At 39.1% G+C, this 121,896-nt stretch overlaps 6 protein-coding genes and 1 long non-coding RNA gene across 14 annotated transcripts in view; 4 read left to right on the top strand and 3 right to left on the bottom strand.

The window, feature by feature from the left end:
- ACSM6 (acyl-CoA synthetase medium chain family member 6) overlaps positions 1-15,386 on the top strand; it is a 21,264-nt gene extending 5,878 nt beyond the window's left edge. The window contains exons 5-11 of the mRNA XM_045542727.1: positions 3,047-3,190; positions 4,219-4,375; positions 5,193-5,275; positions 5,984-6,107; positions 10,555-10,635; positions 12,629-12,730; positions 15,110-15,386. Coding sequence (XP_045398683.1) covers positions 3,047-3,190; positions 4,219-4,375; positions 5,193-5,275; positions 5,984-6,107; positions 10,555-10,635; positions 12,629-12,730; positions 15,110-15,250 — 832 coding nt within the window. The 3' untranslated portion in view covers positions 15,251-15,386. The remainder of the gene's footprint in view (positions 1-3,046; positions 3,191-4,218; positions 4,376-5,192; positions 5,276-5,983; positions 6,108-10,554; positions 10,636-12,628; positions 12,731-15,109) is intronic.
- Positions 15,387-32,585: 17,199 nt separating this feature from the next.
- Positions 32,586-52,866, top strand: LOC123632450 (acyl-coenzyme A synthetase ACSM4, mitochondrial). Its single transcript, XM_045542726.1, has 13 exons — positions 32,586-33,045; positions 35,001-35,211; positions 38,476-38,683; positions 42,064-42,207; positions 42,949-43,105; positions 44,849-44,928; positions 46,539-46,662; positions 47,337-47,417; positions 47,560-47,661; positions 48,113-48,240; positions 48,336-48,435; positions 51,136-51,255; positions 52,456-52,866. Exons 1-13 carry the CDS (start codon positions 32,845-32,847, stop codon positions 52,540-52,542), a joined length of 1,743 nt encoding a protein of 580 aa, XP_045398682.1. The 5' UTR covers positions 32,586-32,844; the 3' UTR covers positions 52,543-52,866.
- THUMPD1 (THUMP domain containing 1) lies at positions 50,769-65,249 on the bottom strand. 3 transcript variants are annotated; one of them, XM_045542731.1, is made up of 6 exons: positions 64,910-65,249; positions 60,231-60,834; positions 58,836-59,010; positions 57,616-57,864; positions 56,484-56,913; positions 50,769-51,096 (listed from the first exon to the last, which is right to left on the bottom strand). In XM_045542731.1, the coding sequence occupies exons 2-5, from the start codon at positions 60,459-60,461 to the stop codon at positions 56,504-56,506; spliced, it is 1,065 nt and encodes a 354-aa protein (XP_045398687.1). In that variant the 5' UTR covers positions 60,462-60,834; positions 64,910-65,249; the 3' UTR covers positions 50,769-51,096; positions 56,484-56,503. The 3 variants fall into 3 exon arrangements, with proteins under 3 accessions (XP_045398687.1, XP_045398686.1, XP_045398684.1); XM_045542730.1 differs by lacking the exon at positions 50,769-51,096 and adding an exon at positions 53,236-55,283; XM_045542728.1 differs by lacking the exon at positions 50,769-51,096 and having other exon boundaries at positions 53,236-56,913; positions 64,910-65,248.
- A 6,593-nt stretch (positions 65,250-71,842) lies between these two features.
- ACSM3 (acyl-CoA synthetase medium chain family member 3) lies at positions 71,843-101,353 on the top strand. Of its 3 annotated transcripts, none has more exons than XM_045542737.1 (14): positions 71,843-71,965; positions 77,523-77,776; positions 83,418-83,628; positions 85,585-85,792; positions 89,278-89,421; positions 89,533-89,689; positions 90,082-90,161; positions 92,535-92,658; positions 93,926-94,006; positions 97,741-97,842; positions 99,405-99,532; positions 99,633-99,732; positions 100,560-100,679; positions 101,078-101,353. In XM_045542737.1, exons 2-14 carry the CDS (start codon positions 77,591-77,593, stop codon positions 101,162-101,164), a joined length of 1,728 nt encoding a protein of 575 aa, XP_045398693.1. In that variant the 5' UTR covers positions 71,843-71,965; positions 77,523-77,590; the 3' UTR covers positions 101,165-101,353. The 3 variants fall into 3 exon arrangements, with proteins under 3 accessions (XP_045398693.1, XP_045398692.1, XP_045398694.1); XM_045542736.1 differs by lacking the exon at positions 71,843-71,965 and adding an exon at positions 72,397-72,491; XM_045542738.1 differs by lacking the exons at positions 71,843-71,965; positions 97,741-97,842; positions 99,405-99,532; ... (1 more) ...; positions 100,560-100,679; positions 101,078-101,353 and adding exons at positions 72,397-72,491; positions 96,402-96,900.
- LOC123632457 lies at positions 96,316-96,998 on the bottom strand. Its single transcript, XR_006733372.1, has 2 exons — positions 96,963-96,998; positions 96,316-96,491 (listed from the first exon to the last, which is right to left on the bottom strand). It is a non-coding gene; the product is annotated as an uncharacterized LOC123632457 (long non-coding RNA).
- Positions 100,536-109,197, bottom strand: ERI2 (ERI1 exoribonuclease family member 2). 4 transcript variants are annotated; one of them, XM_045542733.1, is made up of 9 exons: positions 109,108-109,197; positions 107,227-107,285; positions 107,048-107,131; positions 106,041-106,168; positions 105,392-105,548; positions 104,476-104,576; positions 104,132-104,213; positions 103,444-103,532; positions 100,536-103,252 (listed from the first exon to the last, which is right to left on the bottom strand). In XM_045542733.1, exons 1-9 carry the CDS (start codon positions 109,194-109,196, stop codon positions 101,921-101,923), a joined length of 2,121 nt encoding a protein of 706 aa, XP_045398689.1. In that variant the 5' UTR covers position 109,197; the 3' UTR covers positions 100,536-101,920. The 4 variants fall into 4 exon arrangements, with proteins under 4 accessions (XP_045398689.1, XP_045398690.1, XP_045398688.1 ...); XM_045542734.1 differs by having other exon boundaries at positions 100,536-103,069; positions 107,218-107,285; XM_045542732.1 differs by having other exon boundaries at positions 107,218-107,285.
- A 4-nt stretch (positions 109,198-109,201) lies between these two features.
- On the top strand, positions 109,202-118,079 carry REXO5 (RNA exonuclease 5). Its single transcript, XM_045542740.1, has 5 exons — positions 109,202-109,394; positions 112,144-112,248; positions 112,975-113,112; positions 115,736-115,828; positions 117,799-118,079. The coding sequence occupies exons 1-5, from the start codon at positions 109,392-109,394 to the stop codon at positions 117,844-117,846; spliced, it is 387 nt and encodes a 128-aa protein (XP_045398696.1). The 5' UTR covers positions 109,202-109,391; the 3' UTR covers positions 117,847-118,079.
- Positions 118,080-121,896: the final 3,817 nt, after the last annotated feature.

Genomic DNA, 121,896 nt, shown 5'->3' on the forward strand with positions numbered 1-121,896 from the left:
ATGGCAAGTACATGTGGTGCTTGTTTTTCCATTCTTATGATACTTCACTTTGAAGGATGGGCTCAAGCTCTAACCAGGATAATATAAGAGATGCTAGTTCACTATTGTTTTTTGTAGTTGAGTAGTAGTCCGTGGTATACATATACCACATTTTATTAATCTACTCATGTATTGATGAGCACTTGGGTGTTTTCCACATCTTTGCAATTGTGAATTGTGCTGCCATAAACATTCGAGTGCAGATGTCTTTATTATAAAATGTCTTTTTTTCCTTTGGGCAGATGCCTACTAGTGGGATTGCTGGATCAAATGGTATTTCAATAGCTCTTTGAGATATCTCCAAATTACTTTTCACAGGGGTTGTACTAATTTGCCGTCCCACCAACAGTGTAAGAGTGCTCCTATCTCTCCACATCCATGCCAGCATTTGTTGTTTTGGGACTTTCTGATAAGGGCCATCCTCACTGGAGTTAGGTGATATCTCATTGTGGTTTTGATTTGCATTTCCCTAATGATTACAGATGTTGAGTACTTTTTTATATGTTTGCTGGCCATTATTCTGTCTTTTGAAAAGTTTCAGTTCATGTCCTTTGCCCACTTTTTGATGGGGTTGTTTGATTTTTTTTTTCTTATTAATTTTCTTAAGTTCTATATAGATTCTTGTTATCAGCCCTTTATCAGATGTGTAGCATGCAAATATTTTCTTCCATTCTGTAGGTTATCTATTCACTCTAAGATAGTTTCCTTGGCTGTGCAGAAGCTTTTTAATTTGATCAGGTCCCATTTATTTATTTTTGTTGCTGCTGTGATTGCTTGGGGGGGTCTTCTTCATAAATTCTTTGCCTAGGCCAATGTCTATAAGAGTTTTCTCAACATTTTCTTCTAGAATTCTTAAGATTTCATGCCTTAGGTTTAAGTCTGTTAGCCATTATGAGTTGATTTTTGTGAGAGATGAGAGGTGGGGATGCAGTTTCAATCTTCTGCACGTTTATCTAGTTTTCCCAGCACCATTTATTGAATAGAGATTCTTTTCCCCAATGTATATTTTTGTCTGCTTTGTCAACGATTAGATGACAATATGAGGATGGTTTCATATCTGGGTTCTCAGTCCTGTTCCAAAGGTCTACATTCTCTGTTCTTGTGCCAGTACCATGCTGTTTTGGTTACTATAACCTTGTAGTAAAGCTTGAAGTCTGGTAGACTAATGCCTCCCAATTTGTTCTTTTTGCTTAAGATTGCTTTGGCTCTATGAGGTCTTCTCTGGTTCCACATGAAGTGTAGAATTATTTTTTCTAAATCCGTAAATGATGATGATGGTATTTTGATAAGGATTTCATTAATTCTGTAGATCACTTTAAGTAGTATGGACATTTTAACAATATTTATTCTGCCAATCCATGAGCATGGTAGGGTTTTCCATCTGTTTACATCTTCTACAATTTCTTTTCTCAGCATTTCATAGTTCTCCCTATATAGGTCTCTCACTTCCTTTGTTAAATATATTCCTAAATATTTAATTTTCTTTGATGCTATTGTGAAAGGTGTTGTGTCTTTGATTTGCTTTTCGACTTGACTGTTATTGGCATATATGAATGCAACTGATTTGTATGAATTGATTTTGTATCCTAAGACTTTACTGAATTCATTTATCAATTCCAGGAATCTCTTGGCTGAATCCTTGGGATTTTCTAGATTTTCTAGATATAATATCATATTGTCAGCAAAGAGTGAGAGTTTGACCTCTTCTGCCCCCATTTGAACACCCTTAATTCGCCTCTCTTTTCTGATTGTTCTGGCAAGGACTTCTAGCACTATGTTGAATAGAAGTGGATATAGGGGGCAACCTTGTCTGGTTCCAGTTTTAAGTGGGAATGCTTTCAATTTTTCTCCATTCAGTATGATACTGGCTGTGTGTTTATCCTATATGGCTTTAATAATTTTAAGGTATGTCCCATCTATGCCTATTTTGTCAAGAGTTTTTATCATAAAAGTGTGCTGGATTTTGTCAAATGCTTTTTCTGTATCTATTGAGAGAATCATATGGTCTTTGTTCTTGCTTTTATTTATGTGGTGAATTGCATTTATAGATTTGCATATGTTGAACCATCCTTGCATCTCTGGGGTAAGGCCCACCTGCTCATGATGAATTATTTCTGTGATGTCTTATTGAATTCATTTTGCTAAGATTTTTTGAGAATTTTTGCATCTATATTCATGAGGGATATTGGTCTGTAGTTATCTTTTTTTGTTGTGTCCTTTCCTGGCTTTGTTATCAAGGTGACACTGGCTTTTATAAATAAAGTTTTATTGGAACAAGGGGCAAGATTAGGGTGACCAAGTAAGGTGAGTCAGGAAAGTGCCAGGTTGGACACAGCTTGTGCAAAGACCGTATCTGAAGCCTGGCTAAATTCCATTCCCACATCATACTGGGAATACTTGACCAGTGCGGGAGCTGCCATTGTCCTGAATTTATTTCAAATTTTGATAATTTGTTAATCATAGATTTTTACATTAGTTTTGATTTTTAAAAATATTTCACTAAATATTATTTATCCTGACTACTGAATTTGTTGTTGTACCTTAAATATCATTCCAGTGACAAATGTTTTACTTGCTTCACCTTAGTCCCAGCCCTGAGGAGAGACAGTGAGGAGAGACAGACTCATGACTTGTTTGAGGGTAGTGCTGTCAAGGCTTGCCAATAGTTACATTGGAATAGGCATGTAGGTAGTAAGTGGGTAGATAGGGAAAAAGAGACAATAAGGATTACTACAGATTTTTGGTTTGAGCAATTGGATGAATAGAGGTTCATTTAGTGAGAAAAAACAGACTGTAGAGTAAATACATCATATATTTTTTATGCAACAAAAATCAGTGTAAAAAATTTTTAAAGGAAAACATGGTAGCTGCCCCTGTAACAAATCATCCCCCAATATACCAAAATATGAGCTGTTGTTTTCAAAAAGCAGAATAAAACCAGGGGCCTAGGCTCTAAATCAGAAAACCTCAGTTTAGAACTCACTGTTTCCTCTTTTATGACTTACAGAGTTGCCCCTCCAAAGCAGACCTTCATGGGAACCAGGAGTCAAGACCCAATGGCCATATTCTTTAGCAACAGGAAAATGGAAGCTCCCAAACTGGTTGAGTATTCCCAGTATGGTTTGGGAATGGAATTCAGCCAGGCTTCAAGGTACAGTCCTTGCATAGTCTGTACAGATCTAAAAGCTCCTCTCTTTGAGGTAAAGGGAGAATGTCATGGAACTAAAGCTAAGAAAGGAATTTCTTACTCAAGACTGCAGAAATTGTCAATACTGAGAGAAGGCTGAAAAGCAGGATGGGAGGGTGTACATGAAAGGAACAAAAACAAGTTATTATAGACTAAAAACTTAAGAATCTGTGAAAAAAGAGAAAGAGCAGTGAATCCATGTACCTGGGGAGGGATCCAGGGTGATTACCCAAAAAACACTTACGTTGTAGTTACTTGTTCTTCTATACTTCTAGCACCACGGTGAACAATTACATTGACCACTGTATGTAGTGATAAATACAGAGGTGGAGTCACAATTATGTGGGGCCTGGATTCTAAAGTCAGCCTCTAAGATGAAAATCACATGTCATCACATTACCCCTTTTTAAAAAAAAATATTTAAATAGCTCGTGGATACTGTACTATCTCTTGGCTAATCCAATTTTTCCTCCAGCACTGAAGCTGATTTCAATCTCTTTGTTTGAACACCTGAAGTGATTGGCTTGCATTTCCATTGGTTTGTCTTCCTAAGATAAGTGATTGTGTATTGTGACTCCAGACTCAAGTTCTCTTAACAAACTTTACCCAAGGGTCCCTTAGGGGAAATTGGTATATGTGTTATCTACTCTCATCTCAAAGTTTTTAACTCTCATGAGCTATAATGGCCGGCAGAAATCAGGTACAGGATTAGAATAGGAGAAACTGAGATCATTTATTTATTCAACCCATTAATTAATAAAATTGCCTACTGAAGAACTTCTAAGGCCCCCTAAAACCATGGAACCTGCAAGGCAATGTCATGACAATTAAGACAGATACTGACAGAATTTAAGGAGATTCCACTGGATTCATGGCCTCATAAATAGCCTTTGCTTGTTCTCACTTGAGTGGTGTCTGTTTATCTCCACAGCAAGTATTGTTGTTAATACCAACAGGAGAGAATTCAGATGTTTTTTCTTATTTCTCTTTAGACAGTGGATGGACCTCCAGCCAACAGATGTCTTGTGGAGTCTGGGTGATATCTTTGGTGGCACTTTATCTCTGAGCAGTGTCTTGGGAGCTTGGCTCCAAGGAGCCTGTGTGTTTCTGTATCGTATGCCAACCTTTTGCCCAGAAACTGTTCTAAATGTAAGACCAGTTCCTTATGTAGGCTGTTTGAGACAAAGGCCCGAGGAAGGCATTAGCAGTAGCCATAACTCATGCCCCAAATTAATAAATAAATTAAGAAATAAATTTGGACTGTAACCCTTGACTTGAAGATGTTCTCCCTACTTCTGAAAGAAACACCCTCTCACTTCTCTAGGACCTTTGGAATTAAGAGGACTTGGCTACTTTATTCGTAGCACTGAAAAACTTTTAAAAGGCAATAATGACAATGAAGAAGATGATAATATTTAATGTTAATAGCCATTACCATTTATTGACTACCTACTGACACTTCATGTGTATTATTTCATTTCACCTCCCCAACAACCCTGGAGGTAGGAACTGGGGAAGCTAAGGCTCAGAGATTTTAAATAGCTAGCTCAAGGAATAGCAGAGATGGAACTAGGAATCAAACACTCATCTATTAGACTCTAGAGCACAATCTCTAAACTGCTTTTCTATCTCCAAACTGCCTCCTCAATCCAAAATTTTATTGCCAACCTCCAGGCTTATTATTTAAAGCAACAAAGATCTAAACAAGGGAGTTTTAGGATCCAGAACTAAATGGCTAGCTGTGTATCCACTCAGTTATTGGATGATAACTCCTAGATTCAGATAACTAAAGCTAAATTCTCTTCCAAGGCTAGAGGGTGAGGAATTGCTAAATCCTGAAGATAAAGGATTTGCCCCAGCTGAGTCTCAAAGTCAGATCTTCTTCCCTAGACATTTTCTCCCAACAGTCTCACTGTCTTTCCTATCTTCACATACAGATTTGGTTTTTCCTTCCTTTGGGGCCCAGGCCCTGTCCAGGTTTCCCATCACCACTCTATGTGGAAAGCCAGGAATGTACCAGGAACTGCTTCAACATAAGAATTTCACCAGGTAAGACAGGATCTCTCAGAAGGGAGTCCACTTCCACCCACGGAATGAGAATAGGAACTCAATTTATTGAAGTAGATAAAATTCTATCCTTCATTAACATACTGTTCTTGTTGCCATTTATGACAATAACTCCATCAGGGTGTGGGATTTTTATTCCCTTCCACCATCACAAAAATCAAATACACATAAAATGAACTGTAGGTTTATAAAAGGTATTTACTACTATTCTATCTCTGCCTAGGGCCCCGTGGAAACTTCTCATAATATCCAGAGTCTTTGAGCCCAGTTTGTAAAACTGGTGGCTCTCTTTCCATCACCAGACTTCAGAAAATTAGTTTCTGCTTTATTTTACCATTTCTGAAACATCCTTCACACACATTTCAGGCTTTAGGGGAGGTAATGAAATTCTGAAGAGTTTCTGCAGAAGGCTAGATTCCTGCCATCAGTTAGTACTGACTGATTCACTTTTTAACATGAACATCTCTTGCGTAGAAGCGTAAATGAGAGTCTTCATGGAGACTGATCCAACTGGATGTATGAATAGATTATCTAATAGAATACTAATAAGAACATCAGCTACCACCTAATGAGTACCTCCTATATATCTGGCAATATCTGTATCAGTTTTCCAAGATTTTTTTTTACAACAGACCTATTATTGGTAGAAATATTCACCAAGTCTAAGAACAACTTTTGATGCCTCTCCAGCTACAGATTCAAGAGTCTGAAGCATTGTGTGGCTGCAGGAGGATCCATCAGCCCTGGGGTGATAGAAGACTGGAAATGCATCACTAACTTGGACATCTATGAAGGCCATGGACAGACAGAAACTGTAAGTGGATGCTGATTCAGCCAGATAGCCAAATTTGTCCATTCACTGTATAAGCACATTGTCAAAGCAGTAGGCACACAGTAGAAATGCAAAAAGCTAGATCCTGAGCACAGGAAAAAGAATCAGCTTAAACTAGAAGGACACGTCTTCCACAGTAAAACAAAGAATTATGGGTACAGAAAAATGTAGATTAGATTACAGGTTTCACAGCAGGAAGTTGAGCTAGTTTCCACCTGACAATTCCTGTGAAGTAGAAGCAATGACATCTGATAAGAGTGGGTAAATGGTGGGCTAGGAGTCTAAGTGGAGAATGTTTAAAATTATCATTGCTGAAAATGGAAAAGAGAGCAGATTATGGAAATGAAGGAGAAATGGGTAATGATAATGGTACATTTGGAGTTGGTGAGCATTCATTTTTAAAGTCACTATCTCTGTAGTTGTGTGATTTTTCTCTAATATTACTCTGAAATATAGATACAAGCATGGTGAAAGTGGACAGTTGGATTGAAACATGATTAAGGCTTTGCCAAGGTACAATGAAAAGACGGTGGATAAGGGGGGCCATCTAAAGATATTGATGAGAAAATGGCTAAAATGAAAGACTGAAGAGGAAGGGCAAGATGGCTGACTAGAGTCATCACTTGCCAGACCGAGGGTAGGTAGTGTTTCAGATGGAGAGGGGAGAGAAGATGCAGTTCAGGTGTGGATCATAGTAAGAAGTGCTAGAGCCTGCTGGGGACATCATGGAGGAAAACTGCAAAGCAGAAAAGAAAGAAAATAAGAGAAAAAAGGTATCAATGAGGATTGAACCCAGAGAGGCTTGGAGCCCAGTGAAGAGGTCAGGGGGGATCCCCCTCTCCTACCCCCTCACCTTTGATGACCAGCAGGCTACCAAGTTTCTTGGAGGCTTTTCCACCCCCACGAGCTCCAGCGCTATAGCAAACACAGAATAGTGGGGAGAACTTGCATGATCCCAGAGCTTGGACATCCCATTCAGGGTTCCGCTCTAAAGAGAGTGACCTCAGAGCCCAGAAAGCCAGCTTTCTTCCATTAAGACTCATTCCTTCCTGCCCATCCCCCACCCACTACAACCAGGAGTCCACTTTGGAGTGGGAGTCTGGGGAGCAGCTGCCTGGGAGAGCTACACCGTGATCTGGGAGAGTGCCCATTCCCCCCACAGGAGACCCACCCTGTTGGATTAGAGTGGGTCCTCTGGTAAGGAAAATCCCAGCCCCCAGAGCCACAGCAACCAAACATCGTGTAATCAGGCACTAGGGCTGACCAAAAACTGCAGCTCCTCCTCTATCAAAGGCAACTAGGAAAGCAGTTTGAGCCAAGAATTTGGTGAGTGGCCACCTCTCTCCAGCAGGCACATACTCCAGGCTGAGGTCTCCACAGAGAATGGGGCCCATACCTCTTCCCTTGAAGGACCTGCAGTGGTCCTGGGGTGCCCTAGTTCTTTGAAAAGGTGAACAAAATTGATGGACCTCTTGCTACATTAGCCAGGAATAGAAGAGAAAGGACCCAAATAAGCTCAATCAGAAATGAAAAAGGAGATATCACAAATGATACCACAGAAATACAAAATATCATCTGTGAATACTATGAAAATCTTTATGCACATAAACTCAAAAATGTAGAGGAAATGGACAAATTTCTGGAAACACACTATCTCCCAAGACTCACTCCGGAAGAAACAGAACTCCTGAACAGACCATAACAAGCAATGAGACTGAAGCAACAATGAAAAATCTTCCACCACCAACAACAAAAAAGCCCTGGGCCAGATGGATTTATAGCCAAATTTTACCAGAGCTACAAAGAAGAGTTGGTACCTATTCTGCAGAAATTATTCCATAACATCAAGGAGGAAGGAATCCTCCCCAAGTTATTCTATGAAGCCAGTGTCACCTTGATACCAAAGCCAGGAAAAGACACACACAAAAGAAAACTACAGACCAATATACTTTATGAATATAGATGCAAAAATCCTCGATAAAATACTAGCAAACTAAATTCAACAGCATATCAAAAAAATAATCCACCATGACCAAATGGGCTTCCACCCAGGGATGCAAGGATGGCTCCACATACATAAATCAATAAATGTGATTTCCCACATAAACAGGAGCAAAAACAAAAATCATACAATCATATCAATAGATGCAGAAAAAACATTCAACAAAATTCAGCACCCTTTCATTATAAAAACCCTCAACAAACTAGGCATAGAAGGAGTTTATCTCAAAATTATAACAGCCATATATGACAAACCCACAGCCAGCATCATACTGAATGGGGAAAAGTTGAAAACATTCCCACAAAGAACTGGAAGAAGACAAGGACGCCTGCTGTCACCACTTCTATTCAACATAGTGCTGGAAGTCCTCGCCAGAGCAATCAGGCAAGAGAAAAAAAATTAAGCGTATCCAAATCATAAAAGGGGAGGTCAAACTATTGCTTTTTGTAGACGATATGATCTTATATCTAGAAAATCCCAAAGATTCCACCAAGAGACTCCTGAAATTGATAAATAAAATCAGGAAAGTCTCAGGTAAAAAATCAATGTACACAAATCAGTAGCATTCAGACTGAGAGTCAAATCAAAGACTCAATACCATTCATAAGTGCTACAAAGAAAATAAAATGCCTAGGAATATACGTAACCAAGGAGGTGAAAGATCTCTACAAGGAGAACTAGGAAACTCTGAGGAAAGAAATTGCAGATGATACACACAAGTAGAAAAATATATCATGCTCATGGATTGGTAGAATCAACATTGTTAAAACATCCATGTTACCCAAAGTGGTTTACAAATTCAATGCAACCCCCATCAAAATCCCAATTACATACTTCACAGATCTAGAAAAAAATAATTCTATGCTTTTTGTGGAACCAGAAAAGAGCCCAAATAGCCAAAGCAATCTTAAGCAAAAGAAACAAATTGGGAGTCATCACATTACCAGACTTGAAACTACTACATGGCTATAGTAACTAAAACAGCATGGTACTGGCATAAAAATAGAGACATAGACCAATGGAACAGAACAGAAAACTCAGATATAAAACCATCCACACACAGCCAAATGACCTTTGACAAAGCACAACAATATACACTAGGGAAAATAATCCATATTCAATAAATGGTGCTCGGAAAATTGGATAGCCACATGCAGAAGAATGAAATAGGACCATATCTCCTATCACTCTCCCAAATTAATTCAAGATGGATAAAGGACTTAAATGTAAGGCATGAAACCATAATAATTCTAAAAGAAAATGTTGGAAAAACTCTTTTAGATATCAGCCTAGGCAAAGAATTCATGAAGAAGACCCCAATGGCAATCACAGCAATAACAAAAATAAATAAATTGGACTTGATTAAATTAAAAAGGTTCTGCACAGCCAAGGAAATAATTAACAGAGCAAATAGACAACTTACAGGTTGTCTATGAGGGAAATGTAGTCTAAGTCCCCCACTTGGACTGTTTCTTTGTGGGAACCAAGCTATCCAGGATGGCCCATCTTCCCTGGTTCCTGTGAAATTCTAATAAATAAAAATTTCTCCATCTCATTACACCTGTGCTTGACTCAGAGAAGATCCAGTTTTCATGTCCTCTAAGGAAGATATTTGTGCTTTCTTTGGGGTAGCCCATATGCTGTGTGAAGTATCTCTCAGTGTCCCAAAACAATCACCTATTTTTAAAATACTTATTTTCTGTCAAAAATCTCAAAGATATACAAAAATAGATTAAATTGCACATTGAATTCTCATGTATCTATTGATCAGTTTCAACAATTACTATCTCATGGCTAATCCTGATTCATCAATACTCTAACCAATCTCAGAAATTATATTTTATTCAAAAATAGTTTTAGTATATATCTCTAAAAGAACTCTTTAAAAACATTCTATTATACTTAAAAGTTAACAATAATTCCCTCTTATTATTAAATATCTACTGTCCACATTTTTATCCACCATATAAGTCATGAATGTTTTTGTTTACCATTTGTTCCAATCAAGCCTACACATTGTGATTAGTTGGTAAGTCTTTTATATATCTTTTAATCTATGAATTTCCTCATTATGTTTTTTTGTTGTTGCATTCTATTACTTAAAGAAACTGAGTTGTTGGTCCTTTTGAATATTTCACAGCTTGGATTTTGCTAACTGCATCCTTACTGTGTTGTTTAACATGCTCCTTTGTTTCTCTGCATTTCCTGCAATCTGGTAAATATACCTAGATGTTTAATCAGATGCCTGTTTGATTTTTTTTTGTCAAGACTACTCCTTAAGTTATATGATGTTCTTCCATTAAAAAGCACATAATGTCTGGTTATTTCTTTTTTCATGATGACAGTAGCCATTAATGATTAATGACTGGATCCATTAATTCATTGCCTTTTTAAAGACAAAAACCTTGTGTGCATTTCTTTAAACAGGGTCTACTCTGTGCCACTTCTAAAAGAATGAAATTGAAGCCAGGTTCTCTGGGGAAGCCATTGCCACCTTATATTGTCCAGGTAGGAGGCCATAGTAATGATTATGAAATTATTGTTAACTGAGCTCTTACTGAGTGCCTGGTACTTGTCTATACCACTTAGCAATGTTATTAATATTAGATTATTTCATTTGCTCATGACAACAACCCTAGCATTGTGCCTAGATGCTAGAAGGAGATCGCTGGGAAAGGAAAGAGGGAGAAGAGCAAAACCCACTCCTGCCTACCAGACTGTGAATCCCAGACTGCCCCTCTCCCACAAGTAGACTTTCTGGCTTGGTAGGACTGCTTCAGCCCCTCCCTGGTGGCTTTCCCCAGCAGCCTGGGAGGTGATTTTTGACCCCTACCAAGACAGCTCTTGTGCCTGTCTTTGTGAAGCCTGAATTCAGGCTTACCCAACTGAACCCACCCAGCTTCACTCTTCCACCCACTTCTCCTGTGGTGGAGAATACAGAAACCCTTGGGAACTCCAGCCTCTGCCCTTTGCCTGGGGCATCTGAGTGCAAGTGCTTCTCCTGATTGACTAGAGCTTGTCACAGGTCCCAAAAAACACCACTGCAGCTGGCTTTTTCTTATTATCACCATCTACTGGCAGGCAGGACAAATTGTATAGTCTATTACAGCATTTATTGATTCAGTCATACAGGGTGTGGCTGGCTCTTACCCACAAGTGCCACCTACTAACTTAGAGAATAAACTGGGTATCCCATTATAATTCATACTGTCATGAAGACCACAGGGCTGAGGGGAGAAAAGGATTTCAAAGACCTCCATCTCCCTTTGTTGACAAGAGACAGGGAATCAGCCCACACATATAATACACCACCGTTACAGCCTACAGATAACTTGCAATTGAGAAAACCACCAGACTAAGGACATCTATAACCAAGGTGTCCATCCAGAACCTAGCCCTGAGCCAAAGGTCCTCACCTAATGTATGCTACAGGCATACCCTGAGGAGCAAGTGAGAAAAAAGTTCCAAATAAACATAAGGAAAATCAAGAAGTGACAGCTGCTCTAGATGAGAAGGAATCAGGACAAGACCTCCAGAAGTATGAAAAATCACAGTGAGCACACCAGCTCTCTAGCAATGGATCCCAACCAAAATGAAAATACTGAAATGACAGGTAAAGAATTCCAAATATGGATTGTGAGAAAGCTCAATGAGATTCAACAGAAAATGGAAAACCAACTCAAAGAAACTAGAAAAATAATTTAGGAAATGAATAAAAATTTTACTAAAGAGATAGAACAAACTGGAGATATCACAGCATCCTGATTATAAATTATATTACAAAGCTAAAGTCATTAACATAGTATGGTAGTCACATAAAAACAGATATATAGACCCATGGAACAGAAGAAAGATCCCAGAAATAAGTTCATGTATGTAAAGTCAACTAGTATTCATCAAGGGTGGTAAGAATACATGATAGGAAAAGGATCTTCAGGTAAATGTTGTTGGGAAAACTGAATGTCCACATGTGAGAGAATTAAATTGGACCCTTGTCTTGATCCACATACAAAAATCAACTAAAAATGGATTAAAGATTTAAACTAAGACCTGAAATTGTAAAACAGCTAGAGGAAAACATACAGGAAAAGCATCTTGACATTGGCCTTGACAATGACTTTTTGAATATGACACCAAAAGCACTGGCAACAAAAACAAAACAAACAAGTAAGATTGCATCAAACTAAAAAACTTCTGCACAGGAAAGGAAACAATCAACAAAATGAAAAGACAGTCTACAGAATGGTAGAAAATACTTGCAAACCATATAAAGGTGTGGTATAAACTCATCAAGTTGTATACAATAAATATGTAATATCAGTTGTACCTAAATAAAGTGGTTTTCTTAATTCAGGGAAGAAACGAGCAGAGGGAACAAACAAAGGGGGAAGACGGAAGAGGTATTTTTTAATTTATCAATACGAAGTATCATAAGTTTACTCCTTACCCCCTCAGGAAAAAAAAGTTCTTAAAGCTCCTTTAATAGTTTACCTAATTTCAGATTGTGGATGAAAACTCAAATATCCTGCCTATAGGGGAAGAAGGAAATATTGCAGTCCGTATAACACTAAAGCAACCTGCCTCTGTGTACTGCCCGCATATGGTAAGGGGAATTTAATTTTTTTCCAGATACTTTCATTGTTACTATTACTCATGGTGCCACAATTATAGGGTACTTTATGATTTTCCAAATACTTTGTCCCAACTTTTAATTTTTCAAATTTTCAAATCTACAAAAATGTTGAAATAATAGCACAATGAACACCTATCTGTACATCGTTCACCTATATTCACCTATTATTAAGATTTTGCCTTGTTAACTTTATATTTGCAAATTTTTGATGAGCCATTTGGGAGTAAGAGCAGACATCATGATATGTTGCCCTTAAATATTTCAGCATGACTCTCCTAAGAATAAGAACATCCTTCTTAACTATCATCACATCTAAGAAAATTAAAAATAATTCTTTAATATTATCTATTATACAGTCCATATTTAGATTTTCTTAATTGTACTCAATTGTGTTTTATAGCTTTTGAAAATCCAGAATTCAATCAAGGTTCACACATTTATTTGGGTTCTCGTATCTCATAGTTATTTTTATGTACAATTTTCCCACCACCTTTTTTTGTTTTTCATGATATAGACATTTTTTAAGAGTAGAGGCCTGTTGTGTTTGTCTAGATTTATCTGTTATTTCCTTATAATGAAATTCAGGATAGACATTTTTGGCAAGAATATTACATAGGTGATATATATTTCTTATTTTCTTATATTGGGAAACACTATATTATCTCATTTTGGGTGTGGATAATTTTGATTCTTTGGTTCAGGAGGTGACTGCCTAGTTCTCTTCATTGTAAAGGTACATTTTCTTCTTTTTAATTAGTAAGTAATCTGTGGGGTAACAGTTTGAGACTCTGTGAATATTCTACTCTCCAATCAACCTTCACACAATGATTTTAGCATCCATAGATGATTCTTTTCTGAATCAATTATTAAAATGGGAGTACAGAATGGTAATGTTCAAACTGCTATTTCTTATACTTTAATTAGGTGGCACTATTCTATAAAAAACTGTCCATTTTTTTTCTATAAAGAGGAGCTTTCTTTTAATTATTTTTTAAATATATTTTTAATTTATCCAGCCTTTTCCGATAATAAAACTGATGTATATTCAATATAGAAAACTTTGAAAAATATGGAAAAAGACCAAAGAAGAAAATTCTTTTCACTCATAATGCCACTATTATTACCTGCTATTAACATTTGGCAGGTATATATCCTTTATCATTTTTTATGCATATATATTATTTTATAAAATTGGGATTACCTTCTGTCTGCTGTTGTGAAGCCTGCTTTTTTACTTATGATCTTCAGATATTGGTATATCTTATATGATAACATTTTTAATAATTTCACAGTATCCTATCAAATGGAATATTGTGATCTATTTAACATATCCACTATTGTTGGAAATTTTGGTTATTTCCAACGTTTTATATTGTAAATACTGCTTTAATGAGCATCCTTATGAACTCTTTAAATGCCTCTTTGAGTATTTCTTATGGAGTTTTTGAGTTAAGGCCTAGCCAAAAAAAATTAAATGTTTTAATATTACAAATTTCTGTAAGAGGATAATGCTTAATATTTCCAATCTTTGGCAAGGCAACTTAAATATACTGAGATTTAACAATCTCTTTCTCACCTATAAGACTGAGATTCCAAAGAAAAGATATCTCATATGCCTACTGGGATAATTGTGCTATTTGAGAATGAGTTGCTTAAACAGTGTTTTATTGAAGTTCATTAGAACTTTAATAAGTCCATTAGATTGCTCATTAGAGCTAAGAATCTGGACAAATCTGTCATGCGGTTTCTATGGCAGTCTGAGTCCAATACCGTTAGACTCTGTAGATACTCCACAGAATGATCAAGCAAAATGGGCCTGTCTTGTGCAAAGGGGCTTCTGTACTAATCACATTCATGTGTTTCTGGAGTAAGAACTTTAAGCTAAAACCACCTTCTTCTGATGGAATGTTAGTCATAGGCAGTGTGAAAATAAAAGGCATAATTCAAAGACAGGGAGCAGTGACTGCATTTGACAGATGAGGAACCTAAGAAAACAGTAGCCAACATCCCTTACACTCAACTGTACCAGGCCCTATGCTAAATGCTATACTTGGATTGTTTCATTTAAGCCTCAGAACAAACCTTTGAGTAAAGTGCCATCATGATTCCTGTTTCCAGCTAGGGAAAAAAAAAAAAGGAACTGAAATTCCTTTCAGTTGACCAAGAGAGATGACCAAGCAAAGACCTTTGTGTTTGCTGAGTTTTCTATGTGGAGAGTCCCTGGAGAGTGGGGATCTGGTATTATTTTCCTCTGTCTCCCTTTGAGGCTAGCCACAGTCCTCAATTCACACCATTAAATGATTGTGGAAGGGAAGTAAATCTAGGTTTCTGGATTTGTTATTCTATCAGGTGAGCTGGGAGGAATATGCTTCAGCAAGAAGCCAAATGTTTTACCTCACAGGAGACAGAGGGATCATGGATGAAGACGGCTATTTCTGGCTCACTGGTAGAGCTGATGGCGTTGCCGATGTACTGGGTCAGAGGTTGTGAATGCCGTGGTTACTATTGAGCCTGGAGGCTGTGGGAGTTTGGAGAAGGCTGTGGACTGCCTCAGATACATGGACATTATAGAAAATTTGGAAAATGCAAACAAGCAAAAATAAAAAACAAAACTCATCTACAATCTTGTATTTTGGAGTATAGGCTTCTAGTCTTCATTCTTCTTATATATAAACTTTTTTTTTAGTGGAAATGAGTTTAAGGGGAAATGCTGTAGCATAACTTGTCTTTTTCACTCAACAATGTAATATAAATGTTTTCCTGTATAATTAAATATACATATAAATTCATTTTCAAATTTTAAGTGAGTTTATCATGTATAATAATCTTACATGAACAGCTCAATGAATGTTTACATACGTATATACCCCTGTAACCTTCTAGATCAAGATATAAGATATTTCCAACATCCTGGGCTCTCTTATGTCCTCATACCTTTGTGAAAGCTGTACTTCTTTCATAAACTTTGAACTGAATTTCTATGCCTAAAGAGAGTTTCAGGGACTGAGAAAAGTAGAAAAAATTCCAAGGAACAAGAAGTTTCAAGGAACAGATGGTTGTAGCAGATTCTATGGGCCATCCTGATTCAGAGCTTGCTGGCCACAAAAATCACAGGAGTGCTGAGAAGAAATGAAGATCTAGACTCTAGGAAGACTCAATGATATTAGATTGATTGCTTACAGGACCTGAATCAGCAAACTTGCTTTCCCTCTACTTTTCCACCCTGATTCTTGACCCAATTAAAAAATTCCCATTAAATTTTGCTCAAGAAGTCACTCTCCCTTGTGTGCTCCCTATTGCATAGCAGTGAATGAAGTGTTTGCCTACACCTCTGACTGGTCCCAATTTTTACTTTGTGCACCACCCCATCCAGAAGTGACCATTATTCTGACTTCTAAACTACAGATTAATTTTGCCTTTTCCTGAACTTCATATAAATAGAATGATACAGCATGAATTCTTTTGTGTCTGCCTTCTTTCTCACAAAATAATGCCTGTGACATTCATTGATGTCATTGCATGTATCAATAGTCCATTCTTTTTCATTGTTGTGCAGAATTCCGTCATATGAACATACTCAGAATTTATCCATTCTACTATTAATGGTGATTAGGGTTATTTTCAATTTGAAATAACATGAGTAAAGCTACATTTTTCTATGTGTCTTTTGCTGAACATATGCAGAGATTTATAATTGAGATATATATATATATGTATATATCAAGGATCAAGGGGTGGAAATGCTGAATCATAGGTATGTGGATTTTAAGCTTTAGTAGATATTGCCACACAGTTTTTTAATTACCAATTTATACTACCACTACAATGGAATGATATGTTCCAGTTGAATGAAAGCTGCAGTTGAATGAAAGTTGCAGTTGAATGAAAGTTGCAGTTGAAACTTTCCAGAATGAAAGTCCACATCCCCACTGACTCTTATTATTGTCAAATCATCTAAATTTTGACCATCTGGTAAATAATGTAATAATATTTCATTGTAGTTTTAATATAATTTTAAGGGTCATTAGTAGTTCATTCTGTCAAGATACCAAAGTATTTTACTTTACCAATTCCTATTGTTGAACATTTAAGGATTCCCTCCCCCCATTTTTTACTTTAAAAAACACTTGGATAATTATCCCTTAACCTAAGATTTTGCCTGCTAGTATCAGCAATGAAAGAATCATTATCACTATAAATCTTATACACATTAAAAAGATAATAAGGAAATACCATGAACATTTTATTAACAAATTCAACAATGTAGATAAAATGGACAAATTCTTTGAAAAGTATAACTTTCCCAAACTAGTACGAAATGAAACAAAAAATCCAAAAATGTAATATAGACTTTAAAAATTGAAATAATTATTAACAATCTTACCACATGTAAAGCTTTTGACTCAAGTAGTTTTAATGGTAAATCCCATCAAACATTTTGGGAAGAAAGAGCACCAAAATGACAAAATTCCTTCAGAAAATAGGGGAGGAGGGAACAATTTCCAACTTGTTTTATCAGGCCAGAATAACACTATTATCAAACCTATAGAAGGCATTACACACAGAAGAAATTACAGACTAATATCCCTCATAAGCACAGATGTAAAAATGTATAATAAAATTTTAGCGAAATCAAATCCATCAAAATACAAAAAGGATAATATATAATGACCAAGTGAGGTTTATCCTAGGAATGGAAACTTGTTGAACATTTAAAAAGTAATATAATTTACCTTATTTTAAAAAATAGGGGGCTTGGTATGGTGGCTCATACCTGTAATCCTAGCACTTTGGGAGGCCAAGGCTGGAGGATTGCTTTAGGCTAGAAGTTCAAGACCAGCCTGAGTAAGTGTAAGACCCTGTCTCTACAAAAAATACAAAAAGTACCTGGGCATGGTGGCACATGCCTGTAATCTCTGCTACTTGGGAGGCTGAGGCAGGAGGATCGCTCAAGCCCAGGCTTTTGAGGTTGCAGTGAGCTATGATGACGCCACTGCACTCTAGCCCTGGAGACAGAACAAATTCCTATTTTATATACATCTATCTATCTATCTATCTATCTATCTATATATATATATATATATATACACACATATATCTATATATATAGAGAGAGAGCGATAGGAATAAAAGCCATATGATCATTCTAATAGATGCAGAAAGATATTTTGACAAAATTCAACATTCACTCATGTTAAAATCTCTGAGAAAATGAGAATTAGATGGGAACTTCCTCAGTCTGATGAAGGACATCTATGAAATCTTACTGTTAACATCGTACTTAATAGACAAGTTTTGAATGGTGCTTTCCTCACAATGTCAAGAACAAGGCAAGGATGTTTATATTCACTGCTTCTATTTAACACTGAACTAGGGGTCCTAGTTATGGCAATAAATGTCAAGAAAAATAAATAAGAGGCCTAAAGTGCAGAAAAGAAGTAAAATTGTACCCCATAAATATGTACAAATATTATGTATCAATTAATACTCAATTAATGACTCCTCAATTGGTACTTTGCACCAAGTTGGCCCACAATTAGGATTTATCAATGAAGGAAGGAAATAAAGAATAACATGGTTTCTAACAAAACATAGCTAGACTATGAACTTCTTGTGGCAGGGATGTCTACATTTTGTTCATTTTTGTATTTGGATCACCTAGATCAGCAGCTAGCACATGAGAGGTGCTGAAGAATTGTGGATGGATGGAACCTGCCTCAACAGCATCAAGAACACTTACCTGTCATCTTTACAACTCAGGTTACTCAGCCACTTTACCTAGCCTCCAGGAGTCCATACCTCAGTTAAGTGGCCTTAAATACATATCTCACGCTATCCTCAAGGGAGGGAATGAGTTGTTAGTGATTCAGAACTCATCACTGAGCTGCTGTGTGTGTTTTGATCCAAGTGGAGTTTGTGCAAGGACAGCAACAGATCTTCAATAGGTAACTTCTATGGATTGAACCAGAGAAGAACCATACAAAAAGACTACCCAGCATTCACAGAATGACAAGCTCTTGTCCTTGGTTGAAGATATGATAAATGGTACATTCTAGGGACTTATTTCTTGTGATGTTAGCAGTGTGTTCTGGACTGGGAGGTACACTGTGAGGAGTCCTAATGTTTCCTCCTTTTTCTCCCTATAACAAATAGTTAAACAATATCAAATATGTAAAGAGTCATGAGAAAATAGAAGTTGCAAGACTTGCTTCTAAGAACATGATTGTTTTGTCAACATATCATTAGACTTGATCATTAAAATGATGTTTTATATCAGTCAGTAGCAGATAAGGATAATTATTTATTCAATAAATATTTACTGTGTACCTACTATATGCCAGATACTGTTTGAAGCCCTGGGCATACACAGTGAATAGATCATACAAGGGCTCTACTTTTTTGGAGCCCATGTTCTAATGGGGATACATGCAGTAAATAAGCAAATTAATAAGCAAATAGTTCAAATCATGGTGAGCATTAGAAAGGAAATGAAAGAAGATGAGGAGGGCAACTTTAGAATGGGAGAATGACTTTCTGTTTCTGAGTTATTTCACTTAAGATAATGGCCTCCAGTTCCATCTATGTTGCTGCAAAAAGACATGATTGCATTCTCTTTCATGCGGGAGTGGTAGTCCATGGGAACGCTGGTTTGGTTACTATGGCCTTGTAGTATAATTTGAAGTCAGGTAGCTTTGTTCTTTTTAGTTAAGATTGCTTTGGTTATTTGGGCTCTTTTTTTGGTTCCATATAAATTTTAGGATTGTCTTTTCTAATTCTGTGAAAAATGATGGTATTTAGAAAGTCAAATTCTACATGTTCACACTTAAAAGTGAGAGCTAAATAATGTGTACACATGGACATAGAGAGTGGAATAATAGATATTGGAGACTCAGAAGGGTGGGTGGGTGGGGAGGTGAAGGATGAGAAATTACGTATTGGGTACAATGTATACTATTCAGGTGATGGCTATACTATAAGCACAAACTTTGCCACTATGCAATATATTCACGTAATAAAACAACTGGTACCCCCTAAATCTATAAAAATAAAATAAAATAAATCATAAAACATGATTTTAATATACCTCTATATTTCATTTGCTAATGTTTTATATAGGATTTTATAATGATATTCTTTTTTTTTAATTTTTTTTTTATTTCAGCTTATTATGCGGGTACAAAAGCTCAGGTTATATATATTGCCCATGTCCCGCCCATCCCCCTGAGTCAGAGCCTCAAGCGTGTCCATTCCCCAGACAGTGTGTCTGGCACTCACCATGTAGTCATACCTCCATCCCCTCCCCCCACCCCCCACCTCCCCAAGTCAGCACCTTCAAGCATGACCATTCCCCAGACGGTGCGCAACGCACTCATCATGTAGGCATACACCCATCCCCTCCCCCCACCCCCTGCCGCCTCAGTCTGATATCCAGTTGGTATCATTACCCAATGTGCATTTAGGTGATGATCAGGGAAACCAATTTTCTGGTGAGTATATGTGATGCTTGTTTTTCCATTCTTGGGATACTTCACTTAATATAATGGGTTCCAGCTCTCTCCAGGAGAACCAAAGAGATGTCATATCACCGTTATTTCTTATAGCGAGTAATACTCCATGGTATACATATACCACAATTTACTAATCCATTCGTGAATTGATGGGCATTTGGGCTGTTTCCACATCTCTGCCATTGTGAATTGTGCTGCTATAAACATTCGGGTGCAGGTGTCTTTTTTATAGAATGACTTTTGTTCTTCTGGGTAGATGCCCAATAATGGGATCACTGGATCGAATTCTTAAGTGAGATTTATTTGTTGCTTTCTTTTAGGGTTTTTCTTGCCAATATTATACTAGCTTCATAAAAAGAGTTTAGAAATTTTTCTTCTTTTTATTTCCTATGCTTTGGAAAAATTTAAATAATATTGGAACTATTGGTAATTTGTATTTTCTTTAAAATCACCCTTTTAATTCAGGATCTGATTTATTTGCTTAGGATTGAGCAAAGTGTCAGTTATAAATCATTCAGTTTTCTCTATATTCGTGGTTATTCCATTATCATTTCTAATTTTTGTACTTTTGTGTTATCTCTTATTTCCCCATTTGATCCGATAGCATAAAGGTTCATATTTATATATGTTTTTAAGTTTTTTTGGTAGAAGCAATTCTTGTATTTACATATTAGTTCTACAAGTTTCTCTTTTTAAATTCATTATTGAATGCTTTTTTACTTAGGATTCTTCTTGTCTTCTTTTTTGGGATTCTTTTTTTCTAACTCTAGTCTCATTTGTAAATAAAAATTTTCAAGAGATGAATTTTCCTCTGAGCTTTGCTTTGCTTGTATCCCATGTTTCTGATGTAACGATGAGTAAATGGTCATTTGATAATCAAGCAGATTTTCTCAGTTGAGCAATCATTGTCCTGTGAAGGAGATAACTGAGTGATCTATCCTTTAGATCAATATGTTTTCAGGAAGTCTCTCAAACATTAAAATTATTCCCAATAATTTTCTGCCCTTCCCAGTGAGAGAATGTATTTTGTGCACCATTGACATCAAGCTTGGCCTTGTGGCTTGTTTTGGACAATGGAATGTTAACAGATGGTCCATTGTGGAATTCTGCCATTCCTCTTTTTTCTCTACCCTGAGATCAGCATGTCCCAGATTGGGGTGTTCCTCTGTTCTGGGTCCCAGAATGAAGAAGACATGAAATAGAGGTACGGCCAGCCAGTTAAGGGTATGTAATGGGAGCAAGAAAGAAATCTTGGTTGTAAAAAAAAAAAAAAAGTGGGATAATGAAGTGAAATTCTGAAGAAGTGACATTTGAGTTGAGACCTGATGAGCATGAATCAGTTATGTGGAAATCTGAGGTAACACACTGCAGGCTGAGAGAACAGCAAATGCCAAGGTCCTGAAGTCAGAGCAACCCTGGCATGTTCAATGAACAAAAAGAGTGTGGTGAGAAAGGGGGAGAAGAGTAGGAGGAGATGAGGCTGGGGACATGGGCAAGAGCCAGACAGGTATGTAGAGCAGTAGTTCTCAATCCTCACTGTTCACCAGAATCCCCAGAATAGCTTTGAAAAATACAGATGCCTGGGTCCCCACTTTCAGAGAAACTGATTTAACTGGTCTGAGTTGGGACTCAGGCATAGGAGTTTTGAAAAGCTCCCTCAGATTTAGATGGATATCCAAGGTTGAGAAATACTAATATTGAGACTCCTGGAGAGTCTGTAGTAAGGAGAGTATATGTGAAAGACTGTGTGTGGACGTGGAGAATTAGTGCAAGTTAAACCTGGGAAGCTGAAGAATCATTTCAAAGAACATTCCCCCACAGAGAAATCTGAGCAGTCTTAATTGCCAGACCTCCTGAGAACATAAAAGCCATGCTTGCCAAGAAAACTTGGCCCAAGAGGCACTAATAAAACGTAAGACTTCTCCATCTTTCAAGCTAGCTAACATGGATTGAATCTGTAATATGTACATTGCATACTAAGCACTGTGCTAAGATGGTCTCATCATATCTTCACAACAATTTCATCCTATCTGTGAGGCAGGACTATTTTGGAGATGGCCATACTAATAGTACAGAGATTAAGTATCTTACATAATGCCACATAGCTATTAAGTGGTAGAGGTGGAATTTGAACTCAGGTCTCTCTGAATCTGAAAAATCTGTGATTGTCCCCACTGTACTGTATGTAAGACCTAGTTTGCTGATGTTCCAAATTAGCCAGACTGATTTCTTTAAAAAGTACTACTTCTCTAGGAAAGTGCTCTTGGTTTCTGTTACAAAAAACTTCCAGAAATAGAGTGAATCTAGAACATTCTGGCAAAACAACAACTTTGGAAGTCCTTACCCAGCTATGCACCCCTCAGAAAATGCTATGATTTATACTCAGGCCATGTGACAAGTTCTGGTCAATGAATTGTGAGTTGGATATATTTTATAACTTTTCTAGACTAGAGCATACAATTTCTTTCTCTTCCACATTTACAGGTAATCCTTCAGATAATGGTCATTCGTTCATCCAGGTCACAGGAGACCACTCAGTTGACCGATGCTGGACAAGTAGTAAGAGCAAAAAATAAATAAACCTTTGTTGTTTTATAGATCACTGAGATTTGAGGGATTATTTATTATGTAGCATGGCATAGTTTATACAAACTGGATCCGCCCTCTCTGAATTTGCCTACAGATGACAAATTTCCAGCTCTACTAATGCATGACACATGCCCAAAAGTGTGTGTGTGTGCGTGTGTGTGTGTGTGTGTGGTATGTATGTGCTTTATTATGTTGCTAGTAAGTCTATTAAAAATGGAAAACTCCAAGTCCATCAATGGAAAACATTCCTCTAGTCTAGATATTTTTTCAGGACAAAGGATGTCAGTTGTTCAATTTGACAAGGAAATTAATGAATGGGAAACTAAAGAATAGCCACATTCAGGCCACAAATACTTTCTTTGGGAAGAAAATGTATATGTGGGCCAAGCAAGGGCAAAAGGAAGGTCCTTAAAGAAGAGCCCACACATATTAATGTTGCTATGGGAGAACTATATTAATTCATTTAACAAATATTGTTTGAGAAAGCTACTATGTGCCAGGCATTGTCCAAGGTGCTAAAGGTAGAATAGTGACCAGAACAAAGATCCCTCCTTTCACAGAGTTTATATTCCAGTGGAGAGAGGGTAGATAATGACATGGTTCTAAAAGCATTTAATTTTACCAGTGTAGACTTTCCCCATTTCTCACGATCTGAACAACCAGCTGAATAAATTAAAACTGTGGTAAGCCAACAACCTCCCTCTTACTGGCATTTAGGGTAAAGTCTGAAATGATACATGTGGAAATCCAACCTATACTGCCTGGGGCCCCTAAAATCATTAATTTCACTTAAACTCTTAAGTACTGGTTTTTTATTTCCATTCATATGAAATAATAGCTCTTTCTTCTCCTGGTTGCACCTGGGGTCCCGCCCACTGGCCTAGAGGAGGAATCTGAGTCGATGTTTTGATCACTGCATCTGGCATCTAAGAGTCCCTTCATCCCCCTGAAAACCTCTGAAGATTAAGAGTACTGTTTTTAAGAGCAGACTACCTACCTCTAGGGCAATTAACCACCGAGGCCAGAGCTCAGGATGAAGAGCCTTGAAGTCAATGGTAACACCATCCTTGACTCTAACTGGTCTGTCTACACAAAAAATGCTGCAACTCGTGGTCAGCTATTTGTCTAATGTATGTGCCATCAGTTCCAAGGGGGATAAAGATAGGGAGTGACAGCCACGCCCCATTTCCTTTACTCTAATTCCTATTAATATGAGCTCTTGTGTATCTGTACCATGTGTATTTCCAAATGTTGCACAGTCTGGTACAAAGTATGTCAATGAGCCAATATTTGAGGAGTAAATAAACTCTTAATAATCATAGGCTTCAACCAAATACAGGTAGATACAGACATATAATGCTGATTATATGAGCAGGGCAGTCAGTTAAACTTGCTGTTTTGCTTCAGGGCTCTTTTCTGACATTGTGCACTATGGGCCAAAATGCCACAGTTACTAATCTAAGACTATACTATAAGGCCAAACCTGGTTAGTCATTCTTATATTAGTAAAGCACAATAGCAAATGATGGTTGATTAACTGATTGTCAAATACCATTATATTTCTCACTAAAAGAAATCAGGACTGCTTGGAGAAATAGCTGATTTTAGAACTGGGACAGGAAATGTACAAGATAAACCTGGGATACATCATTGCACCAGAAAATAAGGAAGCTTTCAAAGACAATGGGGTCATGTCAAAAGGACACAGAAGCCAGCCCAAAAGGGCTCCCCCATGAGTCACTTTGGGATAATTTGAGCATTTTTAAAAAAATTATTACATTAGGTTGAAACACTTTGTATGCATGTATATATATGTATATAAATATATATAATTACATCTTTATGAGTTCATAATCATTTTTACTTTGAAAATTTATTAGTCACCATTACAGGTTGGTGGGGCACCAACTCATTATGCAGAAAATTGATGATAATAATAAAGAGGAAGAATCAAGCATTATAATAAGACTTGGCCCTGGGCAATTTACTTAACATCTCAGAGTTTGTTTCCTCATTTATAAAATAATGGTACTAGCAGTGCCTGCTTCACAGGATTTTTGTGAGGATTAGATGAAATAATAGCATATGGGATCCTAGGAAATTATAAAGTACTATGTGCATGTAAAGGAGCTGCTGTTACTGTCCTTTATATGCATGTTTCCAAGTGAAATGGATCTCTGAGCATTTATAGACATCTAGCTTCCGGATTGAGGTGGTAATAAGACTTAAGGAGCAAGTCAACCTTCTCAGCCTCTGGTCCAAGGAGCTCACCTAAGGGGTTAAGTGTAGATTCTCTAATCTGACATGATTCGTCATCTTCCCCTTGAAACCTATGCTGGGTTGCCAGGGATGGAGTATGCTCCCTAAAGGCCCAGCTAATGATCCAAGCTGTATGTCCATATGTTCCCTCGGGTCTCCTGCATAACAAGGTCCCTGGTGCTTATCAGCACTGGAAGAAATCTTAGTCCTTCCAAAAGAACCATTAGATGGCTGGTAGCAATCCAATGGTGACTTGTTATCTCTCCTTCCTAGGTTAAGCAAGAGTCTCCCACAGGACACCCATATAACCAAGTAAGAAACCATGGAATTCATACTGTCCCTTGTAGAAGGAAGAATCTAGCTCTTATAGTCTTTGAAACATTCAGAGATGCTCAAAGAGCCTAATGGACCCCAAATGACAATGTTTGGATGATCTCAGCCCCAAATACTGGATGAAAGTACTGAAGAGAGAAAATATCTGAGAAGTTGGATTCAGGAGAATTACCCAGGAATTAGTAATTTTTTTTTTTTTTTCATGATATCCATGAGAGAGAAGATTAGGCAGTATCTCACGTGCCCTCTTGTGGTTGGCACTTAACCCAATCCATAGCTTTTCTCCAGAATTTTTCTAAATAAAACAGCCAATCTCTTGAGTGACAGGGGTCTTAAGACGAAAAACTTAAGAACTGACAAAGGTCTATGTTTTCTACCTTGTGGAGAAAGTCAATTTTCGGGAAAAGAAAATGCAGTCAACCCACGCAGAGAAACAAAGACAAGAAACAGAAGAGAGACCGTCGATGATGTCTGAGCCTCTGGTTTTCCTAAGGTCCAGCTGCGCCTTGATCTCCTCTGCTTTGACTGATCAATACATTCTTGATTCAGCAAGCCAATAAGTCTACCTCCCAACTCCCCACAAGCTGTATAGATTGGGATTCTGTCACTTACAATCAAAAAAGTCTTGACCAATATAGTATTGGTTCCTCCCAGTTTCGTGTGAAACAGAAACAGAATAAAGTAGCTAACTAACCTTTCTATTTCACCTCTGGAACACCTCTCAGCTCCTCTTTGCCTCTGGAGTCTTCCTTTCCTCCACACCATTGCCAGAGTGACCATTCTAAAATACCTCTTCTTTATAAAACATTTCCTGGCTTCTACATCTCCTTCCCCACCACCATCAGGGTATAACCAACTACTCCCTTCATAAACCTGTTCATATATTTATCATAACACATGCAACAGTTTAGTATACTAATTGTTTTATGTATTTCTCCCCAACCAGAATGAGAGGCTTGGTCTGTGTACTTTCAAAGACTCATCCAGACTCAACAATCTAACAAACTACAGGTTTTGTCACTGGGCTGAGGCAATGCCTACTTTCAGACAAGTCATTAATTTAATAGCTCTTGAGCTCCTACTGTGTGTAGTCGCTGAGTGTATTCATTTCCAATTGCTGCTGTAACAAATTGCCACAGATTTGCTAGCTTAAAAACACATGAATTTGTCATCTTATAGTTCTGGAGGTCAGAATTCTGAAATCAGTTTTACTAAACCAAAATCAAGGTGTGAGCAAGTTTGTATGTCCTCTGAAGGTTCAAGGGCAGAATCCATTTCCTCGTCATTTCCAACTTCTAGAAGCCACCTGCATTCCTTGGCTTGTGGCCCTTCCTTGCCGTTCAAAGCCAGCAGCATAAAGTCATCACATTTCCTTCACTGACTAACCCTGCTGCCTTCCTCTTATAAAGATTCTTGTGATTACATTGGCCCCACCCAGGTAATCCAAGATAATCTCCTTATCTCAAGATCCTTAATCACATCTGCAAAGTCCCTTCTGCCATTTAAGGTAACATATTCACAGGTTCTAGAGATTAGTACATGAATATCTTTGGGAGGGAGAGCCTTTATTCAGTCTTTCACACTGGGTTTAGTCTTGGGCTTCATTTATTAAAGGACCAAGGAGCCCTCTTCATGTCTGAGCCCATAAGGGATACTCTCCTCTGGATATTATGCGGGGTTACCAATAAATTCTCAAGGTGAAAAGTGCCACTATCTGACCACTGTCACCATCACTGTCACCAACAGGCAACATATGGGCACAGACTTCATGAAACCCAGTCCCTGTTGCCAGCAATTGACATGCACAAGGGCACACAAGGCGAAGTTTATATTCAAACCAGTTGGCAACATTGTCTCAAGATGATTTCTAAATGACATAACATCAGGACAGACATCCAGCAGTGGCCAGGTACACAGTAGGTGCTCAATAAAAGCCAAGAGGTCGGAGGATCTCTCATAATCTCTTCTAATCAATGAGTTGAGGGTTTAGATAGGATTTCTTCGGCTGTACTACTTTGGCAGGTTTGCCAGGCCAGATTGAGTTATGCCACAATAATCGAGCATGCCAATACCCTGGGCTACCCAATAATTACACAGAGAGGCTCTAATAATAGGCTACTTGAGCAGCATGGATCTCTATATCTTCACCTCCATGAGAATAATCTGCTAATGTGCTGGGGCTTGTTATGGTCTGAGATGCGAGAAATGACCACCTAAAGACCGAATTGAGCCAAATCAGGAGTCTTTATTAGCTGGCCAGCGACTACTCTCTGCACCGCCCAAAGGTGGAAGTTCAGAGAGCAGCCCTCAGCCTTTGAAACAGAAAGTTTTTATACTGTAAGTTTGTGGGTGGACAATTACTAAGATAGAGCAAGCACATGTACAAAAAGTATTGAGTAAGCATTATATCACTTTCTTTTCTTTGGTGTAACAGGATCTGGACAGTTTGGGCTCTGGGTCATATCTTGTTTAGGCAAAACATAGTGTTGTAACAGCTTCACACAAAACATGGGGGCTGTAATCATTTTACGCAGAACATGGGTGTTGTAGTCACTTAGGAATTTCTGTGTTGGGGGTAGCAAGCGGGAGCAAGCAGGCTTACAGAAGCAGAATGGCAGATTAATGATTTTTCGGCGCAAAACTCAGACTGTAACAGGGCTTAGCCATTGTTTGGCACTGAACCATGAGAGGAGGTTGCTCCTGTACTTCCTTTCTCTCCTCCCAGCTGTGCCTTATAAATTGCTGTCCCTTTAACCACAGGTTGTCCAGAGAAACAAAAACTCTCCTCTCAGGGGATTATAATCCTTCCAACTGCACACCAGAGACTTGGGGATCCAGTGGAATAGATGCCTCCAAAAGAAGAGAAGAAAGGAACCAATTCTCTGGCAGACACAGCTGAGTTTTTGTGAAGGAGCTAGGGGCCTTTCTGGATCAATAATACCATTTTCTGGTAAGACAAAATGCATGTGGTAACATGGAGGTGACTGTAGTAACTGAGAAGTTGAGAAAGTATATTTAAGTCTATGGTGCAGCAGTAAGAGAAGAGGCACATTATCTTGCCATAATTGGATAACTGCAGACCCAACCCCAGATAACTGTCCTTTTGACAAGAAAATGGAATGTTCTCCTACTTTATGGGTGGTAGAAATGTAGCAAAATTCTTTGACGGCATTTCCTTGAATATGCTTTGGAGACAACAACGGCGGGCTGGAATTTCTGCCACTTGCTAGATGAATGGCTTTTCATCAATTACCTGCCTCTCAGTGCCTCAGTGACCTTACGTGTAAAATGATAAATTGTGTATATGTAAAATAAAGTACCCACTTTCTAGGGCTATTGAGAGACTTAAACAAGATATTGTATGGAAGTACTTGAGCATACATCAATTGCTCAATAATTTTCTTCACTGTCAAGGTTTCTCTTAACAGTCTGGAAATCACTAAGGTGTTAAAAACCATCTAGTCTGATTCTCTCACTTTTTTTTTTTTTTTTTTTTTGAGACAGAGTCTCGCTGTGTTGCCCAGGCTAAAGTGAGTGCCGTGGCGTCAGCCTAGCTCACAGCAACCTCAAACTGCTGGGCTTAAGCGATCCTTCTGCCTCAGCCTCCCGAGTAGCTGGGACTACAGGCATGCGCCACCATGCCCGGCTAATTTTTTCTATATATATATTTTAGTTGGCCAGATAATTTCTGTCTATTTTTAGTAGAGACGGGGTCTCGCTCTTGCTCAGGCTGGTCTGGAACTCCTGACCTCGAGCAATCCACCCACCTCGGCCTCCCAGAGTGCTAGGATTACAGGCGTGAGCCACCGCGCCCGGCCTTGATTCTCTCACTTTTACAGATATTTTCTGAAGATATTTTGTTAAGCACATTTATATACAAATTTCTACACAGATAATGTTTTGAGTTATAACAGTCAGTGATCCTCAGATTTTACCCTGGAATCATATGAACTTTCCACAGAACTCCAAGACAGAAATGGTTCTATTCAATGCAAAATGGCAGCTCTTCAGAGTTTTGTGGTCTCCGTAAAAGCCTATGCATACCTAATCGATTCTGAAAACCAAAGGCAGACCAAAGAGAGAGAAAAGGAGTAAGGTTATTAGCAAAAATTTTTTACAGTTTAATTGAAAAATCCTACTTTGTGATATCTTGATTTGTATATCATTACTAATGATTATGTTTGCATATGCAAGATGTATATCACTCTATGCACATAACACAGGAAATGCTGAAATATATATTCAGATTGGATCTGTTTACATTTAGTTTTAGATGTGTGGGTATGCTGATTTTATGGTTTATTAAGATATGGAAAATTTGTCCATGGAATTATGGGAAATAAAAGAAATTCATGAAAAATCATTTTTCAATTTGGAGGAGATGGAGTAGAGATTTACATTAAAAACTATCCGCTAAGCAACAGTGAGACCCTGTCTCTACTAAAAATAGAAAGAAATTATATGGCCAACTAAAAATATATACAGAAAAAATTAGCGAGGCATGGTGGTGCATGCCTGTAGTCCCAGCTACTCGGGAGGCTGAGGCAGGAGGATTCCTTTTGCCCAGGAGTTTGACGTTGCTGTGAGCTAGGCTGATGCCATGGCACTCTAGCCCAGGCAACAGAATGAGACTCTGTCTCAAAAAAAAAAAAAAAAAAACTATCCACTATATTCTCTGCACCATTCTCCTTAGGAAGCAAGAATGTTCCAGGTGCCCCATGTCCTGGAGGTCTTTCCAGGTCATCATTAAACTAAGATCAAGAGAGGACAAAGTGATGCCAGGAAAAGCTAAAAGGCTTCAGATTGATGGGGGCTCAGGTCAGCCTCAACAGCTTGCTGCATAGTGACGGGGCATTAAAAGAGGCAGAAATAAGATAAATGTTAGTGATTTCAATTCAATAGCTTTTCTAGTGTTTCTATATGTCAAGCAGCTAAATCCCTCTGCCATAAATGGTTATGAGGTTTGATTTTTAACATGGAGCATGTATTGATTCCTACCCACACGCTGGGCATTATGCTAAGGTACTCACTTAAACCCCAAAACCAGCCAATGAACAAAGGTATTATCAGCATTCTCACTGTATAGATGAAAATGAGACTTGGAGAGATTAAGCAACTTGGCAAAGGTCTCCAGAGAAGCAAGTGTGGATACAAGTGTGTTTGGGTAGGGTGTGTGTGTATCTGTGTGTGCATGTGTGTTTTAGGATAGGAATGGGGGTCTCACTTTTGGAAGAATGCTAAACCATGAGCACAGCACACTATGCTCCTTTCCCCTCTCTTCTTCACTCTTGATACCTCTACCACACTTCCAGAAAATTACCCAGGTAAGGTATAATCCCTCTTCATTCTACCTTGACATAACAGAGAATTTAATAGCAACAATATTGTCAGAAATAGCTCTACCTGGGCTACAGTAAATTGTATTTGCACCAAATGGACCTCTCACCTGTCCAGACATCACTCTGAGCAGCACAGAGGGCTTGGTGACAACAATGAGGGAGTGGTACACCCCACATCCTTTGTTCTGTTGTTTATTTGTTATCACTATGCCGCAAACACAGGCATCCTTTACACCTGCAGATTTTTCCACTCCATGAAAAGCAACTACATAAGACCAAAGGGCAAAAGGGGGAAGGTATCCACCATCAACAAGAAACATTTATTGAAGAAAGCAGCACAAAGGGGATGGAATAGCAGAGAAGTTGAGTAGGCAAGCTCTGATGCCACACCATAGAGATTCAAACCTTGCCTCTGCCACCAAGAGCTGGATGACCTTGGGCAAGTTCCTGAAGTCTACATGACTCAGTGTCTTCATCTGTAAAATGGGGATAATAATAGCAGTAGCCTCACAACCTTGTCATGAATATTCAATGATATCAAGAATGCAAAGTGGCTGGCCTACATCAAGAACTTAACAAACACTCTCTCTCTTATTATTGAAGATCCTCTATGAGTCAAGCTTAGTGCTAAGGATGCAATTACATAGCCTCTACCCACACCATCTGGGTAGGTTAGGGAGGCAGGGCATATATATTAAAAACCATAATTGATAAAATAAGGTAGACAACTGTCACATGAGTATCACAGATGCATATTATGGAAATTCAAAAGAAGAAATAATCACAGAATTAGGGGGAAAAAGGTTAGATAACAGATGACAGTCCAGAAAGGGTAGTGGGTTTACCAACGTCACAAAGCTAGTTTTGAAAGTTAGGAGTAAAATGTAAGTCTCCTGATTCATACTGTAAGCCTGTTTCATGAAAATATGCCATAATAATACTAAGAGAAACATTCTTGCTGGGCATGGTGACTAATGCCTGTAATCCCAGCACTTTGGGAGGCCAAGGGAAGAGGATCACTTGAGGCCAGGAGTTTGAGACCAACCAGGGCAACATAGTAAGACTTGTTTCTACAAAAAATAAAAAACTTAGCCAGACATGGTGGCATTTGTAGTCCCAGCTACTCAGGAGACTGAGACAGCAGGATCACTTGAGCCCAGGAGTTCAAGGTTATAATGAGCTATGATAGCACCACTGCACTCCATCCCTGTTGGCAAAGCAAGACTGGGTCTCAGGGAAAAAAAAAGTAATAAATAGAAAAAGAAGAAAAGAATCTAAATAATAGCAGTAATTAATCCTTCAAAGTCAATTTTTATAAGCTAGGCCTTCTAGGCATTTTATACACATTATCTTATGAAATCCTCACAATAACCCTAGGAGGGAGGTACTATTAATATATTTTCCCTATTTTACAGATGAGAAAATTGAGGTACAGGGAAATACGTAGTTTGCCCAAAGTCCTACAGCCAGAAAGTGACTGAGCCAGGACTGAAACCAGGTTTCTCACCAATCATAATGGAGGACTGAAGGGAGAGGAGGGCGGGATAACTAGAAGCAAGGGGAATAATAGGCCAACTCTTAGCCGTAGAAATGGACATTCATGAAAAGCAAATGGGCGGCTTTTATGGAAAAGAAATTCAAGTAGAGGTGTCAGCAGATACAGTTAGAACAGAGCAGAAGGCAGATGGAAGGAGACCTTGAACACCACTTCAGGCAGCAAATTATCTATTTGTCTGTTGTTTGGTTGGGGAGAAGGTAAGAAGATGGGAGCTTGACAATTCTATGGTTGTGGGGAGATTTTAGGCTAATCTGGTTATAGGCAGAACGAGGAGGAAGAGTCAGTGGTAGGGAGACCTGTCAGTGTCTAACAGGAGCAGCTCTGAAGAAGGATGGGGTGTTGTTCAGGTGTTTCCCAACTTGCCAGGGGCACACAGTCACAGCCTGCCTCCCAGTCTCACCACAGAACACTGCAAACAACTGATACTCTCCACTCATCTCTCTCCACAGGCTGTGGCACTTCTGCATCCAGAGCAGTAGACGAAGTCTATTGGGAATCATGAGGATTTTTTTCCACTACCAGACATTTAGGTTCATCTGGCATGCTAAGCCACCTGGCCGTCACTTTCACAGAGATCACCAACTTTGGACGCCTCTGACTCTTGCTGATCTTGAGGCCATAAATCGCTATGACAGGCCATTGCCTAAGAACTTTAACTTTGCTGGGGATGTGCTGGACCAGTGGTCCCAAAAGGAGAAGGTATGAGTTGATGGGGCTTCCGTTAGAGGCTCAGCATTCAGTTATCTCTCGGTCTTCCATTTCCCCATTCTGTGGTCCACTGATCGATTTCGTTGTAATTCTTTCACTCTCTTGGTTTCCTTTGTGTGTTTTCCAACTGTCCTCCTCTCTCCCCAGGGAAGATCTTAGATCCTCAAGCACATATGTCTGCCGTTCTCTGGAGCCTACTCACCCCATCCCCTCCCATTGTGGTTACTCACAGAGTCACACTTCTTTACCTTCTCTTTTCTCCAAGTCCCTCACAACAGCTCCTTGTGTTTGGGCTGGTCACAGCCTTATTCAAAAACTAGTAATCTGAGCTTTGTTTTTATGACTATTGCTATCCTTGGAGTATTTAGGAGAGAATCAGAGATTGAGAAGAGTAAAGCAAGCAAGCCTTACAGAATATTTGCAGTGCAGTCTCAGGACAAAATCCCTGCTTACTCATCCCCACTCTGGCCAGGCACCGAGCTGAACACTCTACCTACCAGTGCTTATCAAAGTGACCTGCAGGATCTGTGGTTCAGAAGGTGATGTTAGGTACTGGATACACAAGGTATTAAATAACATTGAATCAATCCTCCCTGTTAAATAGAGGCGAGAAGGCCTTCTTTGAATCCCATTGTGTTCTTAACACCTAACACTTGACTAAACTCTCATTTGAACAGAGAAAGCATAGTTTTGTTTTCAGTATATTTATTTTTCAGCAACTTATTTTTAGCAAGTGGTACTGATTTTCCAACTATGGCGCTGATTAAATGCAGTTTCCTTCTTAAGTATAATACGTACAAGTGTAAGTGAGTAAATGTAAACAAATATGTACAAAGTACAATGGCACAGGTGCAGACCTATCTGGCAGAAACAGTGACACTCAAACAACTAAAGATTGTGAAATACTGACCTATATTATTTCATTAAATCCCCATAACCACCGTGGGGGGTTTGCAGATAGAGAACTTAACCTCACAGAATTTAAGCTACTTACCCAAGGTCACACAGCTCCAAAAGAACCTGAACCAAGTCCCTGATCTTATGGAGCTTAGATAGGGCAGGGACACATCTGTAATACAATACAGTGTAAGGGAGCTGCCTGGAACATGAGCACAATGCTGAAGGAACACAGAGAAGTCGGTGGGGAAGCAAAGAGGCTGCCAAGAAAGGCTCACAGATGAACTGAAATGTCAACTGGGCTTTGAAGTATTTTTCAACTAGGGAAAGTAAAAGAAACGTTCCAGTTGAGGGGGAAGAAAGGGAAGTAACTTTTCTCCAGGCAAAACATAAAGCAAAGAGGTTTTGCAGTATAGATGACTTGCTTTGTAGAATGATGGGAGAGAAGTTTCCTTCAGAAATCAATCAATCAATTGATGCCACCCTCCACTCTGCTCCTTGTGACTTGTGAAACCCACATCTCAGCCTTTGGGTACAAACAGATGTCAGGTTCCTAATCAAACTTAGTACATCCATTAAGGTTATTTGGATGGGACCAAAGCTAACTTAAGCAAGAAAGAAATTTATTCTAGAAATGCAGGAGAGCTCACAAAATTGGGCTGGAAGAGAGTCCATCTCAGTGAGGACAGGAACCGGGATAGCTCCCTGGGGATGCATAAGCACCAACAGCCCATAGACAGGTTTTGCTCCAACCATGTTCTATCTTTTGCTTCCTCTCAGAAGACTCAAAGTCCAGGGAGAGAAAATCTGATTGGCCCAACTTTGGTCACATGCCCTCCTATGGGTCAGGGATGGGTAAGCACTCTGATAGGTCATCTTGCCAAGGCTGTGTCCAATAAGAGAGGAGCAGTTCCCCCAAAGACAAGCTGGGGTGCTGTTATCAGCATGCACAGGAACAGATGCTAAGGGGGAGAAACGGCAAATGCTCCATCTACCTGGCAACCAACCATGTAAACCCACTCTTCTCTTTCCCATGTGTCCCTGGCCAGACAGGGGAGAGACCAGCCAACCCAGCCCTGTGGTGGGTGAACGGCAAAGGGGATGAGGTGAAATGGAGCTTCAGAGAACTGGGCTCTTTGTCCCGAAAGGCAGCCAATGTACTTACCAAGCCCTGTGGCCTGCAGAGAGGAGACCGGGTGGCCGTGATTCTGCCCCAAATCCCTGAGTGGTGGCTGGTAAACGTGGCTTGCATACGAACAGGTCAGTGCCAATATTTAACATGTCTAAATCATACAGAAAGAGAGATTGAAACTCAAAGGTTTTCTGAAATGTTAGCTCTGACTAAAGCAGTACTTACAGTGGACAGAAAAAGAGGTGAAATTAGACAATCATAATGTAGTAATATTATCATAATGACCTTAAGAGGTAGGTATTATTGTGATAACTGTTTTGCAGAAGAGGAAACCAAGGCTCAGAGAAGTTAAGAAGCTTGCCAAAAGTCATACAGTTACAACACTATGCAATTAGGTTTTAAACACAAAGATCTATAAAAGAACATGTGAGTACCAATGTATCTTTGCAGTGGCTGGTTAGATTATGTATGACATGTTCACCTAGATGTTCCAGAATTTACTTCTCTGAATATATCTGGGTTCTCCCTGACATGAGATATTCAATGTATTAATATTTAATGTATTCAGTAACACACTTTCTCCCAAGGTATTAATACTAATTTATAATACACTCCAAATTAAAATTCCAACAGGATTCTTTTCCCTCTAGGACAAGAGTTAGCAAACCATGGCCTGTGGGTTGGCCGCTTGTTTATGTAAATAAAGTTTTAATGGAATACAGCCATGCTCATTTTTTTATATATTATCTAAGGCTCCTTTTGTTCTACAACAGCAGAACTGCTAATTGAGACAGAAATACTATGGCTCACAAGCCCTAAAATATTTATTATCTGGCCCTTTATCAAAAAAGTTTGCCAATCCCTGCTTTAAAACATGACAACTGTTTATAATTCAGTTAAAAATAGTCCAGGTGCAGGGCCTCACACCTGTAATCCCAGCACTTTGGGAGGCCAAGGTGGGAGGATTGCTTGAGACCAGGAGTTAGAGACCGGCGTGAGCAAGAGCGAGACCCCCCTCTCTACAAAAAATAAAATAATTATCCAGGCATGGTGGCTCGCGCCTGTAGTCCCAGCTACTTGGGAGGCTGGGGCAGGAGGGCTGCTTGAGTCCAGGAGTTTGAGGTTGTAGCGATCTTTGATGATGCCACTGCACTCTAGCCCAGGAGACACAGCAAGATGCTGTCTCAAAAAGGAAAACAAAACAATAAATCAATTAAAAATAAACAAGAATACCAAAGGATAAAATATCATAGAGAACAAAAAGATGTTTGCTGCAGTATCATTAATAATAGTAAAAAATTGAGAACTTACATAGAAATTATTAAATAATTTATAACTTAGCTGAGATTAAAGTTCAGCTGAAGTATTTTTATTGCTGATTGAAATTATGGCATCTGAACTTGGAATACCACTGAAAGGTTGATGTAACCTTTTAGTCCTAAATAATCCTCAATAAAGGATATTAAGTGATAGAATATCACTAAAAGAATCATGATACAGATTTCATAATAGTGTTGAAAAATGTTCTTACTGCCAATGTTAAATAAAAATAGCAATATATAAAACTTGCAAATGTAAAACAAATTGTGGATCGAAAGAAGATTAAGGATGGTTTGGTTTATTTGTCAAAAAATCATGTACTTAATATTACTTAATATATGCAATTTATGAAATACTAATGAAAAATGAACACACAAGCTGAGTGGTTAAAAAAACACCACTCAGGTAACTAAATATAAAGCAAGCAGCTGAGGATTATGTTTCTAACTCAGAATTATTAAATCTTCTGTGTAAACATTGAGATTTCTTGTACTACGCCACATGGCAAAACATTTTGGTTTTTGCTATAAAATATATGCAGTAAACCCTAAGATATCTGCTACCTGAAATCTAACAGAAGAAAATGTCTCCCAACCCTGAAGCTAGAGGTCTACCCATTGAACACATTCACATCACGAGTCATTAAGAACAAGTGATTTGTAAAATGAATAATTTTGTATTTTTATATTGAGTGAACATTCTGAGATCCTCTAAGGTGTTTTTTTAACTTCCTTATCCTCATGTATTTATTCATCTTCTCGAGAGAGGATGACATCTAAAAGCTTTTAAAATATATTCAATAAAGTCTCCTTTGTAGGGATTCAACTCCACATCTCCCTATTTCAGGGAACTCACCAAGAAATAAGCAGTCTGGTATATGGCACAGGTCTTGGGAGTCTTGGAATGCACCTTTGAATTCTGGCTGTGCTACTTATTGACTTTGTGACCCTTGGGCAAGTTGTCATCTATACACCGGGATTAATTTTAAGTGAAATACCAGGCACATAACAAGTGTTCAATAAATGATAGTGCTTATCTGTAATACTTTATATACACTCCACTTTCTTCCCATTGATTCACTTTAGAAAGTGCAAACTACCTTTTCTCTCGTTTTCATCTGATTCTGCCATATATATTCTTCCCATAAGGAACTGGTACTTTAAAACCAGGCTTATCTCCAGCCAGTATTTAGGCTAAAGTGAACAGGTGGGATAAATTAAGCATTGCCAAAGTGGTCTAGGCAAACCTCAATGAGGCCAGGCCCCTGGGATCCACAGATTTAAGGGCTGGCTCTCCCACTCACCAGCTCTGACCAAATCTCCTGTTCCATCAAATGGAAACAACTGCATGGACTGACCAGGGTTGCTGAAAACGGGAGTCTCCAGGCAGTTTTGGTTTTACACTCTATTGATAAAAATATTTAGGATGCACATCTTCCTACCTAAGTATAGTTATTTCTGTTGTTCTACTACATTAATACAGTATGTGTATTATAAAACATAGACACAAATGAGATAAAAACATAAAAAGAATTCTAGTATTTCAATAATTTCTTTAAAATTCTATTATTTTCTTTTCTCATTCCCAATGTATTGTCTTGTAAGACTCACTTTGAAGACCATTGGTTCAGAAGATTAAATGAGACAATATTCACAAAAATGTGTTAAAAGCTACAAAGAGTTATGCAAGCATTGCATAATAATGATTCAAATGTTACATAAAATGTTGTATAATAATAGCCCACCATTCTAATGCCCACTGTATGCAAGACACTTACTGTTATTATCCCTTTTTAACAGATAGGGAAAGGAAGGCACAGAGAGATCAAAGTCACAAAGCTAGTAAGTTACAAGGCCAGGATTAGACCCCTGGTCTGTCAGTATCCAAAGCCATGTTCTAAGGATTTCTCAGTGATTGGTCCTGTGGGATGTCCCTGAGAACCAAGGCAGAGGTAGCTGAAGGCTCCACTCTGAAGCTCCTCCTGGGCATAAGGCCCAGGTTTTCCACAGTCCACGAAGTCTTACCTAATGGACAGCAGTTCTGTTTAGCTCAGGGCCTCTGTCGTTTCCCAGGGCTTGTCTTCATGCCAGGAACAACCCAGTTGACAGCAAAAGACATCCTCTACCGGCTGCGAGCATCCAAGGCCAAATGCATTGTGGCCAGTGAGGAGGTGGCCCCGGCAGTGGAGTCTATTGTGTCGGAATGTCCCCACCTGAAGACCAAACTCCTAGTGTCTCCACACAGACAGAATGGGTGGCTCAGCTTCCAGGAATTATTTCGGTGAGTATTTTTTCCAGCTTGTCTGCAACACCAGCAACAACACAAATGACAGCTACATCTCAGAGTCCCCTTGCCTCCAAGGACTCCGTAACACTGTGAGTTGAGCTGGGCTCCCTCCTAGAAAAGAATTGCCTATTAAAAGGATCTAAGGGCAAAAGGAAGGGATGTAGCTCTGCCTCTATTTTTCTGCCTCCTCTATGGCCTGTGAGGAGTATCCTACATGGCTTGGCCCTTGCCCAGCTCCTGGACCACATCTCCCACCACCCTCCCTTTTATTCCTCAAACGGGCCCTACCTCATGGCTTTTGCACCTGCTGTTCCTTCTGCCTCACATGCTCTGCCCTATTACTTTTCTCAGGTGGTTACTTCCCAGCAGATTTCAATTCAAATGTTTGAACAGCTATATAGAAGATGAATTTAAGGAGGACCAAATTGGATTCAGAGAGATGATTAGGGGAGAGATGACTAGGATCTAAATCTGGGCTCTGGTGAATAGGATATAGGGAAAGGGGAAATTTAAAGAACTACAAGGACTTGGAGACTAAACTGGATGTGAGGATGAAGGAAGAAGTCAAGACTGATCTGCTTTTTTACTTAGGTGATTGGGTGGATGGGATACTATCCGCTGGAGAAAGAGCCAGTAGAAGAGCTTAACATGATGAGTTTAGAGTTGGACGTATTGAGATCAAGGGGTCTGTGAAACAACCAAATGTCTAGGAGGTGATAGATATATAAGTCTCAGGCTCAAGTAGGTACAGAGAGAAATCTGGAAGTCATTGGTACATAGTCTGCACTGAAAAATCAAGAAAGGGCTAGGTATGGTGGCTCACGCCTGTGAACCCAGCACTTTGGGAAGCCAAGAGTTGGAGACCAGCCTGAGCAACACAACAAGACGCTGTCTCTATAAACAATTTTAAAAAATAGCCTGGCATGGTGGCATACATCTGTAGTTCCAGCTATTCAGGAAGCTGAGGCAAGATTGCTTCACTTGAGCCCAGGAAGCCCAGAGTTCAAGATTGCAGTGAGCTATGATTGCACCACTGCACTCCAGCCTGGGTGACAGAGTGAGACTCTGTCTCTAAAAAGAAAAAAAAAAAGAAAGAAAGAAAGAAAGAAAGAAAGAACGAAAAAAGAAAATCCAGAAAGATTATAAGTTAGAACTCAGGTATCCAAGGAAAGAGAGACAAGTCAGAAAATTGGAATCACTGCTTGAAAATCTCATCACTCAACAGATTGTGATGTCACTTCTTTTAGTTAAATAAAGACTTACATCCAAAGGTTACTATACTGGATTAAGAAGTGTTCAGATATAAGAGGTTCCTGCCACCCAGGGTATTAGATATTTTGAAGAAATCCTCCTCTCACTAGCCCAATACACACCTATATTTATACTGAAAAAAATTAATACAATTGAACAATCTTTTTCTATTTTAAAAGAAGGAAGAAAGTTACCAGGAAAACCACATTGGCCAGGCACAGTGGCTCACACCTGTAATCCCAGCACTCTGGGAGGCCAGACAGGAGGATTTCTTGAGGTCAGGAGGTTGAGACCAGCCTGAGCAAGAGTGAGACCCCATCTCTACTAAAAACAGAAAAAATTAGCCAGGCGTGGGGGTACGCATCTGAAGTCCCAGTTACTCAGGAGGCTATGGCAGGAGGATCGCTTGAGCCTAGGAGGTTGAGGTTGCTGTGAACTAGGCTGATGCCACAGCACTCCTAGCCCAGGAGACAGAGCAAGATTCTGTCTACAAAAAAAAAATTAATATTTCATGAAGTTATTGTTGACAAGATAGTGTATGTTTATAATCAGTCCTCATTGTTTTACAGTTTCAATGACAATCTTATTTGTCATCAAGATGAATTATTATAAAAGGGCATCCTTAACCCTGTTCCCTTCAACCAGGGAAATTAAAAATATGATAACAGAAGTCTCAAAAATTCTTAGCTATTGTATCAGTTATCCATCACTGAATAACAAACCATCCCAAAACTCAGTAGTGAAAATAACAATCATTTTCTTTGCTCATGTTTCTGGGGGTCAGCAGGTCTCTACTCCACATCAGTTTGATTGGGGCTGGAGATCCCAAGGCAGCTTCACCCACAAGTCAGGCTTTGGTGCTGGCTGTCAACGGAAGAACCTCAGTTCTCCCGCACATGGCCCCTGTCTCCAGAAGGACAGTCTGAACATCTTTATATGGTGGCCAAGTTTGCACCACCACAGCCCCACCTGTCCCCTACCAGCCCCGGAGAAAGTGAAAACTAGAAGCCTCTTAAGGCCTGGGCTGAAAAGTCCCAGACCTTCTGCCACACTGTAGCCCTCAAAACAAGTCATAAGGCCAGCCCAGATTCAAGGCAAGAGGACATATATTCCACCCTTCAATGAGAGAATGGCATAGTTGCACAGGGATGGAAGGAATTGCTAGAGCTATCTATACAGACAGTCTTAACACAGATTGTTATCAGTTAGAATGCTTTTGGGTTTAGTAATCCCAGTAAAAATGACTTAAGCAATACAAATAATTTTATTATCTCACGAATAAGTACAGAGGTAGGGTGGACTGAAAGTTGGTTAATTCAGTGGTTCAATGAAGTTAACAGGGACTCAGATTCATTCATCTTTCCATCGTGCCATCCTCTGTAGGATCCCAGCATGGCTAGGGGGCTAGGGTACCACCAGGCATCCTGTGTTTTCACAATATTCAAAGGCCATCAAATAGGATGGGTGGGGTGGAAGAAGAAAGCATCCCTTCTTCAAGACTCTTTTTGGAACAAGGATATAAAAACCTTATATTTCATGTGCCCATTCCTAAGCCAATCACTGGTGAGGGAAGTAATGACCATGACTGTCTCAGGTAAATCAAGAATTGCCCCCAGGAGTTACACAGGAACAGTCTCCCCTGACACACGTGACTTCCTGATACCCGTACAAAATCAGAATGTTATTAGTGCAAGGAAAGAAGAAGGGAATAGCTATTTGGTAAGCAACTGGTTGCATCTGCTAGCAATATTGAAGATATTGAACAAAAATTATTAAAAAGTTTGACTCAAATGCCAAAAGATCTTCCTTTAAATAATAAAGACTCCTGAAATGTTAATAGAAAATTACAAAGATTCAATGCTGATTTTTAAAAATTCATAGATTTTTAAGAAGCACTGGAAAAAAATGTTTAATAAAATTTATGTTCCTTTGTTATTAATACTGGAAATTATCTTGGGTACCTATTTGGCCTAGAGATGAAATTTAACAAAAAACAGAGAGAGAGAAAGAAGAGGAGGAGGAGGAGGAGGAACAGCAGCAGCATAAGTAGCAGAACAAAAGCAATTTCTGAGTTAAACTGGTCTGCCATTTTCAGTCACCATCTTGGGGCTAATATTTTGCAGATCTACATCTGAAGAGCACAGCTGTGTGCAAACAGGAAGTCAAGAACCAATGGCCATTTATTTCACCAGTGGGACCACAGGCTATCCTAAGATGGCCCAGCACTCACAGAGCAGCCTTGGAATTGGGTGCACCCTTCCTGGAAGGTAGGGAGGAGAACTCAATTTGTTTTTGGTGAACTCCCCTATGAGATTCCAATATGTCTATCCAACTGCCTAATTGACACCTGTTCTTGAACGGCTATATCTCCAATACAACATCTACAAAACAGAACTCTTGAAGCCCTTGCCCAACCCTAGCTCAGTAAATGGCACCATCTGACCAACTGATCAAGCAAGAGCTTAAGAATTGACCTTGATGTCTGGCTCCCTCTCCTCATTGCCAGGTAAATTTATCTACCGAGCAAGATCTTTCTAAAAGAAAGGCTATCCTAAAACTCTCACATTACCCTGTCTTATTTTCCTTTCCTTATAGTACTTATCACTATTTGAAATTATGATATTTAATAGTATATTTAATTCACCTTATTGTGTACTTGTTCACTATCTGTCTACCTAAAATAAGAGCAGAGATCTGGCCTGTCAAGCTCACTGCTGTAGAACAGTGCCTAGCACAATAAATATTTGTCGTATCAATGGACAAACTCAGAATATCATGCCACATCCAGCCTCCCCCTCTACTCTCAGACCATCTACGATTTTGAACAAACCCTCTAGGAAAAGTGGGGATAGAATCCCTCCCCTTGCCTTGGGGCTTCCTTTGACCGTTTTCTGTAGCCTTTCAGGTACTGGAGCCAGGCCACTCCTCAAAGACACCGGTTTGTCTGCTTTCCTGTTTTTTATTTTATTATTTTTGATCGGTTTTTGTTGTTTCTTCATAACATTTAGATATTGGTTGGGCTTGACCTCTTCAGATATCATATGGAACATGTCTGACACAGGCTGGATCAAAGCCGCCATCGGCAGCATGTTTTCTCCCTGGCTTTGGGGAGCCTGTGTTTTTGTGCATCAGATGGCCCAATTTGACACAGACACCTTCCTAAATGTAAGTCGTGACCTCCACTACATATATCTTTAGAGCTTTCCTCATCTCCCACAAAACCACAAAGAAAGGTTCCTCCAGAATACAGGGCTACTGGGTTTTTGGAAATCATTCTTTTTAAGAAGCAAAGTTTCCAGGGACTTGGCTTTTGAAATGTATTGAACAGAGTGAAGGGGGAACACCACCACACTGTCAAGCATGAAACCCAGACTTCTGCTTCAAATTGCTCAGGATTTGCTAGAGTTGCTAAATCTGTGGCTGCTTAAGAGCCTGGTTCTAAATAATAGAAGTCTCAATTCTAAACAAGTATTTTCATTTCTGATTCAGTGAAACAAAGATAATAGCTGATAAGTTTGAAACAAATATTTTCATTTCTGATTCAGTGAAACAAAGATAATACCTGATAAGTGTGAGGAGATTAAAGAGGAGGTTGCTTTTCTTCCAGAGTAGCTCCTTCCATTCTCCCCCTACCCTAAACTTCTCATTTTGTTAAGTCTCAGAACCCAGATACTCTTCTGGAAACCAGGCATGCCCTACCCTCTCAGCCAGAGACAGCTAGATTGAGATAATGGATACTCCAATTTTTTTCAGCCTTTAGAAAAATATGATTCAGGCCAATTGTTGAACCATGAAAAATCAGTTAAGTTTAATAAAATACATATTATTAAGTATACACCACACCTATGTGAATAAACCTTTTCACCCTGTTATTTTGCTAACTGGTCTGACAAGATGGTTTAAGGGTCTTAACAGAAATGTAGGCTAACCTAAGAACTAAGAACCCTAAGTCACATTTACAAAGTGGCATGAAGTTGATAAGTTAACTTTGCCGTTTCAAAACCTACATTTGTAAAATAAGAATGATACTTTTGTTTTACAAAGATAATGTGTGTATTTTGAGTGCTACAAAAATCTTTATAGATTTAATGCTAGTCTTAGATGTACACATTACACTTCATAAAAACAATTAGAATCTAAGGAGTAGGTACACAAAGAAGAAACGCTCACTTACAGATAAAAATTTACTTTTAATCTATGACAATCCAGAGAGTTATTTTTAACATATGACAGTCCAGATAGCCCAGACATACATTTTGTGAGCCTTCTCCCAAATGCTTAAATCTAATGTAAATTGTCAATAGATTCAGTGACTAGTGGAACTTCTCCAGAAAGAGGATCTCTAAAACATTAGTATTTTTCTAGATTTAAGATGACTAGGTCATTCTTTGATTTAAAGAACTGGAAGTATAGTGAGGCCAGCAAATTTTGAGCAATTAAGAAAAGTCCTGAAAAATGCCTATTTCTGTATTTATTCAATCCTCTCAAAATGACTGATGTCTCTTATAGGAATGGTGCTGGAAAGGTCCTGGTGGGTTAGCTTGTACACTCAGTCTGTACTATACATGAATATATGGTCAGCAGGTTACTATATTCCACCATGAAAGGTAACTTGCAGCCCCAAGGTAGAATAAACCAGTTCACACTTTGGGTTGTTCTCAAATTCACTTGTTGAATTTGGTTGTGTATGTCTGTTTCTGTAACATATACATATTCTTTCCAATAATTGGAAATTCCCAACAGACACCCAGTCACTAGTGATAACTGATGAATATTTGCTTTCTTATTCCTGGTAGTGACCTTGAGACAGGCGCATGTTAATGAAAGAGAATGAGAGGCTACACGCATTAGCTCTAGTCATGGCCTTTGACTGACCACTTCTAACATGTGTCTTTCTCCACCATCCAGACGCTTACTACTTATCCCATCACGACCCTGTGCAGCGCTCCCACTGTATACCGGATGCTTGTGCAAAAAGACCTTAAGAGGTACTTGGGCAGAAATCTCTATTTGAACCACAAACGAAAGCTACCATCCAGCATCACAGATCTCCCCTTTTCAGCACAGGGTAGCCCAGGGTTTCTCAGTCATGCCACTATCAACATTTTGGATGAAATAACTCTGTGTCATGACAAGGGTTGGGGGTGCCTGTGCTATGCATTATAGGATATTGAGCAGCATCCCTGGTTTCTACCTACTAGATGCCATTAGCACCACCATTCCCCATTTGTGACAATCAAGAATGTCCCTAGATATTTCCTAATGTCCCCTGGGGAGCAAAATTGTCCCTCAGTTTAAGAACCCCTGGAATAACCTCTAGGGGCAACTGGACATTTTCCTGGGGACAACTAGAGCCCTACAGTCCCAGAACTCCCACTCAAAAAAAAAAAAAAAAAAAAAAAAAAACTTGTCCCAAAGTACCACTCTTTTAGAAACACTGTCATTTAAAATTAGCTATAAAAAAAGAAAGGGAAAAAAAAAACCCTCAAGTACATTTATACTGCCTTGAAGAGAAGCTAATGAAGTTTATGTCTTGAAGGTTATATTCAATTTAGCCAAGTCAGCTGGACCTGCAGTAGAGCTGCAGTGCGTATTTATTTAATTACTTCAATACATGAGGAGAGAGAGAGAAACAATTTAAGTAGTGCAGGCTTGCCCATCCTCTGTTCCCTTCCCAGGAGGGAAACTGCTATGAGAGACAGAATCAAGGAAATGAACGTTCTTTTCCTAGTCAGTGGCAATTCCTTTGGGGCCCCAAAACGTGAGCACCTTGCATTTTGAGTATGCATGACTTGTGTTCTGCCCACGCCCTCCCACTCATTTGGCGCTTGCTGTATGAGAATCAGGCTGGTCCAGGCTTTCTCACCTGAATCCAGTAAGGCCAGTGGTTAAAAGCTCAAGCTCCAAAGCTCAAGTCCTCCAAACAGACAGGGCTCTACTACTTACTAATAGTGTGACTTCAGACACTCAAGAGGACCTTGTTAAACCTCCATCAACTCCATCCAAAAGACAGGATTAAGAGCCACCTCACAGGGTTGTGGTGAGAATTCAATGCAAGAGCCGTGCTTGCTGAGATCAGCCTGACAAGTGGGAAGTGCACAGTTTGGAGTATCCAACTCAGCCCTTTGTTTTTGGGAAGCCTTTGGCAAGTTCTTTAACCTCTCTGAGCCTCAACTTCCTTATTTGTAAAACAGGAGTTGTGAGGATTTGAAGAGTGCTCCTAAAGCCTTTACAGCATAGCAACTGCTTGATCAATATGAGCTGTCATATCATTTGGCTCATAATAAGCACTTAGTATCACTCTCAGCATTTTCCCCTACCTGTTTACTTCTTTAAGAGCTAAATTCTCCTCTACCTGCTAAAATGGAAGCTCTGTCAGGAATCTTTGTTTTCATCCTTAACCCCACACAAGCCCACCCCCCAAGCCTACAACAATTTCTGGCAATATAGTGGGTGCTCAACAAATACTTGTAGAATGAACTCCCCAGGACTTGACTCTCCAAGCTTCTAGGCTTGTTGCTTAAACTTACTAATGATCTTGCAGTGAAAGCCACCCAGATTTCTCTCTCAAAGACCCCATGCAACTCTGTCTCTCCAGATACAAATTCAAGAAGCTGCGGCACTGCTTGACAGGAGGGGAGCCACTCAACCCAGAGGTGCTGGAACAGTGGAAGGCGCAAACTGGGCTGGAGCTGTATGAGGGCTACGGACAGACAGAAGTGGTATATCTAAAGGGCAAAGTTTACGTTTAGTATATTGGGGGCCTTTCTGTCTCAGGACTGTCAACTGAGCCCCCGAATGCCCCCGTCCTGCTCTAAATTTTTGTGCAGTTTCTCAGAATACCTCACCTTCTCAGAAGTTTCCAAAACTTGTGAATTGCCCTATTAGTGCTGGCTGAAGGAGGATTATGATTGTACCACATGGTCTTCCTGCCTCCCAAGCAGGAGAAATCTCAGGGGTGTTAGGGGTGGGTGAGATTCAGAACTGAGTAGCTCATCTTTCCATTGTGTTGGGAAGGACCCTCCGAGAGCCTCTGTGGGGAATTTATTCCAAGATGCACTTAATGGAGTTTAAAGGAGTGGTTTTCAAACCAGCAGGGGCAGCACCTGGGAATTTGTTAGAAATGCAAATTCTCAGACCCCACTCCACACCTGCTGCATCAGAAACTGTGATGAGGCCCAGGAATCTGCGTTTAAACAATGCTCCAGAATCTCAAACTTGATTTTGATGCACACTCAAATTTGAGAACTACTGGTCTAAAATAATATATTTCAGAAGATGAGCTTGCACACTGGGAAAATCCATCAAAAGTGAATCTCAGGTTTCATTGTCATGATATAAATAGCTACAGAAAATGAATTGTTGTATACTTATATAAAACATGTCCTCTCAATAGGGAATAATTTGTGCCAATCAAAAAGGACAAGAAATTAAACTGGGCTCCATGGGGAAAGGATTCATACCCTATGATGTCCAGGTGGGTTGAGAAAATATCTGGTTCAATAAAGAAGAAAGAACATTTTACAGTTTTTTGCTATTCCTTATACAACTATTCACAACCTGTTTTCATTTTGTGACAAGGAAAATGTTAAGAACCCGAATTGTTTCTTTCATTCTAGATTATAGATGAAAATGGCAATATTCTACCACCTGGGAAAGAAGGGGAAATTGCCCTCAGACTGAAATCTACACGGCCCTTCTCTTTCTTCTCTGAATATGTGGTATGAGAATGTAAAAAGTGCTATTCATACTCCAATAAAGAGTGGGGTCCAAATTTTATATCCACCATGTCTTGCTATGTAACTTTTGGCAAGTGACAAAATCCAGGTCTATTTCATCAGCTGTAAAATGGGGAGGATATCATCTAACTCTAAAGAGTATTGTAAAGATTAAATTCCATATGTAAGAAACCAGCTGCAATGGTTGTCCTCAGAAAGGAAAACTGGACAGGCAGGGGTAGGGGTGGAGACAGGGAGGTGCTAGAGGTGTAAGAGAGGCTGATAGTTTATCATCCTCTTTTTGACATTTTATATTTTACACTAGGCACTATCTTTTTAAAATAATTTTTTCTTTTACAAGTAGGATGTGTAATATACTAGTCATTTACTGGGTGCCATACTTTTGTCGCTATTCTGACCAAACTAACCCCCAAACACCACCTTTGATTCCTAGGACAATCCAGAGAAAACTGCTGCCACATTAAGAGGAGATTTTTACGTCACTGGAGACAGAGGAGTGATGGACAGCGATGGGTATTTCTGGTTTGTTGGCAGAGCTGATGATCTCATTATATCCTCTGGGTTTGTACATTTGTCACTCTTAAAATGCAACGATTTGTCAGAGAGGGGGATCTACTGGGAGGGTGTAGTGATCAAAAGCCTCTTTTCCTCTTCAGGTACCGCATTGGGCCATTTGAAGTGGAGAGTGCACTCATTGAGCACCCAGCAGTTGTTGAATCAGCTGTTGTCAGTAGTCCAGATCCAATCCGAGGAGAGGTAGAGTGAATGTCATTAATTAAATAGCAACTTCATATTTTCTTCCTTTCTCTCTCTCTCTCTTTTTTTTTTTTTTTTTAAGACAGAGTCTCACTCTGTTGCTTGGGTTGAGTGCTGTGGTGTCAGCCTGGCTCACAGCAACATCAAAATCCTGGGTACGAGTGATCCTCCTGCCTCAGTCTCCCGAGTAGCTGGGACTACAGGCATACACCACCAAATGCAGCAAATTTTTCCTATTTTTAGTAGAGACGGTGGGGAGTGGTGGTTTTCTCACTCTTGCTCAGGCTGGTCTCAAATTCCTGACCTCAAGTCGTCCTCCCACCTCGTCTTCCCCGAGTGCTACGATTACAGGCATGAGCCACTATGCCCTGCTCGCAACTTCATATTTTCAAGTTCTGTCCATTTGACTGAATCAAGAGTGGTCATTTAATTCTCATTATGAGGCAAGCATACAGCAAAAATGTATACTAGGCAATCAATTTACAAATGAGTTATGTACCAAAGGGGGTGTATTAGGATTCTTTTGGTGGCAAATGACAGAAACTCAACTCAAAATGACTTTAGTTTACAAAAAATGTTTTGGCTCACTTAAGTGAGAAGTAGTCAGGTACAGCTACATCCAAGGTTCATGTGAAGTTGGCAAGACTTAGTCTCTCTTCATTTTTGGCTCTGCTGTTCTTTATCCTGGCTCCATTTGAGCAGGTTCTTCCTATTGGATAGCAACAGACTCCACACTTACACCGTTTAACAATTCTTCCCAGCCCTTCAGGGAAGGATAAAGCTCTTTTCAATCATTTCAAGGAGCTCTCAGGATCTCATCTGCCAATCTTAGATCACATCTCTAACTAACGTGGTCCAGGAAATAGTATATGCTGATTGGCTGGGTAGACCTGGTTCATATGTCTGTTGTCAAACGTAGGGTTGGTGTCAACCCCAAAGAGAAGTTAGGGTAATACTCCATAGAAAAATTGGGGTACTGTTACTAAAAGGGCAGAACAGATACTGCCTAAGCAAAAATAGCAGATTTCACTGAATGCACAATTATCAAGGAACTCAGAATATATTTTCTCACAGAAACAATGCAAAAAGGAGATTGTGGCCAGCTTCCCAAACAAGTGCCACAAGCTCATCCAGGACTTCATGAAAGGGACTCTGGCAATGACAATAGTGGCCTTAGTTCTAAGAGGAAGCCCTACGGTATGGAAGGGAGAAATTTCCTTTCCTCATGGAAGTTTCCTACAGACTCAACAAGTGACAAAATTTCAACAGTTTGTCTATCAGCATCTTCCCCCATCTCCTTCTGTACCTCCCTCTGCAGAGACGCTATGGATCCCACATTCTTCCTTCCTGCATCCCCTCCACTCTTCCATTCTCCAAATTAGTTTCCTCCTGCCACCATATTCTCATTCTCTCAATATAACTGGTTTCAGCTGAATGGCAGAAGTAAAAACTAGGTAGAATCAATGTACAATTAATAATTTAAACAGTCAACGGAAAATAACCCAAACTTTATAAAACAATTTAAAGAGGTTTATTCTGAGCCAAGTATGTGCAACCGCAGCCCAGAGAGTCACATTCAAGAAATCTTGAGCAAGTGGCCCCACCCTGGTTGGGTTACAATTTGGCTTTATATATTTTAGGGAGACAGGAATTACACATAAAATCATAAATCAATACATGGAAGGTATATATAAGTTTGGCCCAAAAAGCTGGGATATTTTGAAGTGGGGGCTTATAGGTTATAGGTGGGTTTCAAGATTCCTTCATTTGCAATTGGTTAAAGAAATGAAGCTTTGTCTAAAGGCTTAAGATGTTTTAAGTTGAGATAAGGAAGTCTGTTAATCAGAGACAAGCCACCAGACATACTGAGACTCAAGTGATCTGTTAAGTAAACTGATGACTTGCAGGTCTGGTTTACCCTTTGCTTACATGGCCTTAGGCCTTAACATGATTTAGTATCTTATGGTTACAAAGAGTAACTCCAGGAGAGAGGGGGCTTAAGTAAGTCTGTCTAACCTCCCTTCTCCTTATGGCAGGCAACTCAGCTTTAAGGTTCTTCTGGGGTGTCCTTGGCCAAAAGGGGGTCCATTCCATCTGCTGGGAGGCTCAAGATTTTATTTTAGTTCACGAAAGTATACTTCCTAACCTCAGTAATTACCTAATTTTTGTGGGTTTTAAAAAGTATTACAGAGAAAGAAACAATAAAGGGCAAGAACGACCTCTTAGAGATAGATTAATCCTTCCTGAGAGTTGATTTCCCAGGACACAGAATCCTCCACTAGAACTCCCCAGATTCCCTGTAAAGCACATGTTCTCTAGAACCTCCATGTGTCTCCTCCTACATGCGTCTACCAGTAGAGGCTTGAAAGAGCAAGTGCTTATCTGTAAATGAAGGACTGCCCGTATAATAAATAGGACCAGCCTGATTGAAATGTTAAATACATACGTGACACATAAATAAGACTCAGCTCTTGGCTTTACTGAACCACTGTGCTCCTTACACTCAGAAATCATTTACCTGGAATTAGATCTCACAATCTCACTTTATAACCATATCCAAGCTTTGTTCAGAGGTGATCTCTGACATTTTCAGTCATCACTCAAGCTGCTGTTAACAAATAATGACCCATGTTCAGCATTGATTCCAAAACCTTGATGTGTCTGAAAAACAAACAGCAATGATTGACTTTTCTGTTGCAGGTAGTCAAAGCTTTTGTTGTCTTATCTGCACCCTTTAAATCCTCCAACCCAGAGAAATTAACTCTTGAGCTTCAGGATCACGTGAAAAAATCAACTGCACCTTACAAATATCCAAGAAAGGCAAGTACTTTGCCCAAAAGTTAAGTCTGTGTTACCAAATTAGGGTCTAAGTTAGTATATAGATTTTATTGGATTTTGACTTTATGGTAGCCCATTATATAGGTAGAAGACACCTTTTCAATTTGTTTGCCTCTGAGAATTTTGGTTTAAAATGATTTATATTAGCACACTACAAATTCATAAGAAACTAGAACTTTTTATCAATTCTGCAATACTGAGTAACTACTAAGAATCTTCTAGGACAAATTAGTCTCATTCTATATCAGATTTTAAAATGGTGGCAAAGAAATACCAAGTGCCTTGTCATTAGGGACAGCACCTGATTTACCTATCTTAGTACTCTTGGCACCTATAAATTTAAAGTGCATGCCTTTAAGTATCAATTGACCTCACTAAAGGCTCAGAAAGAAGATAGTATCCAAATAAACTTTGGAATCTTTCCAGAAACCATCTTCAAGGAAGGATTTTAAAATAATTCTAGATAAAGGCACAGAGATGGCATTGCAATTACCTTCTACCCTGGAATCCTATAGGTTGATATTGACTGATCCTCTGCATGAGAATTCCATTTTGGGTGGTATCATTATAGCCAAAGGGTAGTTAATTTCAATTTCAACCTAAGAACTACTCACAGTTTCTCCACTCAATGAATTACATCAGTGACTCTGATTTGCAGAAACATTGTTTGAGTGCATTTTTAAATACTTAAACACAGTAGTCACAAGGAAAAGGAACAGAGAGGATTTTACAGTCAAGTCAGTGCAGAAGCGGAAAATTGTACATACTCCAAATTATCCCTAAAAAATCTTCCTCAGAACCTTCAGGACCCAACTCTTAAAAGCTCAAAAGCCAAGACCTTCTTTTCCTTTTGGATTCAGGTGTAGCCTCCATTTCCCAGGGGCAGTAGAGGCCGAGGTCTACTTTGAACTGGAGGAAAGCAATGGAGTAAAAGTATTCTTTTCTTCTGGCAAAGCATTCAAGTGAATTTGCACTAAAAACCCTTAAGATGGAGCTACATTGTCATCCTTCCTATGTAAAGGGACCGGTTTCTGGTGTTCACAAAATTCAATGAGCTTAGGCGAAGACAATCTTGACTTTAAAATTCAACCTCAGAGTTTCATGAAAGCTCTCCTATTGTACTGACAGTTGGAGGAAGTCAGAATGGAATCAAATGTCTCATAATATTTTTCTGTCAATTAGGTGGAATTTGTTCAAGAACTCCCAAAGACCATCACTGGGAAAATCAAATGCAAAGTTTTACGAGACCAAGAATGGGGACGAACATAGCTTAATAAGAAAACTGACGGACTAAATAGTAACATGGTTGCTTTCTTTTAGTATTTGCTTCCTTTCAGTGACCACTGTCTTAAAATGTTCTAAGATTTTTCCTAGTTGAAAATTGTTTTGTATTTAGCCAAAAAATTCAAAAGTAAAAATATAAAAATACATGGATGAAAATGTTATAATGACCAAACTGAGAAAGGTAATGATTACAATGATTTGTAGTGTTTAAAATAGCAAGAGTGAAATGATTCCTAAAAAACAAAAGTGCAAAATGAATTTGTATTTCACTTAGCCTGTGCCTGATTAATTCAAAATAAAGAACGATCCTAAGAGAAATGCTGGAAACACAATTTCTTCTGCCTAACATCTTTGAGACCTGACCTTTTAAAGTATTCAAGTTAAAATAGGATAATGTTAAAACAGGAATATTTCAAAAGCCAATAATGGATTTAACAGAATTATGTAGTTTTATTGTACACCTCATTCTAAAGGAAATTCACTGCAAAATATCTGAAACTTGGATTATTTAGGAGTACTAATTATTCAATTAATTTTTTATAACTTTACTTTTTAGGACCACGTACATGACTTTTTTGATACATAATTTGACATATAAACATCTTTTATTATACATATACATACTATAAAGCAAAAGATTTACTAAAAGAGAGAAAGAAAAAGTACAGAACACCAACCTTTAGGGAACAAATTTATTTTAATTTTTCTGAAAATATCAAGAACTATGAAAAACAAGCTGAATGGTTGGCTGTAGCAAAAGCAAAATACAAGTAAAACTACCATTTGAAGATGTTTAATGTTAGAGAAACATGTTTGAAAATATGAAGTTTAACACTCTTTCTTCTATGAAGCAAAACAATTTTATTCAACTACAACATTAGAGGTTTTTTTTAACTGACTTTTTAAAATAAACAACTAAAAGGAAAAAAAAGCACTCAATTCCCACCCTGGAATCTCGTCACTTGTAAAATAACATGCTCAAATGTCAGTGAAAATAAACAGGTGATAAACCTAAAAACAAATTTTTAAATGAGTGAATTCAGTTTCCAAGAATATACCATATTTTATAGCTGGAAAAGAATAGCTTGTATCACACCTGGGTCTTACCAAATACAAATAAATACAAAACGCAATTAAAAACAAACTATCAAATCAAAATCTTTCTGTAAAGTAGCAGCTTTCACAAAATAAAAGGAACCCAGTTCCAGAGTTGTATGTTCTATAGGCATGTGGCCAATTTTATTCCCAGAGTCCTTTTGTCTTGCACTATCAAAATAAAAGTATCTTTGTCTTGGAGTGAGTCCGCTGAAGGCACCAAAATCCTATCCTCCCTCTTCCCACATATAATGCTAATAATACTCTTATTAATCCTTTCAAGATGACTTCAACCTCATTAAGAGTTAACATTCTAACTATCTGAAGATATACAAGGATGGTCCTGCCTATTCTCTTTGCCCCTCTCAAATCCTCCTACTCTGGTTTACCAAGCAGAACCACTAGATAAGGGGATAAAAATATCTTCCCATGGTCACTACCCATTAAATAGACAGCCACTTGTGTGGGAAGTCTTAACATTTATACTAGTTCCTAACTTTTTTAAAATTTAAGAATAAACACATCTCCAAAAGCTATTTTTACAGCCCTATTTTTACAGTCTCAATCTAAGTATATTTTGCAGACTTTGTTGGTGTCTGTCTCTTCCAGCCTTTTTCTTTTTCTTTTTTTTTTCTTTCTTACCATTTAGGTTTGTGTAAATGCAGCTTTTTTCAATTGTTTTACTAAGGAAAAGCCCTTGAAAAAACCTTCAAATTCAGGAGACCCCTACAGGGAACCCTCATGGTATGTGAGCATGAGCACTAAGTTGAAGGATACTCTTATTTCAAAGAAATCCAGAACTGTCAGACTAAGGCTAAGTTCTTTCTCTTCTTTCAGAGAAAGAAATCTCAGGCTGAGCAGATTTTAAGCGTTCCTCATCTAGCCATACACTAGTTCTCGGAAAAGGAGAAGAAAAGCTATTTAATTTCATCTTGCAGTTCTTCCAGGTGGGTTCTAGCAAGACTTAAGACTTGTATCCTTCATTCTTAAGCCCAAGTGGATGCTGAAAGATTTCAGGAGTTCCTCTGGCACGGTGATTGTTCCAGAGTCTGTTTCCTTTTAAATCTAAGACTTTTGTCACTTTAAGAAAAAAGTTTTTCTCCAGGACCACGTAGAAACTTGTTCATGTGATGAAAAATGTCTGCTAAATAGGCTAGTTTCTATAGCCATTCATTTCTTCAAAGCACTCAGCAAAACGTTGCCTACTAATTTCTTGTAAGTACGTTGCCAATTCACCTTTCAACTCAAATATCCTATCAGGAACTCTTCCTCTGATAAGCCATTGGATATCTGGATGAAGGAGGACACTTATGTGCTGTCTGTCCATTTTTAAGTTTGGGGTTGGTTTTTTTTTTTCAACATTCTTGCATAAATGGGTCTTTAATAATAAAGTTAACCATTTTTACAGCATTATTCAGAACTTTCTTCATTTCATCTCCAAGTTTTTGATATCAGCATCTCTGTGAAGCAAGCAGCGTGCTCTAATGTCAACATCAGGATTTTCTCTTTTAATGAGGCAAAACTTGTCATGGAGCCAACTGCTGATAGGGCACCACGGGTATAGATGACAGACCTTTGGTTTTCAGATATGAAGACATTAAATATATATTGGCCTTTGTTTTGGGAGGCTCCTAGCAGCAGAAAAAGTTTTTTTTTTTTTAATTTCAACATCATTTACAAATCTTATAAATGCTACAGCATGACAAATATTAATGAAAACTATTGATCACCAACCCAGATAGAGAAGCTCTGCTTTTTGGTTGATTATACAAAACCTTTTTAGCATCATGTGACGTATCATCAGTAATTCAACTTATTGACAGTCAAGTCTTTTCAATTGATTATGCTGCATCTTGCCCCAGCAGCATTTCTATATTGGTATTATTAGATTCTCACCAACTGTGTGAATTTTTCTTTTCTGGAATAAGTTGTGCTACTAAATAATTTGGTTCCTAAACCCTTTCACTGAATATCATTTTTGAACGAAAGCTTTACTGTTTTGATATTCCGAAAACCATTTAAAATAATCAACAGCCTTACTTGTCAAGAGGCTGCAAGTTATAGTTACAAATGCTAGATTTGTAAGTCTCATGCCACAAACGATACACAATGGAATAGGACAGCTTGGATGACAAGCCCATATAAAAGCAGCTTTCATTATAAATACAAAATTTGTGTCCCTTGTTGCACTAGTATACTGAAGTAACTCAGAAGACTGAAATTCTTCATCGCCAACCTTATCAGAAATGTCTGGTAGCTCTATTCCTAGAATGGTCATCTTCTATTTCATACCTTGCCTTCAAAAACTGAGCACTGAACTGTCTGATTTGTTACACACAAATGTTAACAAAATATAAAAATAAACAAAACCAAACATGAAAATCACGAAAAGTACAAAAACGGCACAAAACAATTCACTTCTAAGCTGCACAATCCACATTTTTGCAATGTTTACAACAAAGTGGCAGGGGACAGCTGAGTTGTGGCACATTAAAAATTCCCTCCTCAGAATGAAAAGTTCCCTCTAATTTTCTACCTCACAGAGCCTGTTCACTCCCATAAGTGAGTTGGCAGTGCGTAAGGGGAGGCTGGGAGAGGCCAATGTCCTCCTCCTGCCACCCACCCCTCTGTGCAACAGCACGAAGGCCTATGCACACTGCCATATAAGGATGAAAGATCTCTAACAAAACTGTTAACAGGGCTATGTGATCATTATTCACTACTGTGAGAACAGCATTACGCAGCACACAAAGGTCAAAAACAGTGATTTCAGTCACAATTTTATGTGGAACCTCAGCAATAGCTCATAAAACCCCAGTTGAGAAACTCACCTCCAATGACAAATAACCTCCTATGAGAGGTCATTTTCCTTTGACTTGGATCCTTCTGTGACCTGACTCACAATTTCAGGTTTAGCTCCTCCCTCATTCACCACCTGCATCTCAGATGTTGGTTTTATCTGCCCCAGCTCCTCACTAATCTCTGGTACCACCTGCTGGTTATTTTTTCCTTCGGCTGGGTTGTTTTGATTTAATTTGTCACCAGATTCTAATTTAGTTTCTTTTCCATTTCCCTGCTTTGGATTAAGCTGTGATGGGTCCTTAGCACTCTTCACCACCTCCTGGAGATTGTATTTTCTGAACAACATGTAATCTTTCACAACACTCAGGCAACAGACAGCTTTGATGATTTCTACTACCACCGTGTATTGTGGATTGGTGAGATCCACTTTATTTTCTGAATTGAGGCTGCCCACTATTCCTGTAACAAAAATACGAAAACACTTAGATTGAGAAGGATACTATTAAGCTTGATGGATACAAAAAATCCCTTTCTGTTTGGGACTTGTTAAAACAAGATATATGCTAATCCATTCTTCTATATGGACTTCAAATTCTCTGAACAAATTAATAAATACAGATTAAATCCTGAGACATTTAATAAAAGCATTTTTTCCCTAAGAAAATTCAATCTTGACTGGAAGACTATCAAAAAAATCTCATATCTAACATACTGAAATCAGTTAGGTCTGATTTTTTTTTTTTGAGACAGAGTCTCATTCTGTTGCCTGGACTAGAAGGCATCATCAAAGTTCACTCCAACCTCAAATTCCTGGGCTGAAGTAATCCTCCTGCTTCAGCCTCCCAAATAGCTGGGACTATAGGAACATGCCACCACACCTGGATAATTTTCCTATTTTTTTGTGGAGACGGTCTCACTTTGTTGCTCAGGCTGGTCTCAAACTCCTAGGCTCAAGCAGTCCTCCAGCCTCAGCCTCCCAAAGTGCTGGGATTATGGGTGTGAGCCACTGTGCCCATGCAGGTCTGATACTATTTTAAGGGCATTTTAATATACTTGGTTGTACACTTAAAAATTTAAGCCTTAAATCTTTAAAAAAGAAAATCCTTAAAAACAAGTTGTTTACCATTGAACACCTATGCAAAATCACCAAGAGAAACGTACCTGCCAGTTCTTTGATAACCTCTTCTCTGTTCATGTGACTGTTATTTCGAGATTTATATACAATTTGAAATGTCCCTTTGTTTGGAGCTTTAAACCAGGGTTCCAAAAATGTTTCTGCATATTTTTTCATGTCTTCTAAGAAAGCCTTGCACGTGCCTGAGATGGGTAACATTCGTAGAATAACCCGAGTCTTCTTCTTCTTGGTTTTGTACATATCCTGAAGAATATGATGCACCAATTTCTCAGGTTCTAAAAGAAAAAGAAAAAATCAACACAGAACAACTAAGTTAAGAAGATAAGTTTTCAGACATTTGAAAGATTCTTCAACTTCTAAAACAAATTTTCATTGGCTGCAAAATATTAATAAATTGACAGAAGAAATTCTCATATTTTAAATGAATCTAAAAACCAATCATCTTTTCCAACTAATATTTCTTCAATGCCTACTATATACTAATACTGCATTTAATATTTTAACTTTTCACCATTATTAATGCTGTCGCTAAAAACAATTGGTCATGTAGACACTGAAGTTAATATTTTTGTGATGTCTTCATTTATCCAAACATGGTGTTGTCTTCCTATTACAGTAGCAACTATCAGAGTAAGAAACATTAAACGGTACATGCTTTTTTACAGAAACAAAACAAAAAATCTGAAGTCAGTTCAAAAGATTTAATTAACCCACTAGCTAAGTTAGTACATAACTCTAGATCTCAGACCTATGAAGAATTCCAGAACCATACACTGTGTAAGATAACGAAGTGGTAGTCCTGAGGCTGCATTCTGCTTACATACAAATTTGTTTGGAGCTGCTTAGTGTTTTCAATATTTTTAAGTTAGTTGACCACATTTAAAAATCAAGAAACTTCTTGAAATTTCTGACTTCTTTTGAAAAACTGGAAAGTCTGGCCCTATATTCCCAAATACAACTGCCGAGAGCTGAGTAGCAGCTGCCCCTTTTAGACAGAACAAGCACACTTGTTCTGCCTAAAGTTATACAAAGGAAGCACCAAAGGCTTTCACTCTGAAGCCAATTTTATGTCCACCACCGCATTCTATCTCTCCATATGCCTCTGCTAATGCAGTGTAGAGAAGATGTGATTAAAGGATTAATTAAGCCATGCCTATGAAGCCATCTTGGAGGCTGTGTTCTCTGAGACAGGAAGATACCCAAATATTACAGATAAATAATCTTAAGGGCTATCAGTCAGACACACCTATCCCAAGTGTCCTGATGAAGACTACATTATTCGCTCCACTCTCCACTGACTGAAATCTTCTTAGCCTCATCTCTGTAGATGCCTTAATGTCACCAACTTCTTTCTTCAAGGCAGCCTCCGCATCGTCGTCTTCTCCCTCACTTCCAGAGGTCTGCTGATCCTTGTCTGTAAACTATTCACATAAAACCAGTAAGCAGAAACTACATAATAGACCATGTTTAAACACTATAATTAACTACTTATGTGAAATCCCTGGTGGCAGACGGCTCAATATTGACAATGAAGTTTTTTATTAAGAGACTTGAGACACCACTCCCTCCAAAATGCAGAGGATGAAGGGAGTTCCTTCAGACTGCAGTATGTATAATTTGAAAATGTTTTCAAAAGCATCTTGGCAGTCTGAGACAACACATTTCTGAAGGAAATGTGCTCACTAGATGAACCATTTCAGGGTGGACCTTAATACCATCACTAGATATCTCTGTGCCTGATAAGACATTCTCTTTTTGGTGAGATTAGACCATATACTTAAAGAATTAAAAACCCTTACTCCTGTTCTACTAAGGAATGGGGCACAGCAAGTTCACGAACTTGCTCAAGGTACCAGTGTAGACAGGATATGCACCTGCTACCCAGTTCTCTGCCCTACCAGTGGGGTTGCCAATCAGGCATTAATAATTGTGCACATTTATGGAGCCTTTATTACATACCAAGATGTACTTTATGTACATAAGCACCTCTCTACCCAAATTTATGAAGTACTATCATTATTCTCTTTTTTATCTAGTTCACCAGAATTAAGTAATGCACCCAAGTCCCAGAGCTAGTAAAAGAGGAGGCCTGAATTCAAATCCCCTTTGTGTTATCTTTCTTCATTTAATTCCTTGGTGCACATGTGTATACTGGTCCAGATTCTAAGCCAATAATATAGTGACTTCCAAACTGTGATGGGACGATGAGGTTTTAGGTGGTGTTGGTACAAAAGTTTTTAACTTTTTAAATGTACTTTTATGTACATTCGAGAAATAACCAGCGCTAGCACTGAACCCACTATCTCAGAGATACCATTGCTTAGGACAAACACACTGCCAACGTCGCAAGGATGTCATGAGAAGTACATGTTTCCGAAAGATTCAGCGCATCGCCTGACCCACAGGAAGCAACCAATAAACGGGAGCTACCGTGATTAACGACGGAAGGAAAGCCAAGGCGCAAGCACAAGACGGACCACACAGAAGTCCGCACGCCAGACAGAGCGAGGACAGAGGCGAGGCCACACCCCCTGGCCGTCACGCACGTGACAAAACGCGCGCATGCGTAAAAAGGTAGCCGGCCCTCAGGCCTTCCCTCCTCCCTGCGAGGCCTTCTGCCCGCCAACGCCAGAACCGGTACCTTTTCTGGCCCATACATGTCGTCGCCGTACTCGTTGAGCAGGCTGTAGGCCTCCTCCACGCACTTGCGTTCGTTCATGTTGCAGGTGATGAGGATGCCCTGAAGCCCGGGCTCCAGCTGCCGGGGCCCGCCGGCGTCGCAGCGCCGAGCCCGCTTGGCCGGCACGTACTGAGCCTTGCCCTTGCGCTTCCCGCCGCCAGGCTGAGTAGGTTGCTGGGCGGGCGCGGCCATGGTGCCTGCGAGCTGAAACAAACGATAAACGAGCTTCTGCACGGTTCTCGGCGTCCTGCCCTCCGCCGGCGCGGGCTGATTACGTCAAGCTTGCGCGACGGCCTCCCCTAGCCCGCCTCCAAACCTCATTCCGTACTGCGTGGGGTCCTAAAGCCCGTCGGCGGCAGGAAAGGTGGAGTGAGGGCCGGCTCTGCCCTGCCCATCGCGAAGATCAACAGGCACGCACTTTCACCTCACCCCCTGGAGGGGTTTTCCTTCTGTGAGTGAGGCCTGCTTGGAAACTGGCTGGTCCGATGGTAGTGGGTCAGCAGAACTTACTAACATTAGTGTCATTAAAGTTGGTACACAACCTCCCACTGCTGAATTTGACTGGCTACAAAATAATAATGATAATGAATTGTCACCATTGTGAAAATTATATATTTTAACTAGCAAAATATATTAATACCAAAAGTATTGTCCTTATCAATTTCTTCATACAGTGTTATAACACTGATGTCATAACAAGTGATAGGCACATTTTGGTGAATTGTCATTGTGCACTTGGTTCTGAAAAAAATCATTAGGAGCCAAAAGAGTGTTTCTCTTTTGTTGCCCTAGGATAGATTACCTAATCCAGTGACCCAAAAATGTGGAGTGGATTATAGGAGAAAGTCAGGAATAAAGAACCTCTTGTTTATTGTATTGCAAGCATCTCTCAGAGTTCCATTCTTGTAGCTCTCATGAGAAAGTAATGCTGATATGAAATAATAGCCTGGAAATTCATACACATATAAAAGAAATTGCATTAATAGTAAGGGAAAATATCTTCTTCCTCCAATTAAGTATACCTTCCTATTTTCTCCATACCTGTTCCCCAAATATTTAAAAACCCACTCTTTCTACTAGATAGGTAAGCAATCCCTTCAGAGTCAACGTCATAATATTACCCACACCCCTAAAGTGGGAATTCATCTCCTCTTATTTTGGGTAGCTAGAAGCCAACTTGAACATTATAAATCCCTTGTGTTGGGGTTGCACCTTTGACAGCGTTGTGCTTGTGGTGAACAAATGTAGGAATGCTGTGCGTTTTACTGACCTAGTTATATTTTAGTCTCACGTTCTGAGATTTGTTATGTATGAAGCAACAAAATATTAAAAGGAAAAGTAATTAACCTAATGATGAACTGTGTGATTAACTCTTTTTTCATTATGTGTGTATAATTTTATATATTTTTTTCTTTACATAACTTTATCTTCCCTTAGGTTCTTTTGCTTAAATTATCATAGTTAAGATTAGAGTTCCTGATAAGGCGTTAACTGTCCTATTCCACCCTGCAGAGTAGGACAAATGGAAAAGGTTGGTTTCCTTTTCAGGGTGCCCCCTTTCTGGCCAACTATGGAAGTGACTTCATAACAAACTGGATACTTGAGGAAGGGTTTTCCAAACATGTCTTCTTAATACTACTATTCTAAGGGGCAAAGGCAGAGAAATAACCAGATTCTATCACCAGCAGAGGAAGATTGGGGTAGCGCACATACCATGACTACTTTATAGTTTTGGTCTAAATTGTGGTTAACATTTTGTTTTTGTTTGACCAACAAATGAACCCCCCTTCTTTGTTGAGAGGAAAATCCATCATTGGATGAGTCTTGAGTGAAAGGCAGGGCCCCAACCTTGCACTGTAGAAGCTTGAAATGTCAGCTATCCCTCCTTGTCGTTCTGTGGTGTGGGTGCATCACCTCAGCTTCAACAATGGGATACTCCTGTCTGGGACTGAGAATTGGGAGCAAATGTGTAAAGAAGCAGGGCCTGTCTAGAATTCATCCCACCAGTGGCAGAGGCATCCTGAATCCAGTGTCAGCAGCACAGCAGTTATTCTGGAATTAGAGGCAGGGACACCTCCATTCTGGAATTAGAGGCAGGGGCACCTTCTCCAGCCCCTTGCTGCTGGTTCCAGCCTGCTAGCTTCCCCCACCTATGCTTGGCACTTTTGTTCCTTCAGCCTTCCCTAAAATTCTGTCAAGCTATCCAAAAGGCTTCCAATAAATTCCTTTTCAGCCTCAGTTTGCCAGAACATGTTTCTATTTGATTAATGACCAAGAATGTTGGCTAGTGTTAAGTGTTTCACACTGCCTTCTCTGTGGTCTTTTTATCCATAGTCTTGGCAACTATTATGTTACTTTTATTTTATTTTATTTTATTTTATTTATTTTATTTTATTTTATTTTATTTTGAGAGAGTCTCCCTCTGTTGCCGGGCTAGAGCGCCATGGCGTCAGCCTAGCTCACAGCAACCTCAAATTAGTGGGCTCAAGCAATCCTCCTGCCTCAGCCTCCCGAGTAGCTGGGACTACAGACTAATTTTTTTCTATTTTTAGTTGTCTGGTTAATTTCTTTCTATTTTTTTTTTTAGTAGAGACGGGGTCTCACTCTTGCTGAGGCTGGCCCCGAACTCCTGACCTCAAGCGATCCTTCCCTTGGCCTCCCAGAGTATTAGGATTACAGGCGTGAGCCACCGTGCCCAGCCAAGAAGGGAAATTCTTTAACAAAATAGTTAAAAGTGAAATAAAATGCATATTCCTGCATGCCTTGCCTCTGCCAACTAGTTCCTGCCTCACATTTGATCGAATGACATCCCAAATCTTTTACTGGCTCTGGTTCACTTGTCATACTTGTGCTTTCATCACACCCACAAGGTGTGTGAGAAACTCACCTAACAGCCTGATCTCCCAGGTCGGAACCTAACTTTGAACTCATGTGAACTTAAGTCTGTCCCTGGAGAATTCACGTTTGGCCTGGCTCTTGTACTCCAACATGCATCCTACTCAGTGCCGCTGGGTGTCCTAAACTGATCCCTGCCACCTCCAATTTGTTTCATCCCACCGTTGCCTGAGTCCCAGTATTGACAGGTTTGCTTCTCTCTTCTTGTTTATGTTTGCTAGTTTATTATAAAAGATATAAGTCAGATACAGCCAAATAGAAGAGATGTACAAGGCAAGAAAAAGTAGTGGAGGAAGATGGGGCAGGCAGGTAATCCTTGTAAATACCTGCGATTTTAAAAAATCCTCCATCCTTTGTCTTCTGCCAAAGCAGCTTACTGCAATGAAACACGCTTTTCATTATAACTTAGATGATGTTTTCTTTTTTCTATCACAAAACCAGCCACAGACTCTGTAAATTCCTATTTTATTTTTTTGAGTTGTAAACAAATAGCTGAACAGTTGTGTCTTCAGTGGTCAGAAGAAAATACTTGTTAACCAAACTTACTTAAGTTTCTCTCCTTCCCCCAGGACCCTGAACTTTGTCCCACCCTCAGCCTGCGTCAATATACAACCCATCTTTATGCCCCTCCTAAGAACAGGCTGACTTCAAGGTGAAACATCCTCTGACCAACGACCTGATTTTGCCACCCTTCATCCTGCTCTCCTGCTCCCACCTTCTTTCCAATCTTGTTTGCTCCTCCCTATGAAAGAAAGCCCTTGTCTGCCTAACCTTTGAGATGCTTGCGGATCTTGTAGTTGGTGCTTTTGCAGTATTTCTTTAGGATAAAGCCACTTCTTACCTAAACCCAAATTTATTTCATTTCACAATGTCTGGAAACAGCCCCAGGGCAATAACAATTATACCTTTCAAAAGGGCATTACAACCCCACTTCCATCTCAACCCATTTCATCTGCCTGTGGGTCCCCAGCTTTCCCAGGCTTTGTAGCTTCTCTCAGTATAAATGGCTTCTTCCACGATGGTGTGAGCAGCCTGGGACACCTTCAGAGGATTTCCAGGAAGAATTAACAGGGCTTTCAATGACCTCCTTTTGCTGTATCAGGATTGACCTTTGCTTATAGTTGCTGGCCTCACGTCTCTGCTTCCCAGTCTAGGTTGTTCCCTTAGTTTCAAATGAAAAACAGACCCAGTGATTGAAGAATCCAGCAAAGTCACTCAAACTCTTTGTTTATGTTTATAGGAGGAAAGGAAATTATAAGACAATTACATTTCATACCTCAATAGGAAAAGCAAAAGTATCTGTCTCTTTTAGAAAATGAACATGTCAGTTCATTAGTTCCATAAAAAGTCATTTAGTAAACAATTAATCATATGTGAACTCTTCGAACAGTTACCAAATCCCTTGCCATAGGCTTTAGCAATTAAATCTGATGTTCAGATAACAGGATATAAAACAGAGTTTTATCCACTGTTCTTTTTCCTGTTTCCCTGTAGAACTGTTTATGAAAGTGTTTTCCTTTGTAAAAGATTTTTTTTGTTACTGTTGTTGAAATTATTTGGAGGAAATATTCATAACTTCAAACTATTTTACATTTGAGAAAATATTTAGCCAACCTTGGCTAATGAGATAGGAATCCAGGAGAGACTGAGAGAATGTTCCAGATGACTTTTTTTCTTTTTCTCATTTTGACTTAATTATGCCAATTCCATAAAACACTTCCCACTCCCCTACCTTCATCCCCTACCTTCAGCTCTCTGCAAGTGAAAGAAAACCTCACTGGGGCTCCCAGAAGGCCTGCCATTTTTTTCTCTGCTCACCTATACCAGAGTTGGTCTATGTGGGAGCCAGGGTCTCCTGTGAAGAAAAGGAATTGAAAGACAGGGTCTCATTACACATACGTTATGTCACCTTGCCTTTTTCTCCATTCCCCTTCCCTTGGATTTTATGGGTAGGCAAAAAACAAGTTTAAGGGATATTTTGACATATTCATTGTAAAGATCTTGGCTCCAGCCAAATTGACTCTAGGTATAATCAAACAATTTAACATTAAAGTACAAGGACATTATCCTTCTAACTGAGTCACTTTGAGGTTGTGTGACTTATTTCAGGGTTATTTGCTCTCTACTTGCCTTCATTTCATCATATAAAGAAATGGACATAGTACTCCTTAGCTCATAGAGCTGCCATGAGAAATAAATGATATAAGCTATATAAAACAGCTGGCATACAAAAAACATGCAAAAAGTGAAAAAGTGGTAATTTTCTACTCCATGTAAGGGATGGTTCCAACTATGGTTCTATTTTCCTTGTTGTTGTTATCCTTGTTGTTGATGTCTTATGATGAAAGAAAAAAGTTGGGGAAAATGGTATGTTAGAAGAATCTCTCAAAATCCTGGTCTTGGCTGGGAAGTACGTTTATCTATTTGGGTTTTTTTTAAGACAGGTAGGTGTAAGAATTATTCCAATAGCTTAGCTCAGAATCTTTCTTAGATGAAGTCTCAATAGCACTGGGATACTCTCTAGGATTAAACCTGGGTTGGGATACAGGGAGATTACATTTCAGTTGTGTGCTGGAGAAGAAGACCTGATTCATTTCCAGAGAAAATGGAGACCCCCATGAAATAATGGATATAGGTAATGATTATCAATAGCTGCATTAGGTGAAAAGCTGATGGAAACTTATAATGGATGGATTAGGCTGATGCCTTAACATTACAAAAGGAAAGCCAACTAGACATTATGTTTCTTCAGATGTGATACAATAGAATTACACAGTACTATTTATGCAATCTTTTTGCTGAAAAGTGATCTAGCCTCTACATGTAACTATCAGTTTACAGAAACTACAGGGGACAGAAAAATGTGTTAAATTCAACCATGTTGAAATTAGCAAAATCAACACTGAATTTGGGAGACATTGAATAGGGCAATGCCCTATCTTCTATAACAAATTACAGAGAAAAAGAAGAGAGAGATGGAATTTACAGATGAGAAGAAACTTAAGATATATGTCAATAAAATGCAATGTGTTGGCTTTGTTTGGACCCTGAGCTGGAAAAAAAATCAATCATAAAACTAAATTTTCTGAGTTAACCTGGAAAAATGCAAGAGCAAGACCCTGTCCCTACTAAAAATAGAAAAATTAGCCAGGTGAATAAAAAAATAAAAATAATTAGCCAGGCATGGTGGTGTGACCCTGTAGTCCCAGCTGCTCGGAAGGCTGAGGCAGGAAGATCACTTGAGCCCAGGAGTTTGAGGTTATGGTGACCTATGACAATACCACCTCACTCTAGTCCAGGAAACAGAGAGAGACTCTGTCTCTCTCAAAAACAAAAACAAAAAGCAAAAAACAAAAACCCAAGATTAAGGACATTTGATGATGATAAGAGTATTGTGGCTTTTTCAGGTGTTGTAATGGTGCTGTGATTAGGTTGAGTCAGTTGTGAAAGAAAAAGGGCTGGATTTTCATCTTGACACTGAGTAATTTCTTTAACTCTACCATAGTTAACAGTGGTCTTTTTCATCCTTTCTATGAGACAAAAAAGCACATGGTCTCACTGCCCCTGTGAGGAGATTCTTGTCGGTAATCCCAATTCAGGTCCCGTTCTGGGACTGCTGTGGGGCCAGTGGTGTAAGTATCGGGTTGTCTTCAGTTGAGGTCATCTGCATACTCCCTACCCTTGGGCCAAATACAGCCCCTCTCCTCAGAAGTAGTACAAGTGGATTATGGATATCTCTCCATGACAGGTCATAGGAGAGAGTGAGATATTCTAATTCTTTGGAGAACTTTGAAGCTGAGAAGCTTCCCAGTTTGGTTTCTATTTGAGACAAATCAGACATAGAAAAAGGGACTTCAACTCAGATAATGCCTTCCCAGCCTGCAACCTCTCAAAGAAGGAGGTGGTATATGGGCTGGGAGGGATTTTGGAATGGCTGGTCAGAGCAAGTATGGCCTGGCAAGAGGGGTGGAGACAGAGAAGAAAAAGGAGGAGGGGGGAAATAGAGGGAAGTGCAGATGGCAGAAATAAAAGGTTAGATGGTGGCACAGAAGGAGGGTGATGATATGGAGGGGGAACAGGGGAAGCAGAAAGGGAAGCATCATCCAAGTCAGAGGAGGATGGGGGAAGATATGTAGAAGAAAGAAGTAACCTGCAGCAGGCGGAGCAAAGATCAGGATGTTGAGCAAGTTCAAAGAAAGCTTGAACGTAGGGAATTTCAGACCACTTTCCAAACTGGTGACAATAAAGGTAGAACTGCAGAATGGTATTATGATTAAGAGATCCATTTTGGGGCCAAACCTTCTGGTCATCTAATTTATATTGTGGCCAGGCTGTACCGAAATAGAAGACTAAACGTTTGGGCTGGAGGTTGGTATGTCCCAAAGTTGTCAAATTCTTAAGGAGAAATCCCAATGGGAAGTCTTTAGGTGGGGCTGACTAAACATTGCCCATAGTGATAACTAGGAGAAAGAAAAAGGAAGGACTTTAGGGATGGTCATACATCTACAGTGAGAGTCTGAAAGGGACGTCCCCAACTCAGGTTGCCTTCAGAGTTCTGATTAGACATCAGGCATCCCTGAAATCTGAGTCAGACCAAAACCTACAGATCCAGCCAGGAAATGGGTGTCCCCATGTTCTGACCCAGCCTGAAACCTTGAGATCTTCCCCAAAGCCAGGCGTCCCTGCATCTGAGTGAATACTGAGAAGGGTGGTTAAGAGGTGTCCCTCCAAGGAACTCCCCCAAGGGGTAGACCTGGCACCAGACTTTCCACACCAAAGAGCTACACCAAAGAGCTACCACTCCTAGACTCAAGCGCGTGACCATTTCCAAAGTCCATGAGACTCACCAAGTTCCAAATGATATTGAGGGCACTGAGAAGGATGTCCTGGGAGCTGTGCAGCAGAAAAGGGAGAAGTTTCAAGACAGAGGTAGAAAAGTTTGTTCCCCATATGGGCCATCAAAATGTTAGTGTGGGAACTCGCACCATGAGCTGAGAAAGAATTCTTGACTCAAAGATTACGATAGGTTTTAAAGAAAGAAATTTCTTTTACTTTCCAAGAAAGGAAAGGGCATGGCACAAAAGAAAGAAAGAAGAAATGCCAGACCTGAAGATGAAGGGTTTGGGCTTTTTTTTTTTTTTTTTTTTTTTGAGACAGAGTCATGCTCCATTGCCCCAGGCTAGAGTGCAGTGACAAGATCATTGCTCATCGCAATGGCAAACTCCTGGGCTCAAGCAATCCTCCTGTCTCAGCCTCCCAAGCAGCTGGGACTACGGACACATGCCACCACGCCCAGCTAGTTTTTCTATTTTTGGTAGAGATGGGGTCTCACCCTTGCTCAGGCTGGTCTCAAACTCCTGAGCTCAAGTGATCATCCTACCTCAGCCTCCCAGAGTGTTAGGATTACAGGTGTAAGCCACAGTGCCTGACCAGGGTTTGGGCTTTTTATTGGGGTTATAAAAGGTAAAGAAAAAAAGTAGTTATCGCTGCAAAACGATAACAGAAGGCGGCTGTGTTTGCCTCTCTTCTCTGCTAGGCTGGCTTTATCAGTCTTCTCAGAATGTGTTCTGGAGGATATGGGGGAGGGTCACTCCCCTGCTATCTGTGGGAACTCTTCAAGTGTTATAAAACAAACTCTTAAAGACAACAAGCCAAGCCACGGGTGGTTAAGCAAACAAAGGGGCAGTTGTGTGCTGTGATTCCTCTGCTTTTTTTCTCTATTAGTTTGTTAGCAATGCCGTCCTCTCACTACACACCTTCAAAAGGCCCAGCAACATCCTGTGCCAAGGTATTGGGAGCCTCCTGTGGATCTGGCCCTCCATTACCATCCCAGGGCAGCTCTTCATGTGCTCAGGCAGATAGTGAGGACATACATACACCTTCAGGTAACCCAGCAACACCTTGAGCTGAGCATTTGGGGGCCTCCCCCAAAGTATGGCCCCCCATGGCCACCCCAGGGGCAGCTTCACAGGCACTGAGGTAGATAGGAAGGACATGCACACCTTCAAGAGGCCCAGCAAACTCTGTGCTGGTAGCTTGTGGGCCTCCAGGTGTGCAATGTGTACATTCCAGCCACCCCACTCTCAGCTTACCTGATGCCTAGGACATTCTCACTGGACAAGAGCCACAGTGCCATGGCATTGCCACCCCTGGGGCCTCAGCCAAATCTCCCCCACCCCAGCACCCCAAGCCCAGTCATGTAGAAATACCGCGTGAGGGCAGCCCTCAGCAGAGGCCTTTGGTGAGGAAAAGTAGCAGATTGGTCTCCGTCATTGCCACCCATCCCCAGGTACAGTGTCCTCCCTGCAGTGGCCAGTGGCCGACGTCCCCGAGCTTGCTGCTGTGAGATCTGTGCATATCCTCTACTTGGTGGAGAGAACGCAGACCAGTCTGCTGCACCCATGAGTGAGCAAGTCAGTTCCTTCCTGCTGGGGAAAGCAGGTGTGGCCCAACCAGATAGCACAAGTTCTGAAGATGTCTATGTGCTAGTGCACCCAGGTCCCCCTGCCTTGCTGGCCCCAGAGTGGGCAGGTGCTGATCCCCAGAGAGTCTATACCCCCACCAGTCCAGGGCCCCATCATTCTGACCTGTGTAGCTCCTCACCCACACCCTTCCTGGGCCCCATGGCCCTAGCCGAGGATGTGAGCTCTAGCCATGCCCTGTCAAACACAGCCTCAAGCCTGGCCAGAACATTGTAAACCTTGCCAGAAAATCTGTTGTCAGACCATGTGTCCCCATTTTGGATTGTGAAAGTATGATTACCACAGACACAGTGGGATCTGAGGACATGACTCCAAGGCTCGTCAACATGGGCAAAGCAAACCCGACACCGCTTGCCCTGAGAAATAATGCTGCCGTCAATGAGAGCCACTTCGCTGCTGCAGTCAATGAGAGACACTTCACACCACCCATCACCAGGTCTGGATGTAGGCCCAGCCACACCTTTGACTCCAGCTCCTCCCAGCACTGCTGCCCCCAACTTCACTCAGAGTATCGCCGGCATGGACTTGAGAGACAGCATAGGGAGGCCCATGCCTGTGCAGAACCCAGCATCTGCAACTCTGGTTCCCAGTGGCATGAAGAGTCCAGACCCTGGGAAGAGCCCTGGCAGCATCAACTACATGGCCCTGGACTTCTAGGCCAGCAAGCCATCGACATCTGATGTCCCTCCCAGTGAGGAGGTGGACTATGTTCACATGAATGAGGAGAAGAAGGCCCAGGCCCTGCAGAAGACTGTGCTGGAGCGGATACAACTGTAGCAGGTCTCAGAGCCCTCCAGGGAGGGGCTAGGATGCATCTCCAGAGCCGGCTCCCGTCCCCTATCCACTTCCTCTCTACTTCACTGGCACAGAGATCCTGGACCCTTCCCCTGGGAGGGGAGGGCCTGACTGTGGTGCATCCTCTGCCTGCTGGGCCCACTTGTGACTTCTATTGGTCATGGCCATGCCTCCACCCACCCTATTTAGGAGCCATTGCCAAAAGTTACCCCAGCCTTGTCCTGCCCTTCACATCTGGGATCTGAGCCAGATCCCACATCTCTGGGGGTATTTCCCCACCAGTACCAGAAGAGTTGAGTCATTTTGCCAACCAGAGAGCCCAGAACCAGCAGACCAAAGATGTGGACTTTTCTATCCCTGGTTTTTTTGTTTGTTTGTTTGGTTTTTTGTTTGTTTTGTTTTTTGGCAGGGTAGAGGCAAGGCTACCAAAGAGGAAAGTGAAGAAGGAAGGTCAGAGGTGGTTTTGGAAGGCAAAGGACTCAGATCCCCAGATGCCAAAGAGCAGGTGATGATGCCTGCAGGGGACCCCACTTTCAGGTCAGGGTCATAGCAAGGCAGCTGCTATAGGTGGGAGAGGCAGAAGGACAGAGGACAAGAAGAAGGAAATAGATGATGACAGCAGCTAACAGCAGGACTCGGAGTTCCAGAAACTGGGAGGGCACCATGGGGTCAGGGCCCCCAGAATCTGGAGCTGCAGGCATGCTCTGCCATTCTGGGGCATGGCTGGGCCTGAGCCAGGCCATGTTTCCTCCACCCTCCTCATCCCTGGTGCTTGCTGTGAGTTCAAAGAGCCTGAGGCTAGAACATGAAGTCTGTGTTGGAGAAAAAGCAAGGAGGCTGGAGTGGCTGTGCAGAGTGAGGCAGTGGAGGAGGAGCAGCATGTGGGTCAGCAAGGACACTGTGCCAGATCAGCTGTGCACAGCTCCTTGCAGTCCATACAAAGACCTGGATTTCACCTGGCATGAGCTGAGAAACACTGAAGGATTCGAGCAGAGGAGTGACTTGATAGCATTTGTTTAGTCCTGACCAGTTCAACAGATAAACACAGCAACTGATTCCTAAGATCTAGGGCAACCCATACCTGCCCCTCAGCTTCTTTCCTTTCCATTTCAAGACTCTCTTATGTCCTGCTCCATCTATTCTTCCCGCCCGAGAAAGAGCTTCCTCTGCCCCTTCACAGGACTAACCACTTCAGCAACTCCTTTCCCTCTTGAGAGTAAACTGCTTACCAATTTCCCAGAAAACTTGTGATGTTTGTAAATCATTACCTGTAAGAGGGACACCCCAGGATTGTAAACCTTCAGTGTAAATTTAACCCAGAGCTCTGGCTCCTCCCTCTGTAATGTTTCCACCAAACAAGGAAAGGTCTCAGGGCAAGTCTTGCTTCATCTGACTGTCAGACTACTTCTCCCTCTTCTTTGGACTACCAAGACTAAAGCAGGAGAAACACAAGTTTCAGGGCTGCTCTTCTAGGAAACACGTCTGCCATCATCATTGCCAGCTGTGCTGAAATCTATAACTTTAGTAAGTACTTCTTCTCCTCTCCTGTATAAGATTTGCTGCACTGTCACATCAATTTTTTGGGCAAAGATAACAACAAGCGAACAAAACCAACAAATCAAAAATGCTCTTGTTCTCACTTAAGTCTTGGGCAGCCAAGGTGTATCTCTCAAGATTTCTCAGTTGTGTGATAGTAGTTAATAATATGCACACACAAAAAGGCTGTAAACAAAGCAGCTCAGTTTTCATCTTAAGCCTTTTGGTGCTATTTGATTTTTTTTTTAACTATGTGCATGTGTTAACTTGATAAAATGTTTTAGAAAAAAATCAGTTGAATCCAGGCCAGAGCTCTGGCTCCTCCCTCTGTAATGTTTCCACCAAACAAGGAAAGGTCTCAGGGTAAGTCTTGCTTCATCTGATTGTCAGACTACTTCTCCCTCTTCTTTGGACTACCAAGACTAAAGCAGAAGAAACACAAGTTTCAGGGCTGCTCTTCTAGGAAACACGTCTGCCATCATCATTGCCAGCTGTGTTGAAATCTGTAACTTTAGTAAGTACTTCTTCTCCTCTCCTGTATAAGATTTGCTGCACTGTCACATCAATTTTTTGGGCAAAGATAACAACAAGCGAACAAAACCAACAAATCAAAAATGCTCTTGTTCTCACTTAAGTCTTGGGCAGCCAAGGTGTATCTCTCAGGATTTCTCAGTTGTGTGATAGTAGTTAATAATATGCACACACAAAAGGCTGTAAACACAGCAGCTGAGTTTTCATCTTAAGCTTTTTGTTGCTATTTGATTTTTTTTTAACTATGTGCATGTGTTAACTTGATAAAATGTTTTAGAAAAAAATCAGTTGAATCCAGGTAGTGGCTGAGTTTTTCACTATACTATCTACTTAGCTCCCCACCCTGCTCAGTGGCAGATGGGAATCCATTTTCTGCATCATCTGGAAAGTATGCAAACTACCTCTAGGAAACTTTGGGTAAAACTTATAGATGCAAACCTAAGAAAATAAACTGAGGACAGCCATTTTTCTCCATTAGGTGGTCAAGGGCTGCTCCAAAAGTTCTGTATGGAAAAGGTTTAAGGAAGGGTCTGTTGGGGTTAGGGAGAACAGTTGGGACTTCACCTGGTGTTGAGGCTCTATATGCCAAACACCTGTTATTACTTGGATTGCTTAGGGGGAGGGGTGTTTATGGACGCGTGGGGAGGCCAAAGCCCCTGTTGGCTGTTTATATGGATATAGAACTTGCATTTCAGATGGGGCCTTAATTATGTTCAGAAGCCCATCTAACCTGTAGTGGTACTGTATTTCTTAGAAGAGTTTTCCTTAGCAACATTTCTGTGCCTTAGTATGAAAATCTGGACTCACATTGGCAAAATTATCCAGCTCTTTTACCTATAAAGAATTTTACAGACCTGGAAAATGAAAGTTGTAAAATGCTAAGATCACTGAAAAGGCAGGAACAGAACTTTGTTGGGGAGAAGCAATCTTGACAGTTTTGATGAAGAGGGCGTTGATATTTGCTTTTTGGTAGAACAGAATGGTTAGGTTTGTTTTAAGCTCCAAATGACTGGTCAATTTTCTTTACAACATATGTTTGAAGGATTCTGAATGTGGTAAAGAGTTTATATGGGGGATAGGGAATAAATCATATGGAATTCTAATTCTACACAGTATCAGCAAGCTGAAGTACAGTGTATTTATCCCCAATGATAGTATTATTTGCATAATTGTTTAATGTCTTCCTTAATAGTCTATAAGCTTCATGGGGGCAGGACCAGCTCTGTCTTATTCACAGTTGTATTTGCAGCACTTAGCATAGGTCTGGCACATAGTAGGTGCTCAATAAGGATCTGATGAATGAATGCATGCATTGTCCAATTTGGATATGTGTGTGTCTCCTTGTCTGTAAAATAAAAAATAATAATAAATGACTACAAAGTGCTTAGCACAGTGGCAAGCAGCCACTTGCCAGATCTCAGAAAAAATGTCACCTCCCTGGAGAAACCTACTAAAAGAGCCTCCCTTTTCTCCCATTATATTCTGTTTTTTTGTGTAACATCATATTTATTTGTTGCCTTGTTTATTATATATGTCTTTCCATAAGATCAGGGAGGACCTTGTCTGTCTCTCATTTACTCCTATACCCTCTATGTCTGAAACAGTTCATGGTCAGTGCTCAATCAATATCTGTTGAATAAATAAATGACTTATGCCAACCTGCCAAGAATGAAGACATCTGTTCTAATCAGTCTAAATTCCTGACTCCTATTTTAATAGAATTAGATTTTTTTCTAATTTTTCTTAACCATTTTAAAATATTTTGTTTTTACATCCAAGTGATAAAAGAAAGAATCAGGACATTCCTTTTGAAGGAAATAGTTTCAAAATTTAATCTAAATTGCAAAATAAAACAACTCAATTGATCATTGATAGGGGACTGGTTTAAGAAATTACGATGCAGTTGTTCATTGGAATATCATGCAGCTGTTAAAAAATAAAAACCAGAATGAAGATCTGTGTGTAGTGATATGGAATGGCCTCCAAAAATACATTGTTAAAATTATTTTTAGCGGGCAGAATAGTGTGTATTCTAGGCTACCTGTTGTGTAAAATCAGTAGAGAAATAAGAATCTATAGTCACATTTGCTTGAATGCACATAAAGAAACCTTGAAAAGATACATAGACATAGTAATAGTGGTTCCCTGAGGGGTCAGGTGGGATGAAACTGATAAAACCATTTTGAGATTAAGAGTGGGACGCAGATTTTTCACTGTGTACTTTTTATGTCTTTTGAAACATTTGAAGACATTGTGCAAACAAGTAAAAACAAAGAGAGGCAAGTTGTATCTAAAAACTTAGTGTTGACTACTTTCTTCCTTCAGCCGAAGGAAACCTGTTGCTAATCCTACCAGGAAGAGAGATGGTACAAGCTGTAACTTGCCGGCAAACAGCAGAGACCAGTCACCAGTGACAAACACAATGTCATTTGAAGACTTGAGGGCTTAACTCAGAGAAACCAAGCCTCAGAGCAAATTTATTTCTGTTCTAAAAGGCTTTTTCTCCTGGAGCCTGTGAAGAAATTTCTGTTAACGATTTTCCTCCCACAGCCTATTTAGGCAAGAGAACACCGGGCAACACTTTAGTAAAACTCAACCTTTAGAAAAATCTTATTTTGGGAAACTTCGCCCTCAATTTTCCTGTATCAATCCAGTTCCGAACTATTGTCAGTATAGATCAGCATTGTCCAAAAGAATTTTCTGCACCAATAGAAATATTTTACCTCGGCACTGACCTATATTTGGTACCCATAGCCACATGTGGCTATTAAACACTTGGACATAGCTGGTGTAGGCCAAATGCTATTATAATTCCCAGGGATAGTAGCATGAACATAACAGATAAGGCTCCTGCCCTCATAGAACTATAGCAAAGATAAGCGAACTATAGCCCATGGGCTGGATCCAACCCTCTGCCTGTTTTTGTACAGCCTTCAAACTAAGACTGGTTTTTACATTCTTAAATGATTGGAAAGAGAATCAAAAGGGGAATAATAATTCCTGACACATGAAAATTACATGAAATTCAAGTTTCTGTATCCATAAATAAGGTTTTTTTGGAACACTGCCATGCCCATTTATTTATGGATTGTCAATGGCTGCTGTCTCAACAGCAGAGGTAAATAGTTGCAGCAGAAAGTGTATGGCCCACAAAGCCTCAAATATTTACTATCTGGCTCTTTACAGAAAATTTGCCAACCATTGTTCGAGTAGGGAGTAATGTGCTCAGCACCATGATAAAGCATTTTGCATGCATTATCATATTCGATTTTTGGGACAATTCTCTAATAGAGGCTCTAGTGGTAAAATGTGAAACTGATGTTCAGAATGGTTAGTAATTCAAATAAAGTCACACAGTTAATAAGTGGCAAAACTGGGACCCTATCCCATGACTGTATGATTCAATAGCCAGTGTATTTAGCCATCACGCTATAGGCCAGTCCTTCTCACACTTGAATTTACACACTGATTACCTGGGATCTTGTTAAAAAAATGTTAAAATCCACTAATTCAATATGTCTGGAGTGAAGGCCTGAGAATGTACATTTCTAACAAGCTTCCAGGTGGTGATGATGTTGATGGTTCACAAATCACAGCCTTTATTGTGATCAGTGATTCTCAACCTTGGCTGCACATTGGAATCTTCTGAAGAAATATTTGTAAATATGATCCCCAGAGCCCACTCCTACAGATTCTGATTTAATTGGTCCAAGACCTAGAAATCAGAAATTTTTAAAAAAGCTTTCCTGGTGATTCAAATGTACAGCCAGGGTTGAGAATTACTGCTCTACTGAAATCCTGTTGAACTGTAGTGAAAACATACAAATGGGAATACAAAGGCTGAAGTTCTAGTTCTAACTCTGGTATGACACGTCAAAACAAATTGTTTCCGCTCTCTGGGGCTCCAGTTTTCTTTGCAGGTGAAAAACGAGGAATCTCAAACTGGATGTCTTAGAGGGCTCAAGATCGCAGACATGTCAGGGCCCCACAGAAATAGGTGGGAGGTTCAGAAGAAGTACCCACATTTCCCAATGTGTTGGGAGTATCAATATGATACCCAAACACCAGGTACATTTAGGATAAAGCTTACTGTATTATGTGTGAAAGGTTTCCACATAGCCAGGCTGCCTTACACACCACACAGCTAGAACTGCAGTCTGAAGGATGATTTAATGATTGTGAGAGTAATACATGTTTCACTGTAGGATAATTGGAAAATTATGAAAAGTTTAACGAGAAGAATGCCAAGTAAATGACATGGTAATCAAATGATTTCCCACAGACACAGGGGGTCCCCCTGAGGGGGAGGGCCTCCCCCACAAAAGTCCTAAAAGTTAAGGCCCTATTATTACATCTCTGGTAAACGCAGCTCCAAGCCTGGACTGGAAGTAGCGTGGGCACCTATTGGGAGCATGGGAACTGCAGCCTATAAACTGGATAATTTATAAACTGTGACAGTGCTTTCATGTCTAATTGGTACCGGGCTAGTCTCAGTTTCTTCCTCTGTAGATTACCCACTGTGAAAACTTCTCCTTAACATTTCTGCACTACTTTTGAAGTCTGCAGGTGAAAGATATTAGATAAGGCTTGGCCCTTTGCTTTCAGTGAGATTAAGTGGGTGACCCAGATCTTCACCTCTTTAGAAATGCAGAAGCAGTAGAAATGGGAAGTAGTAGAAATGGGAAGTAGTAGAAATGGGAAGCAGTAGTGCATAGTGTCAGGAGAATGGGCTGGAACCAGACAGTTCTACGTTCAAATCTAGCCAATGCCTCTTGCTAGTCATTTTCTCAACCTGTAAACAGAGATGATAATCGTATCCAATTCACAGGATTTCTCTGAGGATTTAATGACACAGTGTATGTAAAACACTGAGCACAGTGTTTGGAATACAGGGAGTACTCAGAAAATTGATGATGATGACTATTAATAATAAACATAATAAAACTTAGCCGCTTTAGGGTATGGCTATCTTCAGAACAGAATCAGATACATGTCCTTTTTGCTTGTCTTTTAGATGGATTGCTCTTTGTGGAAATACTGAGTGCTAAAACATCCAACAAGACTGATGCTAGCTCTGTCACCATGAACATGTTACTTCATGCCAAGTGTTTTCAGCACCTTGTGAAAGTGTTGCATAAAGACTATAGAACAGCAACTCCTCAGAATTTCTCCAGCTATGAATCCATGAAACAGGACTTCAAACTAGAGATTCCAGAGTATTTCAACTTCGCTAAAGATGTCCTGGACCAATGGACCAATATGGAAAAGGTATGGAGCAAGGGCCAGTCGGACTACAATTTCTCAACTGGGAGTGATTTTGCCCCTAGGGACATTTGGCAATGTTTGGAGACTTTTTTGTGGCCATGACAGATAGGGGAGGTGCTTGCGGGTATAAGTGTTTAATACTGGTATCTAACAGGGATGTTGTTAAATATCCCATAATGCACAAGACAGCTCCCAAAACAAAGAATTATCTGACCCAAAATGCCAGTAGTTCCATGGTTGGTTGAGAAAGCCTGGGTTAAATAATTCTAGGTTGACATCATTCTGGGTTGATTTTTTTTTTAACAAAAAAGAGTAAAAAGTGATTCTAAGAGTCAGAAATGGTAAGAAATGAGGCACAGATATGGCATTGAGAGAAATTTAAAGGGATGCAAGAATTCTAATCTTTTGGACAGAAAAATGATCAGGCTAAATGAGAAATGACATGGGCCAGAAGAAATGACATGGCTACTAATATCTGGAAATAAGGAGACTTACTATTTTTTTCTGTTATTTTTAATCGACATGTAATAATTATACATATTTATGGGGTACAAGTCAGGGTAATTAGGATATCCATCACCTCAAACACATATCATTTCTTCTGTGTTGGGAACATTCAAAATCTTCTCTTCTAGCTTTTTTTTTTTTTAAGACAGAGTCTTGCTCTGTTGCCTGGGCTAGAGTGAGTGCCATGGCGTCAGCCTAGCTCACAGCAACCTCAAACTCCTGGGCTTAAGCTATCCTACTGCCTCAGCCTCCCTCTTCTAGCTTTTTGAACATATAAAATAAATTATTATTAACTATAGTCACCCTGTAGTGCTATGGAACACCAGAATTTATTCCTCCCATCTAGCTATAATTTTGTATCCATTAACCAAACTCTCTCTATCCTCCCTTCCTCTCTACCCTTCCCAACCTCTAATAACCATAATTCTACTCTCTACTTCTATGACCTCAATTTTTTTAGCACTCATATATGAGTGAGAACATGCAGTATTTATGTTGCTGTGCCTGACTTATTACACTTAACATAATGTCCTCCAAGTTCATACATGTTACCATGAATAACAGGATTTCATTCCTCTTTATGCTGAATACTATTCCAAATACCGCATGTCTTTGTCTATTCATTTGTTGATGGACCTTTAGGTTGATTCCATATCTTTATGGAATCATAATTACAATCAACCTAAAGATAGGTTGACCAAATTTTAGGATGGTTTATTTCTATTTTTGTGAAGAATGTCATTGGTATTTTGATAGAGGTTACATTGAATCTGTAGGTTGCCTTGAGTAGTATGGTCATTTTAATAATATTAATTCTTCCAATTCAGAGTCATGGAATGTCTTTTCATTTGTTTGTGTCCTCTTCAATTTCTTCATCATTTTTTTCTAGTTTTCATTGCAGAGGTCTTTCATCTCCTTGGGTAAATTTATTTCTAAGTGTTGTGTTGTAGTTATTGTAAATGGGATTGCTTTCCTGATTTCTTTTTCAGATAGTTCATTATTGGCGTATAGAAATGCCACTGATTTTTGTATGTTGATTTTGTATTGCACAACTTTACTGAATTTGTTTATCAGTTCTAAGAGGTTTTTGGTGGACCCTTTAGGTTTTTCTATATATAAGACCATGTTGTCTGCAAAGAAAGACAATTCTTTTCCAATTTAGATGCCATTTATTTACTTATTTTTTCTCATGTCCTGGACAATAGTTCATAGATGACTTTATTTCTTTCTCGCGTCTAATTGCTCTGGGTAGGATTTCCAGTGCTATGTTGAATAAGAGTGATCAAAGTAGACATCTTTGTCTTGTTCTAGTTCTTAGAGGAAAGGCCCTCTCTTTTTCCCCATTTGGTATGATGCTAGCTTTAGGTTCATCATATATAGTCTTTGCATTGGGGTATGTTCCTTTTATACCTAATTTGTTGAGAGTTTTTATCATGAAGAGATGTTGAATTTTTTTTGAGGGTTTCTAATGTTCAATTAACATATGTGAATTTTTCAACCTCTCAGTCATCAGGAAAATGAATATTAAAACCAAAATGAAGCCACAGGTTAGCAGATGGGCAAACATTAAAAAGTGTCACAACTCTAAGTGTTGGAGAGGATGCTGATAGCAGGAGCACTGGGAAAAACCCTTTAGAAAGCTCTCAGGTAGCACCCACTAATGCTAGACATACCCATGAGCAGCAATTCCACTCCTAGTGGACAGAAATGCTCATGCTCAACCCAAATGATGAGGTGGGGACATTCCTAGTGGTACGACCTATGATAGCCACACAGTGAAGGCAGCAAATGCCCACCTCCAGCAGGTTGGGTAAATGACAGTACATTTGCTGACAGAAGGTAACCAGTGATGAAGACCAACCAGCCACTGCTATGGGCCCTCCAACCCCATGGTATCTGCAGGACTTTGCAGACATCACCTCCCAACCCCCTATAAATCTAGTAATGACCTGGGGTCTGAGTCTTGTCCACAAAGTCATCCCCCTTGTGGTACCCAGATGTGGTGGTAAAGACCAAGGATCCTTCAAAGGGGTCTTGGTGTGAGAGGAGCTCTGTAATATCAGGGAATAACCAAGTGTTTGGTGAGAAGTTGCAGGCCTAGTCTGAGGCCACAATGGGCCTGGTGTTGGGTCTGGATGTGGACCTGGGTAAATGGGTCTGGGGCATGGCCTGGGACTGGACCTGGACCTGGGATTGGGCCTAGGAATGGTCCTGGGGTGAGGAATGGGAATGGGCCTATGCCTGGGGCTGGAATTGGGCCTGGAGCAAATGGGATGCCCTCCTGGGTGCCATACCTAGGCCCCCACCATCACCTGGTCAAGGCTGTAGACGGTGGGTTCTGCTACTGGGAAGATTCCCGAGGGGCTGGACAGAAAGAGGCTCTGGAAACCTGGGCCCTGCAGTGATATGGGGTTCACAGGGGGAGGGGCTCTGGGGTAGGTTGGTACAGTGCGGACTCCACAACCTCCATACCCCAGTAATTGCTGGAATTGTTGCTGGAGCTGCTATAGAGAGTGTTTGGTCTGGCAGTTCTTGAACCACACCTACACTTGGTACTCCTTCAGGTTGGGTATTTCCACCAGGGCTTATCAGTCCTGGTAGGTAGAGTACTTGTTGATATCACAGTGGTTTTCTAGCTCATGGCTGCTATTCCTTGCTATAGACCATGAGCTCCAGCTCCTGCCTCTTCAGGGGGACTGGGGACAGTGGGGGGGCCTGGAAATAATTAGGCTGTTCCATCCGGCTCCTCCTGCTCTGTCCTGGACATTGGGATGTTGAATTTTATCAAATGCTTTATCTGCTTCTATTGAGATGATTACATACAGTTTTTGTCCTTCATTCTGTTGATGTGATGTTAATTGGTGTATGTTAAACCATCCTTGCATTCCTGAGATTAATCCCACTTGGTCATGGTGTACTATCTTTTTGATATGCTATTGGATTTGGTTTGCTACCATTTTGTTGAGGATTTTTGCATGCACATTCATCAGGGCTATTAGCCTGTAGTTTTCTTTTTTGTTGTATCTTTGTCTGGTTTTGGCGTTAGGGCAATACTGGCCTCACAGAATGAATTAGGAAGAAATTCCCTCCTTCTTAATTTTTTGGAACAGTTTGAGAAGAATTTGTGTTAGTTCTTTAAAGTTTGGTAGAATTTAGCAGGTAAAGCCATCTGATCCCAAGATTTTCTTTGATGGGATATTTTTATTACTGAATCATTCTAGTTACATGTTATTGGTCCAGTCAGGTTTTTTGTTTCTTCATGGTTCAATCTTGGTAGGTTATACATGTCCAGGAATTTATCCATTTCCTCCAGGTTTTCCAATTTGTTGGCATATATTTGTCCATAGTAGTCTCTAATAATCCTTTGCATTTCTGTGGTATCATTTGTAACATCTCCTTTTTAATTTCTAATTTTTTTGTCTCGTCTCTTTTTTTTTAGTCTAAAGATTTGTTAATTTTGTTTATCTTTGCAAAAAACTAACTTGTTGTGTTGATCATTTGGGTTTTTTTAAACCTCAATTTCATTTATTTCTGCTTTGATCTTTATTATTTCTTTCCTTCTACTAATTCTGGGTTTGGCTTCTTTTTGTTTTTCTAGTTCCTTGAGGTATATTATTAGAATGTTTACTTGAAATCTTTCTACTTTTTTTGATGTAAGTGTTTATTGCTATAAACTTCCCTTTTAGCACTCCCTTTGCAATATCCCATATATTTTGGTACATTGTGTTTCCATTTTCATTTGTTTCAAGAAATTTTTAAATTTGCTTCTTAATAGCTTCATTGACCCAATGGATATTCAGTAGCATATTGTTTAATTTGTATGTATTTGTATGCTTTCCAAAGTTCCTCTTACTATTGATTTCTAGTTTTATTTCATTGTGGTCTGAGAAGATACTTGCTATAATTTCAATTTTAAAAAATTTGTTGAGACTTGTTTTGTGCTGTAACATATAGTCTATTCTGGAGGATGTTCCCATGTGCAGAAGAGAAGCATGTGTATTTTATAGCTATTGAATGAAATGTTCTGTAAATGTCTGTTAGATCCATTTGGTCCAAAGTGCAATTTAAAGCCAATGTTTCTTTGTTAATTTTATGTCTTGATGATCTGTCTAATGCTGAGAGTGGAGTGTTGAACTCCCCAACTATTATTGTATTAGAGTCTATATATCTATTTAGATCTAATAATGTTTGTTTTATATATCTGGATGCTTTATTGGGTGCATATATATTTACAATTGTTACATCATATTGTAATATAAATATATTAATACAATTGTTATGTAATGACCTTCTTTCTTTTTTATGTTTTTTGAATTAGGTTTATTTTTTCTAATATAAGTATAGCTATTCCTGCAAGCTTTTGGTTTCTATTTGCATGGAATATTTTTTCTATCTCTTCATTTTCAGTCTATGTCTGTCTGAAGTGAAGTGAGTTTCTTGTAGGCAGCCCATAGTTGGGTCTTGGTTTTTGTAATCTATTCAGCCAGTCTATATCTTTAAATTGGGGAAGTTAAACCATTTACATTCAAGGTTATTGATAAATGAGGACTTACTCCTCTCATTTTCTTAATTGTTTTTTATTTTTTAAATATCCTTTGTTCCCTTCTTCTTCTTATTTATCTTTGCACTTTGGTGGTTTTCTGTAGTAATAACATTTGATTCCATTATCTTTCTCATTTGTCTATCAGCTCTACCAGTTGAATTTTACACTTTCATATGTTATAATGGTAGCTATCACCCTTTTGCTTCCAGGTACAGGATGACTTCCTTAAGCAAGTTTTCATTAGGCCAGTCTAGTGGTGATGAATTCCCTCAGTTTTTACTTGGCTGAGAAAGACTTTATTCCTCCTTCATTGCTAAAGAATAGCTTTGCTGGTCATGGCTGGCAGTGTTTTTCTTTTTTCTCCCCTAGTGCTTTTAATATATTAATATCATCTCATATATACTGATGAGTACTGGCCACCTCTAGTCAGCCATTTTGATTACATCTTGTCCAGAGTTATTTCCAAATACTCCATTCATGTCCTTACTAATGACTTGTGAATTTTCTTTGGAGAGTATATTCTGTTAAGTCAGCCGAAACAGAACTTAACTGTATAACAAACTTTAAATCTATGACTGGTTTGTCTTTCCTCAGGCTGGAAAGAAACCTTCCAATCCAGCCCTCTGGTGGATCAATGGGAATGGAGAAGAGGTGAGGTGGAGTTTTGAGGAACTAGGATCTTTGTCCAGGAAATTTGCCAATATACTTACAGATGCCTGTGGCCTGCAAAGGGGAGATCGAGTAATTGTGATTCTGCCCAGGATCCCAGAGTGGTGGCTTGCAAATGTGGCCTGTCTTCGAACAGGTTAGTAATATGTATAATGTAATCACATTTAAACTAAACTGGATGAGAAATTTTCCAAAACATCCAACTAATCATGAGACATTTATTTGGGTAAATTATTTGAAGAAGAACTGTATGTAATATAATATTAATATTATTCTCAGGAATCTTAGAAACATGTTGGAAACATGCCATACTGTTGACCTAAACTAGAAGTTGGGTTTTTCATAATAAAATAGATTTATGAAATGATTGCTAATCAACATTAAAATATCCTCATATTACTTTCCCTTTCTTCCTATGGGATCCATGGTCATCTGAAATTCAACGCATCTGACACAGTTCTTGTTTCATGCCTTTGTTGCTTTCATGGTTAATTACCATCCATCCGGTGTCCTAAACAGCCACCTGCAACTCCTTCCTAATAAGTTCTTACATTTTATAAATTTGACCTCCTAAATACCTCCAAAGTTCCTCCTCTTCTCCAAATTCATTGCCATTGCCTTACTTCACATCTTTATTATCTCCTGAATGGATTTCCCTAAAAGTCTCCCTAATTCTGGTTTTGAGTGTAGCTACACCCCATCCAAATCCAATTAATCTTCCCTGGCCAGTGTTTTTTCTAGCAAATTTTTCCTGTCATTTTCTGTTTGATCATTGCCTCCCCATTGCCTACTAGGTAATACCTGAACTTTTTTGGGTGTATCATGGAAGACTGTACCCATTTTCCCTTTATTGTTCTAATTTCTCCACCTTTACACTCCATGCTCTAGCCATGCCAAATGGATTCCTAGAAGGTTTGTGATCATTCCCATCTCCTGGCTTTTCTGCACACTTTTCCTACGCTTCAAAAGCCTTTCCATAATACCTAACCACCTAAATTACTCTTACTAGACTTTCAAGTCTCAGTTCTAATGTTACCTTCTAACACAACCCCACCCTGATATCCCAAGCTGAGTACTTTCTTCTTTGAACTTTCCAAAGCAACACGTATGTATTTCTAATTTAACAGGAACTATATTGTGTGGGTATACAATTTGCTTATAAATCTGTTATTCCCATAAGACTACATAAGCTCCTAAAAGGCCATGACTATGATATATTCATCTCTGCACCCCCAATGATTGGCATATACAAAATGTTCAGTAAAATATTTGTTAAATTAATTAATAGTCCTATTGTCATAATAAATCATTATATTAAGTAACCATTCTTAATTTATTATAATCATTACTTCCATTTGAGGAGAGTTAATATATTCTATTTCATATGTACATATGAATTACACATGGGAGTAGCAGAGCCAACTTTTAAGCAGTTTTTTAACAAAATGATTGCTTTCATGAATGCTGCTTAAACTCATTCTCTTAGTTAGGGACTGTTTGATTGTCAGGACCAGATATCCATTCATATTAGTTCAATCAGAAAGGAGAGTTATTATCATTATGTCTATTTACAGTGACTTTGCATATCTCTGTCCTGATCTATTTTATGTTGAGTTTGTAGTTTAGCTCTTGGAAGGCAACAGCCATTTCCTTTATTTTGAAGTTCTCAGAGAAATCTGTCCCATAGTCCCCAGTGCCAACAACAAACCCTCATATTATGCTTTAATTTTCAAACTGTTCTCTATGTTTCATTTTCTCAAGCCTCGAAGTTATTTCCTGCCCCAGGGCCTTTGCACATGCTTTCCATTCAACTAGAGGGTCAAAACCCTCTCAATGTTATGAATGATCTTCAAATAAAAAATAATTACCAGCATTTAACACCCTTTCATGTTAGGTCAAAAGGGTCATAGCCTCTGAGATCCCTTGAAAGGCAAAAGCAGATTAAGCAAAACAAATAGGTAGATATCTTCCCTGTTATACTGACTAACTCATTCTGAGAAATACAGAAAGTATACACACTAACTACACTACCCTAACTATTATGATGAAGAATACCTTTCTTTTAAACATTGCTTCTTTTCTGCTCCTTTAGGTACGGTTTTAATTCCAGGAACCACTCAGCTGACTGAGAAAGATATCCTCTACAGACTACAAACTTCAAAAGCAAAGTGCATTATTACCAATGATGTTTTAGCCCCAGCAGTAGATGCTATTGCACCTAAATGTGAAACTCTGCACTCCAAACTGATTGTGTCTCAGAACTCCAGAGAGGGGTGGGGGAACCTCAAGGAAATGATGAAGTGAGTAGCCATAATTGTTGTAGAACAGCCTCCCAAAAAGAAAGACAACAATAAAAAGACATTCAACTCAGTAGCGATCAGAAAAATACAAATTAAAACAATAGGCAAAGGGAACAACTGGCGATTTATTGTTATACTAATAGTGCTAGACTCTGAGGTAGGAAGGAGCCCGGAGTGTTTTTCATAGATTGGAATACCCTAACACAGAGATTGGTGTATACTGTGTTTATTGAGGAGTTCCCTTGGGATCAGTACCTGTGAAGGAAAGGGAAGGATGTGGGACTGGGCAGAGGGTGAAATATACCTGCAATGTATTCCCTACAAAAGCCCTCAGTCAACCCACTGGGACCTTCAAAGTTTGGACAGTTCCTCAAAGCTATTCTCAGCTAAAGCAAGAGGTCCTGGCCTTTATACACTCACATTGATCAGTAATTGGATGTGGGCTATTCCTAGGAGGTATGGGAGGATGTTTAACAAGGCAGCTCTCTTCAGCCAAGGCAATCTCTAAAGAGGGCTCCCCACACCTGCAAAGAGGAAGTTCATTCCTTCAGCAGGATCTTAGAAATGCATCACAGCATCAATCAGAGAGCTATTATCATCTCCCAAGGAAATTGACTACATTCAGTCCTTCTGTGTTGGCTATGCCATTCCTTTGTTGACAGCAATACTTCTATCAGGTTAAAGTAAGAAAAACACGTAATGTTAATGGGTGCAATTATAAAACTGAATTACACTGATGTTCAAGCCCTGCATGAGGTGCTTCCAGGGGTTACTTGGAACTCTTGCCAGGTACTGGTTGTGCCTCAGCATTAGGCTGGCAACAAAAGTCTTCTACCTTTACTCAAGGATTTGGGAGCATGCTTGCAACTATGGACTCATTCCTACACCTTTAAGATAGCTAAAATATTGAGTTCTTACCAAAGGTCAAGTACTGTTCTAATAAAAATAATAATTGCAATAATAGCTAACATTTATATGGGATTGGTTATGTGCCACAAACTGTTCCAAGCACTTTAATTCATTAAAATCTCACAACGACCTATGAAGTTAGGAGGTAGGTACTATAATTATACAGATGAATAAGGTCAAATGCTAGTATCTGGCAGAGTTGAGTTTCAAACCCAGGCAGTATGGCTTCTGAGCCCACACTATTAACTGCCATATTTACTGCCTCTAGTAGTAACGGATCAATATGACAACCCTGCCTTAGGTTTTGAGGGCAACCATGCTTGTGATGGAAGTGATAGGAACGCAGCTATAGGCACTAACTATTTTTAACTAAGATAACTATGGAATCATAGACTGAACAACTGGACTGTGTTAGCTTTGAAAACAGCTTTTCTATATTTCTTATAGCCTTGATGTTTCTGTTCATTCTCAGCCCAATATTCTGGGATAAATCTGTGTGCTTCCTAGACACTTGATATGTACGTGTGCAGAGTTACCTTCTCTCAGCTGCCCTAATGTGTGACTTATATAAAAGCCCAATTATGGCCGGGCATGGTGGCTCACACCTGTAATCCCTAGCACTCTGGGAGGCCAAGGCAGGAGGATTGCTTGAGCTCAGGAGTTCGAGACCAGCCTGAACAAGAGTGAGACTCTGTCTCTACTAAAAATAGTAAAAATAAGCCAGGTATGGTGGTGCACACCTGTAGTCCCAGCTACTCAGGAGGCTGAGGCAAGAGGATCGCACAGGAGTTTGAGGTTGCTGTGAGCTAGGCCGATGCCATGGCACTCTAGCCCAGGTGACAGAGTGAGATTCTGTCTCAAAAAAAAAAAGCCCAATTACCCTTTGGAACTAAAAGGTTTTTGGATTTTTTATTTCAAAATATTAAGGGAGGTACAAATGTTTTTGGATACATGGATCACTTTTGTAATGCTTGAGTCATGGGTATAAATGTACCCATCACCCAAATAGTGTTCATTGTACCTGTTAAATCGGTTTTCGCTCCTCTTCTCCTCCCCATTCCTCCCTGCTTGATTTCCACTGAGTTTTACTTCCCTCTGTGCACATGTGTGCTCATTAGTTTGTTCCAATTTAATAGCAAGTATATGTGGTGTTTATTTTTCCATTCTTGAGATACTTAGGATAATGGTCTCCAGTTCCACCCAAATTGTTGCCAAAGGCATTAATTCATCCTTTTTTATGGCTGAGTAGAACTCCATGGTATATACATACCACATTTTATTAATCCACTCATGAACTGATGGGCACTTGGGTTGATTTCACATCTTTGTAGTTGTGAACTGTGCTGCAATAAACATTGCAGGTGCAGGTGTCATTTTGATAAAAAGACTTCTTTTTCTTTGGGGAGATATCCAGTAGTGAGATTGCTGGATCAAATGGTTGGGACTAAAAACTTTTCTTTCTAACTAGAATCCTTCCTTCACTGGATGGATGCTTAGATCCTCTCCAGTCTTACTGTTTACTATATCCAGAACTACATAAATTCTCTTGTGGGGACAGAAAACTATCCTTTCAGGAGTTGGCAAACACTTTCTATAAAAGGGACAGTTTTGCAGGCCATATAGTCTCTGTCACAACTACTCAATTTTGCCATGTAGTGTGAAAGCAATCAGATTATACATCAAAATGGGCAATAAAATTTTACTTACAAAAACGAGAGACAAGCCAGCTTTGGCCAGTGGACTGTAGTTTGCTGACCCCTGCCATTACCCACGACTTGCACTAACAAGTATGGTATTAATATACTCATTTTTAAAAATCACATTTTAAAGCATCCACAATGGAGGGGAAGGGGAAATTCTTCATACATCCATGATTACAATATCACAGACTCCTTTCTCTCCTGGAGGTATGATAGAATCCTTGAGTTTTTTAAATGCTTCAATCCTTCTTTATTATACAGTAAAAAAGCTATATAATCAGCTATTATAAATAGGCCTTTTGTGGGGGAGGGGGGAGACAGAGTCTCACTCTGTTGCCCAGGCTAGAGTGCCGTGGCGTCAGCCTAGCTCACAGCAACCTCAAACTCCTGGGCTCAAGAAATCCTCCTGTCTCAGCCTCCCGAGTAGCTGGGACTACAGGCATGCGCCACCATGCCCGGCTAACTTTTTCTCTATATATTTTTTGTTGTCTATATAATTTCCTTCTATTTTTAGTAGAGATGGGGGTCTCGCTCTTGCTCAGGCTGGTCTCGAACTCCTGCGCTCAAACGATCTACCCGCCTCGGCCTCCCAGAGTGCTAGGATTACAGGCGTGAGCCACCACGCCCCGCCATAAATAGGCCTTTATATAGAGAAAAATGATTAAATAAATAGGCCTTGGATGGCAACGTTTAGTTTGATTCTAGAAAGCACCTAAAAAGATGGAAAGAGAAAGTTTTTACCTTGTAATTCAATCTAAGTCACTGGGGCCTTCATGAGATGAAGAGGTCCAAGTAGATGGTTTCTCGAATCTTTTCAGTGGTAAGTCTATGATGCTGTGTTTAATGTGCAAAGTCACTGTAGTTTTTCCTTCACAGACATGCCAGTAACAACCACACCTGTGTGAAGACAAAACATAATGAGATCATGGCCATTTTCTTTACCAGTGGAACAACTGGATCTCCTAAAATGACCGGACACACCCACAGCAGTTTCGGCTTAGGATTATCTATAAATGGAAGGTACTTCCACAGAACTGCAGCTTGAAGTGTCAAAACAGCAAAGATGATGGTTTATGTACTGGTCTTGTAAATTTGTTTTCCTATATGTTGGGCTATTCTTTGTTTTCCCAGGTTCTGGCTAGATTTGATACCTTCAGATGTGATGTGGAATACCTCAGACACAGGCTGGGCAAAATCTGCGTGGAGTAGTGTTTTTTCTCCATGGATCCAGGGAGCATGTGTATTTGCACACTATTTGCCCCATTTTGAGCCAACTTCCATCTTGCAAGTAAGGCAGAATGCAGGAGGTCAACATTTAGAAATGCATTAGCAGTACTGCTGACAGAACTTACGAATAAAGTAACTTGTAGAGATCAGAGTAGACAACGTGATTTAAGATGTCATATCCAGAAAGTCAATAAGCCTAAAAAGATAAACAGCTCCCTCGGTACCTGCAGGTTCCACATCCTTGTATTCAATCAACTACAAATCAAAAATACTTGGGGAAAAAAATAATCATAGAACAATAAAAATAATACAAATTTAAAAATACAGTATAACAACTATTTACATTGTATTAGGTACTATAAGTAATCTAGGGATGATTTAAAATATACAGAAGGATATGCATAGGTTACATGCAAATACTACACCCAAGAGTTTACTTTTTCTAAATTGCAGACACTCTCCAAGTTTCCCATCACAGTCTTCTGTTCAGCACCAACTGCATACCGAATGCTTGTACAGCATGATATGACCAGGTAAGAAATGTTGGTAAATAGGCATTTGGTGAGGGAAGGGGAGAAGAAGAAGCTATAAAACATCTTTATGCCTAAAGACATAGCTGCAGACTAGTAGCTACAGGCTTTAGCAATCTCTTCCTCGACCTCTTTCTCCTTCTTGCTTACCTTCTTCTGTAAATGATAATTACTGTGTCCAGGGCAGGATCCCCCAAGCAAGGAGAGGAATGGTAGGGTTTAGTTACATCTATAGCTCTGAGCCCAGTGGTTACGGGTAAAAGATTCAATATTTTGGATGATGGTGGTTACCTGAACTGAGAAAGTAGAGAAGTTGCTCCTCTTTGGAACCTTATCCCAGCAAATAAAAAAGAGGATGCATGTCTTTTAATCTGCTGATTCCATTTGAAAGGGTGCATTATTAATCTGAAAAGAAAAAACCAATCATTTTTCTATACTTACAACACTTAATAGTCTGGTCTCCAGATGTGAGAAATTTTTTCTCCTCACACCAACCAATTCTCCAACATCACCTGGGTTTCCTGCAATTCAGTTCTGACACTATCTACTTGCAGTTAGCATCATGTGCCACAGGTTAAGGGTTCAGTCCCACAGACTGCTCCCTATTTCAAATGCCAATCACAAGTCCAGGCTGTCACCTGTGCTTCTGACCAATTGGCTGTAAATCAGAGGTTCCCCATGACCCTTCCTCAGGTTCAATAATTTGCTATGATGGCTCACAGAACTCAGGGAAATACTTACATTTACTGGTTTATTGTAAAAGATATGATAAAGGTTACAGGTAAACAGCCAGACAAAGACATACATAGGGCAAGGTCCACAAGGGCCCCAAGTGTAGATGCTTCTATTCTCGTGGAGTTGGGGTGCACTACCTTCCCAGTATGTGGTGCTCTCTAAACCCTGTATTTCAGGAATTTTTTTGGAGGCTTCATCACATACACACGATTGATTATTAAGTCAATTTCCAGCCCCTCTTCCTGAAGGATGGGGGGTAGGGTTGAATCATGGCTTAGTCTTTCTGGTGACCAGCTCCCATCCAGAAGCCCCATTGAGAGTTGCCTCATTAGAAGAAATGACACTCCCATCACCCAGAAAATTCCAAGGGATTTAGGAGATCTATGTTAGGAACCTGGTCAAAGACCAAATATTAGAACAAAAGATGCTCCTAGCACCCCTGTCACTTAGGAAATTATAAAAGTTTTAGAAGCACTATGCCTGGAATCCAGGATAAAGACCCAATACAGGTTGAGTATCCCTTATTTGAAATGCTTGGGACCAGAAATGTTTCAGATTTTGTACTTTTTTGGATTTTGGAATATTTGCATTACATTGGTTGAGCAGCCCTAGTCTGAATATCTGAAATCTGAAATGTGCCAATGAGCATTTCCTTTGAGTGTCAGGTCACTGCTGAAAAAGTGTCAGGTTTTGGAGCATTTCAGATTTTGGATTTTCAGATTAGGGATACTCAGCCTCTACATATTTCTTGTTATATTACAATATCACAGGTGAATATTTTTAAATTGATGTGAATTAATTTTTGAATAGGAAATAATTCACATGCCTTAAAATCCAATGAGTACATAAAAATGTATAGTGAAAAGTCTTGCTCCAAACCTTGTCTGCAGTCACCCAGTTCTCCTCTTCCATGGAGGCACCCTGTTTCTAGTTTCTTGTCTATTCTCCCTGAAAATACACAAGCCAATATGCATATGGTCTCCTCTCCATTATAAATATAATATGCATTATGTGCACATAGTTCTGCACCTTGCCTTTTTCCCCTAACAATATACATCCTGGCACTGTGTTGTCCAATATGGTAGCCACTAGCCACAAGTAGTTATTTAAATACAAACTTTAATTAAATAAAATTAAAAATTCAGTTTCTCAGTTGTACTAGCCATTAGCCATGTTTCAAGTGCTCAATGTTCATACAGGGCTAGCATATACTATAGTAGACAGTGCAGATTATAGAACACTTCCATCATGACAGAAAGTTCTATTGGACAACACTCATTCTTTTTTATAGCCATATAGTATTCCACTGTATAAATATCCCATAGTCAGTTTAACCAAACAATTGTCAACTTTTCATTGCTGATTTAAAATGTTATTACGTGTCATCTTCCCTAAGGATAGAATGGCTTTTCTGTGCAACAAATGACACCCCCCTCCTCCCCAAAAAGGGAGAAAAGAAAAATAAAAATTGATATTTTGGTTATCATTTTATAATGTTAGAATGGCTTATTTTGTATTGGGGAGAGGAATCAGGAAGAAACTAAAATACATTTTATATTGAAGTTCATTAGAAATCATCCTAATTTCTACTTCTCTCTGTTTTCCCTCCTAAATCTAACTCATTATCTGTTTTCTGAAAAGGTATAAGTTCAAAAGTTTAAAGCACTGTGTGAGTGCTGGGGAACCAATCAACCCTGACGTGATTGAACAATGGAGAAACAAGACAGGCCTGGATATCTACGAAGGATATGGACAAACTGAAACGGTATCTAACCTCACTGAAAAGACAGGGCTGAACTCGATTTAGTCAGATGACCAAAAACCCAAGTGTCTATTATAAACTTATGATTGTTTGAGAGAGAGCGAAGGAGTGGAGTATTTATTTAAAAAACAAAGCTTGAGGGAAGCTAGTTGCAGAAAAGCTCAATAAAAGATAGTTGTTTAAATAGCCATTCATTGAGAAAAACTACCAATAACTAACCAATCAGGGTGAAAATATCTTTTTAAATGAAAACATACTGGATCTACCAAAAGAGAGATCTCTCCCTTATGTGATAGGGAACTTTCTTAGGGCTGTCTCATAATGGAAAATGCTGAGCTTTTTGTTACTTAAGATATTTAAGAGTTTGCTGGACAACTCTTTGGCAAGCATATTCTAAGAAGGTTTTTTTTTAAAGAGCTCATAAGAATAAATAGAAATTCTATAGGAAATACATGAAATAGGAACAAAAGTGGTTATTTTATAGAAAAGGGGGGGTAAGATAGAGCAGATAAGAAAGATTGACAGAAACTTTTTACAGTGTGTCTTTTTATAGTGCTTCAATTTATGAACCATGAGAATGTATTACCTGGTCAAATATTAAAATACTAAAAATAAAATAAAAACAAAAATTGAAAACTTTATTAAATAGAAACAGTATAACAAGTATCATACTAACATGAGTACAAATTTAATATACTCATGTTTTGGCTGGGCCCAGTGGCTCACGCCTATATAATCCTAGCACTTTAGGAGGCTGAAGCGGAAGGATTGTTTGAGGCTAGGAGTTTGAGGCCAGCCTGGGCAACCTAGCAAGACTTTGTTTCTACAAAAAATACAAAACTTAGCTGAGTGTGTTAGCATGTGACTATAGTCCCAGCTACCCAGGAGGCTGTGGCAGAAGGATCACTTGAGCCCAGGAATTTAAAGTTGTAGTGAGCTATGATGACACCACTGTACTCTAGCCCAGGCAACAGAGTGAGACCCTATCTAATAAATAAATAAAATAAATAAATAAATATACACAAACACTCATGTTTTAATCAATATGGATATTTTAGTCATTATAATTTTATTGTGCTGTAACCTTATTACATATGTGTATTTATTTGTATATTGTTTATCGCTATATTCCATGAGAGCAGAAACGGTTTATTGAGCCTGATTGATAGTAAATTATCAGTAAGTATTTGTTGAATGAATGCATGGTGAATGAATGAATCAATTTTAAGTTACTTGTAATTTTACCTTACTTTTTATTCTTCTTAACTAGGTGCTAATCTGTGGAAATTTTAAGGGAATGAAAATTAAGCCTGGCTCAATGGGAAAGCCTTCTCCTGCTTTTGATGTTAAGGTTGGCACACACCCTTCCAGGAGAATGTTTAACAACGCAGTCTGTTTGTGACCTATCCCTCACCCCCATATACACTCTCCTTGTTTTGGTAATGATTCCATGTTACTTCCATGACACCTTAATCTCCATGAAAAGATGAAAGTGGGTTAGAAATGTTAATTAGCTTATTGGTTTCCATTATTTTGCAAATACCTATGTTGCACCATGCAGTTCTTTAATAAACGTTAACCCATTTAATTCCCAGAAGGAACCTATGAGAGACATACTAATATTAAAATAATCTTACAAATGAGGCACCAGGAGGTTAAGGAACTCACCAGAGGTCACATAGCTAGCTAGTAGCTGCTAGAGTTGGGATTCGATCCTAAGCTGTCTGGCTTCAACATCCAGCTTAACAACAACACAACACTGCCTCTTCAGGTGAGGGAGGTTACGACCTCCTGAGGAGGTCAGCTAGGCCACAAGAGCCTACAGTTTATGGTGGCTGCAGCACTCTCCCTCTTTGCCTCCAGGATTGCCTGCCCATTTCTAGGCTTTCAGTAACCACTGCCATTAGTGTCATCTTATGCCCAGTGGGCATTCTATTTCCCCATCAGCATACTTTGTACCAAGGCTAAAGTTGTTCTCAGCTCAACCAAGCTTCAAAGCTAGGTATAGCCAAAGAAACTTACACTAATAAAGATGATCCTCAATTTATGATGGAGTTACGTCCCAATAAACCCATTGTAAGTTGAACATATCCTAAGCTGAAAATGCATGGCTGACTGGGAGCTGTGGTCACTGCTGCTGCCCAGCATTGTGAGAGGAGGACGATTTCTAAGGAATGGTTATTGCTTGCACACTGTTCTAAAGTTGGGAAATCATGTCGAATGGTCTTAAGTTGGAGACCATCTGTACGTAACAGAAAGCAATAGAAGCAAAAAATGAATGCATTAACAGAGTAGAGAGCTCTTACATCAATGTTTCTCAAGCTCATCTGATCATAAAAAATCATATGGGTGTTTATTAAAAATACTTTCTTAGGCCCCTTCCTTGGAAAATCTGATTCAATAGACTTGGAATGGAACCCCAAAATCTGTGTTTTTAACAAGCACCCCAGGTAATTCTTCTGATCTGGTAAGTTTGAGAGAGTTTAGATGAGCTTGATTGCTGTTGTAACTGTTTATAGAATAAACCAGATGTTAGGTCCTTTTTCTCACTTTGATCTTGTTATGGGAACCTTGCCCAAAGATAGGATTGCCTAGTGGTTCAAGTATATCTCTGCTGTTCACTAGCTGACTGTCTTTGGGTAAGCTATTAAAGTTCTCTAACCTTCAGTTTCCTAGTTTTTAAAATGGGGAGTAGGGTGACCAACCTTTCTCAGTTTGTCTGGTGGTTTTAGCACTAAAAGTAATATATCACAAGGAATGCCACCCCCCTACCCCTTATCACCTCAGTCCTGGATGGCTGGTAACCCTAATCAATAATAACACAACTGACTTCATAGCTTTCTTATGAGGATTAAATGAGATAATATCTTTAAAGAGCATATCACACTGCTTGGCACATAATAAAGTTCCAAAAGATAAATGCTGCTATTATTATTCACCTCTCTCTCCCATTCCCTTCATTTGAAAAGCTTTTCTTAAAAAAGAAATGGTGGGAGAACCCTATTTATATTCTTAACAATAGTTTATTGGTTAATAGGCTACCTTAGGTTGGGGAAAGAAATATTGATAATTAGGCATGATCATGTCTGCATGACAGGTAAGTTGACATTTCACATAGCTATGTTCTTTTTCTTCCCCCTTAATAACATTTCCTAACATGCAAGGCTATCAGGGTCTCACAGACATAACTGTACTCACAGTGATCTCAATGGCAGTATACTCCTGCTGGGCCCTCACTAATTATAGCCCAGTGGTTTTCTGGAGCAGTTATCTTTGAATGTAAAACTGATATAGCTCAGAGGAAAACGGCACTCTGCTTGCATCCCCAATCATCATTGCTACCTTCATTTTTAACTCTTCCGCAAGGGCTGTTATTACTGGGCTTCTTGTTACTTAGCTAAGAGCATCTGGGGATGTGCTCCAACCAGCTGAATACCAGATTCCAACAACTTCAAAGCCCAATGCTTATAATTTTCATGTTTAAACATTTTAAAACCCCTTGAACAATGAGGAACATGATTCTCCCCAGACATAGAAGATTTTATCTATTTTCCTATCTACTAAAGAGATGTAGTGATAAGTAATTGAAACTCTTAACATATTTCCTTTCCATGAATAATTCCTTTATACCTAGAGCCAAATATTTCTTTAGATGACTGGTAGGAATTTTTATTTTTTTATTTGCAAGAGCTTAAAAGGAAGTTTTTACATTTATAATTCCTTTGTTATTCACATTTCTCATTCAGCATGAAGCCCCTGTCCTTCTGGAAAATGCCAGATGAGTATTATACTTATTCTCCATGCAAGCTACGCCTCAGATTTGAAGTTATTAATACCTGGTGGCATATAAAAACAGAGTAGAGGTTGATACTTAGAAACAGCTGAAAGTCATTTAGAACAAAATCTGGTTTGTAAAATAAGCAATCAACTTGAGTAGTGCTAATCTAGATTTTTAAAAATTGGATTAAACTCCCTAGAGACATTGCATAGAGGAGCGTAATGATTAAAAGAATATGATATGGAGTGTGATTGCTGAGATTTCAGTTCCAGCTCAATCATGTACTATGTTACTTAAACTCTCTGCACCTCAGTTTCCTCATATGTAAAATGGGTATAATAATAGTTCTAACCATACAAGACCATTGTAAGGATTAAAGTAGATGTAAAGGTCTGGGCATGGTGGCTCACATCTGTTATGCGAGACCAAGGTGAAAGGATTGCTTGAGGCCAGGGGTTTGACACCAGCCTGAGCAACATAGGGAGACCCTGTCTCTAAAAAAAAATTAGCTGGGCATGGTGGCACATACCTGTAGTTCCAGCTGCTCAAGAGGCTGAGGCAGGAGGATCACTTGAGCCCAGGAGTTTGAGATTACAGCAAGCTATGATGACACCACTGCACCTTAGCCTGGGTGACAGAGCAAGACCCTGTCTCAAAAAAACAAGCAAGCAAACAAACAAACAAAGTACATATAAAGTACTTAGAGCTTTAGCATTCATTACTTTGCATGTAGTAAATGCTTAGTAAACACTAGCGACTATCAGGTACTTCAGGGAACCCTGAGGATTGGTGAGGGTAAGATAGCAAGGCTTTGGCTTACCTACCATTGTCTCAACCAGAGAACATTCCCCTTTTCCTGTTCACTGAAGTAATGTTTTGTATATTCCACAGTTAAACAAAGTTTAAAAACTAGTGATGAAGATATGTATTTATTGAGAGGAAAAGACATTCAAGATATATCGTTAAATGATAAAAGCAGGTTATAAAACTGTATATTATAAAGCAATCCTATTTTTTCCATGTCAATATTGTCTCAGAGGATATTACCAAAATGTGATTATTGCAGGATGGTAAAGTTTAACAAAATTTTTATTCTTCTTTCACGTTTTGGTAACCTGTATTTGATAATATTTATGCAATATGAATTTAAATAAATATATATGTCTTAGGAATTTAAAGTCTACTTAAAATGTTTTTGAAATCTGCATGCTTAATGGCAAAAAACAAAATAAAACATGCAAAGTTAAAGTATAAGAAGTGACATTAAATAAAAATTCCCTTAAATAAATTGTTCTGTTTTATCTTAGATTTTAGATGCGCATGGCAATATTCTACCTCCTGGAGAAGAAGGAGATATTGGCATTCGAGTTCTACCTAACCGACCACTTGGCCTTTTTACTCATTATGTAGTAAGAGACTTATTAATAAATAATCTCTTATTTTCTATTTCTCAAAAATGCTTGGTACTTGAAAGAGTGTGAAATTCATATGTGGGCAGAGAAAGATTTTTCACACAAAGACTAGGATATAAAGAAGTAAAAAGAGAGAGAGAAAGAGAGAAGGAGAAAGAGGAAGAGAAAGAAAATGGCATGGCAAGGACGAAGGTGGAAAGGTGTTGGCAGTTGAGGAAAAGCTGTTTGGCTTTTAAAAGGTAAAAATAGTTGTTTTTTCTTTGTTGTAGACTGATAACAGAAGCACCCATGAAGCTGTTCTTTATTTTTTCTCTTTTTTTCTGTGAGGCCAGGTTATCTGAGTCCTTGAAGTGTGTTTTTGACAGGAACTGAGGCAGAGAGCTGCAGAGGGTAGTTTGCAGCCCTACTGTCCACTTAGGGCTCTTCAAGGCTGAGAAAATGAGTCAGGCCACAGGTGTTTTAATTAAACAAAAGAGATAATGAGTTAGGCCACAGGTGTTTTAATTAAGCAAAACAAAGGGGGTAGTTGTGTTTTTTCTTTAAAGGGGCAATTATGTGTTGTGAGTTTATTTTCCTTAACTTTCTGTTTATTTTCCTCCATTAGATAGGTTATTAGTAAGGTCACCTTGCAATAACTATCCTTATTTGCTACAAAACACACCTAGGATAGGTACTTGGCCCTTTTTGAGAGATTCATTGTCCTGAATAGTAATCCCACAGACAGGTAATTGAACACCTAAATGCTTCCTAAAGAAGATCATGCTGGTTGCCTGAGGCCACATCACTGTTCCAGGCCCACGAAGGCAAGAGGAAGAGAACCAGAACCATAAAAAGGAGGCAATTTCTTAATATCTGTTGATCCTCTCAATTACCAAAAAAGACCCACTTATTTTTCTGAAATCTGATTAGTGCTCTCCTTTCTTGGAAGGAGGGAGAGGGACAGAGAACGGGGCAGTGGGATTAAGTAAATTTCTTTCACTAGAGGCTTTCTGAGTTCCTTACTGTTTGCAAGCAGATTTTCATCTCTGATCACAGTATACAAATAACAGCAGTCTTCATCAGTTATAATAAAAGGTTCAGATTCTTCTTGCCAGTGAACAATATTTCATTCATTTTTCTTATACCAGAGTTATAGAACCAATTCTGTTTTTATGTAAAACAAAAGCAAACACAACTGTCTGCTGCTTTTTGAATTATTAGGTGTTGGTGCTTTCTTATAACTTGGAGTATTCACTTCTCTTTTCCTACCAGCATTAGATATTAATCAATTAGCAAAAGATTTAATTTAGCCTAATGCTCTGAGCTCCTACAATATTTATTTGGTGATCCATCTAAGAAAATTCTCAGGATGGAAGCATGCCTAGCCTTTGTAGTTTACCTTTCTTCTGTTGGGCTAGCTCCATGCTGGGATTTCATCCCTATTTCACACTCTGGCTCTTCCTCATTCTAAGGCTTCTCAAAAGAGCCAAAATTTTCCTTTTCCTTGAACATTTAAAAATCTAATTGATCATAATAGTCAGATTCATAATAATATTAACAAAATACTATTTGTTTTGCAGGATGATCCTTCAAAAACAGCTTCAACTGTACGAGGCAATTTCTATATCACTGGAGACAGAGGGTATATGGATGAAGATGGATATTTCTGGTTTGTTGCAAGATCAGATGATATCATATTATCTTCTGGGTAATTTTCTTTTCCATCTTTGCATGTTTATGTTAAGAGATCATCAGCATTCTGGAACAAACTGCTCACCTTTATAAGTTACTGCCATATGCCTTCCCAGTTACCGAATTGGACCATTTGAAGTAGAAAGTGTCTTGGCTGAGCACCCTTCGGTTGCAGAGTCAGCTGTTGTCAGCAGTCCAGACCCCATCAGAGGAGAGGTAAAAGAACTGATTCATCTCAACTTTATAATTTGTTGGCAATCTAATGCATGCTTTTAAACAGTAATTCACTGAAACGGAATTACCAAATGATTCATTCACTAAATATGCAAGTCAGATAGAAATTTGCTAGTCAGAAAATACTGCTACTGAATAAGACTGAAAAATATATGTTAGAAAGAATGTGAATCCTTTCCATGGAGGAGTGGGGCAAAGATAGTGTGAATGCCAATAACCCAGGCGCATATCAGGATGGGATGCCAGAAGTCAGCTGGAGAGAATCAAGTTGTTAACCCACAAAGTCTGGAAACCAACAAGGTCCCTGGTATAGTTGAGGAAGATGGGCTGGCATCAGATATCAGGGTGGCATCAAGGTCAGAGGTAGGAACCTGACACAACCATAAGCAGGCTGGGTAGATAGATAAATAGAGATTTCAGGAAATAAGCTATGAATAAGACAGGAGTCCTAAAAGCCCACTCCTACTGGGGCTGACCACCCACTTGTTTGGGCTTAAAGGTATGCCATTTTTTAGGCAGAGATAATCAGAAACAGGTCAGAAAATAGATTTCACGATATAGTTAGATGATTCAAGAGTAGATCAAAAACAAAGCAAGGGTCCCAGAAGCACTCTTGTATAGGTACAGACCAGGAGGTGTGTAGGAGTCAATTGGCTGGCTTAAGATCACAGAGCTGGGAACAAATGCTGTGAAACACTCCAGCCCACCCCACCAGGCACTTAGATTCCCAGTTAGAGGAAGCAAACAAGCCATATTAAAACATAAAAATACACAACTCATTTTCTTGGCATTTCAAATATTTATTTTAGGTAGTAAAGGCTTTTATTGTTCTGAACCCTGATTATGAGTCACATGATCAAGAACAACTTAAAAAGGAGATTCAGGAGCATGTAAAAAAAACTACAGCGCCTTACAAATATCCCAGAAAGGTAGGCATCCTAATTATGATGAATATTGGCTCAGAATTCTAGAAAATTTCAGCTGTTTATTTTTTCCTTTTTAATGAATATTCTCCTCAAACATGCTACACCAAATGTTCCAAACTGAACTAATGACATAGAGGTAAGAATCAGAACCTTTGAAATTAAAATGAAACCGCTAACCTAATTTGTTTGGTCATTTGGCTTGCTGGACTTGTAGTAAATACTAAATATCAAGAAAAATCTCCTCAACAATTCCTCCCCATCCCTTTTTTGGTCGTTAGCCAAAACCCACCTCAATGGGTGCCCTAATTCTTTCACTCAGAATTCAAATAACTGCTATATAATTGGCTTTTATCTAAAGATGAAAACTTCTGGGCTAACTTTCTTCTCCTTGATATCAACAGGTAGAATTTATTCCAGAGCTGCCAAAGACTGTCAGTGGGAAGACAAAAAGAAATGAACTGAGAAAGAAAGAATGGAAAATAGTTTAGATTCATTCCATTAATTATGCTATCTATAAAACAAATATGGTATCTATAAAACAAATATGGTATCTATAAATCTGTAGAAACTGCAAGATAAAAAAATGTGGTAGTACGCTTAGCAACCGTTGATTTAAAATCTCTTGTGGTTATGACATCAGGGCTGAATTTTAAAATGAAATATTTGGTAAATCCCTCTGCATTAGTCTCAATGTTGCTATAATTTGTTAATATAAAAAGAATGTCACTAATTGCTAAGGAATTTTTACATGTATAGTGTACAAGGAATTTCTGAACCAAATCTTTGTCCCACTGGTTTCCAAACTTTACTCGAATAATTCTTCTGGTATGTTGATATACAAGTCAAACCTATGTTCAAGCCATGAAATAAAACTGAACAACGTACAGAAGTTTTTAGAAAAGTAAAAAATATTAGTTAGAAGATTATCGTAATTCTCAAAGTACAAGTATCTACTTGAAAATAGGAATTTTTATCACATTTTTTGTTCAAATAATTTAAATATAGTTTAAGACTTGTTTCAAGGCCAAACTATAAAAGAAGGATATCAGTTCTTGTTGCTTATTATATTGAACCTATTAATAATAAACACAGTTTACAAAATATTTCATTTGTGGTTCTTTAAGAAAGTATGATAAATTCATCAAACGTTAATGTATGAAACATAAATAGTGTATGTAAGACATTACCAGAATATTCATGTTTGGGAATTCAAGAAACAATTAGGATTCATACATGAAAGTTTATCAATTCCTCATTGAAGGCCTGAGTCTCAAAGAATTTTTAGTGGAAAAACTTAAATTTCTGTCATGAATATGGCTTGTTTCTGGAGAACTAAAAGTGAGTCCCTCTGTGGAATGAGACAGAACTACCCTGTTGGCTCTTTCCTTTTGAAGTGTTTGTTCCCATTTGAAATAACCACAACATTTTCTGTTTTCTTGGTATTTCCCAATAGGGCAACAATAGAAGACTTTCCCATGGTTGGGTCCATTATTAGAAACAACAAGTCTCTTAGATCTTCGGCCACACTTGCATAAGGGAGGTGTCATTTTCCCACTCTTGCAAGGCTCCTGTAGGTTAACTGTAGACATTAAAATAGAGGGGAGAACCTTTCGGGAAGAACTTCTTTTTGGAGGGCAATCAGATGAAGTAGGCTTTTCTTCATGAATACTGAAGGTTTGTTTTTTTGCTGGTGGAAAATCTGGGGAATTGGATGGATTCCTTTTAGTACCACCTAAAAGAAGAGGGTATTTCCCCAAAACTAAAGGATGAGCTGCATTGGCATTAACACTGTTGAAGGTACTTGATTTGTTTTCAGGTAATTTAAAGGCAAAAACATCTGAATCTGGATCTTTGGCTTGTTTTATATTATAAATAGTAGTATGAAGACTCTTGTACACAATAGACTTAGAAGTCTCAGATTTTTGAGGAGTTTCTTCTATGCCTCCCAAGTTTTCACAATTTAGCTTTTCTGATTCTTTTAAAACCATTAATCTTTCTCCAGAATTAAATGAAGTATCTGAGTCACTAATGGGAATTGTACAATCTACATTTTGCTCAGGCTGAAAGGCTGGCAGTAAAACTATATCCTCCCAATCAGTCAATATAGGTAAACAATCAAGAGCAGAACTCATTTCCATATCAGAAACATGGTTAACAGATGAAATGGTGGTAGAAACAAGTACCAATTCTGAACCTATTGAAGACTTAGATTTGGTATTAAATGTAAGATGTTCATTTTTTCTTTGCTTCTGCATATAGATAGATGAATTCAAGGTAGGAGACTGCAACTGCCCCAGAGAAGTAGAGGACTTTGTATTAGGAAGAGACAAGCAGCTTTTGACATTGTGAAGACCAGCTTTTACAGTCTTTACTTGTAATTGATCCTGCTGTACCTGTATGGGAGAATTTGTACAAATTGACTCCATTTGAACTTTTTCATGAGAATTTATTGTATTTTTAGGCTCCCTATCATATACGCTGGGACCCTGCATGCTAATGTTGCAGGCAGATGTTTCTTCAACTTGATTTGTATTCACATTTCTGGCCAGAATGCTGGGATTCTTCTTAGTGGAAACCTATGATTCCATAGACAAATCCAACAGCTTTAGATACTGTACATTCATAATTTCTTCAGTACACATTATATGACAGAAAAGAAAAATGTCATTAATTATAAATGATTTCACACATGCAATCTACATTTCAATGAACCTGTGACTACCTCTGGAGTTCGAGATGACAGAATAGAGGGCAAGGCACCACTAACCTTGTTCAAGGACCTTGTAATTTTCATTAGGCAACCATCCCTGATCATTTTCCAAGCAAGAAAGGCAGTATTTCGTGAATCATCCAACCCTGAGAAAATAGATATCAAACACTGACTCTAATAGTACTAGTATTAAAAAAAAAAAAAAAAACAGCAAAAAAAATCACCACACAGAAATTGGGGCATATTGTTAGTTTTATGACCATCTATTAATTTTAATCATGATAAACTGGTCTTGTGGAAAGCTGTGGCAGCATTACCAATGAAAAACAAGATCTTCCACATTTACAGAGGAAGATGTGAAAAGTTGTTAGACAATTCCCCAAAATGTGACCAACATTCCGTAGGGACTATGATTTGTGAGTACTCTAATAGTCTTGTTCAGTTTTTCACTAGGCCACTGTATCATTTGGGCACTTTAGTCTCCCTTTTGGTTTGACTTATTCCTTTCATTCTCTCTAGCAACTAGAAATCCACTAGATGGCAATCTTTATCTTAACAATAGTTTATGAAAAGTGATAATTTGAAAGTTTTAGAAACAATTTAAACTGTATAGATTAGGGTTTTTTTTTTTTTACACTGAAGGATATCCCTTATTAATGACATTACCAAAAAACTAAATGCATATGGAAGATTTTATAAAAGTCAAATGACTGACATAATAAAATGATTTTTAATTTATACTAACCATAATGTTCTCGTCCTAAGAATTCTATTCCCACTTCCTGCAAGGCACCGCTTAGTCCTTTTGGTTTTCTCCTATAGAAAAGCTGATCAAATAAAAGAAGATATATCTAAAAAAATAATTACTATTTGAAAGGCTATGTGTTAACCACTTTTGATAATTTTTAGTTCTATTAGATTTGGAATGTGCTTATTTTTGTTGTATTGTTTTTAAATACTTTAAGAAATGTATTTATGTGAACATTCAGAAAAAATATATTATTTGTAGAAACCCATAACCATGTGTGATAAAATTTAATAATTTTTCAAAAGAAGGAACGTGAACATGCCCCCATCTTTGGCTGTTACCTTGTAAGTCGCTCTGAGATCAATCCAAGAATTTAAGAACACAGGTTTTAACAGCTGTTTTCTTTTACACTCATACTCCAGGCAAACTCCCAAGTCCCAGTCTGTAATAAGTACATTAAAATAGGGCAAAGTCAATGATGCCAGCATTTTTTACTTATGCTGCCACCATTTACAAATAGAATGTTGGAAGATGATATAAAATGGAATAGTAAGATTTAGTTGCTCTGCTAAAATCTACAAATTATTCACTTTATATAACTTACTATTAAGAAACTGGTTTTTAATCATGAAACTAAGTCTCAAAATGATTTCTTAAACACCCCCCCCCAAAAAAAACCCTATTTCGGAAAAAGTAGGGTATGAAATTACAAGGCTTATATTTCCTGTAGTCTAGGAAAATATTTTTAAATAACATAATTGAGAAACCACACATTTAGTAACTGGAAACCAAATAAGACTATCAGTGCTATGCTATCAATGGCACGGTACTGCTATCAATGGCTATTAATGGCAATGCTATATCACAGTCATACAAAACACCTACTTTAAATAGCCCATTTTTTTCTTGATGTCTACATTTGTAAGTATCAAAATATAAAAGCAAACAATGTAAACTGAATGAGGACTTTTTATTCAAGGCTGTAGAAAACAACATAAGAGTTTTTACTAAATCATCTTCATCTGGATTCAGATTCTTAAAGTTAAGGCTTAAAATTTTAAAGTATCGCAGAATGGTAATTTTAAAAATATGAATTTACTTTTTGGTTAACATCTGCTAGGCACTTGGATTTCTTTACCTTGTCCAGGAAGTTAATAAGCGTAATTCTAGGTTAGTAAGTATAAAACTAGAAATAAAGAATTACATAGTGTTAATTCAACCCATTTGTGATTTGATAGGTATAACTTATTTTTTTACCTGACCAAGTAACAAATGCACATAATTTTACATCAGAAGTAGAAGGCTCTGAAACCCCAGTAGGAAAAATAATTTTCTTCTGTTGCTGAATCTTATGAATCCATTTACAGAACTGCGATATGCAAATCTTCAGAGGGGCCCCTTCATCAACTTGTGCCTGAATAGAGTCACAAAATTTGAATTCATCAATTTCATAATCATTGAGCACATATTACAATAGGGTAGGCACTGTGGAAGGATATAATGAAGAGTTTCTAACTGGCAAAGAGTTTAGCTTGTAAAGAGACGTTAAAACACATGGGAGAGAAATAATAATGAGACCTTGCCAAGGTAAGAAAATTCAGGTTGATAAATCTAAAATCACACAAAAATATAATCATTAAATCTAGACTGACAGAAATAAAAGACAAATTTGAGTCACTTAATTTCTGTAAAATAAATTTTATCTTCATTTTTATAACACTATTCTTTTTTTTAAATCTAGTCCTGAATCTCGAAGAACACTATTCTTTCTAATTTTTAAAGATTCCAGTGGACTTCGGGAATGGAAATTACTTCTCCTAACCTGAAAAAAATCTAATTCCAAATGGTATATAGCTTTTATTTTCTTTTTGAAATTGATTACTAAATTTTAAAATTTGCATCATACCTGCTTTATGCCTGTCAGTTCCATGCAAAATTCTGAAAGAATTGGATGTTCCTGAGGCTGAACATAAGCATGGAACTCAGATTCAATGTCTCCAGTTGATGTGTTCAACAATACCGCTGGAAATTCAACTAAATGAAAGAATTATCAATTGACACTTGAATACAAGTATATATAACTTTTAAATTAATGCTGTAACCACCCTAAATTAAATATATTACCATCATAATGGCATTATTGAACAGTTTCAGTAAAAGCATATTAAAATAACCAAAGCAGTGTGATGTAAAGGTTATATAATAGAGTTATACCAAAGAATAAGTCAAAATATTGAAGGTATAAGCATATCTACTAAAAAAAAAACTCAATACAATTAAATATAAAGATCATACGGAATTTGAAATGCACTCCTTTTTTGCAAAGGTATTTTTTTCAGGCCGGGTGCAGTGGCTCATGCCTGTAATCCTAGCACTCTGGGAGGCCAAGGCGGGTGGATTGCTCAAGGTCAGGAGTTCGAGACCAGCCTGAGCAAGAGCGAGACCCCGTCTCTACTAAAAATAGAAAGAAATTATATGGCCAACTAAAAATCTATATACAAAAAATTAGCCGGGCATAGTGGTGCATGCCTGTAGTCCCAGCTACTCAGGAGGCTGAGGCAGTAGGATCGCTTAAGCTGAGGAGTCTGAGGTTGCTGTGAGCTAGGCTGATGCCACGGCACTCATTCTAGCCTGGGCAACAAAGCGAGACAATGTCTCAAAAAAAAAAAAAAAAAAGGTATTTTTTTTCAGTTTCTATGCCACTGACGTTTTTGTATGTAATCCTAAAACAATTATTTTATATGACACATTTAGATATTTGGGATTTCGTTCTTTTTTAGTTAAGGCAGGTTTTATATTAAACTACCAAATCACAGATCATTTTGTTTTCTTACAACTACTGTTTGGTTTATATCTACAAATTTTAAAGAGACTCATCTAGTGCTAGCTTTGGTATTGGCAGTCCTGACTTACTTATTTCCTGGCTACGGTGGCACTTCCCATCATTCCAGCATGTCGACTCAAAGTCAATGACAATTAAGTAGTCAAACAACTGCTCTGCAAAAGATCAAGGTGTACGTATGCTTTACCAGTGTTGACAGTGCAAGGCTACAAACTGTAAAGAAACTAAGCACACTACTTACTGGACTTACTTCTTCCTAGATTTCCACTTGCTGGTACAATTGACTTTCTCCTAATTAATCCAAGCTGCCTAAAAATGTAAAACAATCCATATGATCAATGAACTCATTTACACTCCTGTTTGAACAGACTACCAAACTGATGGTACTGGGCATATAGCAAAACCCTCATTATTAATGTATTGTGACTGAGAAGAAATTGAACTAGACTTTGGGTTTATCTACATGAGCCTCAAAAATATATAGTTGCATACTTAGGGTTAACTGTATCTGCTTCACTTAATTTACAGTTGTTAAAGTAGGTTTTGCCTAAAGTTGCCTCCTTAAATATTTTAACTTTGGCCTCAAGATTTTTTCCTAGTGAGCCATAACCTGATTGGATATGTAAACAGACCATAACTGACTCCTGTACCAATCACTGAGTTTTGGCCAATCACAGGCAGCCAACGGCTCAAACCTTGTTCCACAGAAGGCAAACACCAAGCTGAAATCAACCTGGCCATAACCTCAGTTCTGTTTTCAGTCCATAAATCCTCTCCCACCATGCCAGCAGTGCACTGGGATCACTCTGAACCTATTCTGGTTGGGGGACTGCCTCATTTGCGATTCTTTGCTCAGTTAAACTCTGTTGAATTTAATGTGTCTAAAGTCTGTCTTTTAACACAGTGATCCTGACTCAAACGATTATAAAGGTAAAAATGAACCCAACAGCTTACATCATTTTTGCCATTGCATTTTTCAAGCCCTCGCTACATGTACAGCACAGTTCTAAGGAAATAAAACAATAGAGCACCTGGTTCAGTCTTCTAACTTAAAAATCTGAGTAAAGAAACAAGATATCCATGGAACCACTGCAAAGTAATCTATGATAAAGGAACCCCAAAGGCAATATGCTAGAGTCCAAAGAAAGAGAAGACCTTATAGAGGTCCTAAGTGCAGTCTTCAGCGCAGGTGAGACAAACCCCTTTGATGAGTAGGTAGAGTTTTAACCAGGCAGACACCTCCAATTGTAGTTTTTTGTTTAAGACGTGATAGGGAAGAACCAGGATTTGGGAATAGTAACAGCTAGCATTTATTGTTTACTATATAGCAGGTACTTCTAGTGGTGGGGAACCTGCAGCCTTCATATTTCAAGACTGTTCTTTTTTAAGCACCAAAGGAGGCAAGAAAAGCCTCATCTTTCTCTACTGCATCCCTTTTAATAAAAGAATTTGTTCTGTAAAATTTGGATTTAGTCAAAAGGCTGCACTTATGGACCTAGAAGGCCACATGTGGCCTTAAGGCTGCAGGTTCAAAAAGCTAAGATAGATGGTGACCTTATCTACTCCTTAACAACGGTAGGAAGTAGACAAACTTTTGCTACCTATATTTAATGGACGAGAAAAGTGATTCCGTGAATTTGCCACAGAACACCGCTTTGGTATGTCAACCCAGCATTGTCCAACTCTGAATCCCACCCTATTCACTAATACCTCACATTGCTTCTAGAAATCAGAAATGTGAATGGCATGTCCAGGATCAGGAAGAAAAGTCACAGTGATTCATATTATGAATTAAACAGACAACTAGGAGGTGGGGGGGTGAACGGCCTGATGTCCTGCCTGAGACCTCTGACTAGTCTACAGGGCACTGTCACGTCCAGTCGTTTCCCGAGGCCTAGAATGGGCAGAAATTGGCTCAAGGCCACACAGTCAAGAACCTCAGGTTCCTCAGCCTCGGGCTCCTTCCACCTGAGGCTCGCGACCGAGACCCTGGCAGGGGCCTTTCTGCTCTAGCTAGAGACGCCGGGCTGCGGAGAATGCAGGATGCCACCGCAACGCCACCTGCCCAGCCCTGTGGCGGACGCCAGCACGCGACCAGGAGCGAGCCCCCGCGCAGAAACCCCTCACGTACCGCGCCAGCCGTTTGGTCGCCATTCCCGACACGCCTTGCGGTTCGCAAGCCAACTGCCGGAAGTCGCTCGACTCCCACTTCCGGCTCATTCAAACGCCCGGCGCGTCTGGGGCGGAGACTTGCACTCTCTCCCCGGCTCCTGTTCTGCGTTTACGGGGCTTAGGGGTGTGAGGAGTAGTTTGAGGCCGGAGAGGCGCTTGGCAGCACCCCTTCCTCTCTTTGCCAGCGGGCGGAGGCGCGTTGTTGCCGTTGCGGAGCCGTTTGGAATTCGGCCTCCGACGCGGATGGTAAAGCCGCTTGGCTTGGCGCGGGGCGGGCGGCGGGGAAGATGGTTGGCACCCTCGCATTCCGGGGGGCGGGGACGGCTCTGGAAACTCTGAATGGAGGAGCGGATCCCAGGGAGGTTATAAGCTGCCCATCCCTTGCTGCTCTTCCCTCGGGAGACGGCCTGCCGGGGAATCTCGGCGTCGGAGTTTTCTCAGCTCTGGCTGCTCCTTCTCCACAGCCTCATGGGGCCAGGAAAGGACAGGACCGGGAGGCACCCCAAGAAGGGCAGGAAGAGGAGACAGGCCCCGAACAAGGTGGGCGGGCGGGCTGAGTCGATGAGAGCCGGTTGGGATCTTGAGAAGAGGCAGCCCGAGGCCAAGGGGAGCCCTAGCAGGCGGCCCAAGGCGGTTTGGAACTCCCAGACCCTCATCCCAGCCGCCTCCTGGGGTCCCTGGACGTGGTCAGCGCTGGGTCTTAGAAATCTTTTGATCTTCACCATGCTTAGCCTACACGATGTTAGGAGACATGTCTTAAAGGGTTCTTAAGCACGCATTCTAATATATGTTCAGTTGTTCTTGTTTCAGGGTCTTTACCTTCTGCCAGTTCAAAAGTCAACATCAATTTGCAAAATGACCCCATCATTCAAAAGTATGGCTGTTAGAAAGTGAGCTTGACCAGATGTATTCTGACAAAGGAGGAAATGAAAACATTTAACTTTCCATTACAAGGTTGGCTTAGACTTAATCTGATATTGCTAACAATATAGGAATATCTAATAACAGTTTGTTAAAATACTTCTATGAAAGTTCATTTTTCTGTCTGCTTTCTGAATGCCTTGCTTTTACTTATTTCAGCTTCTATTATATTAATGAGGAAATATATTAAGTACAGTGTGCCCCAAAGTGTGTGATGGTATACCATGGTTGGTAAAGTGATGGTTTTAGGTAGTACATGAACATGGCATTAAATAGCATTGAAATATTTAGTGAGAAAGTTATTCCCTTTCTTTCCTTTTCATTTGGTTTTCTTTAATTCCTTCTTAGTTTATTAAAAAGAGTCACTGTGGGCTCACGCCTGTAATCCTAGCACTCTGGGAGGCCGAGGCGGGTGGATTGCTCAAGGTCAGGAGTTTGAGACCAGCCTGAACAAGAGCGAAACCCCCTCTCTACTAAAAATAGAAAGAAATGATCTGGCCACCTAAAAATATATATAGAAAAAATTAGCTGGGCATGGTGGCGCATGCCTGTAGTCCCAGCTACTCAGGAGGCTGAGGCAGTAGGATTGCTTAAGCCCAGGAGTTTGAGGTTTCTGTGAGCTAGGCTGATGCCATAGCACTTACTCTAGCCCGGGCAACAAAGCGAGACTCTGTCTCAAAAAAAAAAAAAAAAGAGTCACTATGTCTTTAACATTTTATTGCTTCTCCAATACTTAGAATCCTTCCCATGATACCCCCACATTCTTTAACAAATATAGCAGGTCTGAGCTCAAAACCTTGGTCAGTTATATAGCAGGAATTTAATAAAAATACTTTGATTTCATTTTATTTTCTTTGTTACCTCCTAATTACAGCAGTAATAATTACATTTCCTTTTTAAAAACTGCAATATAATTAACATACCCGTTTCAAATATATAACTCAGTATTTTTTTAGTATGCTTACAGAGTTGTATAGCCATCACCACAATTTCAGAACACTTTTATCTCCCCAAAATAAATCCCATATTATTGTTTCCTTCCAATTGCCCAAGTCTTAGGCAACCATTAATCTACTTTCTGTCTATAGATTTACCTATTTTGGATATTTCATATAAATGGAATTGTGCAATCTGTGGTCTTTTGTGACGCATCTTTCACTTAGCATAATGTTTTTAAGGTTCATCTATGTTATAGCATGTACTTCATTTATTTTTATTGTTTAATATTACATGTATGGATATGGTATATCCATCAGCTGATAATTATTTGGCTTGTTTCCACTTTTTGGTTATTATGAATAATGCTGTGAGCATTCAGGTGTAAGTTTTTTTGTGTGGACATATGTTTTCATTTCTCTTGGGTATATACCTAGGAGCATAGTTGCTGGGTCATATGGTAACTCAATGTTTAACCCTTTGAGGAACTGTCAGACTGTTTGCCAAAGCACCTATGCCATTTTACATTCCCACCAGCAACATGTGAATTTTCCAATTTCTGTATAGTCTTGCCAACATTTGTATGGATCCATTTATATGGATCTTTCTCATTCTTTATTACAGCTGCATGGTACTCCAGTTTTTATTTCTCCTTTTTCACTTCTTATGTATCTAATTATTTTCTTTTTTCGAAATGTTATAGCTAATGCTATAATCCAGAGCAATGTTAGTTGAGGTTATTGATTTCAGACTGTTCTTTTCTGCTGTATTTAGAGCTATAAATTTCCTTCTAAGTTCTACTTTAGTTGCATCCTGTAAATATTTATAACTTGTGTTTTCATTTCTTTTCATTCAGGATACTTTTTAACTTTCTTTTTGAATTCCTTTTTGAATTTTCTTTTGATTTTGTGATTTTTCTGGGAGGCTGTGTGGTGTCACTATTTTCCTCCAGACCTGGAAGTCAGCCCCATATTACTTTTTTTTTTTTTTTTTTATGCTTTCTCTCAGCAGTATCACCATATTACTTTTTAACATGGGTAAAAGGACAACTATTATTTATATTATTGTGGCTTATTTTCAGGACCCCACAATAAAGTACAAGCTTCTTCCCTTATCCAGGCTGTGCTATTCTCTGCAGGTTCTTGAGAACGCCAGAGTGGAAATCCCCTTGTTTCCCTTCAGCATTGTTCAGTTCTCTTTTGAGCCCTTTTCACCCATCTTTACTGAGGAGATGAACAAAAGGGTAAGTGGATGGATTCTGCTGAATGGTTTATTTAATGATTATTACATGCATTATTAAGTTTGATGTGCATTTTTTTCTACGTGGGTATTAACATTAAATACATTTTTATAAAAATGGGAATCAGACTACATACTGCTTTGCAACTTCTTCTTGTACATCTTTGCATGTTATTATATATCTTATTTCGCTTGTTTTTCATGGCTGCATAGTATACCTATTATTGTATAGTATACCACTGTATAGTATACCTGTTGACAGCATTTGTGCTTTATAAATTTTTGGTATAACGAGTAATACTGCAGTGAACATCCTTGTACATTTGGCAAGTATTTGTGTCAAAAAATTATTTTGATGTGGAATTATCCCATGTTTTGACTCATGATTGCGATTCTCTTTTTATTTTTGGAGACAAGATCTGATTCTGTTGCCCCAACTAGGGTGCAGTGGTGTCATCATAGCTCACTGCAACCTCCTGCCTTAGCTTCCCAAGTAGATGGGACTACAGGTGCACTTCACCACACCTGGCTAAATTTTAAATTTTTTGTAAAGGTGTCTTTCTGTATTGCCCAGGCTGGTCTCAAACTCCTGGCGCCTCAAGCAATCCTCCTGCCTTGGCCTCCCAAAGTGCTAGGATTACAGGCATTGAGCCACTGCACCCAGCCCTCATGATTGCAAATTCTCTTCCCATGTCTACCTCCATGCTATATGCTGTTGTTTTTCTTCTAGATGAGGATGAAATGGACAGAGATGTCAACAGTCTATGCTGGGCCATTTAGCAAAAATTGCAACCTCAGGGCTCTGAAGAGGCTGTTTAAGAGCTTTGGCCCAATCCGGTCAATGACTCTTGTTCTTGAAACCCACCAGGTAAGGATACCAGAAGATTCAGGTTTTGTTCTTCTAGATTAGCGTTAGAAATTCAGATAACAAATAGTGAAGTGAGCTTGATTGTTATCAACTGGAGTGAGACATACTTTGATAAGAGCAGTTGTGGATCCACAAGAATGTATACCCACTATTGCCATATATTCTGATTTTTTTTAAGAATTGAGAAATTTGTCAATTTTCTTACGTTGGCTACAGTTTTCTTAATGTCCTGTAAGCCAGACAAAAAATATGTCTGCTGATTGAATGTAGCCTGTGGGTCTTCTGTTTGTGATCTTGGCTTTAAATGATTAAATACCCTTTCAGAATTAGCAATAACTTTCATGTCTTGGGAAGTAGTCTATAGGGTGTAACTACAGAGTGGGCTCATAGCTTGATTAAGATACAGGAAGAAGATTATAGGGGGTTTTGTTGTTCTCTAATCTCTTAGAGTAAATTTTTAGTACTGGGTTTTTATTTAGATAGAATCCCTTTAAAGAATTTAATTAGCTTTGCTTTTTAAAAAATAATACTTGTGTATGGTTTGAAAAATTTTATAGTTCAGAAGGACTTAGTAAGTCTCCATCTTCACAGTCATTTCAATATTAAATTGTCAGTAAAGACTAAAGTTGATATATACAAAGCAATAAGATTATCAGCACATATAGAGACATGGAAGAAACCATGAAAAGAATTAAAACTAGAAACAGTATAACAGAATATTTGTAAAATGATGTACAATAATGGTTATAATGGAGGCCCTTGGGAGAGGAACTAGGTTGCTGGGGAAACAGGTTAGAGGAAGACTTCACTGTAAATTTTTTGTACCTTTAGAATTTGCAACTAGGTAACTATTAAATTGTGATACTATTAACTATTAAAGTGAAGCAAAAACAAAAAGATTTCCAAAGTGATTCAAGTGTAGAATCCTAGATATTTAAAAATAAGCTTTCCCCAAATCTTTTATTAATCCCTTTCCTATGACTAAAAATACAAATAAAAAGATTGTCCCCGAGAAGATGGACAGGGATGGGAGGGATGGGAAGTATATAGCAAGTACATTGATAGTGTTCTGCAACCATCACCATCCATCTCCAGAACTATTTCATCATCTCAAACTGAAACTCCTCATTAAACAATAACTCCCTATTGCCTTGTCTTCCAACCCATAGTGATCATTGTTCTACTTTTTGTCACTATGAATTTGACTATTCTATGTACCTCATTTAAATGGAATCATATAATATTTGCCCTTTGTATCTGGCTTATTTCATTTAGCATGATGTCTGTAGGGTTTATTTATGTTATAGCATACATCAGAATTTCATTCTTTTTCAGAGCTAAATAATATTCTATGGTATGTATACACCACATTTTGTTTGTCTGTTCATTCATTAATGGACATTTGGGTTGTTTCCACTTTTTGGCTATTGTGAATAATGCTGCTGTGAACATGGATGTAAAATACCTGTTCAAGTCCCTCCTTTCAGTTCTTCTGTGCATATACCCAGAAATGGAATTGATGAGTCAAATTGGTAAATATATTTGTAATTTTTTGAGGAACCACCCTACTATTTTCCACAGGGGCTGTACCATTTTACATTCCCACCAGCAAAGAGCAAGGGTTCAATTTCTCCACATCCTCACTGATACTTCTTGTTTTCTATTTTTTTATTAATAGCCATCCTTACGGATATGAAGCAGTATCTCATTTTGGTTTTGATTTGCATTTCCCTAATGATTAGTGATGTTGAGCATCATGGGCCATTTGTATATCTTGTTTTGAAGAAATGTTTATTCAAGCATTTGCCCATTTTTTAATCAGGTTGTTTGGGTTTTTTGTTGTTGAGTTGTAGGAATTCTGGATATTATTCCCTTATTAGATATGTGATTTGCAAATATTGTCTCCCATTCTGTTGATTGCATTTTGATACTGTTGGTAGTGTCCTTGGATGCACAAAACGTTTTAATTTTGATGAAGTCCAATTTTACTATTTGTTCTCATGTTTCCTGTCTTTAGTGTCATATTTAAGAAGTCATTGACAAATCCAATGTCACTAAACTTTTCTATGGGAAGGCTTTTATCTCCATGGTGATGCTATGGCTCAGATAGCCACAGATTTAGCTACTCTGAGTCATAACGCAAGAAAGTAGACCATTTGAAGATGGGGCCTATCTAGTGGAAGAACTTAGTGTGCCCCCCACCTCCCCAAGCTCATAGGAGAGCTGTCTATCTAAAATTAAGCTAACAAGACAAATGGGAATCTCTGTCCTTAACTTGCAGTGATGACTTTAGTGATTTGTAATAAATATTAGGAAAGCCAGTTGGATAGTAAGGAATTAGTTAGTGCCCAATACCACCCAGGGCAGAGGGCTTCAATTTCAAATGACAAATAAAGGTTAGTTATTGTCTGAAAACCAGTGACAAATAAAGGTTAGTTATCGTCCTGAACTTTGGTGATTCCACTTAAAGGTGACAATCTACAACCACTACCTGTCTAGCCTGGCACAGCAAAGGCATCCATTCTGATGGCTTTGGCCACTGTAGTTTGGGTCCCTTTCCCAGCTCCTTCTTTAGCACTTTCAGCTAGAAAACAATGGTGGGGAAATCTTGGTCTTTCTGCAGCCTCATCTCTGTATACAGTATGAAGTCCTGAAAGCTGCCCAGCTGGCCTTAGAATCCTTGGATGGCATTCTGGTAGAAAGTACCTCTATCAAGGTAGGATGGCTAGAGAAAGCCAAAAGCAGCCCTTTTCACTCAAGCCTGCCCTAGCACAGCCTGTATTTATAGTGCCCCAAGACACGGGAAACACCCTGGAAAAAGGCACAGGTGCAAGACTGTTTGTTATGGAAAGTCTTAAGTCAAGTCTGGCATTCTCCTAGCAGTGACCTAAGACATAATAGGTTTCATTTCTGTCAAAACTAGCCTGGGCTAGATTGGGGTCTTTTTGGTTAAGAGCATGGACTCTGGGGGACACACAGATTTGCCCTTAGATAGTTTCTCAGGGACAGTGTATAGACGTAGGGGTAGAATAGGGGACTGGGTCTTCATATTCCTAGGTAGAATACTTCGATTGCAGTCCCCCATTGTGTAGGTAAACTGAGGCAGGAGTGTCCCAAATCATTCTCCTTCTAGAAGTAGCCTGGATATTCCATGGAGGGTGAAGGCTTGGGAGGGAGTATTAGGGTCAGGGAGCAAAAAGGCTTAGGCTCTGACTGAAACAAAGATCCTAAGATAAGATTGACAAGTCAGGAGAATTAAGACCTTCTAGAAGCAGCAAATCCTGCAGTGGAGGCAACCTAAATTGCTCCGTTCTTTTAAAAGTCACACTCTGATTTTTGTGGACATACTGATCAAGCCCAGCAGCAAAAACATGCATTCCCCTAAACTGTGTAAGCTTGCTGCGTGACTGACTTCTCTGGGCCTTGTCTGTGCAGCTGTCTCCATGATGCCAGCAGATACCCTTATGACACTAAGTGGCTCAGGAAAAAGGAGTAGCAAAGACTACTAGTACTAGTAGTAGAAGCTTTCCTCAGGCTAGGGGCCTGACGTAGCCCTTAATCCTTACATTTTTGGTAGCTGCTGAAATTAATAATCAAAAATAATAACTGCTCTAATTTATCAAACTCTTAATAAATGTCAGGTACTATGCTAAAGGCTTATATGCATTTTTGGTTGAGGTTGTTAGAATCCCTATTTAACAAGGGGAAAAAAGTCTCAGATTAAGCGATTTGCCTAAGATCACACCACTGTTAAGGGCATAGTCAGGTTTTGGACTCTGATGGTTCTAATTCTAGAGCCACTCTCCTGCCCTCAAAGCTCCAGTTCTCCATACCCAAAAGGCTAGTGGTTGCTAGTTTAAGTTCAGATGCCAGGTGGAAACATTCTGTTTTTCTTTGCTCATTTCTGCTGCTTTGCCTTGGAGAGCTCTTCAATCCTCTAATCTAACCCAGTTGCATGAATATTGATTACAAGGTGGCAGGGAACTAACATGTACTGGATGACTCCTAAATTCTAAGCACTTTGCCAGGTGTTTTACAACAAACATTATTAAATAAGTTAATGTTTTATAAGGTTGTTCAAACAGTGCCTGGTACATAGTAGGTGCTATAAAAGCATTTTAAATGAACAAAGACAAAAAGACACTAGTAGCAATTTATAAGGACTCTAATAACAGACTGCCATTATTGAAATCCTGTTTCTGTCATTTAACTTTTGTATGACGTGAGCAAGTCATGTCAACGAGCCTGTTTCTTTATTTAAACAATGGAGATAATAGTTATACCCACATCAGTGAAATGTCTTAAGGATTAAATGAGACAAGTGCTTAAAATAATGCGTGGCATGTAGTAAGTGCTGAGTGTATATTGGCTGTTACTGTCTAGTCTTCACAAAATCCTGTGAGATAGTAATTTAAATATTTTATAGTTTTATAGTTGAAGAAATGAGGCTCAGTTGAGATGTGCCTCATATCTCTTAAGTGGCAGAACTAGGATTTAGTCTCTGGGACTGGTCAGTATTCTTTTCATTGAACCATCTTCAGAAAGCAACTTTCCATAACCTCTCTGCCCCTTGCCACATGGCAAATACACATACTCAAAAAAACTTGATGTTCTCTAGCCAGGAGTTTATAACCATTCATTCAACCCTATGGATAAAAACCTACCTTTATTTCTTATTTATTGCAGCACTCATGGTTCACTCTCTGGCCTAGGACTGATGGGAATAAAAGATGAAGAGGAAAGCACCACTGGGAGCTTGTGTTCGTGAATCTGTGCTCCACTTCCCATGTGCCATTTCTTATCCCTCGTGGGCAATGGCAGTGAGTATGGTCAGGCTGTGGCCTCTCCAGAGGCTGCCAGGCCTCTCCAACCAGAAGACAGCTTTTGTGGGAACTTGGTGCACCAGCTAAGGAGTTTAGTTCATTTATATGGCATGTGTGAATTTTTAATAAATGCCTAAAATTCAAGCATTCCTCATTTAAGACAGGGTGAGGGAGGAAACCACAGTTTGTTTCTTTGAGCCAGTGAGTTTATGTACACGGGCACTGAAGTAGGTACTCATTTCATGTGGCACTCCTATCACATGGTATATACAGATAAGGAAACCGGGAGGAGTGACTTCTCTATGGAGAAAACCAGCCAGTTATGTAGTTTGTCAAAGTTGTAATATCTGTGAAGCAGATTTCTGTAAGACAAACTGTTTTCTTATTGACAGCCCTTATGAAATTGAAGGAAAAAGATAGGCTGAACTGAAATTCTGGCAAGTCCAGCAGCCAGAGGAGAGTGAAAGATTCTTTTAGCTTTTTACCAACCCTAGAAACCTCAGGGTTTCTTCATGTTTTGGAATAATCCTTCCCTTCAGAACATGGCTGCAGTGCCCCCCTTCCCCAGTAGGTGCCTCCATCACACCAGCTTTCCGCCCCGGGAACTGGAAACTTAAATTCAGTAAAACCAGTGTTCTGCTTTTTAGTCAACTCTCAAACTGATAATATTCTGTGTTGGAAAAGGACATGGGGCACAGGCACACAGTTCCAAAACTGGTAGAGATATTAATTGCCCTCCAGAAAAAAATGAATTAAACTGGCATATAATATGTATCATACCAAAAACCTTATAAATTGCTCCATACACTGAGACCCTGCAATTCTACTTCCTGAGTATTATGCTAGGGTCATAGGATATTTTCACAAAAATATACAATGAAGGAACTGTCACAGGGCTCTTACAATGGAATTCCAGATAGCCATTTTTTTTTTTTTTTTTTTTTTTTGAGACAGAGTGTCACTCTGTTGCCCTGGCTAGAGTGCCGTGTCGTCAGCCTCACTCACAGCAACCTAAAACTCGTGGGATCAAGCAATCCTACTGCCTCAGCCTCCCGAGTAGCTAGGACTACAGGCATGCACCACCATGCCCGGCTAATTTTTTCTATATATTTCTAGCTGTCCATATAATTTCTTTCTACTTTTAGTAGAGATGGGGTCTTGCTCTTGCTCAGGCTGGTCTCGAACTCCTGAGCTCAAACAATCCACCTGCCTTGGCCTCCCAGAGTGCTAGGATTACAGGTGTGAGCCACTGCGCCCAGCCCAGATAGCCATTTTTAAAGAGAGAGAGAGACAGTGTGTGTGTGTGTGTGTGTGTGTGTATGGACGGACATAAAATCTCCAGTGAAAGATATCCACAAAAAGGCAGTAGACGTCTGGATCCAGAGTGCTTGACTCTGAATCCCGGCTTTTTTACTTACTGGTTGTGTGAACTTCAATAAATTGCTTAATTTATTAAAGTACTTACTGCACTTGGAATAATAATGGTATATATCTCAAAGGAGTGTTGTGAAGATAAATGAGATTATATATTCATAATATATATTGTGGAAGGATACAGAATAGTATGTACAGTTTAAGTCCATTTTTGTAGGAAAAAATATACAAAGTTATACATAGACCTGTAACAAAACCTGAAAGGCTATATGCCAAAATATTAACAGTATTTATCTGTGGTTGTTGGGATTGGCAAATTAGGTTTTACCAAATGCTCTTCTGTGTGTAGGGTGAATTTTTTTTTTTTAACATTCAGCATTTATTGCTTTTACAATTACAAAAAAAAAATTCTACTTAAAATTAACTCTCATGGTTGGGCAGTTGGGGCAGTGTTTAATGCCATAAAAGTAGGATTCTGTAAGATTTAGTCCTATATGGAACCAGAAGAAGAGCTTGATTTGGGATTGGGACACTGCAGCTTGAAGCCCCTTCACTAGGAGGAAAGTTCTCCAGGTGTACTGCCAACTTCAGCTGTAAGGCCCTGAGGACAACTTGAAACTGACAGTGCTGGACTCCTTCCTGACCAGCTGAGCTCCAGAGCTGTGGGAGCGTAGCTTCTGTTTACTTCTTGGGGCTTCAGTCCTGAGAGACAAATTAAGTGCCTGCCTTGGATATGGGCAAGCCAGGGTTGGAACTTCAGCTCTGTGCCTGAGTATTCTTGGGCAAGTCATTCTAACCTCATTTGAGTCCATTTTTACAGCTATATAAAATGAGGAATAACTACTTTTAAGGATTATTGAGAATTCCAAGATCCAGTTTGTGGAAAATAACGGAATATTGGGTTATGTATGAATTTTCCTTCTGTGGGCCTCCTTTTCCTCACCTTTAAAATGGGGAAATTAGTACTTCATAAGGTTGTTGTGAGGATGAAAATAGGGAAAGCCCAGATTAAGTGCTCAATAAATGACAGATACTATTTTACTAAGGATCATCTTTAAAATGCAGGAAGAGCAGATTAGGGCTCCCTGTACCAAAAGTACTCCCCCTGCTCCCACGAATAGCTGAGGCCATTTCCTTCTGGAGAGGTGGGTTAGGTTTCCCCCTGAGCTCCAACTCCCAAACTGCAGAGAGGGTCCTGGACCACAAGGCCTCTGAGACCTCCGTCTGCACACTCTGTTCTTTAAGCTGATGCTCCCACCTTTTGGAAGCCAAAGCTGCCAACTTGGCCTCTTGCAAAACACACATTCCATTTATAAGTGCGTTTGTGCATTTTTCCTCCCACACCCTTCTAGGCAGCCAATGCAGAGCTGCCAAGGCAGCTGCTGGAAAAGCAGCTTCTCATTTGGGGGGGAAAAAGCAACTTCAAGGGCTTTTACAGAACTCATGGTTTAGACTTTGAACATATTACTTCCACTTTCTGGCCTCCCTGAAGTGGGGTTGTGCAGGACACTCAGCCATGTTCATTCTTATTTCCTTTTGTCCCCCTTTTTGTGAATAACTTTTTCCCTATTATAAAAGAAACCCATTAATGGGCATTTGAAAAATCCAGAAAAATTAAAATCACATCTGATCTTGTCACCCAGAGTTGTCAACTGTCAATATTTTATAATCTAACAAACTTTTCCATAATGATGGAATTCCATTATTCAAAAGCAGAGTTTTTAGTAGCTGTGTAATATTCTAGCACTGAGGTATACAATAATTTCTAAACAATATCCCATTATTGACACTTAAGTTGTTACCAAATGATGCTGTCAATTATATCCTTGCACATACATCCTTGGCAGATATTTCTTTAGGAAAAGCTCCTCAGTGAAATTATTGGGTTAGAGAGTATGAACACAAGGTACTTTTAACTCCAGAAAGGCTTTTACTGTTTAACTGGCATGGATTTGTTTCAAATCTTTGCCAATTTCATAGGTTTTCAAAAAGAAAAAAAGTTTTCATTGTAGGTTTAATTTCTATATATTTGAATATCCTTTAGATTGGCATCCAACTTTTTTCCCCCCGAAACATTTGGCCAGTTATTTTTTTTCAGTGAGTTGTGCATATCCTTTGCCCATTATTCTGTTGGGAAGCCAAGTACTTTTCCACACTGAATTTTTAAGAGCTCCTTATGGATTAAGTATATAGTGCCCATTTATAAATTATTGCAAAAATGTTTCTAGCTTGCTTTTTATTTTAAGGTACATACATTTTAAAAGTTTATTTTGTGATTTCTTCTATTTGCTTTTATGCTTGGAAAGTCTTAATTGATGCAGAGATCAATTTAATATCCACTGACAAGTTTATATATTTCAAATGACTTAATTTCTATACTTCATGGCCTTATTCTTCCTGGAATTTATTTTGGCATCAAGTAACTTTTCCCCAAATATTTAGATAATTTTAGCCAATTATCTACCTTTACTTACCCAATCAAGGAGAATGCCATCTTTATTATTTAAGTCCGTGTATGTACTAGAGCCAGTATCCATGTTTTCTTCTATCTTTTCATGCACACTAGTACCATGCCATTTTGTAGCTC

The sequence above is a fragment of the Lemur catta genome, chromosome 2 (genome assembly GCF_020740605.2).
Source record: "Lemur catta isolate mLemCat1 chromosome 2, mLemCat1.pri, whole genome shotgun sequence".
Classification (NCBI taxonomy): Eukaryota; Metazoa; Chordata; class Mammalia; order Primates; family Lemuridae; genus Lemur; species Lemur catta.

What these genes read in the sequence shown, in the direction of transcription:
- LOC123632450 (XM_045542726.1), top strand. Translation starts at nt 32,845, where the DNA reads ATGAGGATTTTTTTCCACTACCAGACATTTAGGTTCATCTGGCATGCT. An exon ending in GATCTCATTATATCCTCTGG is followed by an intron (nt 48,241 to 48,335) that starts GTTTGTACATTT and finishes TTTCCTCTTCAG; the next exon opens with GTACCGCATTGGGCCATTTG. An exon ending in CAGATCCAATCCGAGGAGAG is followed by an intron (nt 48,436 to 51,135) that starts GTAGAGTGAATG and finishes TTTCTGTTGCAG; the next exon opens with GTAGTCAAAGCTTTTGTTGT.
- THUMPD1 (XM_045542731.1), bottom strand. Translation starts at nt 60,461, where the DNA reads ATGGCCGCGCCCGCCCAGCAACCTACTCAGCCTGGCGGCGGGAAGCGC. An exon ending in CATCAGGACACTTGGGATAG is followed by an intron (nt 57,865 to 58,835) that starts GTGTGTCTGACT and finishes TTTTTCTTTTAG; the next exon opens with AACCTGAGAAATTGGTGCAT. An exon ending in GGTTATCAAAGAACTGGCAG is followed by an intron (nt 56,914 to 57,615) that starts GTACGTTTCTCT and finishes TTTTTGTTACAG; the next exon opens with GAATAGTGGGCAGCCTCAAT.
- ACSM3 (XM_045542737.1), top strand. Translation starts at nt 77,591, where the DNA reads ATGAACATGTTACTTCATGCCAAGTGTTTTCAGCACCTTGTGAAAGTG. An exon ending in TGTGGCCTGTCTTCGAACAG is followed by an intron (nt 83,629 to 85,584) that starts GTTAGTAATATG and finishes CTGCTCCTTTAG; the next exon opens with GTACGGTTTTAATTCCAGGA. An exon ending in CTTACAAATATCCCAGAAAG is followed by an intron (nt 100,680 to 101,077) that starts GTAGGCATCCTA and finishes TGATATCAACAG; the next exon opens with GTAGAATTTATTCCAGAGCT.
- ERI2 (XM_045542732.1), bottom strand. Translation starts at nt 109,196, where the DNA reads ATGAGCCGGAAGTGGGAGTCGAGCGACTTCCGGCAGTTGGCTTGCGAA. An exon ending in CCACCGTAGCCAGGAAATAA is followed by an intron (nt 106,169 to 107,047) that starts GTAAGTCAGGAC and finishes TCTTTCATTTAG; the next exon opens with TTGAATTTCCAGCGGTATTG. An exon ending in ATCTCAGAGCGACTTACAAG is followed by an intron (nt 104,214 to 104,475) that starts GTAACAGCCAAA and finishes TTATTTGATCAG; the next exon opens with CTTTTCTATAGGAGAAAACC.
- REXO5 (XM_045542740.1), top strand. An exon ending in CTGAGGAGATGAACAAAAGG is followed by an intron (nt 112,249 to 112,974) that starts GTAAGTGGATGG and finishes TTTTTCTTCTAG; the next exon opens with ATGAGGATGAAATGGACAGA. An exon ending in TTGTTCTTGAAACCCACCAG is followed by an intron (nt 113,113 to 115,735) that starts GTAAGGATACCA and finishes GTCTTTCTGCAG; the next exon opens with CCTCATCTCTGTATACAGTA.